The following is a 144,179-nucleotide window of genomic DNA, read 5'->3' as shown; positions in this document are numbered from 1 at the left end:
GCTCAGAATGTCCAATTGCAGTTTCTACAGAAAGAGTGTTTCAGAACGGCTCAATCAAAAGTAAGGTTCAACTCTGTTAGTTGAATGCACAGAACAGAAAGAAGTTTCATACAATGCTTCTGTGTAGTTTATATTTGAACATATTCTCTTTTCCACTATTACCCACTTAGCGCTAAGAATGTCCAGTTGCATTTTCTACAGACAGAGTGTTTCAAAACTGCTCAATCAAAAGTATGGTTTAACTCTGTTAGCTGTATGCTCAGATCAGAAAGAAGTTTCACAGAATGCTTCTGTGTAGTTTATATTTGAATATATTCCTTTTTCCACTACTACGCTCTTAGCGCTCCAAAGGTCCAGTTTCATTTTCAACAGAAAGAGTGTTCAGATCTGCTCAATCAAAAGTATGGTTTAACTCTGTTAGCTGAATGCACAGATCAGAAAGAAGTTTCACCGAATGATTCTGTGTAGTTTATATTTGAAGACATTCCTTTTTCCACTATTACCCTCTTAGCGCTCCGAATCTCCACTTGCATTTTCTACAAAAAGAGTGTTTCATAACTGCTCAATCAAAAATATGTTTTATCTCTGTTAACTGAATTTATAGATCAGAAATAAATTTCACAGAATGCATCTGTGTAGTTTTTATTTGAAGATATTCTTTTTCCCAATGTAGGCCTCTTAGCGCTTAGCATGTCCAATTGCAGTTTCTACAGAAAGAGTGTTTCAGAACGGCTCAATCAAAAGTAAGGTACAACTCTGTTAGTTGAATGCGCAGAACAGAAAGAATTTTCACAGAATGCTTCTGTGTAGTTTATATTTGAATATATTCCTTTTTCCACTATTACCCTCTTAGCGCTCCGAATGTCCACTTGCATTTTCTACAGAAAGAGTGTTCAGAACTGCGCAATCAAAAGTATGGTTTAATTCTGTTAGCTTAATGAACATATCAGAAATAAGTTTCACAAAATGCTTCTCTGTAGTTTTTATTTGAAGATATTATTTTTCCCAATAGAGTCCTCTTAGCGCTCAGAATGTCCAATTGCAGTTTCTACAGAAAGAGTGTTTCAGAAAGGCTCAATCAAAAGTAAGGTTCAACTCTGTTAGTTGAATGCACAGAACAGAAAGAATTTTCACAGAATGCTACTGTGTAGTTTATATTTGAATATATTCCTTTTTCCACTATTACCCTCTTAGCGCTCCGAATATCCACTTGCATTTTCTACAGAAAGAGTGTTCAGAACTGCGCAATCAAAAGTATGGTTTAACTCTGTTAGCTTAATGAACATATCAGAAATAAGTTTCACACAATGCTTCTGTGTAGTTTTTATTTGAAGATATTATTTTTCCCAATAAGGCCTCTTAGCGCTCAGAATGTCCAATTGCAGATTCTACAGAAAGAGTGTTTCAGAAAGGCTCAATCAAAAGTAAGGTTCAACTCTGTTAGTTGAATGCACAGAACAGAAAGAAGTTTCATAAAATGCTTCTGTGTAGTTTATATTTGAACATATTCTTTTTTCCACTGTTACCCACTTAGCGCTACGAATGTCCAGTTGCATTTTCTACAGACAGAGTGTTTCAAAACTGCTCAATCAAAAGTATGGTTTAACTCTGTTAGCTGAATGCTCAGATCAGAAAGAAGTTTCACAGAATGCTTCTGTGTAGTTTATATTTGAATATATTCCTTTTTCCACTACTACTCTCTTAGCGCTCCAAATGTCCAGTTGCATTTTCTACAGAAAGAGTGTTCAGATCTGCTCAATCAAAAGTATGGTTTAACACTGTTAGCTGAATGCACAGATCAGAAAGAAGTTTCACAGAATGATTCTGTGTAATTTATATTTGGAGACATTCCTTTTTCCACTATTACCCTCTTTGCGCTCCGAATCTCCACTTGCATTTTCTACAGAAAGAGTGTTTCAGAACGGCTCAATCAAAACTAAGGTTCAACTCTTTTAGTTGAACAAACAGAACAGAAAGAAGTTTCACACAATTCTTCTGTGTAGTTTTTATTTGTAGACATTCTTTTTCCCAATATAGGCCTCTTAGCGCTCAGAATGTCCAATTGCAGTTTCTACAGAAAGAGTGTTTCAGAACGGCTCAATCAAAAGTAAGGTTCAACTCTGTTAGTTGAATGCACAGAACAGAAAGAAGTTTCATACAATGCTTCTGTGTAGTTTATATTTGAACATATTCTCTTTTCCACTATTACCCACTTAGCGCTACGAATGTCCAGTTGCATTTTCTACAGACAGAGTGTTTCAAAACTGCTCAATCAAAAGTATGGTTTAACTCTGTTAGCTGTATGCTCAGATCAGAAAGAAGTTTCACAGAATGCTTCTGTGTAGTTTATATTTGAATATATTCCTTTTTCCACTACTACGCTCTTAGCGCTCCAAATGTCCAGTTGCATTTTCAACAGAAAGAGTGTTCAGATCTGCTCAATCAAAAGAATGGTTTAACTCTGTTAGCTGAATGCACAGATCAGAAAGAAGTTTCACCGAATGATTCTGTGTAGTTTATATTTGAAGACATTCCTTTTTCCACTATTAACCTCTTAGCGCTCCGAATCTCCACTTGCATTTTCTACAAAAAGAGTGTTTCATAACTGCTCAATCAAAAATATGTTTTATCTCTGTTAACTGAATTTATAGATCAGAAATAAGTTTCACAGAATGCATCTGTGTAGTTTTTATTTGAAGATATTCTTTTTCCCAATGTAGGCCTCTTAGCGCTTAGCATGTCCAATTGCAGTTTCTACAGAAAGAGTGTTTCAGAACGGCTCAATCAAAAGTAAGGTTCAACTCTGTTAGTTGAATGCACAGAACAGAAAGAATTTTCACAGAATGCTACTGTGTAGTTTATATTTGAATATATTCCTTTTTCCACTATTACCCTCTTAGCGCTCCGAATGTCCACTTGCATTTTCTACAGAAAGAGTGTTCAGAACTGCGCAATCAAAAGTATGGTTTAACTCTGTTAGCTTAATGAACATATCAGAAATAAGTTTCACACAATGCTTCTGTGTAGTTTTTATTTGAAGATATTATTTTTCCCAATAGAGGCCTCTTAGCGCTCAGAATGTCCAATTGCAGTTTCTACAGAAAGAGTGTTTCAGAAAGGCTCAATCAAAGGTAAGGTTCAACTCTGTTAGTTGAATGCACAGAACAGAAAGAAGTTTAATACAATGCTTCTGTGTAGTTTATATTTGAACATATTCTTTTTTCCACTATTACCCACTTAGCGCTACGAATGTCCAGTTGCATTTTCTACAGACAGAGTGTTTCAAAACTGCTCAATCAAAAGTATGGTTTAACTCTGTTAGCTGAATGCTCAGATCAGAAAGAAGTTTCAAAGAATGCTTCTGTGTAGTTTATATTTGAATATATTCCTTTTTCCACTACTACTCTCTTAGCGCTCCAAATGTCCAGTTGCATTTTCTACAGAAAGAGTGTTCAGATCTGCTCAATCAAAAGTATGGTTTAACTCTGTTAGCTGAATGCACAGATCAGAAAGAAGTTTCACAGAATGATTCTGTGTAGTTTATATTTGGAGACATTCCTTTTTCCACTATTACCCTCTTAGCGCTCCGAATCTCCACTTGCATTTTCTACAGAAAGAGTGTTTCAGAACGGCTCAATCAAAACTAAGGTTCAACTCTTTTAGTTGAACAAACAGAACAGAAAGAAGTTTCACACAATTCTTCCGTGTAGTTTTTATTTGTAGACATTCTTTTTCCCAATATAGGCCTCTTAGCGCTCAGAATGTCCAATTGCAGTTTCTACAGAAAGAGTGTTTCAGAACGGCTCAATCAAAAGTAGGGTTCAACTCTGTTAGTTGAATGCACAGAACAGAAAGAAGTTTCATACAATGCTTCTGTGTAGTTTATATTTGAACATATTCTCTTTTCCACTATTACCCACTTAGCGCTACGAATGTCCAGTTGCATTTTCTACAGACAGAGTGTTTCAAAACTGCTCAATCAAAGGTATGGTTTAACTCTGTTAGCTGAATGCTCAGATCAGAAAGAAGTTTCACAGAATGCTTCTGTGTAGTTTATATTTGAATATATTCCTTTTTCCACTACTACGCTCTTAGCGCTCCAAAGGTCCAGTTGCATTTTAAACAGAAAGAGTGTTCAGATCTGCTCAATCAAAAGTATGGTTTAACTCTGTTAGCTGAATGCACAGATCAGAAAGAAGTTTCACCGAATGATTCTGTGTAGTTTATATTTGAAGACATTCCTTTTTCCACTCTTACCCTCTTAGCGCTCCGAATCACCACTTGCATTTTGTACAAAAAGAGTGTTTCATAACTGCTCAATCAAAAATATGTTTTATCTCTGTTAACTGAATTTATAGATCAGAAATAAGTTTCACAGAATGCATCTGTGTAGTTTTTGTTTGAAGATATTCTTTTTCCCAATGTAGGCCTCTTAGCGCTTAGCATGTCCAATTGCAGTTTCTACAGAAAGAGTGTTTCAGAACGGCTCAATCAAAAGTAAGGTACAACTCTGTTAGTTGAATGCACAGAACAGAAAGAATTTTCACAGAATGCTACTGTGTAGTTTATATTTGAATATATTCCTTTTTCCACTATTACCCTCTTAGCGCTCCGAATGTCCACTTGCATTTTCTACAGAAAGAGTGTTCAGAACTGCGCAATCAAAAGTATGGTTTAATTCTGTTAGCTTAATGAACATATCAGAAATAAGTTTCACACAATGCTTCTGTGTAGTTTTTATTTGAAGATATTATTTTTCCCAATAGGGGCCTCTTAGCGCTCAGAATGTCCAATTGCAGTTTCTACAGAAAGAGTGTTTCAGAAAGGCTCAATAAAAAGTAAGGTTCAACTCTGTTAGTTGAATGCACAGAACAGAAAGAAGTTTCATACAATGCTTCTGTGTAGTTTATATTTGAACATATTCTTTTTTCCACTATTACCCACTTAGCGCTACGAATGTCCAGTTGCATTTTCTACAGACAGAGTGTTTCAAAACTGCTCAATCAAAAGTATGGTTTAACTCTGTTAGCTGAATGCTCAGATCAGAAAGAAGTTTCACAGAATGCTTCTTTGTAGTTTATATTTGAATATATTCCTTTTTCCACTACTACTCTCTTAGCGCTCCAAATGTCCAGTTGCATTTTCTACAGAAAGAGTGTTCAGATCTGCTCAATCAAAAGTATGGTTTAACTCTGTTAGCTGAATGCACAGATCAGAAAGAAGTTTCACAGAATGATTCTGTGTAGTTTATATTTGGAGACATTCCTTTTTCCACTATTACCCTCTTAGCGCTCCGAATCTCCACTTGCATTTTCTACAGAAAGAGTGTTTCAGAACGGCTCAATCAAAACTAAGGTTCAACTCTTTTAGTTGAACAAACAGAACAGAAAGAAGTTTCACACAATTCTTCTGTGTAGTTTTTATTTGTAGACATTCTTTTTCCCAATATAGGCCTCTTAGCGCTCAGAATGTCCAATTGCAGTTTCTACAGAAAGAGTGTTTCAGAACGGCTCAATCAAAAGTAAGGTTCAACTCTGTTAGTTGAATGCACAGAACAGAAAGAAGTTTCATACAATGCTTCTGTGTAGTTTATATTTGAACATATTCTCTTTTCCACTATTACCCACTTAGCGCTACGAATGTCCAGTTGCATTTTCTACAGACAGAGTGTTTCAAAACTGCTCAATCAAAAGTATGTTTTAACTCTGTTAGCTGTATGCTCAGATCAGAAAGAAGTTTCACAGAATGCTTCTGTGTAGTTTATATTTGAATATATTCCTTTTTCCACTACTACGCTCTTAGCGCTCCAAAGATCCAGTTTCATTTTCAACAGAAAGAGTGTTCAGATCTGCTCAATCAAAAGTATGGTTTAACTCTGTTAGCTGAATGCACAGATCAGAAAGAAGTTTCACCGAATGATTCTGTGTAGTTTATATTTGAAGACATTCCTTTTTCCACTATTACCCTCTTAGCGCTCCGAATCTCCACTTGCATTTTCTACAAAAAGAGTGTTTCATAACTGCTCAATCAAAAATATGTTTTATCTCTGTTAACTGAATTTATAGATCAGAAATAAGTTTCACAGAATGCATCTGTGTAGTTTTTATTTGAAGATATTCTTTTTCCCAATGTAGGCCTCTTAGCGCTTAGCATGTCCAATTGCAGTTTCTACAGAAAGAGTGTTTCAGAACGGCTCAATCAAAAGTAAGGTACAACTCTGTTAGTTGAATGCGCAGAACAGAAAGAATTTTCACAGAATGCTTCTGTGTAGTTTATATTTGAATATATTCCTTTTTCCACTATTACCCTCTTAGCGCTCCGAATGTCCACTTGCATTTTCTACAGAAAGAGTGTTCAGAACTGCGCAATCAAAAGTATGGTTTAATTCTGTTAGCTTAATGAACATATCAGAAATAAGTTTCACAAAATGCTTCTCTGTAGTTTTTATTTGAAGATATTATTTTTCCCAATAGAGTCCTCTTAGCGCTCAGAATGTCCAATTGCAGTTTCTACAGAAAGAGTGTTTCAGAAAGGCTCAATCAAAAGTAAGGTTCAACTCTGTTAGTTGAATGCACAGAACAGAAAGAATTTTCACAGAATGCTACTGTGTAGTTTATATTTGAATATATTCCTTTTTCCACTATTACCCTCTTAGCGCTCCGAATATCCACTTGCATTTTCTACAGAAAGAGTGTTCAGAACTGCGCAATCAAAAGTATGGTTTAACTCTGTTAGCTTAATGAACATATCAGAAATAAGTTTCACACAATGCTTCTGTGTAGTTTTTATTTGAAGATATTATTTTTCCCAATAAGGCCTCTTAGCGCTCAGAATGTCCAATTGCAGATTCTACAGAAAGAGTGTTTCAGAAAGGCTCAATCAAAAGTAAGGTTCAACTCTGTTAGTTGAATGCACAGAACAGAAAGAAGTTTCATAAAATGCTTCTGTGTAGTTTATATTTGAACATATTCTTTTTTCCACTATTACCCACTTAGCGCTACGAATGTCCAGTTGCATTTTCTACAGACAGAGTGTTTCAAAACTGCTCAATCAAAAGTATGGTTTAACTCTGTTAGCTGAATGCTCATATCAGAAAGAAGTTTCACAGAATGCTTCTGTGTAGTTTATATTTGAATATATTCCTTTTTCCACTACTACTCTCTTAGCGCTCCAAATGTCCAGTTGCATTTTCTACAGAAAGAGTGTTCAGATCTGCTCAATCAAAAGTATGGTTTAACTCTTTTAGCTGAATGCACAGATCAGAAAGAAGTTTCACAGAATGATTCTGTGTAGTTTATATTTGGAGACATTCCTTTTTCCACTATTACCCTCTTAGCGCTCCGAATCTCCGCTTGCATTTTCTACAGAAAGAGTGTTTCAGAACGGCTCAATCAAAACTAAGGTTCAACTCTTTTAGTTGAACAAACAGAACAGAAAGAAGTTTCACACAATTCTTCTGTGTAGTTTTTATTTGTAGACATTCTTTTCCCAATATAGGCCTCTTAGCGCTCAGAATGTCCAATTGCAGTTTCTACAGAAAGAGTGTTTCAGAACGGCTCAATCAAAAGTAAGGTTCAACTCTGTTAGTTGAATGCACAGAACAGAAAGAAGTTTCATACAATGCTTCTGTGTAGTTTATATTTGAACATAATCTCTTTTCCAATATTACCCACTTAGCGCTACGAATGTCCAGTTGCATTTTCTACAGACAGATTGTTTCAAAACTGCTCAATCAAAAGTATGGTTTAACTCTGTTAGCTGTATGCTCAGATCAGAAAGAAGTTTCACAGAATGCTTCTGTGTAGTTTATATTTGAATATATTCCTTTTTCCACTACTACGCTCTTAGCGCTCCAAATGTCCAGTTGCATTTTCAACAGAAAGAGTGTTCAGATCTGCTCAATCAAAAGTATGGTTTAACTCTGTTAGCTGAATGCACAGATCAGAAAGAAGTTTCACTGAATGATTCTGTGTAGTTTATATTTGAAGTCATTCCTTTTTCCACTATTACCCTCTTAGCGCTCCGAATCTCCACTTGCATTTTCTACAAAAAGAGTGTTTCATAACTGCTCAATCAAAAATATGTTTTATCTCTGTTAACTGAATTTACAGATCAGAAATAAGTTTCACAGAATGCATCTGTGTAGTTTTTATTTGAAGATATTCTTTTTCCCAATGTGGGCCTCTTAGCGCTTAGCATGTCCAATTGCAGTTTCTACAGAAAGAGTGTTTCAGAACGGCTCAATCAAAAGTAAGGTTCAACTCTGTTAGTTGAATGCACAGAACAGAAAGAATTTTCACAGAATGCTACTGTGTAGTTTATATTTGAATATATTCCTTTTTCCACTATTACCCTCTTAGCGCTCCGAATGTCCACTTGCATTTTCTACAGAAAGAGTGTTCAGAACTGCGCAATCAAAAGTATGGTTTAACTCTGTTAGCTTAATGAACATATCAGAAATAAGTTTCACACAATGCTTCTGTGTAGTTTTTATTTGAAGATATTATTTTTCCCAATAAGTCCTCTTAGCGCTCAGAATGTCCAATTGCAGATTCTACAGAAAGAGTGTTTCAGAAAGGCTCAATCAAAAGTAAGGTTCAACTCTGTTAGTTGAATGCACAGAACAGAAAGAAGTTTCATAAAATGCTTCTGTGTAGTTTATATTTGAACATATTCTTTTTTCCACTATTACCCACTTAGCGCTACGAATGTCCAGTTGCATTTTCTACAGACAGAGTGTTTCAAAACTGCTCAATCAAAAGTATGGTTTAACTCTGTTAGCTGAATGCTCAGATCAGAAAGAAGTTTCACAGAATGCTTCTGTGTAGTTTATATTTGAATATATTCCTTTTTCCACTACTACGCTCTTAGCGCTCCAAATGTCCAGTTGCATTTTCTACAGAAAGAGTGTTCAGATCTGCTCAATCAAAAGTATGGTTTAACTCTGTTAGCTGAATGCACAGATCAGAAAGAAGTTTCACAGAATGATTCTGTGTAGTTTATATTTGGAGACATTCCTTTTTCCACTATTACCCTCTTAGCGCTCCGAATCTCCACTTGCATTTTCTACAGAAAGAGTGTTTCAGAACGGCTCAATCAAAACTAAGGTTCAACTCTTTTAGTTTAACAAACAGAACAGAAAGAAGTTTCACACAATTCTTCTGTGTAGTTTTTATTTGTAGACATTCTTTTTCCCAATATAGGCCTCTTAGCGCTCAGAATGTCCAATTGCAGTTTCTACAGAAAGAGTGTTTCAGAACGGCTCAATCAAAAGTAAGGTTCAACTCTGTTAGTTGAATGCACAGAACAGAAAGAAGTTTCATACAATGCTTCTGTGTAGTTTATATTTGAACATATTCTTTTTTCCACTATTACCCACTTAGCGCTACGAATGTCCAGTTGCATTTTCTACAGACAGAGTGTTTCAAAACTGCTCAATCAAAAGTATGGTTTAACTCTGTTAGCTGAATGCTCAGATCAGCAAGAAGTTTCACAGAATGCTTCTGTGTAGTTTATATTTGAATATATTCCTTTTTCCACTACTACGCTCTTAGCGCTCCAAATGTCCAGTTGCATTTTCAACAGAAAGAGTGTTCAGATCTGCTCAATCAAAAGTATGGTTTAAGTCTGTTAGCTGAATGCACAGATCAGAAAGAAGTTTCACCGAATGATTCTGTGTAGTTTATATTTGAAGACATTCCTTTTTCCACTATTACCCTCTTAGCGCTCCGAATCTCCACTTGCATTTTCTACAAAAAGAGTGTTTCATAACTGCTCAATCAAAAATATGTTTTATCTCTGTTAACTGAATTTACAGATCAGAAATAAGTTTCACAGAATGCATCTGTGTAGTTTTTATTTGAAGATATTCTTTTTCCCAATGTAGGCCTCTTAGCGCTTAGCATGTCCAATTGCAGTTTCTACAGAAAGAGTGTTTCAGAACGGCTCAATCAAAAGTAAGGTTCAACTCTGTTAGTTGAATGCACAGAACAGAAAGAATTTTCACAGAATGCTACTGTGTAGTTTATATTTGAATATATTCCCTTTTCCACTATTACCCTCTTAGCGCTCCGAATGTCCACTTGCATTTTCTACAGAAAGAGTGTTCAAAACTGCGCAATCAAAAGTATGGTTTAACTCTGTTAGCTTAATGAACATATCAGAAATAAGTTTCACACAATGCTTCTGTGTAGTTTTTATTTGAAGATATTATTTTTCCCAATATAGGCCTCCTAGCGCTCAGAATGTCCAATTGCAGTTTCTACAGAAAGAGTGTTTCAGAAAGGCTCAATCAAAAGTAAGGTTCAACTCTGTTAGTTGAATGCACAGAACAGAAAGAAGTTTCATACAATGCTTCTGTGTAGTTTATATTTGAACATATTCTTTTTTCCACTATTACCCACTTAGCGCTACGAATGTCCAGTTGCATTTTCTACAGACAGAGTGTTTCAAAACTGCTCAATCAAAAGTATGGTTTAACTCTGTTAGCTGAATGCTCAGATCAGAAAGAAGTTTCACAGAATGCTTCTGTGTAGTTTATAATTGAATATATTCCTTTTTCCACTACTACGCTCTTAGCGCTCCAAATGTCCAGTTGCATTTTGAACAGAAAGAGTGTTCAGATCTGCTCAACCAAAAGTATGGTTTAACTCTGTTAGCTGAATGCACAGATCAGAAAGAAGTTTCACAGAATGATTCTGTGTAGTTTTTATTTGGAGACATTCGTTTTTCCACTATTAACCTCTTAGCGCTCCGAATCTCCACTTGCATTTTCTACAGAAAGAGTGTTTCAGAACGGCTCAATCAAAACTAAGGTTCACCTCTTTTAGTTGAACAAACAGAACAGAAAGAAGTTTCACACAATTCTTCTGTGTAGTTTTTATTTGTAGACATTCTTTTTCCCAATATAGGCCTCTTAGCGCTCAGAATGTCCAATTGCAGTTTCTACGGAAAGAGTGTTTCAGAACGGCTCAATCAAAAGTAAGGTTCAACTCTGTTAGTTGAATGCACAGAACAGAAAGAAGTTTCATACAATGATTCTGTGTAGTTTATATTTCAACATATTCTCTTTTCCACTATTACCCACTTAGCGCTACGAATGTCCAGTTGCATTTTCTACAGACAGAGTGTTTCAAAACTGCTCAATCAAAAGTATGGTTTAACTCTGTTAGCTGAATGCTCAGATCAGAAAGAAGTTTCACAGAATGCTTCTGTGTAGTTTATATTTGAATATATTCCTTTTTCCACTACTACGCTCTTAGCGCTCCAAATGTCCAGTTGCATTTTCTACAGAAAGAGTGTTCAGATCTGCTCAATCAAAAGTATGGTTTAACTCTGTTAGCTGAATGCACAGATCAGAAAGAAGTTTCACCGAATGATTCTGTGTAGTTTATATTTGAAGACATTCCTTTTTCCACTATTACCCTCTTAGCGCTCCGAATCTCCACTTGCATTTTCTACAAAAAGAGTGTTTCATAACTGCTCAATCAAAAATATGTTTTATCTCTGTTAACTGAATTTACAGATCAGAAATAAGTTTCACAGAATGCATCTGTGTAGTTTTTATTTGAAGATATTCTTTTTCCCAATGTAGGCCTCTTAGCGCTTAGCATGTCCAATTGCAGTTTCTACAGAAAGAGTGTTTCAGAACGGCTCAATCAAAAGTAAGGTTCAACTCTGTTAGTTGAATGCACAGAACAGAAAGAATTTTCACAGAATGCTACTGTGTAGTTTATATTTGAATATATTCCTTTTTCCACTATTACCCTCTTAGCGCTCCGAATGTCCACTTGCATTTTCTACAGAAAGAGTGTTCAGAACTGCGCAATCAAAAGTATGGTTTAACTCTGTTAGCTTAATGAACATATCAGAAATAAGTTTCACACAATGCTTCTGTGTAGTTTTTATTTGAAGATATTATTTTTCCCAATATAGGCCTCTTAGGGCTCAGAATGTCCAACTGCAGTTTCTACAGAAAGAGTGTTTCAGAAAGGCTCAATCAAAAGTAAGGTTCAACTCTGTTAGTTGAATGCACAGAACAGAAAGAAGTTTCATACAATGCTTCTGTGTAGTTTATATTTGAACATATTCTTTTTTCAACTATTACCCACTTAGCGCTACGAATGTCCAGTTGCATTTTCTACAGACAGCGTGTTTCAAAACTGCTCAATCAAAAGTATGGTTTAACTCTGTTAGCTGAATGCTCAGATCAGAAAGAAGTTTCACAGAATGCTTCTGTGTAGTTTATATTTGAATATATTCCTTTTTCCACTACTACTCTCTTAGCGCTCCAAATGTCCAGTTGCATTTTCTACAGAAAGAGTGTTCAGATCTGCTCAATCAAAAGTATGGTTTAACTCTGTTAGCTGAATGCACAGATCAGAAAGAAGTTTCACAGAATGATTCTGTGTAGTTTATATTTGGAGACATTCCTTTTTCCACTATTACCCTCTTAGCGCTCCGAATCTCCACTTGCATTTTCTACAGAAAGAGTGTTTCAGAACGGCTCAATCAAAACTAAGGTTCAACTCTTTTAGTTGAACAAACAGAACAGAAAGAAGTTTCACACAATTCTTCTGTGTAGTTTTTATTTGTAGACATTCTTTTTCCCAATATAGGCCTCTTAGCGCTCAGAATGTCCAATGGCAGTTTCTACAGAAAGAGTGTTTCAGAACGGCTCAATCAAAAGTAAGGTTCAACTCTGTTAGTTGAATGCACAGAACAGAAAGAAGTTTCATACAATGCTTCTGTGTAGTTTATATTTGAACATATTCTCTTTTCCACTATTACCCACTTAGCGCTACGAATGTCCAGTTGCATTTTCTACAGACAGAGTGTTTCAAAACTGCTCAATCAAAAGTATGGTTTAACTCTGTTAGCTGTATGCTCAGATCAGAAAGAAGTTTCACAGAATGCTTATGTGTAGTTTATATTTGAATATATTCCTTTTTCCACTACTACGCTCTTAGCGCTCCAAATGTCCAGTTGCATTTTCAACAGAAAGAGTGTTCAGATCTGCTCAATCAAAAGTATGGTTTAACTCTGTTAGCTGAATGCACAGATCAGAAAGAAGTTTCACCGAATGATTCTGTGTAGTTTATATTTGAAGACATTCCTTTTTCCACTATTACCCTCTTAGCGCTCCGAATCTCCACTTGCATTTTCTACAAAAAGAGTGTTTCATAACTGCTCAATCAAAAATATGTTTTATCTCTGTTAACTGAATTTACAGATCAGAAATAAGTTTCACAGAATGCATCTGTGTAGTTTTTATTTGAAGATATTCTTTTTCCCAATATAGGCCTCTTAGCGCTTAGCATGTCCAATTGCAGTTTCTACAGAAAGAGTGTTTCAGAACGGCTCAATCAAAAGTAAGGTTCAACTCTGTTAGTTGAATGCACAGAACAGATAGAATTTTCACAGAATGCTACTGTGTAGTTTATATTTGAATATATTCCTTTTTCCACTATTACCCTCTTAGCGCTCCGAATGTCCACTTGCATTTTCTACAGAAAGAGTGTTCAGAACTGCGCAATCAAAAGTATGGTTTAACTCTGTTAGCTTAATGAACATATCAGAAATAAGTTTCACACAATGCTTCTGTGTAGTTTTTATTTGAAGATATTATTTTTCCCAATAGAGGCCTCTTAGCGCTCAGAATGTCCAATTGCAGTTTCTACAGAAAGAGTGTTTTAGAACGGCTCAATCAAAAGTAAGGTTCAACTCTGTTAGTTGAATGCACAGAACAGAAAGAAGTTTCACAGAATGCTTCTTTGTAGTTTATATTTGAACATATTCTTTTTTCCACTATTACCCACTTAGCGCTACGAATGTCCAGTTGCATTTTCTACAGACAGAGTGTTTCAAAACTGCTCAATCAAAAGTATGGTTTAACTCTGTTAGCTGAATGCTCAGATCAGAAAGAAGTTTCACAGAATGCTTCTGTGTAGTTTATATTTGAATATATTCCTGTTTCCACTACTACTCTCTTAGCGCTCCAAATGTCCAGTTGCATTTTCTACAGAAAGAGTGTTCAGATCTGCTCAATCAAACGTATGGTTTAACTCTGTTAGCTGAATGCACAGATCAGAAAGAAGTTTCACAGAATGATTCTGTGTAGTTTATATTTGGAGACATTCCTTTTTCCACTATTACCCTCTTAGCGCTCCGAATCTCCACTTGCATTTTCTACAGAAAGAGTGTTTCAGAATGGCTCAATCAAAACTAAGGTTCAAATCTTTTAGTTGAACAAACAGAACAGAAAGAAGTTTCACACAATTCTTCTGTATAGTTTTATTTGTAGACATTCTTTTTCCCAATATAGGCCTCTTAGCGCTCAGAATGTCCAATTGCAGTTTCTACAGAAAGAGTGTTTCAGAACGGCTCAATCAAAAGTAAGGTTCAACTCTGTTAGTTGAATGCACAGAACAGAAAGAAGTTTCATACAATGCTTCTGTGTAGTTTATATTTGAACATATTCTCTTTTCCACTATTACCCACTTAGCGCTACGAATGTCCAGTTGCATTTTCTACAGACAGAGTGTTTCAAAACTGCTCAATCAAAAGTATGGTTTAACTCTGTTAGCTGTATGCTCAGATCAGAAAGAAGTTTCACAGAATGCTTATGTGTAGTTTATATTTGAATATATTCCTTTTTCCACTACTACGCTCTTAGCGCTCCAAATGTCCAGTTGCATTTTCAACAGAAAGAGTGTTCAGATCTGCTCAATCAAAAGTATGGTTTAACTCTGTTAGCTGAATGCACAGATCAGAAAGAAGTTTCACCGAATGATTCTGTGTAGTTTATATTTGAAGACATTCCTTTTTCCACTATTACCCTCTTAGCGCTCCGAATCTCCACTTGCATTTTCTACAAAAAGAGTGTTTCATAACTGCTCAATCAAAAATATGTTTTATCTCTGTTAACTGAATTTACAGATCAGAAATAAGTTTCACAGAATGCATCTGTGTAGTTTTTATTTGAAGATATTCTTTTTCCCAATATAGGCCTCTTAGCGCTTAGCATGTCCAATTGCAGTTTCTACAGAAAGAGTGTTTCAGAACGGCTCAATCAAAAGTAAGGTTCAACTCTGTTAGTTGAATGCACAGAACAGATAGAATTTTCACAGAATGCTACTGTGTAGTTTATATTTGAATATATTCCTTTTTCCACTATTACCCTCTTAGCGCTCCGAATGTCCACTTGCATTTTCTACAGAAAGAGTGTTCAGAACTGCGCAATCAAAAGTATGGTTTAACTCTGTTAGCTTAATGAACATATCAGAAATAAGTTTCACACAATGCTTCTGTGTAGTTTTTATTTGAAGATATTATTTTTCCCAATAGAGGCCTCTTAGCGCTCAGAATGTCCAATTGCAGTTTCTACAGAAAGAGTGTTTCAGAAAGGCTCAATCAAAAGTAAGGTTCAACTCTGTTAGTTGAATGCACAGAACAGAAAGAAGTTTCATACAATGCTTCTGTGTAGTTTATATTTGAACATATTCTTTTTTCCACTATTACCCACTTAGCGCTACGAATGTCCAGTTGCATTTTCTACAGACAGAGTGTTTCAAAACTGCTCAATCAAAAGTATGGTTTAACTCTGTTAGCTGAATGCTCAGATCAGAAAGAAGTTTCACAGAATGCTTCTGTGTAGTTTATATTTGAATATATTCCTTTTTCCACTACTACTCTCTTAGCGCTCCAAATGTCCAGTTGCATTTTCTACAGAAAGAGTGTTCAGATCTGCTCAATCAAAAGTATGGTTTAACTCTGTTAGCTGAATGCACAGATCAGAAAGAAGTTTCACAGAATGATTCTGTGTAGTTTATATTTGGAGACATTCCTTTTTCCACTATTACCCTCTTAGCGCTCCGAATCTCCACTTGCATTTTCTACAGAAAGAGTGTTTCAGAACGGCTCAATCAAAACTAAGGTTCAACTCTTTTAGTTTAACAAACAGAACAGAAAGAAGTTTCACACAATTCTTCCGTGTAGTTTTTATTTGTAGACATTCTTTTTCCCAATATAGGCCTCTTAGCGCTCAGAATGTCCAATTGCAGTTTCTACAGAAAGAGTGTTTCAGAACGGCTCAATCAAAAGTAGGGTTCAACTCTGTTAGTTGAATGCACAGAACAGAAAGAAGTTTCATACAATGCTTCTGTGTAGTTTATATTTGAACATATTCTCTTTTCCACTATTACCCACTTAGCGCTACGAATGTCCAGTTGCATTTTCTACAGACAGAGTGTTTCAACCTGCTCAATCAAAGGTATGGTTTAACTCTGTTAGCTGTATGCTCAGATCAGAAAGAAGTTTCACAGAATGCTTCTGTGTAGTTTATATTTGAATATATTCCTTTTTCCACTACTACGCTCTTAGCGCTCCAAAGGTCCAGTTGCATTTTCAACAGAAAGAGTGTTCAGATCTGCTCAATCAAAAGTATGGTTTAACTCTGTTAGCTGAATGCACAGATCAGAAAGAAGTTTCACCGAATGATTCTGTGTAGTTTATATTTGAAGACATTCCTTTTTCCACTCTTACCCTCTTAGCGCTCCGAATCACCACTTGCATTTTGTACAAAAAGAGTGTTTCATAACTGCTCAATCAAAAATATGTTTTATCTCTGTTAACTGAATTTATAGATCAGAAATAAGTTTCACAGAATGCATCTGTGTAGTTTTTGTTTGAAGATATTCTTTTTCCCAATGTAGGCCTCTTAGCGCTTAGCATGTCCAATTGCAGTTTCTACAGAAAGAGTGTTTCAGAACGGCTCAATCAAAAGTAAGGTACAACTCTGTTAGTTGAATGCACAGAACAGAAAGAATTTTCACAGAATGCTACTGTGTAGTTTATATTTGAATATATTCCTTTTTCCACTATTACCCTCTTAGCGCTCCGAATGTCCACTTGCATTTTCTACAGAAAGAGTGTTCAGAACTGCGCAATCAAAAGTATGGTTTAATTCTGTTAGCTTAATGAACATATCAGAAATAAGTTTCACACAATGCTTCTGTGTAGTTTTTATTTGAAGATATTATTTTTCCCAATAGAGGCCTCTTAGCGCTCAGAATGTCCAATTGCAGTTTCTACAGAAAGAGTGTTTCAGAAAGGCTCAATCAAAAGTAAGGTTCAACTCTGTTAGTTGAATGCACAGAACAGAAAGAAGTTTCATACAATGCTTCTGTGTAGTTTATATTTGAACATATTCTTTTTTCCACTATTACCCACTTAGCGCTACGAATGTCCAGTTGCATTTTCTACAGACAGAGTGTTTCAAAACTGCTCAATCAAAAGTATGGTTTAACTCTGTTAGCTGAATGCTCAGATCAGAAAGAAGTTTCACAGAATGCTTCTGTGTAGTTTATATTTGAATATATTCCTTTTTCCACTACTACTCTCTTAGCGCTCCAAATGTCCAGTTGCATTTTCTACAGAAAGAGTGTTCAGATCTGCTCAATCAAAAGTATGGTTTAACTCTGTTAGCTGAATGCACAGATCAGAAAGAAGTTTCACAGAATGATTCTGTGTAGTTTATATTTGGAGACATTCCTTTTTCCACTATTACCCTCTTAGCGCTCCGAATCTCCACTTGCATTTTCTACAGAAAGAGTGTTTCAGAACGGCTCAATCAAAACTAAGGTTCAACTCTTTTAGTTGAACAAACAGAACAGAAAGAAGTTTCACACAATTCTTCTGTGTAGTTTTTATTTGTAGACATTCTTTTTCCCAATATAGGCCTCTTAGCGCTCAGAAAGTCCAATTGCAGTTTCTACAGAAAGAGTGTTTCAGAACGGCTCAATCAAAAGTAAGGTTCAACTCTGTTAGTTGAATGCACAGAACAGAAAGAAGTTTCATACAATGCTTCTGTGTAGTTTATATTTGAACATATTCTTTTTTCCACTATTACCCACTTAGCACTACGAATGTCCAGTTGCATTTTCTACAGACAGAGTGTTTCAAAACTGCTCAATCAAAAGTATGGTTTAACTCTGTTAGCTGAATGCTCAGATCAGAAAAAAGTTTCACAGAATGCTTCTGTGTAGTTTATATTTGAATATATTCCTTTTGCCACTACTACGCTCTTAGCGCTTAAAATGTCCAGTTGCATTTTCTACAGAAAGAGTGTTCAGATCTGCTCAATCAAAAGTATGGTTTAACTCTGTTAGCTGAATGCACAGATCAGAAAGAAGTTTCACCGAATGATTCTGTGTAGTTTATATTTGAAGACATTCCTTTTTCCACTATTACCCTCTTAGCGCTCCGAATCTCCACTTGCATTTTCTACAAAAAGAGTGTTTCATAACTGCTCAATCAAAAATATGTTTTATCTCTGTTAACTGAATTTACAGATCAGAAATAAGTTTCACAGAATGCATCTGTGTAGTTTTTATTTGAGGATATTCTTTTTCCCAATGTAGGCCTCTTAGCGCTTAGCATGTCCAATTGCAGTTTCTTCAGAAAGAGTGTTTCAGAACGGCTCAATCAAAAGTAAGGTTCAACTCTGTTAGTTGAATGCACAGAACAAAAAGAATTTTCACTGAATGCTACTGTGTAGTTTATATTTGAATATATTCCTTTTTCCACTATTACCTTCTTAGCGCTACGAATGTCCAGTTGCATTTTCTACAGAAAGAGAGTTCAGATCTGCTCAATCAAAAGTATGGTTTAACTCTGTTAGCTGAATGCACAGATCAGAAAGAAGTTTCACAGAATGATTCTGTGTAGTTTATATTTGGAGACATTCCTTTTTCCACTATTACCCTCTTAGCGCTCCGAATCTCCACTTGCATTTTCTACAGAAAGAGTGTTTCAGAACGGCTCAATCAAAACTAAGGTTCAACTCTTTTAGTTGAACAAACAGAACAGAAAGAAGTTTCACACAATTCTTCTGTGTAGTTTTTATTTGTAGACATTCTTTTTCCCAATATAGGCCTCTTAGTGCTCAGAATGTCCAATTGCAGTTTCTACAGAAAGAGTGTTTCAGAACGGCTCAATCAAAAGTAAGGTTCAACTCTGTTAGTTGAATGCACAGAACAGAAAGAAGTTTCATACAATGCTTATGTGTAGTTTATATTTGAACATATTCTTTTTTCCACTATTACCCACTTAGCGCTACGAATGTCCAGTTGCATTTTCTACAGACAGAGTGTTTCAAAACTGCTCAATCAAAAGTATGGTTTAACTCTGTTAGCTGAATGCTCAGATCAGAAAGAAGTTTCACAGATTGCTTCTGTGTAGTTTATATTTGAATATATTCTTTTTTCCACTACTACGCTCTTAGCGCTCCAAATGTCCAGTTGCATTTTCTACAGAAAGAGTGTTCAGATCTGCTCAATCAAAAGTATGTTTTAACTCTGTTAGCTGAATGCACAGATTAGAAAGAAGTTTCACCGAATGATTCTGTGTACTTTATATTTGAAGACATTCCTTTTTCCACTATTACCCTCTTAGCGCTCCGAATCTCAACTTGCATTTTCTACAAAAAGAGTGTTTCATAACTGCTCAATCAAAAATATGTTTTATCTCTGTTAACTGAATTTACAGATCAGAAATAAGTTTCACAGAATGCATCTGTGTAGTTTTTATTTGAAGATATTCTTTTTCCCAATGTAGGCCTCTTAGCGCTTAGCATGTCCAATTGCAGTTCCTACAGAAAGAGTGTTTCAGAACGGCTCAATCAAAAGTAAGGTTCAACTCTGTTAGTTGAATGCACAGAACAGAAAGAATTTTCACAGAATGCTACTGTGTAGTTTATATTTGAATATATTCCTTTTTCCACTATTACCCTCTTAGCGCTCCGAATGTACACTTGCATTTTCTACAGAAAGAGTGTTCAGAACTGCGCAATCAAAAGTATGGTTTAACTCTGTTAGCTTAATGAACATATCAGAAATAAGTTTCACACAATGCTTCTGTGTAGTTTTTATTTGAAGATATTATTTTTTCCAATATAGGCCTCTTAGCGCTTAGAATGTCCAATTGCAGTTTCTACAGAAAGAGTGTTTCAGAAAGGCTCAATCAAAAGTAAGGTTCAACTCTGTTAGTTGAATGCACAGAACAGAAAGAAGTTTCATACAATGCTTCTGTGTAGTTTATATTTGAACATATTCTTTTTTCCACTATTACCCACTTAGCGCTACGAATGTCCAGTTGCATTTTCTACAGACAGAGTGTTTCAAAACTGCTCAATCAAAAGTATGGTTTAACTCTGTTAGCTGAATGCTCAGATCAGAAAGAAGTTTCACAGAATGCTTCTGTGTAGTATATATTTGAATATATTCCTTTTTCCACTACTACTCTCTTAGCGCTCCAAATGTCCAGTTGCATTTTCTACAGAAAGAGAGTTCAGATCTGCTCAATCAAAAGTATGGTTTAACACTGTTAGCTGAATGCACAGATCAGAAAGAAGTTTCACCGAATGATTCTGTGTAGTTTATATTTGGAGACATTCCTTTTTCCACTATTACCCTCTTAGCGCTCCGAATCTCCACTTGCATTTTCTACAGAAAGAGTGTTTCAGAACGGCTCAATCAAAACTAAGGTTCAACTCTTTTAGTTGAACAAACAGAACAGAAAGAAGTTTCACACAATTCTTCTGTGTAGTTTTTATTTGTAGACATTCTTTTTCCCAATATAGGCCTCTTAGCGCTCAGAATGTCCAATTGCAGTTTCTACAGAAAGAGTGTTTCAGAACGGCTCAATCAAAAGTAAGGTTCAACTCTGTTAGTTGAATGCACAGAACAGAAAGAAGTTTCATACAATGCTTCTGTGTAGTTTATATTTGAACATATTCTTTTTTCCACTATTACCCACTTAGCGCTACAAATGTCCAGTTGCATTTTCTACAGACAGAGTGTTTCAAAACTGCTCAATCAAAAGTATGGTTTAACTCTGTTAGCTGAATGCTCAGATCAGAAAGAAGTTTCACAGAATGCTTCTTTGTAGTTTATATTTGAATATATTCCTTTTTCCACTACTACGCTCTTAGCGCTCCAAATGTCCAGTTGCATTTTCTACAGAAAGTGTGTTCAGATCTGCTCAATCAAAAGTATTGTTTAACTCTGTTAGCTGAATGCACAGATCAGAAAGAAGTTTCACCGAATGATTCTGTGTAGTTTATATTTGAAGACATTCCTTTTTCCACTATTACCCTCTTAGCGCTCCGAATCTCCACTTGCATTTTCTACAAAAAGAGTGTTTCATAACTGCTCAATCAAAAATATGTTTTATCTCTGTTAACTGAATTTACAGATCAGAAATAAGTTTCACAGAATGCATCTGTGTAGTTTTTATTTGAAGATATTCTTTTTCCCAATGTAGGCCTCTTAGCGCTTAGCATGTCCAATTGCAGTTTCTACAGAAAGAGTGTTTCAGAACGGCTCAATCAAAAGTAAGGTTCAACTCTGTTAGTTGAATGCACAGAACAGAAAGTATTTTCACAGAATGCTACTGTGTAGTTTATATTTGAATATATTCCTTTATCCACTATTACCCTCTTAGCGCTCCGAATGTCCACTTGCATTTTCTACAGAAAGAGTGTTCAGAACTGCGCAATCAAAAGTATGGTTTAACTCTGTTAGCTTAATGAACATATCAGAAATAAGTTTCACACAATGCTTCTGTGTAGTTTTTATTTGAAGATATTATTTTTCCCAATATAGGCCTCTTAGCGCTCAGAATGTCCAATTGCAGTTTCTACAGAAAGAGTGTTTCAGAAAGGCTCAATCAAAAGTAAGGTTCAACTCTGTTAGTTGAATGCACGGAACAGAAAGAAGTTTCATACAATGCTTCTGTGTAGTTTATATTTGAACATATTCTTTTTTCCACTATTACCCACTTAGCGCTACGAATGTCCAGTTGCATTTTCTACAGACAGAGTGTTTCAAAACTGCTCAATCAAAAGTATGGTTTAACACTGTTAGCTGAATGCTCAGATCAGAAAGAAGTTTCACAGAATGCTTCTGTGTAGTTTATATTTGAATATATTCCTTTTTCCACTACTACTCTCTTAGCGCTCCAAATGTCCAGTTGCATTTTCTACAGAAATAGTGTTCAGATCTTCTCAATCAAAAGTATGGTTTAACTCTGTTAGCTGAATGCACAGATCAGAAAGAAGTTTCACAGAATGATTCTGTGTAGTTTATATTTGGAGACATTCCTTTTTCCACTATTACCCTCTTAGCGCTCCGAATCTCCACTTGCATTTTCTACAGAAAGAGTGTTTCAGAACGGCTCAATCAAAACTAAGGTTCAACTCTTTTAGTTGAACAAACAGAACAGAAAGAAGTTTCACACAATTCTTCTGTGTAGTTTTTATTTGTAGACATTCTTTTTCCCAATATAGGCCTCTTAGCGCTCAGAATGTCCAATTGCAGTTTCTACAGAAAGAGTGTTTCAGAACGGCTCAATCAAAAGTAAGGTTCAACTCTGTTAGTTGAATGCACAGAACAGAAAGAAGTTTCATACAATGCTTCTGTGTAGTTTATATTTGAACATATTCTTTTTTCCACTATTACCCACTTAGCGCTAGGAATGTCCAGTTGCATTTTCTACAGACAGAGTGTTTTAAAACTGCTCAATCAAAAGTATGGTTTAACTCTGTTAGCTGAATGCTCAGATCAGAAAGAAGTTTCACAGAATGCTTCTGTGTAGTTTATATTTGAATATATTCCTTTTTCCACTACTACGCTCTTAGCGCTCCAAATGTCCAGTTGCATTTTCAACAGAAAGAGTGTTCAGATCTGCTCAATCAAAAGTATGGTTTAACTCTGTTAGCTGAATGCACAGATCAGAAAGAAGTTTCACCGAATGATTCTGTGTAGTTTATATTTGAAGACATTCCTTTTTCCACTATTAACCTCTTAGCGCTCCGAATCTCCACTTGCATTTTCTACAAAAAGAGTGTTTCATAACTGCTCAATCAAAAATATGTTTTATCTCTGTTAACTGAATTTATAGATCAGAAATAAGTTTCACAGAATGCATCTGTGTAGTTTTTATTTGAAGATATTCTTTTTCCCAATGTAGGCCTCTTAGCGCTTAGCATGTCCAATTACAGTTTCTACAGAAAGAGTGTTTCAGAACGGCTCAATCAAAAGTAAGGTTCAACTCTGTTAGTTGAATGCACAGAACAGAAAGAATTTTCACAGAATGCTACTGTGTAGTTTATATTTGAATATATTCCTTTTTCCACTATTACCCTCTTAGCGCTCCAAATGTCCACTTGCATTTTCTACAGAAAGAGTGTTCAGAACTGCGCAATCAAAAGTATGGTTTAACTCTGTTAGCTTAATGAACATATCAGAAATAAGTTTCACACAATGCTTCTGTGTAGTTTTTATTTGAAGATATTATTTTTCCCAATAGAGGCCTCTTAGCGCTCAGAATGTCCAATTGCAGTTTCTACAGAAAGAGTGTTTCAGAAAGGCTCAATCAAAAGTAAGGTTCAACTCTGTTAGTTGAATGCACAGAACAGAAAGAAGTTTCATACAATGCTTCTGTGTAGTTTATATTTGAACATATTCTTTTTTCCACTATTACCCACTTAGCGCTACGAATGTCCAGTTGCATTTTCTACAGACAGAGTGTTTCAAAACTGCTCAATCAAAAGTATGGTTTAACTCTGTTAGCTGAATGCTCAGATCAGAAAGAAGTTTCACAGAATGCTTCTGTGTAGTTTATATTTGAATATATTCCTTTTTCCACTACTACGCTCTTAGCGCTCCAAATGTCCAGTTGCATTTTCTACAGAAAGAGTGTTCAGATCTGCTCAATCAAAAGTATGGTTTAACTCTGTTAGCTGAATGCACAGATCAGAAAGAAGTTTCACAGAATGATTCTGTGTAGTTTATATTTGGAGACATTCCTTTTTCCACTATTACCCTCTTAGCGCTCCGAATCTCCACTTGCATTTTCTACAGAAAGAGTGTTTCAGAACGGCTCAATCAAAACTAAGGTTCAACTCTTTTAGTTTAACAAACAGAACAGAAAGAAGTTTCACACAATTCTTCCGTGTAGTTTTTATTTGTAGACATTCTTTTTCCCAATATAGGCCTCTTAGCGCTCAGAATGTCCAATTGCAGTTTCTACAGAAAGAGTGTTTCAGAACGGCTCAATCAAAAGTAGGGTTCAACTCTGTTAGTTGAATGCACAGAACAGAAAGAAGTTTCATACAATGCTTCTGTGTAGTTTATATTTGAACATATTCTCTTTTCCACTATTACCCACTTAGCGCTACGAATGTCCAGTTGCATTTTCTACAGACAGAGTGTTTCAAAACTGCTCAATCAAAGGTATGGTTTAACTCTGTTAGCTGTATGCTCAGATCAGAAAGAAGTTTCACAGAATGCTTCTGTGTAGTTTATATTTGAATATATTCCTTTTTCCACTACTACGCTCTTAGCGCTCCAAAGGTCCAGTTGCATTTTCAACAGAAAGAGTGTTCAGATCTGCTCAATCAAAAGTATGGTTTAACTCTGTTAGCTGAATGCACAGATCAGAAAGAAGTTTCACCGAATGATTCTGTGTAGTTTATATTTGAAGACATTCCTTTTTCCACTCTTACCCTCTTAGCGCTCCGAATCACCACTTGCATTTTGTACAAAAAGAGTGTTTCATAACTGCTCAATCAAAAATATGTTTTATCTCTGTTAACTGAATTTATAGATCAGAAATAAGTTTCACAGAATGCATCTGTGTAGTTTTTGTTTGAAGATATTCTTTTTCCCAATGTAGGCCTCTTAGCGCTTAGCATGTCCAATTGCAGTTTCTACAGAAAGAGTGTTTCAGAACGGCTCAATCAAAAGTAAGGTACAACTCTGTTAGTTGAATGCACAGAACAGAAAGAATTTTCACAGAATGCTACTGTGTAGTTTATATTTGAATATATTCCTTTTTCCACTATTACCCTCTTAGCGCTCCGAATGTCCACTTGCATTTTCTACAGAAAGAGTGTTCAGAACTGCGCAATCAAAAGTATGGTTTAATTCTGTTAGCTTAATGAACATATCAGAAATAAGTTTCACACAATGCTTCTGTGTAGTTTTTATTTGAAGATATTATTTTTCCCAATAGAGGCCTCTTAGCGCTCAGAATGTCCAATTGCAGTTTCTACAGAAAGAGAGTTTCAGAAAGGCTCAATCAAAAGTAAGGTTCAACTCTGTTAGTTGAATGCACAGAACAGAAAGAAGTTTCATACAATGCTTCTGTGTAGTTTATATTTGAACATATTCTTTTTTCCACTATTACCCACTTAGCGCTACGAATGTCCAGTTGCATTTTCTACAGACAGAGTGTTTCAAAACTGCTCAATCAAAAGTATGGTTTAACTCTGTTAGCTGAATGCTCAGATCAGAAAGAAGTTTCACAGAATGCTTCTGTGTAGTTTATATTTGAATATATTCCTTTTTCCACTACTACTCTCTTAGCGCTCCAAATGTCCAGTTGCATTTTCTACAGAAAGAGTGTTCAGATCTGCACAATCAAAAGTATGGTTTAACTCTGTTAGCTGAATGCACAGATCAGAAAGAAGTTTCACAGAATGATTCTGTGTAGTTTATATTTGGAGACATTCCTTTTTCCACTATTACCCTCTTAGCGCTCCGAATCTCCACTTGCATTTTCTACAGAAAGAGTGTTTCAGAACGGCTCAATCAAAACTAAGGTTCAACTCTTTTAGTTGAACAAACAGAACAGAAAGAAGTTTCACACAATTCTTCTGTGTAGTTTTTATTTGTAGACATTCTTTTTCCCAATATAGGCCTCTTAGCGCTCAGAAAGTCCAATTGCAGTTTCTACAGAAAGAGTGTTTCAGAACGGCTCAATCAAAAGTAAGGTTCAACTCTGTTAGTTGAATGCACAGAACAGAAAGAAGTTTCATACAATGATTCTGTGTAGTTTATATTTGAACATATTCTTTTTTCCACTATTACCCACTTAGCACTACGAATGTCCAGTTGCATTTTCTACAGACAGAGTGTTTCAAAACTGCTCAATCAAAAGTATGGTTTAACTCTGTTAGCTGAATGCTCAGATCAGAAAAAAGTTTCACAGAATGCTTCTGTGTAGTTTATATTTGAATATATTCCTTTTGCCACTACTACGCTCTTAGCGCTTAAAATGTCCAGTTGCATTTTCTACAGAAAGAGTGTTCAGATCTGCTCAATCAAAAGTATGGTTTAACTCTGTTAGCTGAATGCACAGATCAGAAAGAAGTTTCACCGAATGATTCTGTGTAGTTTATATTTGAAGACATTCCTTTTTCCACTATTACCCTCTTAGCGCTCCGAATCTCCACTTGCATTTTCTACAAAAAGAGTGTTTCATAACTGCTCAATCAAAAATATGTTTTATCTCTGTTAACTGAATTTACAGATCAGAAATAAGTTTCACAGAATGCATCTGTGTAGTTTTTATTTGAGGATATTCTTTTTCCCAATGTAGGCCTCTTAGCGCTTAGCATGTCCAATTGCAGTTTCTTCAGAAAGAGTGTTTCAGAACGGCTCAATCAAAAGTAAGGTTCAACTCTGTTAGTTGAATGCACAGAACAAAAAGAATTTTCACTGAATGCTACTGTGTAGTTTATATTTGAATATATTCCTTTTTCCACTATTACCCTCTTAGCGCTACGAATGTCCAGTTGCATTTTCTACAGAAAGAGAGTTCAGATCTGCTCAATCAAAAGTATGGTTTAACTCTGTTAGCTGAATGCACAGATCAGAAAGAAGTTTCACAGAATGATTCTGTGTAGTTTATATTTGGAGACATTCCTTTTTCCACTATTACCCTCTTAGCGCTCCGAATCTCCACTTGCATTTTCTACAGAAAGAGTGTTTCAGAACGGCTCAATCAAAACTAAGGTTCAACTCTTTTAGTTGAACAAACAGAACAGAAAGAAGTTTCACACAATTCTTCTGTGTAGTTTTTATTTGTAGACATTCTTTTTCCCAATATAGGCCTCTTAGTGCTCAGAATGTCCAATTGCAGTTTCTACAGAAAGAGTGTTTCAGAACGGCTCAATCAAAAGTAAGGTTCAACTCTGTTAGTTGAATGCACAGAACAGAAAGAAGTTTCATACAATGCTTATGTGTAGTTTATATTTGAACATATTCTTTTTTCCACTATTACCCACTTAGCGCTACGAATGTCCAGTTGCATTTTCTACAGACAGAGTGTTTCAAAACTGCTCAATCAAAAGTATGGTTTAACTCTGTTAGCTGAATGCTCAGATCAGAAAGAAGTTTCTCAGATTGCTTCTGTGTAGTTTATATTTGAATATATTCTTTTTTCCACTACTACGCTCTTAGCGCTCCAAATGTCCAGTTGCATTTTCTACAGAAAGAGTGTTCAGATCTGCTCAATCAAAAGTATGGTTTAACTCTGTTAGCTGAATGCACAGATTAGAAAGAAGTTTCACCGAATGATTCTGTGTACTTTATATTTGAAGACATTCCTTTTTCCACTATTACCCTCTTAGCGCTCCGAATCTCAACTTGCATTTTCTACAAAAAGAGTGTTTCATAACTGCTCAATCAAAAATATGTTTTATCTCTGTTAACTGAATTTACAGATCAGAAATAAGTTTCACAGAATGCATCTGTGTAGTTTTTATTTGAAGATATTCTTTTTCCCAATGTAGGCCTCTTAGCGCTTAGCATGTCCAATTGCAGTTCCTACAGAAAGAGTGTTTCAGAACGGCTCAATCAAAAGTAAGGTTCAACTCTGTTAGTTGAATGCACAGAACAGAAAGAATTTTCACAGAATGCTACTGTGTAGTTTATATTTGAATATATTCCTTTTTCCACTATTACCCTCTTAGCGCTCCGAATGTCCACTTGCATTTTCTACAGAAAGAGTGTTCAGAACTGCGCAATCAAAAGTATGGTTTAACTCTGTTAGCTTAATGAACATATCAGAAATAAGTTTCACACAATGCTTCTGTGTAGTTTTTATTTGAAGATATTATTTTTTCCAATATAAGCCTCTTAGCGCTTAGAATGTCCAATTGCAGTTTCTACAGAAAGAGTGTTTCAGAAAGGCTCAATCAAAAGTAAGGTTCAACTCTGTTAGTTGAATGCACAGAACAGAAAGAAGTTTCATACAATGCTTCTGTGTAGTTTATATTTGAACATATTCTTTTTTCCACTACTACCCACTTAGCGCTACGAATGTCCAGTTGCATTTTCTACAGACAGAGTGTTTCAAAACTGCTCAATCAAAAGTATGGTTTAACTCTGTTAGCTGAATGCTCAGATCAGAAAGAAGTTTCACAGAATGCTTCTGTGTAGTATATATTTGAATATATTCCTTTTTCCACTACTACTCTCTTAGCGCTCCAAATGTCCAGTTGCATTTTCTACAGAAAGAGAGTTCAGATCTGCTCAATCAAAAGTATGGTTTAACACTGTTAGCTGAATGCACAGATCAGAAAGAAGTTTCACCGAATGATTCTGTGTAGTTTATATTTGGAGACATTCCTTTTTCCACTATTACCCTCTTAGCGCTCCGAATCTCCACTTGCATTTTCTACAGAAAGAGTGTTTCAGAACGGCTCAATCAAAACTAAGGTTCAACTCTTTTAGTTGAACAAACAGAACAGAAAGAAGTTTCACACAATTCTTCTGTGTAGTTTTTATTTGTAGACATTCTTTTTCCCAATATAGGCCTCTTAGCGCTCAGAATGTCCAATTGCAGTTTCTACAGAAAGAGTGTTTCAGAACGGCTCAATCAAAAGTAAGGTTCAACTCTGTTAGTTGAATGCACAGAACAGAAAGAAGTTTCATATAATGCTTCTGTGTAGTTTATATTTGAACATATTCTTTTTTCCACTATTACCCACTTAGCGCTACGAATGTCCAGTTGCATTTTCTACAGACAGAGTGTTTCAAAACTGCTCAATCAAAAGTATGGTTTAACTCTGTTAGCTGAATGCTCAGATCAGAAAGAAGTTTCACAGAATGCTTCTGTGTAGTTTATATTTGAATATATTCCTTTTTCCACTACTACGCTCTTAGCGCTTCAAATGTCCAGTTGCATTTTCTACAGAAAGAGTGTTCAGATCTGCTCAATCAAAAGTATGTTTTAACTCTGTTAGCTGAATGCACAGATCAGAAAGAAGTTTCACCGAATGATTCTGTGTAGTTTATATTTGAAGACATTCCTTTTTCCACTATTACCCTCTTAGCGCTCCGAATCTCCACTTGCATTTTCTACAAAAAGAGTGTTTCATAACTGCTCAATCAAAAATATGTTTTATCTCTGTTAACTGAATTTACAGATCAGAAATAAGTTTCACAGAATGCATCTGTGTAGTTTTTATTTGAGGATATTCTTTTTCCCAATGTAGGCCTCTTAGCGCTTAGCATGTCCAATTGCAGTTTCTACAAAAAGAGTGTTTCAGAACGGCTCAATCAAAACTAAGGTTCAACTCTTTTAGTTGAACAAACAGAACAGAAAGAAGTTTCACACAATTCTTCTGTGTAGTTTTTATTTGTAGACATTATTTTTCCCAATATAGGCCTCTTAGTGCTCAGAATGTCCAATTGCAGTTTCTACAGAAAGAGTGTTTTAGAACGGCTCAATCAAAAGTAAGGTTCAACTCTGTTAGTTGAATGCACAGAACAGAAAGAAGTTTCATACAATGCTTCTGTGTAGTTTATATTTGAACATATTCTTTTTTCCACTATTACCCACTTAGCGCTACGAATGTCCAGTTGCATTTTCTACAGACAGAGTGTTTCAAAACTGCTCAATCAAAAGTATGGTTTAACTCTGTTAGCTGAATGCTCAGATCAGAAAGTAGTTTCACAGAATGCTTCCGTGTAGTTTATATTTGAATATATTCCTTTTTCCAATACTACTCTCTTAGCGCTCCAAATGTCCAGTTGCATTTTCTACAGAAAGAGAGTTCAGATCTGCTCAATCAAAAGTATGGTTTAACACTGTTAGCTGAATGCACAGATCAGAAAGAAGTTTCACCGAATGATTCTGTGTAGTTTATATTTGGAGACATTCCTTTTTCCACTATTACCCTCTTAGCGCTCCGAATCTCCACTTGCATTTTCTACAGAAAGAGTGTTTCAGAACGGCTCAATCAAAACTAAGGTTCAACTCTTTTAGTTGAACAAACAGAACAGAAAGAAGTTTCACACAATTCTTCTGTGTAGTTTTTATTTGTAGACATTCTTTTTCCCAATATAGGCCTCTTAGTGCTCAGAATGTCCAATTGCAGTTTCTACAGAAAGAGTGTTTTAGAACGGCTCAATCAAAAGTAAGGTTCAACTCTGTTAGTTGAATGCACAGAACAGAAAGAAGTTTCATACAATGCTTCTGTGTAGTTTCTATTTGAACATATTCTTTTTTCCACTATTACCCACTTAGCGCTACGAATGTCCAGTTGCATTTTCTACAGACAGAGTGTTTCAAAACTGCTCAATCAAAAGTATGGTTTAACTCTGTTAGCTGAATGCTCAGATCAGAAAGAAGTTTCACAGAATGCTTCTGTGTAGTTTATATTTGAATATATTACTTTTTCCACTACTACGCCCTTAGCGCTCCAAATGTCCAGTTGCATTTTCTACAGAAAGAGTGTTCAGATCTGCTCAATCAAAAGTATGGTTTAACTCTGTTAGCTGAATGCACAGATCAGAAAGAAGTTTCACCGAATGATTCTGTGTAGTTTATATTTGAAGACATTCCTTTTTCCACTATTACCCTCTTAGCGCTCCGAATCTCCACTTGCATTTTCTACAAAAAGAGTGTTTCATAACTGCTCAATCAAAAATATGTTTTATCTCTGTTAACTGAATTTACAGATCAGAAATAAGTTTCACAGAATGCATCTGTGTAGTTTTTATTTGAAGATATTCTTTTTCAAAATGTAGGCCTCTTAGCGCTTAGCATGTCCAATTGCAGTTTCTACAGAAAGAGTGTTTCAGAACGGCTCAATCAAAAGTAAGGTTCAACTCTGTTAGTTGAATGCACAGAACAGAAAGAATTTTCACAGAATGCTACTGTGTAGTTTATATTTGAATATATTCCTTTTTCCACTATTACCCTCTTAGCGCTCCGAATGTCCACTTGCATTTTCTACAGAAAGAGTGTTCAGAACTGCGCAATCAAAAGTATGGTTTAACTCTGTTAGCTTAATGAACATATCAGAAATAAGTTTCACACAATGCTTCTGTGTAGTTTTTATTTGAAGATATTATTTTTCCCAATATATGCCTCTTAGCGCTCAGAATGTCCAATTGCAGTTTCTACAGAAAGAGTGTTTCAGAACGGCTCAATCAAAAGTAAGGTTCAACTCTGTTAGTTGAATGCACAGAACAGAAAGAAGTTTCATACAATGCTTCTGTGTAGTTTATATTTGAACATACTTTTTTTTCCACTATTACCCAGTTAGCGCTACGAATGTCCAGTTGCATTTTCTACAGACAGAGTGTTTCAAAACTGCTCAATCAAAAGTATGGTTTAACTCTGTTAGCTGAATGCTCAGATCAGAAAAAAGTTTCACAGAATGCTTCTGTGTAGTTTATATTTGAATATATTCCTTTTTCCACTACTACTCTCTTAGCGCTCCAAACGTCCAGTTGCATTTTCTACAGAAAGAGAGTTCAGATCTGCTCAATCAAAAGTATGGTTTAACTCTGTTAGCTGAATGCACAGATCAGAAAGAAGTTTCACCAAATGATTCTGTGTAGTTTATATTTGGAGACATTCCTTTTTCCACTATTACCCTCTTAGCGCTCCGAATCTCCACTTGCATTTTCTACAAAGGAGTGTTTCATAACTGCTCAATCAAAAATATGTTTCATCTCTGTTAACTGAATTTACAGATCAGAAATAAGTTTCACAGAATGCATCTGTGTAGTTTTTATTTGAAGATATTCTTTTTCCCAATGTAGGCCTCTTAGCGCTTAGCATGTCCAATTGCAGTTTCTACAGAAAGAGTGTTTCAGAACGGCTCAATCAAAAGTAAGGTTCAACTCTGTTAGTTGAATGCACAGAACAGAAAGAATTTTCACAGAATGCTACTGTGTAGTTTATATTTGAATATATTCCTTTTTCCACTATTACACTCTTAGCGCTCCGAATGCCCACTTGCATTTTCTACAGAAAGAGTGTTCAGAACTGCGCAATCAAAAGTAAGGTTTAACTCTGTTAGCTTAATGAACATATCAGAAATAAGTTTCACACAATGCTTCTGTGTAGTTTTTATTTGAAGATATTGTTTTTCCCAATATAGGCCTCTTAGCGCTCAGAATGTCCAATTGCAGTTTCTACAGAAAGAGTGTTTCAGAAAGGCTCAATCAAAAGTAAGGTTCAACTCTGTTAGTTGAATGCACAGAACAGAAAGAAGTTTCATACAATGCTTCTGTGTAGTTTATATTTGAACATATTCTTTTTTCCACTATTACCCACTTAGCGCTAGGAATGTCCAGTTGCATTTTCTACAGACAGAGTGTTTCAAAACTGCTCAATCAAAAGTATGGTTTAATTCTGTTAGCTGAATGCTCAGATCAGAAAGAAGTTTCACAGAATGCTTCTGTGTAGTTTATATTTGAATATATTCCTTTTTCCACTACTACTCTCTTAGCGCTCCAAATGTCCAGTTGCATTTTCTACAGAAAGAGAGTTCAGATCTGCTCAATCAAAAGTATGGTTTAACACTGTAAGCTGAATGCACAGATCAGAAAGAAGTTTCACCGAATGATTCTGTGTAGTTTATATTTGGAGACATTCCTTTTTCCACTATTACCCTCTTAGCGCTCCGAATCTCCACTTGCATTTTCTACAGAAAGAGTGTTTCAGAACGGCTCAATCAAAACTAAGGTTCAAATCTTTTAGTTGAACAAACAGAACAGAAAGAAGTTTCACACAATTCTTCTGTGTAGTTTTTATTTGTAGACATTCTTTTTCCCAATATAGGCCTCTTAGCGCTCAGAATGTCCAATTGCAGTTTCTACAGAAAGAGTGTTTCAGAACGGCTCAATCAAAAGTAAGGTTCAACTCTGTTAGTTGAATGCACAGAACAGAAAGAAGTTTCATACAATGCTTCTGTGTAGTTTATATTTGAACATATTCTTTTTTCCACTATTACCCACTTAGCGCTACGAATGTCCAGTTGCATTTTCTACAGACAGAGTGTTTCAAAACTGCTCAATCAAAAGTATGGTTTAACTCTGTTAGCTGAATGCTCAGATCAGAAAAAAGTTTCACAGAATGCTTCTGTGTAGTTTATATTTGAATATATTCCTTTTTCCACTACTACGCTCTTAGCGCTTCAAATGTCCAGTTGCATTTTCTACAGAAAGAGTGTTCAGATCTGCTCAATCAAAAGTATGGTTTAACTCTGTTAGCTGAATGCACAGATCAGAAAGAAGTTTCACCGAATGATTCTGTGTAGTTTATATTTGAAGACATTCCTTTTTCCACTATTACCCTCTTAGCGCTCCGAATCTCCACTTGCATTTTCTACAAAAAGAGTGTTTCATTACTGCTGAATCAAAAATATGTTTTATCTCCGTTAACTGAATTTACAGATCAGAAATAAGTTTCACAGAATGCATCTGTGTAGTTTTTATTTGAGGATATTCTTTTTCCCAATGTAGGCCTCTTAGCGCTTAGCATGTCCAATTGCAGTTTCTACAGAAAGAGTGTTTCAGAACGGCTCAATCAAAAGTAAGGTTCAACTCTGTTAGTTGAATGCACAGAACAAAAAGAATTTTCACTGAATTCTACTGTGTAGTTTATATTTGAATATATTCCTTTTTCCAGTATTACCCTCTTAGCGCTACGAATGTCCAGTTGCATTTTCTACAGAAAGAGAGTTCAGATCTGCTCAATCAAAAGTATGGTTTAACTCTGTTAGCTGAATGCACAGATCAGAAAGAAGTTTCACAGAATGATTCTGTGTAGTTTATATTTGTAGACATTCCTTTTTCCACTATTACCCTCTTAGCGCTCCGAATCTCCACTTGCATTTTCTACAGAAAGAGTGTTTCAGAACGGCTCAATCAAAACTAAGGTTCAACTCTTTTAGTTGAACAAACAGAACAGAAAGAAGTTTCACACAATTCTTCTGTGTAGTTTTTATTTGTAGACATTCTTTTTCCCAATATAGGCCTCTTAGTGCTCAGAATGTCCAATTGCAGTTTCTACAGAAAGAGTGTTTTAGAACGGCTCAATCAAAAGTAAGGTTCAACTCTGTTAGTTGAATGCACAGAACAGAAAGAAGTTTCATACAATGCTTCTGTGTAGTTTATATTTGAACATATTCTTTTTTCCACTATTACCCACTTAGCGCTACGAATGTCCAGTTGCATTTTCTACAGACAGAGTGTTTCAAAACTGCTCAATCAAAAGTATGGTTTAACTCTGTTAGCTGAATGCTCAGATCAGAAAGAAGTTTCACAGAATGCTTCCGTGTAGTTTATATTTGAATATATTCCTTTTTCCACTACTACTCTCTTAGCGCTCCAAATGTCCAGTTGCATTTTCTACAGAAAGAGTGTTCAGATCTGCTCAATCAAAAGTATGGTTTAACACTGTTAGCTGAATGCACAGATCAGAAAGAAGTTTCACCGAATGATTCTGTGTAGTTTATATTTGGAGACATTCCTTTTTCCACTATTACCCTCTTAGCGCTCCGAATCTCCACTTGCATTTTCTACAGAAAGAGTGTTTCATAACTGCTCAATCAAAAATATGTTTTATCTCTGTTAACTGAATTTACAGATCAGAAATAAGTTTCACAGAATGCATCTGTGTAGTTTTTATTTGAAGATATTCTTTTTCCCAATGTAGGCCTCTTAGCGCTTAGCATGTCCAATTGCAGTTCCTACAGAAAGAGTGTTTCAGAACGGCTCAATCAAAAGTAAGGTTCAACTCTGTTAGTTGAATGCACAGAACAGAAAGAATTTTCACAGAATGCTCCTGTGTAGTTTATATATGAATATATTCCTTTTTCCACTGTTACCCCCTTAGCGCTCCGAATGTCCACTTGCATTTTCTACAGAAAGAGTGTTCAGAACTGCGCAATCAAAAGTATGGTTTAACTCTGTTAGCTTAATGAACATATCAGAAATAAGTTTCACACAATGCTTCTGTGTAGTTTTTATTTGAAGATATTATTTTTTCCAATATAGGCCTCTTAGCGCTTAGAATTTCCAATTGCAGTTTCTACAGAAAGAGTGTTTCAGAAAGGCTCAATCAAAAGTAAGGTTCAACTCTGTTAGTTGAATGCACAGAACAGAAAGAAGTTTCATACAATGCTTCTGTGTAGTTTATATTTGAACATATTCTTTTTTCCACTATTACCCACTTAGCGCTACGAATGTCCAGTTGCATTTTCTACAGACAGAGTGTTTCAAAACTGCTCAATCAAAAGTATGGTTTAACTCTGTTAGCTGAATGCTCAGATCAGAAAGAAGTTTCACAGAATGCTTCTGTGTAGTATATATTTGAATATATTCCTTTTTCCACTACTACTCTCTTAGCGCTCCAAATGTCCAGTTGCATTTTCTACAGAAAGAGAGATCAGATCTGCTCAATCAAAAGTATGGTTTAACTCTGTTAGCTGAATGCACAGATCAGAAAGAAGTTTCACCGAATGATTCTGTGTAGTTTATATTTGGAGACATTCCTTTTTCCACTATTACCCTCTTAGCGCTCCGAATCTCCACTTGCATTTTCTACAGAAAGAGTGTTTCAGAACGGCTCAATCAAAACTAAGGTTCAACTCTTTTAGTTGAACAAACAGAACAGAAAGAAGTTTCACACAATTCTTCTGTGTAGTTTTTATTTGTAGACATTCTTTTTCCCAATATAGGCCTCTTAGCGCTCAGAATGTCCAATTGCAGTTTCTACAGAAAGAGTGTTTCAGAACGGCTCAATCAAAAGTAAGGTTCAACTCTGTTAGTTGAATGCACAGAACAGAAAGAAGTTTCATACAATGCTTCTGTGTAGTTTATATTTGAACATATTCTTTTTTCCACTATTACCCACTTAGCGCTACGAATGTCCAGTTGCATTTTCTACAGACAGAGTGTTTCAAAACTGCTCAATCAAAAGTATGGTTTAACTCTGTTAGCTGAATGCTCAGATCAGAAAGAAGTTTCACAGAATGCTTCCGTGTAGTTTATATTTGAATATATTCCTTTTTCCACTACTACTCTCTTAGCGCTACAAATGTCCAGTTGCATTTTCTACAGAAAGAGTGTTCAGATCTGCTCAATCAAAAGTATGGTTTAACTCTGTTAGCTGAATGCACAGATCAGAAAGAAGTTTCACCGAATGATTCTGTGTAGTTTATATTTGAAGACATTCCTTTTTCCACTATTACCCTCTTAGCGCTCCGAATCTCCACTTGCATTTTCTACAAAAAGAGTGTTTCATAACTGCTCAATCAAAAATATGTTTTATCTCTGTTAACTGAATTTACAGATCAGAAATAAGTTTCACAGAATGCATCTGTGTAGTTTTTATTTGAAGATATTCTTTTTCAAAATGTAGGCCTCTAAGCGCTTAGCATGTCCAATTGCAGTTTCTACAGAAAGAGTGTTTCAGAACGGCTCAATCAAAAGTAAGGTTCAACTCTGTTAGATGAATGCACAGAACAGAAAGTATTTTCACAGAATGCTACTGTGTAGTTTATATTTGAATATACTCCTTTTTCCACTATTACCCTCTTAGCGCTCCGAATGTCCACTTGCATTTTCTACAGAAAGAGTGTTCAGAACTGCGCAATCAAAAGTATGGTTTAACTCTGTTAGCTTAATGAACATATCAGAAATAAGTTTCACACAATGCTTCTGTGTAGTTTTTATTTGAAGATATTATTTTTCCCAATATAGGCCTCTTAGCGCTCAGAATGTCCAATTGCAGTTTCTACAGAAAGAGTGTTTCAGAAAGGCTCAATCAAAAGTAAGGTTCAACTCTGTTAGTTGAATGCACAGAACAGAAAGAAGTTTCATACAATGCTTCTGTGTAGTTTATATTTGAACATATTCTTTTTTCCACTATTACCCACTTAGCGCTACGAATGTCCAGTTGCATTTTCTACAGACAGAGTGTTTCAAAACTGCTCAATCAAAAGTATGGTTTAACTCTGTTAGCTGAATGCTCAGATCAGAAAGAAGTTTCACAGAATGCTTCTGTGTAGTTTATATTTGAATATATTCCTTTTTCCACTACTACTCTCTTAGCGCTCCAAATGTCCAGTTGCATTTTCTACAGAAAGAGAGTTCAGATCTGCTCAATCAAAAGTATGGTTTAACACTGTTAGCTGAATGCACAGATCAGAAAGAAGTTTCACCGAATGATTCTGTGTAGTTTATATTTGGAGACATTCCTTTTTCCACTATTACCCTCTTAGCGCTCCGAATCTCCACTTGCATTTTCTACAGAAAGAGTGTTTCAGAACGGCTCAATCAAAACTAAGGTTCAAATCTTTTAGTTGAACAAACAGAACAGAAAGAAGTTTCACACAATTCTTCTGTGTAGTTTTTATTTGTAGACATTCTTTTTCCCAATATAGGCCTCTTAGCGCTCAGAATGTCCAATTGCAGTTTCTACAGAAAGAGTGTTTCAGAACGGCTCAATCAAAAGTAAGGTTCAACTCTGTTAGTTGAATGCACAGAACAGAAAGAAGTTTCATACAATGCTTCTGTGTAGTTTATATTTGAACATATTCTTTTTTCCACTATTACCCACTTAGCGCTACGAATGTCCAGTTGCATTTTCTACAGACAGAGTGTTTCAAAACTGCTCAATCAAAAGTATGGTTTAACTCTGTTAGCTGAATGCTCAGATCAGAAAAAAGTTTCACAGAATGCTTCTGTGTAGTTTATATTTGAATATATTCCTTTTTCCACTACTACGCTCTTAGCGCTTCAAATGTCCAGTTGCATTTTCTACAGAAAGAGTGTTCAGATCTGCTCAATCAAAAGTATGGTTTAACTCTGTTAGCTGAATGCACAGATCAGAAAGAAGTTTCACCGAATGATTCTGTGTAGTTTATATTTGAAGACATTCCTTTTTCCACTATTACCCTCTTAGCGCTCCGAATCTCCACTTGCATTTTCTACAAAAAGAGTGTTTCATAACTGCTCAATCAAAAATATGTTTTATCTCTGTTAACTGAATTTACAGATCAGAAATAAGTTTCACAGAATGCATCTGTGTAGTTTTTATTTGAGGATATTCTTTTTCCCAATGTAGGCCTCTTAGCGCTTAGCATGTCCAATTGCAGTTTCTACAGAAAGAGTGTTTCAGAACGGCTCAATCAAAAGTAAGGTTCAACTCTGTTAGTTGAATGCACAGAACAAAAAGAATTTTCACTGAATGCTACTGTGTAGTTTATATTTGAATATATTCCTTTTTCCACTATTACCCTCTTAGCGCTACGAATGTCCAGTTGCATTTTCTACAGAAAGAGAGTTCAGATCTGCTCAATCAAAAGTATGGTTTAACTCTGTTAGCTGAATGCACAGATCAGAAAGAAGTTTCACAGAATGATTCTGTGTAGTTTATATTTGTAGACATTCATTTTTCCACTATTAGCCTCTTAGCGCTCCGAATCTCCACTTGCATTTCCTACAGAAAGAGTGTTTCAGAACGGCTCAATCAAAACTAAGGTTCAACTCTTTTAGTTGAACAAACAGAACAGAAAGAAGTTTCACACAATTCTTCTGTGTAGTTTTTATTTGTAGACATTCTTTTTCCCAATATAGGCCTCTTAGTGCTCAGAATGTCCAATTGCAGTTTCTACAGAAAGAGTGTTTTAGAACGGCTCAATCAAAAGTAAGGTTCAACTCTGTTAGTTGAATGCACAGAACAGAAAGAAGTTTCATACAATGCTTCTGTGTAGTTTATATTTGAACATATTCTTTTTTCCACTATTACCCACTTAGCGCTACGAATGTCCAGTTGCATTTTCTACAGACAGAGTGTTTCAAAACTGCTCAATCAAAAGTATGGTTTAACTCTGTTAGCTGAATGCTCAGATCAGAAAGAAGTTTCACAGAATGCTTCCGTGTAGTTTATATTTGAATATATTCCTTTTTCCACTACTACTCTCTTAGCGCTCCAAATGTCCAGTTGCATTTTCTACAGAAAGAGAGTTCAGATCTGCTCAATCAAAAGTATGGTTTAACACTGTTAGCTGAATGCACAGATCAGAAAGAAGTTTCACCGAATGATTCTGTGTAGTTTATATTTGGAGACATTCCTTTTTCCACTATTACCCTCTTAGCGCTCCGAATCTCCACTTGCATTTTCTACAGAAAGAGTGTTTCATAACTGCTCAATCAAAAATATGTTTTATCTCTGTTAACTGAATTTACAGATCAGAAATAAGTTTCACAGAATGCATCTGTGTAGTTTTTATTTGAAGATATTCTTTTTCCCAATGTAGGCCTCTTAGCGCTTAGCATGTCCAATTGCAGTTCCTACAGAAAGAGTGTTTCAGAACGGCTCAATCAAAAGTAAGGTTCAACTCTGTTAGTTGAATGCACAGAACAGAAAGAATTTTCACAGAATGCTCCTGTGTAGTTTATATATGAATATATTCCTTTTTCCACTGTTACCCCCTTAGCGCTCCGAATGTCCACTTGCATTTTCTACAGAAAGAGTGTTCAGAACTGCGCAATCAAAAGTATGGTTTAACTCTGTTAGCTGAATGCTCAGATCAGAAAGAAGTTTCACAGAATGCTTCTGTGTAGTTTATATTTGAATATATTCCTTTTTCCACTACTACGCTCTTAGCGCTCCAAATGTCCAGTTGCATTTTCTACAGAAAGAGTGTTCAGATCTGCTCAATCAAAAGTATGGTTTAACTCTGTTAGCTGAATGCACAGATCAGAAAGAAGTTTCACCGAATGATTCTGTGTAGTTTATATTTGAAGACATTCCTTTTTCCACTATTACCCTCTTAGCGCTCCGAATCTCCACTTGCATTTTCTACAAAAAGAGTGTTTCATAACTGCTCAATCAAAAATATGTTTTATCTCTGTTAACTGAATTTACAGATCAGAAATAAGTTTCACAGAATGCATCTGTGTAGTTTTTATTTGAAGATATTCTTTTTCAAAATGTAGGCCTCTAAGCGCTTAGCATGTCCAATTGCAGTTTCTACAGAAAGAGTGTTTCAGAACGGCTCAATCAAAAGTAAGGTTCAACACTGTTAGATGAATGCACAGAACAGAAAGTATTTTCACAGAATGCTACTGTGTAGTTTATATTTGAATATACTCCTTTTTCCACTATTACCCTCTTAGCGCTCCGAATGTCCACTTGCATTTTCTACAGAAAGAGTGTTCAGAACTGCGCAATCAAAAGTATGGTTTAACTCTGTTAGCTTAATGAACATATCAGAAATAAGTTTCACACAATGCTTCTGTGTAGTTTTTATTTGAAGATATTATTTTTCCCAATATAGGCCTCTTAGCGCTCAGAATGTCCAATTGCAGTTTCTACAGAAAGAGTGTTTCAGAAAGGCTCAATCAAAAGTAAGGTTCAACTCTGTTAGTTGAATGCACAGAACAGAAAGAAGTTTCATACAATGCTTCTGTGTAGTTTATATTTGAACATATTCTTTTTTCCACTATTACCCACTTAGCGCTACGAATGTCCAGTTGCATTTTCTACAGACAGAGTGTTTCAAAACTGCTCAATCAAAAGTATGGTTTAACTCTGTTAGCTGAATGCTCAGATCAGAAAGAAGTTTCACAGAATGCTTCTGTGTAGTTTATATTTGAATATATTCCTTTTTCCACTACTACTCTCTTAGCGCTCCAAATGTCCAGTTGCATTTTCTACAGAAAGAGAGTTCAGATCTGCTCAATCAAAAGTATGGTTTAACACTGTTAGCTGAATGCACAGATCAGAAAGAAGTTTCACCGAATGATTCTGTGTAGTTTATATTTGGAGACATTCCTTTTTCCACTATTACCCTCTTAGCGCTCCGAATCTCCACTTGCATTTTCTACAGAAAGAGTGTTTCAGAACGGCTCAATCAAAACTAAGGTTCAAATCTTTTAGTTGAACAAACAGAACAGAAAGAAGTTTCACACAATTCTTCTGTGTAGTTTTTATTTGTAGACATTCTTTTTCCCAATATAGGCCTCTTAGCGCTCAGAATGTCCAATTGCAGTTTCTACAGAAAGAGTGTTTCAGAACGGCTCAATCAAAAGTAAGGTTCAACTCTGTTAGTTGAATGCACAGAACAGAAAGAAGTTTCATACAATGCTTCTGTGTAGTTTATATTTGAACATATTCTTTTTTCCACTATAACCCACTTAGCGCTACGAATGTCCAGTTGCATTTTCTACAGACAGAGTGTTTCAAAACTGCTCAATCAAAAGTATGGTTTAACTCTGTTAGCTGAATGCTCAGATCAGAAAAAAGTTTCACAGAATGCTTCTGTGTAGTTTATATTTGAATATATTCCTTTTTCCACTACTACGCTCTTAGCGCTTCAAATGTCCAGTTGCATTTTCTACAGAAAGAGTGTTCAGATCTGCTCAATCAAAAGTATGGTTTAACTCTGTTAGCTGAATGCACAGATCAGAAAGAAGTTTCACCGAATGATTCTGTGTAGTTTATATTTGAAGACATTCCTTTTTCCACTATTACCCTCTTAGCGCTCCGAATCTCCACTTGCATTTTCTACAAAAAGAGTGTTTCATAACTGCTCAATCAAAAATATGTTTTATCTCTGTTAACTGAATTTACAGATCAGAAATAAGTTTCACAGAATGCATCTGTGTAGTTTTTATTTGAGGATATTCTTTTTCCCAATGTAGGCCTCTTAGCGCTTAGCATGTCCAATTGCAGTTTCTACAGAAAGAGTGTTTCAGAACGGCTCAATCAAAAGTAAGGTTCAACTCTGTTAGTTGAATGCACAGAACAAAAAGAATTTTCACTGAATGCTACTGTGTAGTTTATATTTGAATATATTCCTTTTTCCACTATTACCCTCTTAGCGCTACGAATGTCCAGTTGCATTTTCTACAGAAAGAGAGTTCAGATCTGCTCAATCAAAAGTATGGTTTAACTCTGTTAGCTGAATGCACAGATCAGAAAGAAGTTTCACAGAATGATTCTGTGTAGTTTATATTTGTAGACATTCCTTTTTCCACTATTAGCCTCTTAGCGCTCCGAATCTCCACTTGCATTTCCTACAGAAAGAGTGTTTCAGAACGGCTCAATCAAAACTAAGGTTCAACTCTTTTAGTTGAACAAACAGAACAGAAAGAAGTTTCACACAATTCTTCTGTGTAGTTTTTATTTGTAGACATTCTTTTTCCCAATATAGGCCTCTTAGTGCTCAGAATGTCCAATTGCAGTTTCTACAGAAAGAGTGTTTTAGAACGGCTCAATCAAAAGTAAGGTTCAACTCTGTTAGTTGAATGCACAGAACAGAAAGAAGTTTCATACAATGCTTCTGTGTAGTTTATATTTGAACATATTCTTTTTTCCACTATTACCCACTTAGTGCTACGAATGTCCAGTTGCATTTTCTACAGACAGAGTGTTTCAAAACTGCTCAATCAAAAGTATGGTTTAACTCTGTTAGCTGAATGCTCAGATCAGAAAGAAGTTTCACAGAATGCTTCCGTGTAGTTTATATTTGAATATATTCCTTTTTCCACTACTACTCTCTTAGCGCTCCAAATGTCCAGTTGCATTTTCTACAGAAAGAGAGTTCAGATCTGCTCAATCAAAAGTATGGTTTAACACTGTTAGCTGAATGCACAGATCAGAAAGAAGTTTCACCGAATGATTCTGTGTAGTTTATATTTGGAGACATTCCTTTTTCCACTATTACCCTCTTAGCGCTCCGAATCTCCACTTGCATTTTCTACAGAAAGAGTGTTTCAGAACGGCTCAATCAAAACTAAGGTTCAACTCTTTTAGTTGAACAAACAGAACAGAAAGAAGTTTCACACAATTCTTCTGTGTAGTTTTTATTTGTAGACATTCTTTTTCCCAATATAGGCCTCTTAGCGCTCAGAATGTCCAATTGCAGTTTCTACAGAAAGAGTGTTTCAGAACGGCTCAATCAAAAGTAAGGTTCAACTCTGTTAGTTGAATGCACAGAACAGAAAGAAGTTTCATACAATGCTTCTGTGTAGTTTATATTTGAACATATTTTTTTTCCACTATTACCCACTTAGCGCTACGAATGTCCAGTTGCATTTTCTACAGACAGAGTGTTTCAAAACTGCTCAATCAAAAGTATGGTTTAACTCTGTTAGCTGAATGCTCAGATCAGAAAGAAGTTTCACAGAATGCTTCTGTGTAGTTTATATTTGAATATATTCCTTTTTCCACTACTACGCTCTTAGCGCTCCAAATGTCCAGTTGCATTTTCTACAGAAAGAGTGTTCAGATCTGCTCAATCAAAAGTATGGTTTAACTCTGTTAGCTGAATGCACAGATCAGAAAGAAGTTTCACCGAATGATTCTGTGTAGTTTATATTTGAAGACATTCCTTTTTCCACTATTACCCTCTTAGCGCTCCGAATCTCCACTTGCATTTTCTACAAAAAGAGTGTTTCAAAACTGCTCAATCAAAAATATGTTTTATCTCTGTTAACTGAATTTACAGATCAGAAATAAGTTTCACAGAATGCATCTGTGTAGTTTTTATTTGAAGATATTCTTTGTCAAAATGTAGGCCTCTAAGCACTTAGCATGTCCAATTGCAGTTTCTACAGAAAGAGTGTTTCAGAACGGCTCAATCAAAAGTAAGGTTCAACTCTGTTAGTTGAATGCACAGAACAGAAAGAATTTTCACAGAATGCTACTGTGTAGTTTATATTTGAATATATTCCTTTTTCCACTATTACCCTCTTAGCGCTCCGAATGTCCACTTGCATTTTCTACAGAAAGAGTGTTCAGAACTGCGCAATCAAAAGTATGGTTTAACTCTGTTAGCTTAATGAACATATCAGAAATAAGTTTCACACAATGCTTCTGTGTAGTCTTTATTTGAAGATATTATTTTTCCCAATATAGGCCTCTTAGCCCTCAGAATGTCCAATTGCAGTTTCTACAGAAAGAGTGTTTCAGAAAGGCTCAATCAAAAGTAAGGTTCAACTCTGTTAGTTGAATGCACAGAACAGAAAGAAGTTTCATACAATGCTTCTGTGTAGTTTATATTTGAACATATTCTTTTTTCCACTATTACCCACTTAGCGCTACGAATGTCCAGTTGCATTTTCTACAGACAGAGTGTTTCAAAACTGCTCAATCAAAAGTATGGTTTAACTCTGTTAGCTGAATGCTCAGATCAGAAAGAAGTTTCACAGAATGCTTCTGTGTAGTTTATATTTGAATATATTCCTTTTTCCACTACTACTCTCTTAGCGCTCTAAATGTCCAGTTGCATTTTCTACAGAAAGAGAGTTCAGATCTGCTCAATCAAAAGTATGGTTTAACTCTGTTAGCTGAATGCACAGATCAGAAAGAAGTTTCACCGAATGATTCTGTGAAGTTTATATTTGGAGACGTTACTTTTTCCACTATTACCCTCTTAGCGCTCCGAATCTCCACTTGCATTTTCTACAGAAAGAGTGTTTCAGAACGGCTCAATCAAAACTAAGGTTCAACTCTTTTAGTTGAACAAACAGAACAGAAAGAAGTTTCACACAATTCTTCTGTGTAGTTTTTATTTGTAGACATTCTTTTTCCCAATATAGGCCTCTTAGCGCTCAGAATGTCCAATTGCAGTTTCTACAGAAAGAGTGTTTCAGAACGGCTCAATCAAAAGTAAGGTTCAACTCTGTTAGTTGAATGCACAGAACAGAAAGAAGTTTCATACAATGCTTCTGTGTAGTTTATATTTGAATATATTCTTTTTTCCACTATTACCCACTTAGCGCTACGAATGTCCAGTTGCATTTTCTACAGACAGAGTGTTTCAAAACTGCTCAATCAAAAGTATGGTTTAACTCTGTTAGCTGAATGTTCAGATCAGAAAGAAGTTTCACAGAATGCTTCTGTGTAGTTTATATTTGAAGACATTCCTTTTTCCACTATTACCCTCTTAGCGCTCCGAATCTCCACTTGCATTTTCTACAAAAAGAGTGTTTCAAAACTGCTCAATCAAAAATATGTTTTATCTCTGTTAACTGAATTTACAGATCAGAAATAAGTTTCACAGAATGCATCTGTGTAGTTTTTATTTGAAGATATTCTTTGTCAAAATGTAGGCCTCTAAGCGCTTAGCATGTCCAATTGCAGTTTCTACAGAAAGAGTGTTTCAGAACGGCTCAATCAAAAGTAAGGTTCAACTCTGTTAGTTGAATGCACAGAACAGAAAGAATTTTCACAGAATGCTACTGTGTAGTTTATATTTGAATATATTCCTTTTTCCACTATTACCCTCTTAGCGCTCCGAATGTCCACTTGCATTTTCTACAGAAAGAGTGTTCAGAACTGCGCAATCAAAAGTATGGTTTAACTCTGTTAGCTTAATGAACATATCAGAAATAAGTTTCACACAATGCTTCTGTGTAGTTTTTATTTGAAGATATTATTTTTCCCAATATAGGCCTCTTAGCCCTCAGAATGTCCAATTGCAGTTTCTACAGAAAGAGTGTTTCAGAAAGGCTCAATCAAAAGTAAGGTTCAACTCTGTTAGTTGAATGCACAGAACAGAAAGAAGTTTCATACAATGCTTCTGTGTAGTTTATATTTGAACATATTCTTTTTTCCACTATTACCCACTTAGCGCTACGAATGTCCAGTTGCATTTTCTACAGACAGAGTGTTTCAAAACTGCTCAATCAAAAGTATGGTTTAACTCTGTTAGCTGAATGCTCAGATCAGAAAGAAGTTTCACAGAATGCTTCTGTGTAGTTTATATTTGAATATATTCCTTTTTCCACTACTACTCTCTTAGCGCTCCAAATGTCCAGTTGCATTTTCTACAGAAAGAGAGTTCAGATCTGCTCAATCAAAAGTATGGTTTAACTCTGTTAGCTGAATGCACAGATCAGAAAGAAGTTTCACCGAATGATTCTGTGAAGTTTATATTTGGAGACATTACTTTTTCCACTATTACCCTCTTAGCGCTCCGAATCTCCACTTGCATTTTCTACAGAAAGAGTGTTTCAGAACGGCTCAATCAAAACTAAGGTTCAACTCTTTTAGTTGAACAAACAGAACAGAAAGAAGTTTCACACAATTCTTCTGTGTAGTTTTTATTTGTAGACATTCTTTTTCCCAATATAGGCCTCTTAGCGCTCAGAATGTCCAATTGCAGTTTCTACAGAAAGAGTGTTTCAGAACGGCTCAATCAAAAGTAAGGTTCAACTCTGTTAGTTGAATGCACAGAACAGAAAGAAGTTTCATACAATGCTTCTGTGTAGTTTATATTTGAATATATTCTTTTTTCCACTATTACCCACTTAGCGCTACGAATGTCCAGTTGCATTTTCTACAGACAGAGTGTTTCAAAACTGCTCAATCAAAAGTATGGTTTAACTCTGTTAGCTGAATGCTCAGATCAGAAAGAAGTTTCACAGAATGCTTCTGTGTAGTTTATATATGAAAATATTCCTTTTTCCACTACTACTCTCTTAGCGCTCCGAATCTCCACTTGCATTTTATACAAAAAGAGTGTTTCATAACTGCTCAATCAAAAATATGTTTTATCTCTGTTAACTGAATTTACAGATCAGAAATAAGTTTCACAGAATGCATCTGTGTAGTTTTTATTTGAAGATATTCTTTTTCCCAATGTAGGCCTCTTAGCGCTTAGCATGTCCAATTGCAGTTTCTACAGAAAGAGTGTTTCAGAACGGCTCAATCAAAAGTAAGGTTCAACTCTGTTAGTTGAATGCACAGAACAGAAAGAATTTTCACAGAATGCTACTGTGTAGTTTATATTTGAATATATTCCTTTTTCCACTATTACCCTCTTAGCGCTCCGAATGTCCACTTGCATTTTCTACAGAAAAAGTGTTCAGAACTGCGCAATCAAAAGTATGGTTTAACTCTGTTAGCTTAATGAACATATCAGAAATAAGTTTCACACAATGCTTCTGTGTAGTTTTTATTTGAAGATATTATTTTTCCCAATAGAGGCCTCTTAGCGCTCAGAATGTCCAATTGCAGTTTCTACAGAAAGAGTGTTTCAGAAAGGCTCAATCAAAATTAAGGTTCAACTCTGTTAGTTGAATGCACAGAACAGAAAGAAGTTTCATACAATGCTTCTGTGTAGTTTATATTTGAACATATTCTTTTTTCCACTATTACCCACTTAGCGCTACGAATGTCCAGTTGCATTTTCTACAGACAGAGTGTTTCAAAACTGCTCAATCAAAAGTATGGTTTAACTCTGTTAGCTGAATGCTCAGATCAGAAAGAAGTTTAACAGAATGCTTCTGTGTAGTTTATATTTGAATATATTCCTTTTTCCACTACTACTCTCTTAGCGCTCCAAATGTCCAGTTGCATTTTCTACAGAAAGAGAGTTCAGATCTGCTCAATCAAAAGTATTTTTTAACTCTGTTAGCTGAATGCACAGATCAGAAAGAAGTTTCACCGAATGATTCTGTGTAGTTTATATTTGGAGACATTCCTTTTTCCACTATTACCCTGTTAGCGCTCCGAATCTCCACTTGCATTTTCTACAGAAAGAGTGTTTCAGAACGGCTCAATCAAAACTAAGGTTCAACTCTTTTAGTTGAACAAACAGAACAGTAAGAAGTTTCACACAATTCTTCTGTGTAGTTTTTATTTGTAGACATTCATTTTCCCAATATAGGCCTCTTAGCGCTCAGAATGTCCAATTGCAGTTTCTACAGAAAGAGTGTTTCAGAACGGCTCAATCAAAAGTAAGGTTCAACTCTGTTAGTTGAATGCACAGAACAGAAAGAAGTTTCATACAATGCTTCTGTGTAGTTTATATTTGAACATATTTTTTTTCCACTATTACCCACTTAGCGCTACGAATGTCCAGTTGCATTTTCTACAGACAGAGTGTTTCAAAACTGCTCAATCAAAAGTATGGTTTAACTCTGTTAGCTGAATGCTCAGATCAGAAAGAAGTTTCACAGAATGCTTCTGTGTAGTTTATATTTGAAGACATTCCTTTTTCCACTATTACCCTCTTAGCGCTCCGAATCTCCACTTGCATTTTCTACAAAAAGAGTGTTTCAAAACTGCTCAATCAAAAATATGTTTTATCTCTGTTAACTGAATTTACAGATCAGAAATAAGTTTCACAGAATGCATCTGTGTAGTTTTTATTTGAAGATATTCTTTGTCAAAATGTAGGCCTCTAAGCGCTTAGCATGTCCAATTGCAGTTTCTACAGAAAGAGTGTTTCAGAACGGCTCAATCAAAAGTAAGGTTCAACTCTGTTAGTTGAATGCACAGAACAGAAAGAATTTTCACAGAATGCTACTGTGTAGTTTATATTTGAATATATTCCTTTTTCCACTATTACCCTCTTAGCGCTCCGAATGTCCACTTGCATTTTCTACAGAAAGAGTGTTCAGAACTGCGCAATCAAAAGTATGGTTTAACTCTGTTAGCTTAATGAACATATCAGAAATAAGTTTCACACAATGCTTCTGTGTAGTTTTTATTTGAAGATATTATTTTTCCCAATATAGGCCTCTTAGCCCTCAGAATGTCCAATTGCAGTTTCTACAGAAAGAGTGTTTCAGAAAGGCTCAATCAAAAGTAAGGTTCAACTCTGTTAGTTGAATGCACAGAACAGAAAGAAGTTTCATACAATGCTTCTGTGTAGTTTATATTTGAACATATTCTTTTTTCCACTATTACCCACTTAGCGCTACGAATGTCCAGTTGCATTTTCTACAGACAGAGTGTTTCAAAACTGCTCAATCAAAAGTATGGTTTAACTCTGTTAGCTGAATGCTCAGATCAGAAAGAAGTTTCACAGAATGCTTCTGTGTAGTTTATATTTGAATATATTCCTTTTTCCACTACTACTCTCTTAGCGCTCCAAATGTCCAGTTGCATTTTCTACAGAAAGAGAGTTCAGATCTGCTCAATCAAAAGTATGGTTTAACTCTGTTAGCTGAATGCACAGATCAGAAAGAAGTTTCACCGAATGATTCTGTGAAGTTTATATTTGGAGACATTACTTTTTCCACTATTACCCTCTTAGCGCTCCGAATCTCCACTTGCATTTTCTACAGAAAGAGTGTTTCAGAACGGCTCAATCAAAACTAAGGTTCAACTCTTTTAGTTGAACAAACAGAACAGAAAGAAGTTTCACACAATTCTTCTGTGTAGTTTTTATTTGTAGACATTCTTTTTCCCAATATAGGCCTCTTAGCGCTCAGAATGTCCAATTGCAGTTTCTACAGAAAGAGTGTTTCAGAACGGCTCAATCAAAAGTAAGGTTCAACTCTGTTAGTTGAATGCACAGAACAGAAAGAAGTTTCATACAATGCTTCTGTGTAGTTTATATTTGAATATATTCTTTTTTCCACTATTACCCACTTAGCGCTACGAATGTCCAGTTGCATTTTCTACAGACAGAGTGTTTCAAAACTGCTCAATCAAAAGTATGGTTTAACTCTGTTAGCTGAATGCTCAGATCAGAAAGAAGTTTCACAGAATGCTTCTTTGTAGTTTATATATGAAAATATTCCTTTTTCCACTACTACTCTCTTAGCGCTCCGAATCTCCACTTGCATTTTATACAAAAAGAGTGTTTCATAACTGCTCAATCAAAAATATGTTTTATCTCTGTTAACTGAATTTACAGATCAGAATTAAGTTTCACAGAATGCATCTGTGTAGTTTTTATTTGAAGATATTCTTTTTCCCAATGTAGGCCTCTTAGCGCTTAGCATGTCCAATTGCAGTTTCTACAGAAAGAGTGTTTCAGAACGGCTCAATCAAAAGTAAGGTTCAACTCTGTTAGTTGAATGCACAGAACAGAAAGAATTTTCACAGAATGCTACTGTGTAGTTTATATTTGAATATATTCCTTTTTCCACTATTACCCTCTTAGCGCTCCGAATGTCCACTTGCATTTTCTACAGAAAAAGTGTTCAGAACTGCGCAATCAAAAGTATGGTTTAACTCTGTTAGCTTAATGAACATATCAGAAATAAGTTTCACACAATGCTTCTGTGTAGTTTTTATTTGAAGATATTATTTTTCCCAATAGAGGCCTCTTAGCGCTCAGAATGTCCAATTGCAGTTTCTACAGAAAGAGTGTTTCAGAAAGGCTCAATCAAAATTAAGGTTCAACTCTGTTAGTTGAATGCACAGAACAGAAAGAAGTTTCATACAATGCTTCTGTGTAGTTTATATTTGAACATATTCTTTTTTCCACTATTACCCACTTAGCGCTACGAATGTCCAGTTGCATTTTCTACAGACAGAGTGTTTCAAAACTGCTCAATCAAAAGTATGGTTTAACTCTGTTAGCTGAATGCTCAGATCAGAAAGAAGTTTAACAGAATGCTTCTGTGTAGTTTATATTTGAATATATTCCTTTTTCCACTACTACTCTCTTAGCGCTCCAAATGTCCAGTTGCATTTTCTACAGAAAGAGAGTTCAGATCTGCTCAATCAAAAGTATTTTTTAACTCTGTTAGCTGAATGCACAGATCAGAAAGAAGTTTCACCGAATGATTCTGTGTAGTTTATATTTGGAGACATTCCTTTTTCCACTATTACCCTGTTAGCGCTCCGAATCTCCACTTGCATTTTCTACAGAAAGAGTGTTTCAGAACGGCTCAATCAAAACTAAGGTTCAACTCTTTTAGTTGAACAAACAGAACAGTAAGAAGTTTCACACAATTCTTCTGTGTAGTTTTTATTTGTAGACATTCATTTTCCCAATATAGGCCTCTTAGCGCTCAGAATGTCCAATTGCAGTTTCTACAGAAAGAGTGTTTCAGAACGGCTCAATCAAAAGTAAGGTTCAACTCTGTTAGTTGAATGCACAGAACAGAAAGAAGTTTCATACAATGCTTCTGTGTAGTTTATATTTGAACATATTTTTTTTCCACTATTACCCACTTAGCGCTACGAATATCCAGTTGCATTTTCTACAGACAGAGTGTTTCAAAACTGCTCAATCAAAAGTATGGTTTAACTCTGTTAGCTGAATGCTCAGATCAGAAAGAAGTTTCACAGAATGCTTCTGTGTAGTTTATATTTGAATATATTCCTTTTTCCACTACTACGCTCTTAGCGCTCCAAATGTCCAGTTGCATTTTCTACAGAAAGAGTGTTCAGATCTGCTCAATCAAAAGTATGGTTTAACTCTGTTAGCTGAATGCACAGATCAGAAAGAAGTTTCACCGAATGATTCTGTGTAGTTTATATTTGAAGACATTCCTTTTTCCACTATTACCCTCTTAGCGCTCCGAATCTCCACTTGCATTTTCTACAAAAAGAGTGTTTCAAAACTGCTCAATCAAAAATATGTTTTATCTCTGTTAACTGAATTTACAGATCAGAAATAAGTTTCACAGAATGCATCTGTGTAGTTTTTATTTGAAGATATTCTTTGTCAAAATGTAGGCCTCTAAGCGCTTAGCATGTCCAATTGCAGTTTCTACAGAAAGAGTGTTTCAGAACGGCTCAATCAAAAGTAAGGTTCAAATCTGTTAGTTGAATGCACAGAACAGAAAGAATTTTCACAGAATGCTACTGTGTAGTTTATATTTGAATATATTCCTTTTTCCACTATTACCCTCTTAGCGCTCCGAATGTCCACTTGCATTTTCTACAGAAAGAGTGTTCAGAACTGCGCAATCAAAAGTATGGTTTAACTCTGTTAGCTTAATGAACATATCAGAAATAAGTTTCACACAATGCTTCTGTGTAGTTTTTATTTGAAGATATTATTTTTCCCAATATAGGCCTCTTAGCCCTCAGAATGTCCAATTGCAGTTTCTACAGAAAGAGTGTTTCAGAAAGGCTCAATCAAAAGTAAGGTTCAACTCTGTTAGTTGAATGCACAGAACAGAAAGAAGTTTCATACAATGCTTCTGTGTAGTTTATATTTGAACATATTCTTTTTTCCACTATTACCCACTTAGCGCTACGAATGTCCAGTTGCATTTTCTACAGACAGAGTGTTTCAAAACTGCTCAATCAAAAGTATGGTTTAACTCTGTTAGCTGAATGCTCAGATCAGAAAGAAGTTTCACAGAATGCTTCTGTGTAGTTTATATTTGAATATATTCCTTTTTCCACTACTACTCTCTTAGCGCTCTAAATGTCCAGTTGCATTTTCTACAGAAAGAGAGTTCAGATCTGCTCAATCAAAAGTATGGTTTAACTCTGTTAGCTGAATGCACAGATCAGAAAGAAGTTTCACCGAATGATTCTGTGAAGTTTATATTTGGAGACATTACTTTTTCCACTATTACCCTCTTAGCGCTCCGAATCTCCACTTGCATTTTCTACAGAAAGAGTGTTTCAGAACGGCTCAATCAAAACTAAGGTTCAACTCTTTTAGTTGAACAAACAGAACAGAAAGAAGTTTCACACAATTCTTCTGTGTAGTTTTTATTTGTAGACATTCTTTTTCCCAATATAGGCCTCTTAGCGCTCAGAATGTCCAATTGCAGTTTCTACAGAAAGAGTGTTTCAGAACAGCTCAATCAAAAGTAAGGTTCAACTCTGTTAGTTGAATGCACAGAACAGAAAGAAGTTTCATACAATGCTTCTGTGTAGTTTATATTTGAATGTATTCTTTTTTCCACTATTACCCACTTAGCGCTACGAATGTCCAGTTGCATTTTCTACAGACAGAGTGTTTCAAAACTGCTCAATCAAAAGTATGGTTTAACTCTGTTAGCTGAATGCTCAGATCAGAAAGAAGTTTCACAGAATGCTTCTGTGTAGTTTATATATGAAAATATTCCTTTTTCCACTACTACTCTCTTAGCGCTCCGAATCTCCACTTGCATTTTCTACAAAAAGAGTGTTTCATAACTGCTCAATCAAAAATACGTTTTATCTCTGTTAACTGAATTTACAGATCAGAATTAAGTTTCACAGAATGCATCTGTGTAGTTTTTATTTGACGATATTCTTTTTCAAAATGTAGGCCTCTAAGCGCTTAGCATGTCCAATTGCAGTTTCTACAGAAAGAGTGTTTCAGAACGGCTCAATCAAAAGTAAGGTTCAACTCTGTTAGTTGAATGCACAGAACAGAAAGAATTTTCACAGAATGCTACTGTGTAGTTTATATTTGAATATATTCCTTTTTCCACTATTACCCTCTTAGCGCTCCGAATGTCCACTTGCATTTTCTACAGAAAGAGTGTTCAGAACTGCGCAATCAAAAGTATGGTTTAACTCTGTTAGCTTAATGAACATATCAGAAATAAGTTTCACACAATGCTTCTGTGTAGTTTTTATTTGAAGATATTATTTTTCCCAATATAGGCCTCTTAGCGCTCAGAATGTCCAATTGCAGTTTCTACAGAAAGAGTGTTTCAGAAAGGCTCAATCAAAAGTAAGGTTCAACTCTGTTAGTTGAATGCACAGAACAGAAAGAAGTTTCATACAATGCTTCTGTGTAGTTTATATTTGAACATATTCTTTTTTCCACTATTACCCACTTAGCGCTACGAATGTCCAGTTGCATTTTCTACAGACAGAGTGTTTCAAAACTGCTCAATCAAAAGTATGGTTTAACTCTGTTAGCTGAATGCTCAGATCAGAAAGAAGTTTCACAGAATGCTTCTGTGTAGTTTATATTTGAATATATTCCTTTTTCCACTACTACTCTCTTAGCGCTCCAAATGTCCAGTTGCATTTTCTACAGAAATAGAGTTCAGATCTGCTCAATCAAAAGTATGGTTTAACTCTGTTAGCTGAATGCACAGATCAGAAAGAAGTTTCACCGAATGATTCTGTGAAGTTTATATTTGGAGACATTACTTTTTCCACTATTACCCTCTTAGCGCTCCGAATCTCCACTTGCATTTTCTACAGAAAGAGTGTTTCAGAACGGCTCAATCAAAACTAAGGTTCAACTCTTTTAGTTGAACAAACAGAACAGAAAGAAGTTTCACACAATTCTTCTGTGTAGTTTTTATTTGTAGACATTCTTTTTCCCAATATAGGCCTCTTAGCGCTCAGAATGTCCAATTGCAGTTTCTACAGAAAGAGTGTTTCAGAACGGCTCAATCAAAAGTAAGGTTCAACTCTGTTAGTTGAATGCACAGAACAGAAAGAAGTTTCATACAATGCTTCTGTGTAGTTTATATTTGAACATATTCTTTTTTACACTATTACCCACTTAGCGCTACGAATGTCCAGTTGCATTTTCTACAGACAGAGTGTTTCAAAACTGCTCAATCAAAAGTATGGTTTAACTCTGTTAGCTGAATGCTCAGATCAGAAAGAAGTTTCACAGAATGCTTCTGTGTAGTTTATATATGAAAATATTCCTTTTTCCACTACTACTCTCTTAGCGCTCCGAATCTCCACTTGCATTTTCTACAAAGGAGTGTTTCATAACTGCTCAATCAAAAATATGTTTTATCTCTGTTAACTGAATTTACAGATCAGAAATAAGTTTCACAGAATGCATCTGTGTAGTTTTTATTTGAAGATATTCTTTTTCCCAATGTAGGCCTCTTAGCGCTTAGCATGTCCAATTGCAGTTTCTACAGAAAGAGTGTTTCAGAATGGCTCAATCAAAAGTAAGGTTCAACACTGTTAGTTGAATGCACAGAACAGAAAGAATTTTCACAGAATGCTACTGTGTAGTTTATATTTGAATATATTCCTTTTTCCACTATTACCCTCTTAGCGCTCCGAATGTCCACTTGCATTTTCTACAGAAAGAGTGTTCAGAACTGCGCAATCAAAAGTATGGTTTAACTCTGTTAGCTTAATGAACATATCAGAAATAAGTTTCACACAATGCTTCTGTGTAGTTTTTATTTGAAGATATTATTTTTCCCAATAGAGGCCTCTTAGCGCTCAGAATGTCCAATTGCAGTTTCTACAGAAAGAGTGTTTCAGAAAGGCTCAATCAAAAGTAAGGTTCAACTCTGTTAGTTGAATGCACAGAACAGAAAGAAGTTTCATACAATGCTTCTGTGTAGTTTATATTTGAACATATTCTTTTTCCACTATTACCCACTTAGCGCTATGAATGTCCAGTTGCATTTTCTACAGACAGAGTGTTTCAAAACTGCTCAATCAAAAGTATGGTTTAACTCTGTTTGCTGAATGCTCAGATCAGAAAGAAGTTTCACAGAATGCTTCTGTGTAGTTTATATTTGAATATATTCCTTTTTCCACTACTACTCTCTTAGCGCTCCAAATGTCCAGTTGCATTTTCTACAGAAAGAGAGTTCAGATCTGCTCAATCAAAAGTATGGTTTAACTCTGTTAGCTGAATGCACAGATCAGAAAGAAGTTTCACCGAATGATTCTGTGTAGTTTATATTTGGAGACATTCCTTTTTCCACTATTACCCTCTTAGCGCTCCGAATCTCCACTTGCATTTTCTACAGAAAGAGTGTTTCAGAACGGCTCAATCAAAACTAAGGTTCAACTCTTTTAGTTGAACAAACAGAACAGAAAGACGTTTCACACAATTCTTCTGTGTAGTTTTTATTTGTAGACATTCTTTTTCCCAATATAGGCCTCTTAGCGCTCAGACTGTCCAATTGCAGTTTCTACAGAAAGAGTGTTTCAGTACGGCTCAATCAAAAGTAAGGTTCAACTCTGTTAGTTGAATGCACAGAACAGAAAGATGTTTCATACAATGCTTCTGTGTAGTTTATATTTGAACATATTCTTTTTTCCACTATTACCCACTTAGCGCTACGAATGTCCAGTTGCATTTTCTACAGACAGAGTGTTTCAAAACTGCTCAATCAAAAGTATGGTTTAACTCTGTTAGCTGAATGCTCAGATCAGAAAGAAGTTTCACAGAATGCTTCTGTGTAGTTTATATTTGAATATATTACTTTTTCCACTACTACGCTCTTAGCGCTCCAAATGTCCAGTTGCATTTTCTACAGAAAGAGTGTTCAGATCTGCTCAATCAAAAGTATGGTTTAACTCTGTTAGCTGAATGCACAGATCAGAAAGAAGTTTCACCGAATGATTCTGTGTAGTTTATATTTGAAGACATTCCTTTTTCCACTATTACCCTCTTAGCGCTCCGAATCTCCACTTGCATTTTCTACAAAAAGAGTGTTTCATAACTGCTCAATCAAAAATATGTTTTATCTCTGTTAACTGAATTTACAGATCAGAAATAAGTTTCACAGAATGCATCTGTGTAGTTTTTATTTGAAGATATTCTTTTTCAAAATGTAGGCCTCTTAGCGCTTAGCATGTCCAATTGCAGTTTCTACAGAAAGAGTGTTTCAGAACGGCTCAATCAAAAGTAAGGTTCAACTCTGTTAGTTGAATGCACAGAACATAAAGAATTTTCACAGAATGCTACTGTGTAGTTTATATTTGAATATATTCCTTTTTCCACTATTACCCTCTTAGCGCTCCGAATGTCCACTTGCATTTTCTACAGAAAGAGTGTTCAGAACTGCGCAATCAAAAGTATGGTTTAACTCTGTTAGCTTAATGAACATATCAGAAATAAGTTTCACACAATGCTTCTGTGTAGTTTTTATTTGAAGATATTATTTTTCCCAATATAGGCCTCTTATCGCTCAGAATGTCCAATTGCAGTTTCTACAGAAAGAGTGTTTCAGAAAGGCTCAATCAAAAGTAAGGTTCAACTCTGTTAGTTGAATGCACAGAACAGAAAGAAGTTTCATACAATGCTTCTGTGTAGTTTATATTTGAACATATTCTTTTTTCCACTATTACCCACTTAGCGCTACGAATGTCCAGTTGCATTTTCTACAGACAGAGTGTTTCAAAACTGCTCAATCAAAAGTATGGTTTAACTCTGTTAGCTGAATGCTCAGATCAGAAAGAAGTTTCACAGAATGCTTCTGTGTAGTTTATATTTGAATATATTCCTTTTTCCACTACTACGCTCTTAGCGCTCCAATTGTCCAGTTGCATTTTCTACAGAAAGAGTGTTCAGATCTGCTCAATCAAAAGTATGGTTTAACTCTGTTAGCTGAATGCACAGATCAGAAAGAAGTTTCACCGAATGATTCTGTGTAGTTTATATTTGAAGACATTCCTTTTTCCACTATTACCCTCTTAGCGCTCCGAATCTCCACTTGCATTTTCTACAAAGGAGTGTTTCATAACTGCTCAATCAAAAATATGTTTTATCTCTGTTAACTGAATTTACAGATCAGAAATAAGTTTCACAGAATGCATCTGTGTAGTTTTTATTTGAAGATATTCTTTTTCCCAATGTAGGCCTCTTAGCGCTTAGCATGTCCAATTGCAGTTTCTACAGAAAGAGTGTTTCAGAACGGCTCAATCAAAAGTAAGGTTCAACTCTGTTAGTTGAATGCACAGAACAGAAAGAATTTTCACAGAATGTTACTCTGTAGTTTATATTTGAATATATTCCTTTTTCCACTATTACCCTCTTAGCCCTCCGAATGTCCACTTGCATTTTCTACAGAAAGAGTGTTCAGAACTGCGCAATCAAAAGTATGGTTTAACTCTGTTAGCTTAATGAACATATCAGAAATAAGTTTCACACAATGCTTCTGTGTAGTTTTTATTTGAAGATATTATTTTTCCCAATATAGGCCTCTTAGCGCTCAGAATGTCCAATTGCAGTTTCAACAGAAAGAGGGTTTCAGAAAGGCTCAATCAAAAGTAAGGTTCAACTCTGTTAGTTGAATGCACAGAACAGAAAGAAGTTTCATACAATACTTCTGTGTAGTTTATATTTGAACATATTCTTTTTTCCACTATTACCAACTTAGCGCTACGAATGTCCAGTTGCATTTTCTACAGACAGAGTGTTTCAAAACTGCTCAATCAAAAGTATGGTTTAACTCTGTTAGCTGAATGCTCAGATCAGAAAGAAGTTTCACAGAATGCTTCTGTGTAGTATATATTTGAATATATTCCTTTTTCCACTACTACTCTCTTAGCGCTCCAAATGTCCAGTTGCATTTTCTACAGAAAGAGAGATCAGATCTGCTCAATCAAAAGTATGGTTTAACTCTGTTAGCTGAATGCACAGATCAGAAAGAAGTTTCACCGAATGATTCTGTGTAGTTTATATTTGGAGACATTCCTTTTTCCACTATTACCCTCTTAGCGCTCCGAATCTCCACTTGCATTTTCTACAGAAAGAGTGTTTCAGAACGGCTCAATCAAAACTAAGGTTCAACTCTTTTAGTTGAACAAACAGAACAGAAAGAAGTTTCACACAATTCTTCTGTGTAGTTTTTATTTGTAGACATTCTTTTTCCCAATATAGGCCTCTTAGCGCTCAGAATGTCCAATTGCAGTTTCTACAGAAAGAGTGTTTGAGAACGGCTCAATCAAAAGTAAGGTTCAACTCTGTTAGTTGAATGCACAGAACAGAAAGAAGTTTCATACAATGTTTCTGTGTAGTTTATATTTGAACATATTCTTTTTTCCACTATTACCCACTTAGCGCTACGAATGTCCAGTTGCATTTTCTACAGACAGAGTGTTTCAAAACGGCTCAATCAAAAGTATGGTTTAACTCTGTTAGCTGAATGCTCAGATCAGAAAGAAGTTTCACAGAATGCTTCTGTGTAGTTTATATTTGAATATATTCCTTTTTCCACTACTACGCTCTTAGCGCTCCAAATGTCCAGTTGCATTTTCTACAGAAAGAGTGTTCAGATCTGCTCAATCAAAAGTATGGTTTAACTCTGTTAGCTGAATGCACAGATCAGAAAGAAGTTTCACCGAATGATTCTGTGTAGTTTATATTTGAAGACATTCCTTTTTCCACTATTACCCCCTTAGCGCTCCGAATCTCCACTTGCATTTTCTACAAAAAGAGTGTTTCATAACTGCTCAATCAAAAATATGTTTTATCTCTGTTAACTGAATTTACAGATCAGAAATAAGTTTCACAGAATGCATCTGTGTAGTTTTTATTTGAAGATATTCTTTTTCAAAATGTAGGCCTCTAAGCGCTTAGCATGTCCAATTGCAGTTTCTACAGAAAGAGTGTTTCAGAATGGCTCAATCAAAAGTAAGGTTCCACTCTGTTAGTTGAATGCATAGAACAGAAAGAATTTTCACAGAATGCTACTCTGTAGTTTATATTTGGATATACTCCTTTTTCCACTATTACCCTCTTAGCGCTCCGAATGTCCACTTGCATTTTCTACAGAAAGAGTGTTCAGAACTGCGCAATCAAAAGTATGGTTTAACTCTGTTAGCTTAATGAACATATCAGAAATAAGTTTCACACAATGCTTCTGTGTAGTTTTTATTTGAAGATATTATTTTTCCCAATATAGGCCTCTTAGCGCTCAGAATGTCCAATTGCAGTTTCTACAGAAAGAGTGTTTCAGAAAGGCTCAATCAAAAGTAAGGTTCAACTCTGTTAGTTGAATGCACAGAACAGGAAGAAGTTTCATACAATGCTTCTGTGTAGTTTATATTTGAACACATTCTTTTTTCCACTATTACCCACTTAGCGCTACGAATGTCCAGTTGCATTTTCTACAGACAGAGTGTTTCAAAACTGCTCAATCAAAAGTATGGTTTAACTCTGTTAGCTGAATGCTCAGATCAGAAAGAAGTTTCACAGAATGCTTCTGTGTAGTATATATTTGAATATATTCCTTTTTCCACTACTACTCTCTTAGCGCTCCAAATGTCCAGTTGCATTTTCTACAGAAAGAGAGATCAGATCTGCTCAATCAAAAGTATGGTTTAACTCTGTTAGCTGAATGCACAGATCAGAAAGAAGTTTCACCGAATGATTCTGTGTAGTTTATATTTGGAGACATTCCTTTTTCCTCTATTACCCTCTTAGCGCTCCGAATCTCCACTTGCATTTTCTACAGAAAGAGTGTTTCAGAACGGCTCAATCAAAACTAAGGTTCAACTCTTTTAGTTGAACAAACAGAACAGAAAGAAGTTTCACACAATTCTTCTGTGTAGTTTTTATTTGTAGACATTCTTTTTCCCAATATAGGCCTCTTAGCGCTCAGAATGTCCAATTGCAGTTTCTACAGAAAGAGTGTTTCAGAACGGCTCAATCAAAAGTAAGGTTCAACTCTGTTAGTTGAATGCACAGAACAGAAAGAAGTTTCATACAATGCTTCTGTGTAGTTTATATTTGAACATATTCTTTTTTCCACTATTACCCACTTAGCGCTATGAATGTCCAGTTGCATTTTCTACAGACAGAGTGTTTCAAAACTGCTCAATCAAATGTATGGTTTAACTCTGTTAGCTGAATGCTCAGATCAGAAAGAAGTTTCACAGAATGCTTCTGTGTAGTTTATATTTGAATATATTCCTTTTTCCACTATTACGCTCTTAGCGCTCCAAATGTCCAGTTGCATTTTCTACAGAAATAGTGTTCAGATCTGCTCAATCAAAAGTATGGTTTAACTCTGTTAGCTGAATGCACAGATCAGAAAGAAGTTTCACCGAATGATTCTGTGTAGTTTATATTTGAAGACATTCCTTTTTCCACTATTACCCTCTTAGCGCTCTGAATCTCCACTTGCATTTTCTACAAAGGAGTGTTTCATAACTGCTCAATCAAAAATATGTTTTATCTCTGTTAACTGAATTTACAGATCAGAAATAAGTTTCACAGAATGCATCTGTGTAGTTTTTATTTGAAGATATTCTTTTTCCCAATGTAGGCCTCTTAGCGCTTAGCATGTCCAATTGCAGTTTCTACAGAAAGAGTGTTTCAGAACGGCTCAATCAAAAGTAAGGTTCAACTCTGTTAGTTGAATGCACAGAACAGAAAGAATTTTCACAGAATGCTACTGTGTAGTTTATATTTGAATATATTCCTTTTTCCACTATTACCCTCTTAGCGCTCCGAATGTCCACTTGCATTTTCTACAGAAAGAGTGTTCAGAACTGCGCAATCAAAAGTAAGGTTTAACTCTGTTAGCTTAATGAACATATCAGAAATAAGTTTCACACAATGCTTCTGTGTAGTTTTTATTTGAAGATATTATTTTTCCCAATATAGGCCTCTTAGCGCTCAGAATGTCCAATTGCAGTTTCTACAGAAAGAGTGTTTCAGAAAGGCTCAATCAAAAGTAAGGTTCAACTCTGTTAGTTGAATGCACAGAACAGAAAGAAGTTTCATACGATGCTTCTGTGTAGTTTATATTTGAACATATTCTTTTTTCCACTATTACCCACTTAGCGCTACGAATGTCCAGTTGCATTTCCTACAGACAGAGTGTTTCAAAACTGCTCAATCAAAAGTATGGTTTAACTCTGTTAGCTGAATGCTCAGATCAGAAAGAAGTTTCACAGAATGCTTCTGTGTATTTTATATTTGAATATATTCCTTTTTCCACTACTACTCTCTTAGCGCTCCAAATGTCCAGTTGCATTTTCTACAGAAAGAGAGTTCAGATCTGCTCAATCAAAAGTATGGTTTAACACTGTTAGCTGAATGCACAGATCAGAAAGAAGTTTCACCGAATGATTCTGTGTAGTTTATATTTGGAGACATTCCTTTTTCCACTATTACCCTCTTAGCGCTCCGAATCTCCACTTGCATTTTCTACAGAAAGAGTGTTTCAGAACGGCTCAATCAAAACTAAGGTTCAAATCTTTTAGTTGAACAAACAGAACAGAAAGAAGTTTCACACAATTCTTCTGTGTAGTTTTTATTTGTAGACATTCTTTTTCCCAATATAGGCCTCTTAGCGCTCAGAATGTCCAATTGCAGTTTCTACAGAAAGAGTGTTTCAGAACGGCTCAATCAAAAGTAAGGTTCAACTCTGTTAGTTGAATGCACAGAACAGAAAGAAGTTTCATACAATGCTTCTGTGTAGTTTATATTTGTACATATTCTTTTTTCCACTATTACCCACTTAGCGCTACGAATGTCCAGTTGCATTTTCTACAGACAGAGTGTTTCAAAACTGCTCAATCAAAAGTATGGTTTAACTCTGTTAGCTGAATGCTCAGATCAGAAAAAAGTTTCACAGAATGCTTCTGTGTAGTTTATATTTGAATATATTACTTTTTCCACTACTACGCTCTTAGCGCTCCAAATGTCCAGTTGCATTTTCTACAGAAAGAGTGTTCAGATCTGCTCAATCAAAAGTATGGTTTAACTCTGTTAGCTGAATGCACAGATCAGAAAGAAGTTTCACCGAATGATTCTGTGTAGTTTATATTTGAAGACATTCCTTTTTCCACTATTACCCACTTAGCGCTCCGAATCTCCACTTGCATTTTCTACAAAAAGAGTGTTTCATAACTGCTCAATCAAAAATATGTTTTATCTCTGTTAACTGAATTTACAGATCAGAAATAAGTTTCACAGAATGCATCTGTGTAGTTTTTATTTGAGGATATTCTTTTTCCCAATGTAGGCCTCTTAGCGCTTAGCATGTCCAATTGCAGTTTCTACAGAAAGAGTGTTTCAGAACGGCTCAATCAAAAGTAAGGTTCAACTCTGTTAGTTGAATGCACAGAACAAAAAGAATTTTCACTGAATGCTACTGTGTAGTTTATATTTGAATATATTCCTTTTTCCACTATTACCCTCTTAGCGCTACGAATGTCCAGTTGCATTTTCTACAGAAAGAGAGTTCAGATCTGCTCAATCAAAAGTATGGTTTAACTCTGTTAGCTGAATGCACAGATCAGAAATAAGTTTCACAGAATGATTCTGTGTAGTTTATATTTGTAGACATTCCTTTTTCCACTATTACCCTCTTAGCGCTCCGAATCTCCACTTGCATTTTCTAGAGAAAGAGTGTTTCAGAACGGCTCAATCAAAACTAAGGTTCAACTCTTTTAGTTGAACAAACAGAACAGAAAGAAGTTTCACACAATTCTTCTGTGTAGTTTTTATTTGTAGACATTCTTTTTCCCAATATAGGCCTCTTAGTGCTCAGAATGTCCAATTGCAGTTTCTACAGAAAGAGTGTTTCAGAACGGCTCAATCAAAAGTAAGGTTCAACTCTGTTAGTTGAATGCACAGAACAGAAAGAAGTTTCATACAATGCTTCTGTGTAGTTTATATTTGAACATATTCTTTTTTCCACTATTACCCACTTAGCGCTACGAATGTCCAGTTGCATTTTCTACAGACAGAGTGTTTCAAAACTGCTCAATCAAAAGTATGGTTTAAATCTGTTAGCTGAATGCTCAGATCAGAAAGAAGTTTCACAGATTGCTTCTGTGTAGTTTATATTTGAATATATTCCTTTTTCCACTACTACGCTCTTAGCGCTCCAAATGTCCAGTTGCATTTTCTACAGAAAGAGTGTTCAGATCTGCTCAATCAAAAGTATGGTTTAACTCTGTTAGCTGAATGCACAGATTAGAAAGAAGTTTCACCGAATGATTCTGTGTACTTTATATTTGAAGACATTCCTTTTTCCACTATTACCCTCTTAGCGCTCCGAATCTCCACTTGCATTTTCTACAAAAAGAGTGTTTCATAACTGCTCAATCAAAAATATGTTTTATCTCTGTTAACTGAATTTACAGATCAGAAATAAGTTTCACAGAATGCATCTGTGTAGTTTTTATTTGAAGATATTCTTTTTCCCAATGTAGGCCTCTTAGCGCTTAGCATGTCCAATTGCAGTTTCTACAGAAAGAGTGTTTCAGAACGGCTCAATCAAAAGTAAGGTTCAACTCTGTTAGTTGAATGCACAGAACAGAAAGAATTTTCACAGAATGTTACTGTGTAGTTTATATTTGAATATATTCCTTTTTCCACTATTACCCTCTTAGCCCTCCGAATGTCCACTTGCATTTTCTACAGAAAGAGTGTTCAGAACTGCGCAATCAAAAGTATGGTTTAACTCTGTTAGCTTAATGAACATATCAGAAATAAGTTTCACACAATGCTTCTGTGTAGTTTTTATTTGAAGATATTATTTTTCCCAATATAGGCCTCTTAGCGCTCAGAATGTCCAATTGCAGTTTCTACAGAAAGAGTGTTTCACAAAGGCTCAATCAAAAGTAAGGTTCAACTCTGTTAGTTGAATGCACAGAACAGAAAGAAGTTTCATACAATGCTTCTGTGTAGTTTATATTTGAACATATTCTTTTTTCCACTATTACCCACTTAGCGCTACGAATGTCCAGTTGCATTTTCTACAGACAGAGTGTTTCAAAACTGCTCAATCAAAAGTATGGTTTAACTCTGTTAGCTGAATGCTCAGATCAGAAAGAAGTTTCACAGAATGCTTCTGTGTAGTATATATTTGAATATATTCCTTTTTCCACTACTACTCTCTTAGCGCTCCAAATGTCCAGTTGCATTTTCTACAGAAAGAGAGATCAGATCTGCTCAATCAAAAGTATGGTTTAACTCTGTTAGCTGAATGCACAGATCAGAAAGAAGTTTCACCGAATGATTCTGTGTAGTTTATATTTGGAGACATTCCTTTTTCCACTATTACCCTCTTAGCGCTCCGAATCTCCACTTGCATTTTCTACAGAAAGAGTGTTTCAGAACGGCTCAATCAAAACTAAAGTTCAACTCTTTTAGTTGAACAAACAGAACAGAAAGAAGTTTCACACAATTCTTCTGTGTAGTTTTTATTTGTAGACATTCTTTTTCCCAATATAGGCCTCTTAGCGCTCAGAATGTCCAATTGCAGTTTCTACAGAAAGAGTGTTTCAGAACGGCTCAATCAAAAGTAAGGTTCAACTCTGTTAGTTGAATGCACAGAACAGAAAGAAGTTTCATACAATGCTTCTGTGTAGTTTATATTTGAACATATTCTTTTTTCCACTATTACCCACTTAGCGCTACGAATGTCCAGTTGCATTTTCTACAGACAGAGTGTTTCAAAACTGCTCAATCAAAAGTATGGTTTAACTCTGTTAGCTGAATGCTCAGATCAGAAAGAAGTTTCACAGAATGCTTCTGTGTAGTTTATATTTGAATATATTCCTTTTTCCACTACTACGCTCTTAGCGCTCCAAATGTCCAGTTGCATTTTCTACAGAAAGAGTGTTCAGATCTGCTCAATCAAAAGTATGGTTTAACTCTGTTAGCTGAATGCACAGATCAGAAAGAAGTTTCACCGAATGATTCTGTGTAGTTTATATTTGAAGACATTCCTTTTTCCACTATTACCCCCTTAGCGCTCCGAATCTCCACTTGCATTTTCTACAAAAAGAGTGTTTCATAACTGCTCAATCAAAAATATGTTTTATCTCTGTTAACTGAATTTACAGATCAGAAATAAGTTTCACAGTATGCATCTGTGTAGTTTTTATTTGAAGATATTCTTTTTCAAAATGTAGGCCTCTAAGCGCTTAGCATGTCCTATTGCAGTTTCTACAGAAAGAGTGTTTCAGAACGGCTCAATCAAAAGTAAGGTTCAACTCTGTTAGTTGAATGCACAGAACAGAAAGAATTTTCACAGAATGCTACTGTGTAGTTTATATTTGGATATACTCCTTTTTCCACTATTACCCTCTTAGCGCTCCGAATGTCCACTTGCATTTTCTACAGAAAGAGTGTTCAGAACTGTGCAATCAAAAGTATGGTTTAACTCTGTTAGCTTAATGAACATATCAGAAATAAGTTTCACACAATGCTTCTGTGTAGTTTTTATTTGAAGATATTATTTTTCCCAATATAGGCCTCTTAGCGCTCAGAATGTCCAATTGCAGTTTCTACAGAAAGAGTGTTTCAGAAAGGCTCAATCAAAAGTAAGGTTCAACTCTGTTAGTTGAATGCACAGAACAGAAAGAAGTTTCATACAATGCTTCTGTGTAGTTTATATTTGAACATATTCTTTTTTCCACTATTACCCACTTAGCGCTACGAATGTCCAGTTGCATTTTCCACAGACAGAGTGTTTCAAAACTGCTCAATCAAAAGTATGGTTTAACTCTGTTAGCTGAATGCTCAGATCAGAAAGAAGTTTCACAGAATGCTTCTGTGTAGTATATATTTGAATATATTCCTTTTTCCACTAATACTCTCTTAGCGCTCAAAATGTCCAGTTGCATTTTCTACAGAAAGAGAGATCAGATCTGCTCAATCTAAAGTATGGTTTAACTCTGTTAGCTGAATGCACAGATCAGAAAGAAGTTTCACCGAATGATTCTGTGTAGTTTATATTTGGAGACATTCCTTTTTCCACTATTACCCTCTTAGCGCTCCGAATCTCCACTTGCATTTTCTACAGAAAGAGTGTTTCAGAACGGCTCAATCAAAACTAAGGTTCAACTCTTTTAGTTGAACAAACAGAACAGAAAGAAGTTTCACACAATTCTTCTGTGTAGTTTTTATTTGTAGACATTCTTTTTCCCAATATAGGCCTCTTAGCGCTCAGAATGTCCAATTGCAGTTTCTACAGAAAGAGTGTTTCAGAACGGCTCAATCAAAAGTAAGGTTCAACTCTGTTAGTTGAATGCACAGAACAGAAAGAAGTTTCATACAATGCTTCTGTGTAGTTTATATTTGAACATATTCTTTTTTCCACTATTACCCACTTAGCGCTACGAATGTCCAGTTGCATTTTCTACAGACAGAGTGTTTCAAAACTGCTCAATCAAAAGTATGGTTTAACTCTGTTAGCTGAATGCTCAGATCAGAAAGAAGTTTCACAGAATGCTTCTGTGTAGTTTATATTTGAATATATTCCTTTTTCCACTACTACGCTCTTAGCGCTCCAAATGTCCAGTTGCATTTTCTACAGAAAGAGTGTTCAGATCTGCTCAATCAAAAGTATGGTTTAACTCTGTTAGCTGAATGCACAGATCAGAAAGAAGTTTCACCGAATGATTCTGTGTAGTTTATATTTGAAGACATTCCTTTTTCCACTATTACCCTCTTAGCGCTCCGAATCTCCACTTGCATTTTCTACAAAAAGAGTGTTTCAAAACTGCTCAATCAAAAATATGTTTTATCTCTGTTAACTGAATTTACAGATCAGAAATAAGTTTCACAGAATGCATCTGTGTAGTTTTTATTTGAAGATATTCTTTTTCAAAATGTAGGCCTCTAAGCGCTTAGCATGTCCAATTGCAGTTTCTACAGAAAGAGTGTTTCAGAACGGCTCAATCAAAAGTAAGGTTCAACTCTGTTAGTTGAATGCACAGAACAGAAAGAATTTTCACAGAATGCTACTGTGTAGTTTATATTTGAATATATTCCTTTTTCCACTATTACCCTCTTAGCGCTCCGAATGTCCACTTGCATTTTCTACAGAAAGAGTGTTCAGAACTGCGCAATCAAAAGTATGGTTTAACTCTGTTAGCTTAATGAACATATCAGAAATAAGTTTCACACAATGCTTCTGTGTAGTTTTTATTTGAAGATATTATTTTTCCCAATATAGGCCTCTTAGCGCTCAGAATGTCCAATTGCAGTTTCTACAGAAAGAGTGTTTCAGAAAGGCTCAATCAAATGTAAGGTTCAACTCTGTTAGTTGAATGCACAGAACAGAAAGAAGTTTCATACAATGCTTCTGTGTAGTTTATATTTGAACATATTCTTTTTTCCACTATTACCCACTTAGCGCTACGAATGTCCAGTTGCATTTTCTACAGACAGAGTGTTTCAAAACTGCTCAATCAAAAGTATGGTTTAACTCTGTTAGCTGAATGCTCAGATCAGAAAGAAGTTTCACAGAATGCTTCTGTGTAGTTTATATTTGAATATATTCCTTTTTCCACTACTACTCTCTTAGCGCTCCAAATGTCCAGTTGCATTTTCTACAGAAAGAGAGTTCAGATCTGCTCAATCAAAAGTATGGTTTAACTCTGTTAGCTGAATGCACAGATCAGAAAGAAGTTTCACCGAATGATTCTGTGAAGTTTATATTTGGAGACATTCCTTTTTCCACTATTACCCTCTTAGCGCTCCGAATCTCCACTTGCATTTTCTACAGAAAGAGTGTTTCAGAACGGCTCAATCAAAACTAAGGTTCAACTCTTTTAGTTGAACAAACAGAACAGAAAGAAGTTTCACACAATTCTTCTGTGTAGTTTTTATTTGTAGACATTCTTTTTCCCAATATAGGCCTCTTAGCGCTCAGAATGTCCAATTGCAGTTTCTACAGAAAGAGTGTTTCAGAACGGCTCAATCAAAAGTAAGGTTCAACTCTGTTAGTTGAATGCACAGAACAGAAAGTAGTTTCATACAATGCTTCTGTGTAGTTTATATTTGAACATATTTTTTTTCCACTATTACCCACTTAGCGCTACGAATGTCCAGTTGCATTTTCTACAGACAGAGTGTTTCAAAACTGCTCAATCAAAAGTATGGTTTAACTCTGTTAGCTGAATGCTCAGATCAGAAAGTAGTTTCACAGAATGCTTCTGTGTAGTTTATATATGAAAATATTCCTTTTTCCACTACTACTCTCTTAGCGCTCCGAATCTCCACTTGCATTTTCTACAAAGGAGTGTTTCATAACTGCCCAATCAAAAATATGTTTTATCTCTGTTAACTGAATTTACAGATCAGAAATAAGTTTCACAGAATGCATCTGTGTAGTTTTTATTTGAAGATATTCTTTTTCCCAATGTAGGCCTCTTAGCGCTTAGCATGTCCAATTGCAGTTTCTACAGAAAGAGTGTTTCAGAACGGCTCAATCAAAAGTAAGGTTCAACTCTGTTAGTTGAATGCACAGAACAGAAAGAATTTTCACAGAATGCTACTGTGTAGTTTATATTTGAATATATTCCTTTTTCCACTATTACCCTCTTAGCGCTCGGAATGTCCACTTGCATTTTCTACAGAAAGAGTGTTCAGAACTGCGCAATCAAAAGTATGGTTTAACTCTGTTAGCTTAATGAACATATCAGAAATAAGTTTCACACAACGCTTCTGTGTAGTTTTTATTTGAAGATATTATTTTTCCCAATAGAGGCCTCTTAGCGCTCAGAATGTCCAATTGCAGTTTCTACAGAAAGAGTGTTTCAGAAAGGCTCAATCAAAATTAAGGTTCAACTCTGTTAGTTGAATGCACAGAACAGAAAGAAGTTTCATACAATGCTTCTGTGTAGTTTATATTTGAACATATTCTTTTTTCCACTATTACCCACTTAGCGCTACGAATGTCCAGTTGCATTTTCTACAGACAGAGTGTTTCAAAACTGCTCAATCAAAAGTATGGTTTAACTCTGTTAGCTGAATGCTCAGATCAGAAAGAAGTTTCACAGAATGCTTCTGTGTAGTTTATATTTGAATATATTCCTTTTTCCACTACTACTCTCTTAGCGCTCCAAATGTCCAGTTGCATTTTCTACAGAAAGAGAGTTCAGATCTGCTCAATCAAAAGTATGGTTTAACTCTGTTAGCTGAATGCACAGATCAGAAAGAAGTTTCACCGAATGATTCTGTGTAGTTTATATTTGGAGACATTCCTTTTTCCACTATTACCCTCTTAGCGCTCCGAATCTCCACTTGCATTTTCTACAGAAAGAGTGTTTCAGAACGGCTCAATCAAAACTAAGGTTCAACTCTTTTAGTTGAACAAACAGAACAGAAAGAAGTTTCACACAATTCTTCTGTGTAGTTTTTATTTGTAGACATTCTTTTTCCCAATATAGGCCTCTTAGCGCTCAGAATGTCCAATTGCAGTTTCTACAGAAAGAGTGTTTCAGAACGGCTCAATCAAAAGTAAGGTTCAACTCTGTTAGTTGAATGCACAGAACTGAAAGAAGTTTCATACAATGCTTCTGTGTAGTTTATATTTGAACATATTCTTTTTTCCACTATTACCCACTTAGCGCTACGAATGTCCAGTTGCATTTTCTACAGACAGAGTGTTTCAAAACTGCTCAATCAAAAGTATGGTTTAACTCTGTTAGCTGAATGCTCAGATCAGAAAGAAGTTTCACAGAATGCTTCTGTGTAGTTTATATATGAAAATATTCCTTTTTCCACTACTACTCTCTTAGCGCTCCGAATCTCCACTTGCATTTTCTACAAAGGAGTGTTTCATAACTGCTCAATCAAAAATATGTTTTATCTCTGTTAACTGAATTTACAGATCAGAAATAAGTTTCACAGAATGCATCTGTGTAGTTTTTATTTGAAGATATTCTTTTTCCCAATGTAGGCCTCTTAGCGCTTAGCATGTCCAATTGCAGTTTCTACAGAAAGAGTGTTTCAGAACGGCTCAATCAAAAGTAAGGTTCAACTCTGTTTGTTGAATGCACAGAACAGAAAGAATTTTCACAGAATGCTACTGTGTAGTTTATATTTGAATATATTCCTTTTTCCACTATTACCCTCTTAGCGCTCCGAATGTCCACTTGCATTTTCTACAGAAAGAGTGTTCAGAACTGCGCAATCAAAAGTATGGTTTAACTCTGTTAGCTTAATGAACATATCAGAAATAAGTTTCACACAATGCTTCTGTGTAGTTTTTATTTGAAGATATTATTTTTCCCAATAGAGGCCTCTTAGCGCTCAGAATGTCCAATTGCAGTTTCTACAGAAAGAGTGTTTCAGAAAGGCTCAATCAAAATTAAGGTTCAACTCTGTTAGTTGAATGCACAGAACAGAAAGAAGTTTCATACAATGCTTCTGTGTAGTTTATATTTGAACATATTCTTTTTTCCACTATTACCCACTTAGCGCTACGAATGTCCAGTTGCATTTTCTACAGACAGAGTGTTTCAAAACTGCTCAAACAAAAGTATGGTTTAACTCTGTTAGCTGAATGCTCAGATCAGAAAGAAGTTTCACAGAATGCTTCTGTGTAGTTTATATTTGAATATATTCCTTTTTCCACTACTACTCTCTTAGCGCTCCAAATGTCCAGTTGCATTTTCTACAGAAAGAGAGTTCAGATCTGCTCAATCAAAAGTATGGTTTAACTCTGTTAGCTGAATGCACAGATCAGAAAGAAGTTTCACCGAATGATTCTGTGTAGTTTATATTTGGAGACATTCCTTTTTCCACTATTACCCTCTTAGCGCTCCGAATCTCCACTTGCATTTTCTACAGAAAGAGTGTTTCAGAACGGCTCAATCAAAACTAAGGTTCAACTATTTTAGTTGAACAAACAGAACAGAAAGAAGTTTCACACAATTCTTCTGTGTAGTTTTTATTTGTAGACATTCATTTTCCCAATATAGGCCTCTTAGCGCTCAGAATGTCCAATTGCAGTTTCTACAGAAAGAGTGTTTCAGAACGGCTCAATCAAAAGTAAGGTTCAACTCTGTTAGTTGAATGCACAGAACAGAAAGAAGTTTCATACAATGCTTCTGTGTAGTTTATATTTGAACATATTCTTTTTTCCACTATTACCCACTTAGCGCTACGAATGTCCAGTTGCATTTTCTACAGACAGAGTGTTTCAAAACTGCTCAATCAAAAGTATGGTTTAACTCTGTTAGCTGAATGCTCAGATCAGAAAGAAGTTTAACAGAATGCTTCTGTGTAGTTTATATTTGAATATATTCCTTTTTCCACTACTACGCTCTTAGCGCTCCAAATGTCCAGTTGCATTTTCTACAGAAAGAGTGTTCCGATCTGCTCAATCAAAAGTATGGTTTAACTCTGTTAGCTGAATGCACAGATCAGAAAGAAGTTTCACAGAATGATTCTGTGTAGTTTATATTTGAAGACATTCCTTTTTCCACTATTACCCTCTTAGCGCTCCGAATCTCCACTTGCATTTTCTACAAAAAGAGTGTTTCATAACTGCTCAATCAAAAATATGTTTTATCTCTGTTAACTGAATTTACAGATCAGAAATAAGTTTCACAGAATGCATCTGTGTAGTTTTTATTTGAAGATATTCTTTTTCAAAATGTAGGCCTCTAAGCGCTTAGCATGTCCAATTGCAGTTTCTACAGAAAGAGTGTTTCAGAACGGCTCAATCAAAAGTAAGGTTCAACTCTGTTAGTTGAATGCACAGAACAGAAAGAATTTTCACAGAATGCTACTGTGTAGTTTATATTTGAATATATTCCTTTTTCCACTATTACCCTCTTAGCGCTCCGAATGTCCACTTGCATTTTCTACAGAAAGAGTGTTCAGAACTGCGCAATCAAAAGTATGGTTTAACTCTATTAGCTTAATGAACATATCAGAAATATGTTTCACACAATGCTTCTGTGTAGTTTTTATTTGAAGATATTATTTTTCCCAATAGAGGCCTCTTAGCGCTCAGAATGTCCAATTGCAGTTTCTACAGAAAGAGTGTTTCAGAAAGGCTCAATCAAAATTAAGGTTCAACTCTGTTAGTTGAATGCACAGAAAAGAAAGAAGTTTCATACAATGCTTCTGTGTAGTTTATATTTGAACATATTCTTTTTTCCACTATTACCCTCTTAGCGCTACGAATGTCCAGTTGCATTTTCTACAGACAGGGTGTTTCAAAACTGCTCAATCAAAAGTATGGTTTAACTCTGTTAGCTGAATGCTCAGATCAGAAAGAAGTTTCACAGAATGCTTCTGTGTAGTTTATATTTGAATATATTCCTTTTTCCACTACTACTGTCTTAGCGCTCCAAATGTCCAGTTGCATTTTCTACAGAAAGAGAGTTCAGATCTGCTCAATCAAAAGTGTAGTTTAACTCTGTTAGCTGAATGCACAGATCAGAAAGAAATTTCACCGAATGATTCTGTGAAGTTTATATTTGGAGACATTCCTTTTTCCACTATTACCCTCTTAGCGCTCCGAATCTCCACTTGCATTTTCTACAGAAAGTGTGTTTCAGAACGGCTCAATCAAAACTAAGGTTCAACTCTTTTAGTTGAACAAACAGAACAGAAAGAAGTTTCACACAATTCTTCTGTGTAGTTTTTATTTGTAGACATTCTTTTTCCCAATATAGGCCTCTTAGCGCTCAGAATGTCCAATTGCAGTTTCTACAGAAAGAGTGTTTCAGAACGGCTAAATCAAAAGTAAGGTTCAACTCTGTTAGTTGAATGCACAGAACAGAAAGAAGTTTCATACAATGCTTCTGTGTAGTTTATATTTGAACATATTCTTTTTTCCACTATTACCCACTTAGCGCTACGAATGTCCAGATGCATTTTCTACAGACAGAGTGTTTCAAAACTGCTCAATCAAAAGTATGGTTTAACTCTGTTAGCTGAATGCTCAGATCAGAAAGAAGTTTCACAGAATGCTTCTGAGTAGTTTATATATGAAAATATTCCTTTTTCCACTACTACGCTCTTAGCGCTCCGAATCTCCACTTGCATTTTCTACAAAGGAGTGTTTCATAACTGCTCAATCAAAAATATGTTTTATCTCTGTTAACTGAATTTACAGATCAGAAATAAGTTTCACAGAATGCATCTGTGTAGTTTTTATTTGAAGATATTCTTTTTCCCAATGTAGGCCTCTTAGCGCTTAGCATGTCCAATTGCACTTTCTACAGAAAGAGTGTTTCAGAACGGCTCAATCAAAAGTAAGGTTCAACTCTGTTAGTTGAATGCACAGAACAGAAAGAATTTTCACAGAATGCTACTGTGTAGTTTATATTTGAATATATTCCTTTTTCCACTATTACCCTCTTAGCGCTCTGAATGTCCACTTGCATTTTCTACAGAAAGAGTGTTCAGAACTGCGCAATCAAAAGTATGGTTTAACTCTGTTAGCTTAATGAACATATCAGAAATAAGTTTCACACAATGCTTCTGTGTAGTTTTTATTTGAAGATATTATTTTTCCCAATATAGGCCTCTTAGCGCTCAGAATGTCCAATTGCAGTTTCTACAGAAAGAGTGTTTCAGAAAGGCTCAATCAAAAGTAAGGTTCAACTCTGTTAGTTGAATGCACAGAACAGAAAGAAGTTTCATACAATGCTTCTGTGTAGTTTATATTTTAACATATTCTTTTTTCCACTATTACCCACTTAGCGCTACGAATGTCCAGTTGCATTTTCTACAGACAGAGTGTTTCAAAACTGCTCAATCAAAAGTATGGTTTAACTCTGTTAGCTGAATGCTCAGATCAGAAAGAAGTTTCACAGAATGCTTCTGTGTAGTTTATATTTGAATATATTCCTTTTTCCACTACTACTCTCTTAGCGCTCCAAATGTCCAGTTGCATTTTCTACAGAAAGAGAGTTCAGATCTGCTCAATCAAAAGTATGGTTTAACTCTGTTAGCTGAATGCACAGATCAGAAAGAAGTTTCACCGAATGATTCTGTGTAGTTTATATTTGGAGACATTCCTTTTTCCACTATTACCCTATTAGCGCTCCGAATCTCCACTTGCATTTTCTACAGAAAGAGTGTTTCAGAACGGCTCAATCAAAACTAAGGTTCAACTCCTTTAGTTGAACAAACAGAACAGAAAGAAGTTTCACACAATTCTTCTGTGTAGTTTTTATTTGTAGACATTCTTTTTCCCAATATAGGCCTCTTAGCGCTCAGAATGTCCAATTGCAGTTTCTACAGAAAGAGTGTTTCAGAACGGCTCAATCAAAAGTAAGGTTCAACTCTGTTAGTTGAATGCACAGAACAGAAAGAAGTTTCATACAATGCTTCTGTGTAGTTTATATTTGAACATATTCATTTTTCCACTATTACCCACTTAGCGCTACGAATGTCCAGTTGCATTTTCTACAGACAGAGTGTTTCAAAACTGCTCAATCAAAAGTATGGTTTAACTCTGTTAGCTGAATGCTCAGATCAGAAAGAAGTTTCACAGAATGCTTCTGTGTAGTTTATATTTGAATATATTCCTTTTTCCACTACTACGCTCTTAGCGCTCCAAATGTCCAGTTGCATTTTCTACAGAAAGAGTGTTCAGATCTGCTCAATCAAAAGTATGGTTTAACTCTGTTAGCTGAATGCACAGATCAGAAAGAAGTTTCACCGAATGATTCTGTGCAGTTTATATTTGGAGACATTCCTTTTTCCACTATTACCCTCTTAGCGCTCCGAATCTCCACTTGCATTTTCTACAAAAAGAGTGTTTCATAACTGCTCAATCAAAAATATGTTTTATCTCTGTTAACTGAATTTACAGATCAGAAATAAGTTTCACAGAATGCATCTGTGTAGTTTTATTTGAAGATATTCTTTTTCAAAATGTAGGCCTCTAAGCGCTTAGCATGTCCAATTGCAGTTTCTACAGAAAGAGTGTTTCAGAACGGCTCAATCAAAAGTAAGGTTCAACTCTGTTAGTTGAATGCACAGAAGAGAAAGAATTTTCACAGAATGCTACTGTGTAGTTTATATTTGAATATATTCCTTTTTCCACTATTACCCTCTTAGCGCTCCGAATGTCCACTTGCATTTTCTACAGAAAGAGTGTTCAGAACTGCGCAATCAAAAGTATGGTTTAACTCTGTTAGCTTAATGAACATATCAGAAATAAGTTTCACACAATGCTTCTGTGTAGTTTTTATTTGAAGATATTATTTTTCCCAATAGAGGCCTCTTAGCGCTCAGAATGTCCAATTGCAGTTTCTACAGAAAGAGTGTTTCAGAAAGGCTCAATCAAAATTAAGGTTCAACTCTGTTAGTTGAATGCACAGAAAAGAAAGAAGTTTCATACAGTGCTTCTGTGTAGTTTATATTTGAACATATTCTTTTTTCCACTATTACCCACTTAGCGCTACGAATGTCCAGTTGCATTTTCTACAGACAGAGTGTTTCAAAACTGCTCAATCAAAAGTATGGTTTAACTCTGTTAGCTGAATGCTCAGATCAGAAAGAAGTTTCACAGAATGCTTCTGTGTAGTTTATATTTGAATATATTCCTTTTTCCACTACTACTCTCTTAGCGCTCCAAATGTCCAGTTGCATTTTCTACAGAAAGAGAGTTCAGATCTGCTCAATCAAAAGTATGGTTTAACTCTGTTAGCTGAATGCACAGATCAGAAAGAAGTTTCACCGAATGATTCTGTGTAGTTTATATTTGGAGACATTCCTTTTTCCACTATTACCCTCTTAGCGCTCCGAATCTCCACTTGCATTTTCTACAGAAAGAGTGTTTCAGAACGGCTCAATCAAAACTAAGGTTCAACTCTTTTAGTTGAACAAACAGAACAGAAAGAAGTTTCACACAATTCTTCTGTGTAGTTTTTATTTGTAAACATTCTTTTTCCCAATATAGGCCTCTTAGCGCTCAGAATGTCCAATTGCAGTTTCTACAGAAAGAGTGTTTCAGAACGGCTCAATCAAAAGTAAGGTTCAACTCTGTTAGTTGAATGCACAGAACAGAAAGAAGTTTCATACAATGCTTCTGTGTAGTTTATATTTGAACATATTCTTTTTTCCACTATTACCCACTTAGCGCTACGAATGTCCAGTTGCATTTTCTACAGACAGAGTGTTTCAAAACTGCTCAATCAAAAGTATGGTTTAACTCTGTTAGCTGAATGCTCAGATCAGAAAGAAGTTTCACAGAATGCTTCTGTGTAGTTTATATTTGAATATATTCCTTTTTCCACTACTACGCTCTTAGCGCTCCAAATGTCCAGTTGCATTTTCTACAGAAAGAGTGTTCAGATCTGCTCAATCAAAAGTATGGTTTAACTCTGTTAGCTGAATGCACAGATCAGAAAGAAGTTTCACAGAATGATTCTGTGTAGTTTATATTTGAAGACATTCCTTTTTCCACTATTACCCTCTTAGCGCTCCGAATCTCCACTTGCATTTTCTACAAAAAGAGTGTTTCATAACTGCTCAATCAAAAATATGTTTTATCTCTGTTAACTGAATTTACAGATCAGAAATAAGTTTCACAGAATGCATCTGTGTAGTTTTTATTTGAAGATATTCTTTTTCAAAATGTAGGCCTCTAAGCGCTTAGCATGTCCAATTGCAGTTTCTACAGAAAGAGTGTTTCAGAACGGCTCAATCAAAAGTAAGGTTCAACTCTGTTAGTTGAATGCACAGAACAGAAAGAATTTTCACAGAATGCTACTGTGTAGTTTATATTTGAATATATTCCTTTTTCCACTATTACCCTCTTAGCGCTCCGAATGTCCACTTGCATTTTCTACAGAAAGAGTGTTCAGAACTGCGCAATCAAAAGTATGGTTTAACTCTGTTAGCTTAATGAACATATCAGAAATAAGTTTCACACAATGCTTCTGTGTAGTTTTTATTTGAAGATATTATTTTTCCTAATAGAGGCCTCTTAGCGCTCAGAATGTCCAATTGCAGTTTCTACAGAAAGAGTGTTTCAGAAAGGCTCAATCAAAATTAAGGTTCAACTCTGTTAGTTGAATGCACAGAAAAGAAAGAAGTTTCATACAATGCTTCTGTGTAGTTTATATTTGAACATATTCTTTTTTCCACTATTACCCACTTAGCGCTACGAATGTCCAGTTGCATTTTCTACAGACAGAGTGTTTCAAAACTGCTCAATCAAAAGTATGGTTTAACTCTGTTAGCTGAATGCTCAGATCAGAAAGAAGTTTCACAGAATGCTTCTGTGTAGTTTATATTTGAATATATTCCTTTTTCCACTACTACTCTCTTAGCGCTCCAAATGTCCAGTTGCATTTTCTACAGAAAGAGAGTTCAGATCTGCTCAATCAAAAGTATAGTTTAACTCTGTTAGCTGAATGCACAGATCAGAAAGAAGTTTCACCGAATGATTCTGTGAAGTTTATATTTGGAGACATTCCTTTTTCCACTATTACCCTATTAGCGCTCCGAATCTCCATTGCATTTTCTACAGAAAGAGTGTTTCAGAACGGCTCAATCAAAAGTATGGTTTAACTCGGTTAACTTAATGAACATATCAGAAATAAGTTTCACACAATGATTCTGTGTAGTTTTTATTTGAAGATATTATTTTTCCCAATAGAGGCCTCGTAGCGCTCAGAATGTCCAATTGCAGTTTCTACAGAAAGAGTGTTTCAGAAAGGCTCAATCAAAAGTAAGGTTCAACTCTGTTAGTTGAATGCACAGAACAGAAAGAAGTTTCATACAATGCTTCTGTGTAGTTTATATTTGAACATATTCTTTTTTCCACTATTACCCACTTAGCGCTACGAATGTCCAGTTGCATTTTCTACAGACAGAGTGTTTCAAAACTGCTCAATCAAAAGTATGGTTTAACTCTGTTAGCTGAATGCTCAGATCAGAAAGAAGTTTCACAGAATGCTTCTGTGTAGTTTATATTTGAATATATTACTTTTTCCACTACTACGCTCTTAGCGCTCCAAATGTCCAGTTGCATTTTCTACAGAAAGAGTGTTCAGATCTGCTCAATCAAAAGTATGGTTTAACTCTGTTAGCTGAATGCACAGATCAGAAAGAAGTTTCACCGAATGATTCTGTGTAGTTTATATTTGAAGACATTCCTTTTTCCACTATTACCCTCTTAGCGCTCCGAATCTCCACTTGCATTTTCTACAAAAAGAGTGTTTCATAACTGCTCAATCAAAAATATGTTTTAACTCTGTTAACTGAATTTACAGATCAGAAATAAGTTTCACAGAATGCATCTGTGTAGTTTTTATTTGAAGATATTCTTTTTCCCAATGTAGGCCTCTTAGCGCTTAGCATGTCCAATTGCAGTTTCTACAGAAAGAGTGTTTCAGAACGGCTCAATCAAAAGTAAGGTTCAACTCTGTTAGCTGAATGCACAGAACAGAAAGAATTTTCACAGAATGCTACTGTGTAGTTTATATTTGAATATATTCCTTTTTCCACTATTACCCTCTTAGCGCTCCGAATCTCCATTGCATTTTCTACAGAAAGAGTGTTTCAGAACGGCTCAATCAAAAGTATGGTTTAACTCGGTTAGCTTAATGAACATATCAGAAATAAGTTTCACACAATGATTCTGTGTAGTTTTTATTTGAAGATATTATTTTTCCCAATAGAGGCCTCGTAGCGCTCAGAATGTCCAATTGCAGTTTCTACAGAAAGAGTGTTTCAGAAAGGCTCAATCAAAAGTAAGGTTCAACTCTGTTAGTTGAATGCACAGAACAGAAAGAAGTTTCATACAATGCTTCTGTGTAGTTTATATTTGAACATATTCTTTTTTCCACTATTACCCACTTAGCGCTACGAATGTCCCGTTGCATTTTCTACAGACAGAGTGTTTCAAAACTGCTCAATCAAAAGTATGGTTTAACTCTGTTAGCTGAATGCTCAGATCAGAAAGAAGTTTCACAGAATGCTTCTGTGTAGTTTATATTTGAATATATTCCTTTTTCCACTACTACGCTCTTAGCGCTCCAAATGTCCAGTTGCATTTTCTACAGAAAGAGTGTTCAGATCTGCTCAATCAAAAGTATGGTTTAACTCTGTTAGCTGAATGCACAGATCAGAAAGAAGTTTCACAGAATGATTCTGTGTAGTTTATATTTGGAGACATTCCTTTTTCCACTATTACCCTCTTAGCGCTCCGAATCTCCACTAGCATTTTCTACAGAAAGAGTGTTTCAGAACGGCTCAATCAAAACTAAGGTTCAACTCTTTTAGTTGAACAAACAGAACACAAAGAAGTTTCACACAATTCTTCTGTGTAGTTTTTATTTGTAGACATTCTTTTTCCCAATATAGGCCTCTTAGCGCTCAGAATGTCCAATTGCAGTTTCTACAGAAAGAGTGTTTCAGAACGGCTCAATCAAAAGTAAGGTTCAACTCTGTTAGTTGAATGCACAGAACAGAAAGAAGTTTCATAAAATGCTTCTGTGTAGTTTATATATGAACATATTCTTTTTTCCACTATTACCCACTTAGCGCTACGAATGTCCAGTTGCATTTTCTACAGACAGAGTGTTTCAAAACTGCTCAATCAAAAGTATGGTTTAACTCTGTTAGCTGAATGTTCAGATCAGAAAGAAGTTTCGCAGAATGCTTCTGTGTAGTTTATATTTGAATATATTCCTTTTTCCACTACTACGCTCTTAGCGCTCCAAATGTCCAGTTGCATTTTGAACAGAAAGAGTGTTCAGATCTGCTCAATCAAAAGTATGGTTTAAATCTGTTAGCTGAATGCACAGATCAGAAAGAAGTTTCACAGAATGATTCTGTGTAGTTTATATTTGGAGACATTCCTTTTTCCACTATTAACCTCTTAGCGCTCCGAATCTCCACTTGCATTTTCTACAGAAAGAGTGTTTCATAACTGCTCAATCAAAAATATGTTTTATCTCTGTTAACTGAATTTACAGATCAGAAATAAGTTTCACAGAATGCATCTGTGTAGTTTTTATTTGAAGATATTCTTTTTCCCAATGTAGGCCTCTTAGCGCTTAGCATGTCCAATTGCAGTTTCTACAGAAAGAGTGTTTCAGAACGGCTCAATCAAAAGTAAGGTTCAACTCTGTTAGCTGAATGCACAGAACAGAAAGTGTTTTCACAGAATGCTACTGTGTAGATTATATTTGAATATATTCCTTTTTCCACTATTACCCTCTTAGCGCTCAGAATCTCCATTGCATTTTCTACAGAAAGAGTGTTTCAGAACGGCTCAATCAAAAGTATGGTTTAACTCGGTTAGCTTAATGAACATATCAGAAATAAGTTTCACACAATGATTCTGTGTAGTTTTTATTTGAAGATATTTTTTTTCCCAATAGAGGCCTCGTAGCGCTCAGAATGTCCAATTGCAGTTTCTACAGAAAGAGTGTTTCAGAAAGGCTCAATCAAAAGTAAGGTTCAAATCTGTTAGTTGAATGCACAGAACAGAAAGAAGTTTCATACAATGCTTCTGTGTAGTTTATATTTGAACATATTCTTTTTTCCACTATTACCCACTTAGCGCAAAGAATGTCCAGTTGCATTTTCTACAGACAGAGTGTTTCAAAACTGCTCAATCAAAAGTATGATTTAACTCTGTTAGCTGAATGCTCAGATCAGAAAGAAGTTTCACAGAATGCTTCTGTGTAGTTTATATTTGAATATATTCCTTTTTCCACTACTACGCTCTTAGCGCTCCAAATGTCCAGTTGCATTTTCTACAGAAAGAGTGTTCAGATCTGCTCAATCAAATGTATGGTTTAACTCTGTTAGCTGAATGCACAGATCAGAAAGAAGTTTCACAGAATGATTCTGTGTAGTTTATATTTGGAGACATTCCTTTTTCCAGTATTACCCTCTTAGCGCTCCGAATCTCCACTTGCATTTTCTACAGAAAGAGTGTTTCAGAACGGCTCAATCAAAACTAAGGTTCAACTCTTTTAGTTGAACAAACAGAACAGAAAGAAGTTTCACACAATTCTTCTGTGTAGTTTTTATTTGTAGACATTCTTTTTCCCAATATAGGCCTCTTAGCGCTCAGAATGTCCAATTGCAGTTTCTACAGAAAGAGTGTTTCAGAACGGCTCAATCAAAAGTAAGGTTCAACTCTGTTAGTTGAATGCACAGAACAGAGAGAAGTTTCATACAATGCTTCTGTGTAGTTTATATTTGAACATATTCTTTTTTCCACTATTACCCACTTAGCGCTACGAATGTCCAGTTGCATTTTCTACAGACAGAGTGTTTCAAAACTGCTCAATCAAAAGTATGGTTTAACTCTGTTAGCTGAATGCTCAGATCAGAAAGAAGTTTCACAGAATGCTTCTGTGTAGTTTATATTTGAATATATTCCTTTTTCCACTACTACGCTCTTAGCGCTCCAAATGTCCAGTTGCATTTTCAACAGAAAGAGTGTTCAGATCTGCTCAATCAAAAGTATGGTTTAAGTCTGTTAGCTGAATGCACAGATCAGAAAGAAGTTTCACCGTATGATTCTGTGTAGTTTATATTTGAAGACATTCCTTTTTCCACTATTACCCTCTTAGCGCTCCGAATCTCCACTTGCATTTTCTACAAAAAGAGTGTTTCATAACTGCTCAATCAAAAATATGTTTTATCTCTGTTAACTGAATTTACAGATCAGAAATAAGTTTCACAGAATGCATCTGTGTAGTTTTTATTTGAAGATATTCTTTTTCCCAATGTAGGCCTCTTAGCGCTTAGCATGTCCAATTGCAGTTTCTACAGAAAGAGTGTTTCAGAACGGCTCAATCAAAAGTAAGGTTCAACTCTGTTAGTTGAATGCACAGAACAGAAAGAATTTTCACAGAATGCTACTGTGTAGTTTATATTTGAATATATTCCCTTTTCCACTATTACCCTCTTAGCGCTCCGAATGTCCACTTGCATTTTCTACAGAAAGAGTGTTCAAAACTGCGCAATCAAAAGTATGGTTTAACTCTGTTAGCTTAATGAACATATCAGAAATAAGTTTCACACAATGCTTCTGTGTAGTTTTTATTTGAAGATATTATTTTTCCCAATAGAGGCCTCTTAGCGCTCAGAATGTCCAATTGCAGTTTCTACAGAAAGAGTGTTTCAGAACGGCTCAATCAAAAGTAAGGTTCAACTCTGTTAGTTGAATGCACAGAACAGAAAGAAGTTTCATACAATGCTTCTGTGTAGTTTATATTTGAACATATTCTTTTTTCCACTATTACCCACTTAGCGCTACGAATGTCCAGTTGCATTTTCTACAGACAGAGTGTTTCAAAACTGCTCAATCAAAAGTATGGTTTAACTCTGTTAGCTGAATGCTCAGATCAGAAAGAAGTTTCACAGAATGCTTCTGTGTAGTTTATAATTGAATATATTCCTTTTTCCACTACTACGCTCTTAGCGCTCCAAATGTCCAGTTGCATTTTGAACAGAAAGAGTGTTCAGATCTGCTCAATCAAAAGTATGGTTTAACTCTGTTAGCTGAATGCACAGATCAGAAAGAAGTTTCACAGAATGATTCTGTGTAGTTTTTATTTGGAGACATTCGTTTTTCCACTATTAACCTCTTAGCGCTCCGAATCTCCACTTGCATTTTCTACAGAAAGAGTGTTTCAGAACGGCTCAATCAAAACTAAGGTTCAACTCTTTTAGTTGAACAAACAGAACAGAAAGAAGTTTCACACAATTCTTCTGTGTAGTTTTTATTTGTAGACATTCTTTTTCCCAATATAGGCCTCTTAGCGCTCAGAATGTCCAATTGCAGTTTCTACGGAAAGAGTGTTTCAGAACGGCTCAATCAAAAGTAAGGTTCAACTCTGTTAGTTGAATGCACAGAACAGAAAGAAGTTTCATACAATGATTCTGTGTAGTTTATATTTGAACATATTCTCTTTTCCACTATTACCCACTTAGCGCTACGAATGTCCAGTTGCATTTTCTACAGACAGAGTGTTTCAAAACTGCTCAATCAAAAGTATGGTTTAACTCTGTTAGCTGAATGCTCAGATCAGAAAGAAGTTTCACAGAATGCTTCTGTGTAGTTTATATTTGAATATATTCCTTTTTCCACTACTACGCTCTTAGCGCTCCAAATGTCCAGTTGCATTTTCTACAGAAAGAGTGTTCAGATCTGCTCAATCAAAAGTATGGTTTAACTCTGTTAGCTGAATGCACAGATCAGAAAGAAGTTTCACCGAATGATTCTGTGTAGTTTATATTTGAAGACATTCCTTTTTCCACTATTACCCTCTTAGCGCTCCGAATCCCCACTTGCATTTTCTACAAAAAGAGTGTTTCATAACTGCTCAATCAAAAATATGTTTTATCTCTGTTAACTGAATTTACAGATCAGAAATAAGTTTCACAGAATGCATCTGTGTAGTTTTTATTTGAAGATATTCTTTTTCCCAATGTAGGCCTCTTAGCGCTTAGCATGTCCAATTGCAGTTTCTACAGAAAGAGTGTTTCAGAACGGCTCAATCAAAAGTAAGGTTCAACTCTGTTAGTTGAATGCACAGAACAGAAAGAATTTTCACAGAATTCTACTGTGTAGTTTATATTTGAATATATTCCTTTTTCCACTATTACCCTCTTAGCGCTCCGAATGTCCACTTGCATTTTCTACAGAAAGAGTGTTCAGAACTGCGCAATCAAAAGTATGGTTTAACTCTGTTAGCTTAATGATCATATCAGAAATAAGTTTCACACAATGCTTCTGTGTAGTTTTTATTTGAAGATATTATTTTTCCCAATATAGGCCTCTTAGGGCTCAGAATGTCCAACTGCAGTTTCTACAGAAAGAGTGTTTCAGAAAGGCTCAATCAAAAGTAAGGTTCAACTCTGTTAGTTGAATGCACAGAACAGAAAGAAGTTTCATACAATGCTTCTGTGTAGTTTATATTTGAACATATTCTTTTTTCCACTATTACCCACTTAGCGCTACGAATGTCCAGTTGCATTTTCTACAGACAGCGTGTTTCAAAACTGCTCAATCAAAAGTATGGTTTAACTCTGTTAGCTGAATGCTCAGATCAGAAAGAAGTTTCACAGAATGCTTCTGTGTAGTTTATATTTGAATATATTCCTTTTTCCACTACTACTCTCTTAGCGCTCCAAATGTCCAGTTGCATTTTCTACAGAAAGAGTGTTCAGATCTGCTCAATCAAAAGTATGGTTTAACCCTGTTAGCTGAATGCACAGATCAGAAAGAAGTTTCACAGAATGATTCTGTGTAGTTTATATTTGGAGACATTCCTTTTTCCACTATTACCCTCTTAGCGCTCCGAATCTCCACTTGCATTTTCTACAGAAAGAGTGTTTCAGAACGGCTCAATCAAAACTAAGGTTCAACTCTTTTAGTTGAACAAACAGAACAGAAAGAAGTTTCACACAATTCTTCTGTGTAGTTTTTATTTGTAGACATTCTTTTTCCCAATATAGGCCTCTTAGCGCTCAGAATGTCCAATGGCAGTTTCTACAGAAAGAGTGTTTCAGAACGGCTCAATCAAAAGTAAGGTTCAACTCTGTTAGTTGAATGCACAGAACAGAAAGAAGTTTCATACAATGCTTCTGTGTAGTTTATATTTGAACATATTCTCTTTTCCACTATTACCCACTTAGCGCTACGAATGTCCAGTTGCATTTTCTACAGACAGAGTGTTTCAAAACTGCTCAATCAAAAGTATGGTTTAACTCTGTTAGCTGTATGCTCAGATCAGAAAGAAGTTTCACAGAATGCTTATGTGTAGTTTATATTTGAATATATTCCTTTTTCCACTACTACGCTCTTAGCGCTCCAAATGTCCAGTTGCATTTTCAACAGAAAGAGTGTTCAGATCTGCTCAATCAAAAGTATGGTTTAACTCTGTTAGCTGAATGCACAGATCAGAAAGAAGTTTCACCGAATGATTCTGTGTAGTTTATATTTGAAGACTTTCCTTTTTCCACTATTACCCTCTTAGCGCTCCGAATCTCCACTTGCATTTTCTACAAAAAGAGTGTTTCATAACTGCTCAATCAAAAATATGTTTTATCTCTGTTAACTGAATTTACAGATCAGAAATAAGTTTCACAGAATGCATCTGTGTAGTTTTTATTTGAAGATATTCTTTTTCCCAATGTAGGCCTCTTAGCGCTTAGCATGTCCAATTGCAGTTTCTACAGAAAGAGTGTTTCAGAACGGCTCAATCAAAAGTAAGGTTCAACTCTGTTAGTTGAATGCACAGAACAGATAGAATTTTCACAGAATGCTACTGTGTAGTTTATATTTGAATATATTCCTTTTTCCACTATTACCCTCTTAGCGCTCCGAATGTCCACTTGCATTTTCTACAGAAAGAGTGTTCAGAACTGCGCAATCAAAAGTATGGTTTAACTCTGTTAGCTTAATGAACATATCAGAAATAAGTTTCACACAATGCTTCTGTGTAGTTTTTATTTGAAGATATTATTTTTCCCAATAGAGGCCTCTTAGCGCTCAGAATGTCCAATTGCAGTTTCTACAGAAAGAGTGTTTTAGAACGGCTCAATCAAAAGTAAGGTTCAACTCTGTTAGTTGAATGCACAGAACAGAAAGAAGTTTCACAGAATGCATCTTTGTAGTTTATATTTGAACATATTCTTTTTTCCACTGTTACCCACTTAGCGCTACGAATGTCCAGTTGCATTTTCTACAGACAGAGTGTTTCAAAACTGCTCAATCAAAAGTATGGTTTAACTCTGTTAGCTGAATGCTCAGATCAGAAAGAAGTTTCACAGAATGCTTCTGTGTAGTTTATATTTGAATATATTCCTGTTTCCACTACTACTCTCTTAGCGCTCCAAATGTCCAGTTGCATTTTCTACAGAAAGAGTGTTCAGATCTGCTCAATCAAACGTATGGTTTAACTCTGTTAGCTGAATGCACAGATCAGAAAGAAGTTTCACAGAATGATTCTGTGTAGTTTATATTTGGAGACATTCCTTTTTCCACTAATACCCTCTTAGCGCTCCGAATCTCCACTTGCATTTTCTACAGAAAGAGTGTTTCAGAATGGCTCAATTAAAACTAAGGTTCAAATCTTTTAGTTGAACAAACAGAACAGAAAGAAGTTTCACACAATTCTTCTGTATAGTTTTTATTTGTAGATATTCTTTTTCCCAATATAGGCCTCTTAGCGCTCAGAATGTCCAATTGCAGTTTCTACAGAAAGAGTGTTTCAGAACGGCTCAATCAAAAGTAAGGTTAAACTCTGTTAGTTGAATGCACAGAACAGAAAGAAGTTTCATACAATGCTTCTGTGTAGTTTATATTTGAACATATTCTTTTTTCCACTATTACCCACTTAGCGCTACGAATGTCCAGTTGCATTTTCTACAGACAGAGTGTTTCAAAACTGCTCAATCAAAAGTATGGTTTAACTCTGTTAGCTGAATGCTCAGGTCAGAAAGAAGTTTCACAGAATGCTTCTTTGTAGTTTATATTTGAATATATTCCTTTTTCCACTACTACGCTCTTAGCGCTCCAAATGTCCAGTTGCATTTTGTACAGAAAGTGTGTTCAGATCTGCTCAATCAAAAGTATGGTTTAACTCTGTTAGCTGAATGCACAGATCAGAAAGAAGTTTCACCGAATGATTCTGTGTAGTTTATATTTGAAGACATTCCTTTTTCCACTATTACCCTCTTAGCGCTCCGAATCTCCACTTGCATTTTCTACAAAAAGAGTGTTTCATAACTGCTCAATCAAAAATATGTTTTATCTCTGTTAACTGAATTTACAGATCAGAAATAAGTTTCACAGAATGCATCTGTGTAGTTTTTATTTGAAGATATTCTTTTTCCCAATGTAGGCCTCTTAGCGCTTAGCATGTCCAATTGCAGTTTCTACAGAAAGAGTGTTTCAGAACGGCTCAATCAAAAGTAAGGTTCAACTCTGTTAGTTGAATGCACAGAACAGAAAGAATTTTCACAGAATGCTACTGTGTAGTTTATATTTGAATATATTCCTTTTTCCACTATTACCCTCTTAGCGCTCCGAATGTCCACTTGCATTTTCTACAGAAAGAGTGTTCAGAACTGCGCAATCAAAAGTATGGTTTAACTCTGTTAGCTTAATGAACATATCAGAAATAAGTTTCACACAATGCTTCTGTGTAGTTTTTATTTGAAGATATTATTTTTCCCAATATAGGCCTCTTAGCGCTCAGAATGTCCAATTGCAGTTTCTACAGAAAGAGTGTTTCAGAAAGGCTCAATCAAAAGTAAGGTTCAACTCTGTTAGTTGAATGCACGGAACAGAAAGAAGTTTCATACAATGCTTCTGTGTAGTTTATATTTGAACATATTCTTTTTTCCACTATTACCCACTTAGCGCTACGAATGTCCAGTTGCATTTTCTACAGACAGAGTGTTTCAAAACTGCTCAATCAAAAGTATGGTTTAACTCTGTTAGCTGAATGCTCAGATCAGAAAGAAGTTTCACAGAATGCTTCTGTGTAGTTTATATTTGAATATATTCCTTTTTCCACTACTACTCTCTTAGCGCTCCAAATGTCCAGTTGCATTTTCTACAGAAAGAGTGTTCAGATCTGCTCAATCAAAAGTATGGTTTAACTGTGTTAGCTGAATGCACAGATCAGAAAGAAGTTTCACAGAATGATTCTGTGTAGTTTATATTTGGAGACATTCCTTTTTCCACTATTACCCTCTTAGCACTCCGAATCTCCACTTACATTTTCTACAGAAAGAGTGTTTCAGAACGGCCCAATCAAAACTAAGGTTCAACTCTTTTAGTTGAACAAACAGAACAGAAAGAAGTTTCACACAATTCTTCTGTGTAGTTTTTATTTGTAGACATTCTTTTTCCCAATATAGGCCTCTTAGCGCTCAGAATGTCCAATTGCAGTTTCTACAGAAAGAGTGTTTCAGAACGGCTCAATCAAAAGTAAGGTTCAACTCTGTTAGTTGAATGCACAGAACAGAAAGAAGTTTCATACAATGCTTCTGTGTAGTTTATATTTGAACATATTCTCTTTTCCACTATTACCCACTTAGCGCTACGAATGTCCAGTTGCATTTTCTACAGACAGAGTGTTTCAAAACTGCTCAATCAAAAGTATGGTTTAACTCTGTTAGCTGTATGCTCAGATCAGAAAGAAGTTTCACAGAATGCTTCTGTGTAGTTTATATTTGAATATATTCCTTTTTCCACTACTACGCTCTTAGCGCTCCAAAGGTCCAGTTGCATTTTCAACAGAAAGAGTGTTCAGATCTGCTCAATCAAAAGTATGGTTTAACTCTGTTAGCTGAATGCACAGATCAGAAAGAAGTTTCACCGAATGATTCTGTGTAGTTTATATTTGAAGACATTCCTTTTTCCACTATTACCCTCTTAGCGCTCCGAATCTCCACTTGCATTTTCTACAAAAAGAGTGTTTCATAACTGCTCAATCAAAAATATGTTTTATCTCTGTTAACTGAATTTATAGATCAGAAATAAGTTTCACAGAATGCATCTGTGTAGTTTTTATTTGAAGATATTCTTTTTCCCAATGTAGGCCTCTTAGCGCTTAGCATGTCCAATTGCAGTTTCTACAGAAAGAGTGTTTCAGAACGGCTCAATCAAAAGTAAGGTTCAACTCTGTTAGTTGAATGCACAGAACAGAAAGAATTTTCACAGAATGCTACTGTGTAGTTTATATTTGAATATATTCCTTTTTCCACTATTACCCTCTTAGCGCTCCGAATGTCCACTTGAATTTTCTACAGAAAGAGTGTTCAGAACTGCGCAATCAAAAGTATGGTTTAATTCTGTTAGCTTAATGAACATATCAGAAATAAGTTTCACAAAATGCTTCTCTGTAGTTTTTATTTGAAGATATTATTTTTCCCAATAGAGTCCTCTTAGCGCTCAGAATGTCCACTTGCAGTTTCTACAGAAAGAGTGTTTCAGAAAGGCTCAATCAAAAGTAAGGTTCAACTCTGTTAGTTGAATGCACAGAACAGAAAGAATTTTCACAGAATGCTACTGTGTAGTTTATATTTGAATATATTCCTTTTTCCACTATTACCCTCTTAGCGCTCCGAATATCCACTTGCATTTTCTACAGAAAGAGTGTTCAGAACTGCGCAATCAAAAGTATGGTTTAACTCTGTTAGCTTAATGAACATATCAGAAATAAGTTTCACACAATGCTTCTGTGTAGTTTTTATTTGAAGATATTATTTTTCCCAATAAGGCCTCTTAGCGCTCAGAATGTCCAATTGCAGATTCTACAGAAAGAGTGTTTCAGAAAGGCTCAATCAAAAGTAAGGTTCAACTCTGTTAGTTGAATGCACAGAACAGAAAGAAGTTTCATAAAATGCTTCTGTGTAGTTTATATTTGAACATATTATTTTTCCACTATTACCCACTTAGCGCTACGAATGTCCAGTTGCATTTTCTACAGACAGAGTGTTTCAAAACTGCTCAATCAAAAGTATGGTTTAACTCTGTTAGCTGAATGCTCATATAAGAAAGAAGTTTCACAGAATGCTTCTGTGTAGTTTATATTTGAATATATTCCTTTTTCCACTACTACTCTCTTAGCGCTCCAAATGTCCAGTTGCATTTTCTACAGAAAGAGTGTTCAGATCTGCTCAATCAAAAGTATGGTTTAACTCTTTTAGCTGAATGCACAGATCAGAAAGAAGTTTCACAGAATGATTCTGTGTAGTTTATATTTGGAGACATTCCTTTTTCCACTATTACCCTCTTAGCGCTCCGAATCTCCACTTGCATTTTCTACAGAAAGAGTGTTTCAGAACGGCTCAATCAAAACTAAGGTTCAACTCTTTTAGTTGAACAAACAGAACAGAAAGAAGTTTCACACAATTCTTCTGTGTAGTTTTTATTTGTAGACATTCTTTTCCCAATATAGGCCTCTTAGCGCTCAGAATGTCCAATTGCAGTTTCTACAGAAAGAGTGTTTCAGAACGGCTCAATCAAAAGTAAGGTTCAACTCTGTTAGTTGAATGCACAGAACAGAAAGAAGTTTCATACAATGCTTCTGTGTAGTTTATATTTGAACATAATCTCTTTTCCAATATTACCCACTTAGCGCTACGAATGTCCAGTTGCATTTTCTACAGACAGATTGTTTCAAAACTGCTCAATCAAAAGTATGGTTTAACTCTGTTAGCTGTATGCTCAGATCAGAAAGAAGTTTCACAGAATGCTTCTGTGTAGTTTATATTTGAATATATTCCTTTTTCCACTACTACGCTCTTAGCGCTCCAAATGTCCAGTTGCATTTTCAACAGAAAGAGTGTTCAGATCTGCTCAATCAAAAGTATGGTTTAACTCTGTTAGCTGAATGCACAGATCAGAAAGAAGTTTCACTGAATGATTCTGTGTAGTTTATATTTGAAGACATTCCTTTTTCCACTATTACCCTCTTAGCGCTCCGAATCTCCACTTGCATTTTCTACAGAAAGAGTGTTTCATAACTGCTCAATCAAAAATATGTTTTATCTCTGTTAACTGAATTTACAGATCAGAAATAAGTTTCACAGAATGCATCTGTGTAGTTTTTATTTGAAGATATTCTTTTTCCCAATGTGGGCCTCTTAGCGCTTAGCATGTCCAATTGCAGTTTCTACAGAAAGAGTGTTTCAGAACGGCTCAATCAAAAGTAAGGTTCAACTCTGTTAGTTGAATGCACAGAACAGAAAGAATTTTCACAGAATGCTACTGTGTAGTTTATATTTGAATATATTCCTTTTTCCACTATTACCCTCTTAGCGCTCCGAATGTCCACTTGCATTTTCTACAGAAAGAGTGTTCAGAACTGCGCAATCAAAAGTATGGTTTAACTCTGTTAGCTTAATGAACATATCAGAAATAAGTTTCACACAATGCTTCTGTGTATTTATTTGAAGATATTATTTTTCCCAATAAGTCCTCTTAGCGCTCAGAATGTCCAATTGCAGATTCTACAGACAGAGTGTTTCAGAAAGGCTCAATCAAAAGTAAGGTTCAACTCTGTTAGTTGAATGCACAGAACAGAAAGAAGTTTCATAAAATGCTTCTGTGTAGTTTATATTTGAACATATTCTTTTTTCCACTATTACCCACTTAGCGCTACGAATGTCCAGTTGCATTTTCTACAGACAGAGTGTTTCAAAACTGCTCAATCAAAAGTATGGTTTAACTCTGTTAGCTGAATGCTCAGATCAGAAAGAAGTTTCACAGAATGCTTCTGTGTAGTTTATATTTGAATATATTCCTTTTTCCACTACTACTCTCTTAGCGCTCCAAATATCCAGTTGCATTTTCTACAGAAAGAGTGTTCAGATCTGCTCAATCAAAAGTATGGTTTAACTCTGTTAGCTGAATGCACAGATCAGAAAGAAGTTTCACAGAATGATTCTGTGTAGTTTATATTTGGAGACATTCCTTTTTCCACTATTACCCTCTTAGCGCTCTGAATCTCCACTTGCATTTTCTACAGAAAGAGTGTTTCAGAACGGCTCAATCAAAACTAAGGTTCAACTCTTTTAGTTGAACAAACAGAACAGAAAGAAGTTTCACACAATTCTTCTGTGTAGTTTTTATTTGTAGACATTCTTTTTCCCAATATAGGCCTCTTAGCGCTCAGAATGTCCAATTGCAGTTTCTACAGAAAGAGTGTTTCAGAACGGCTCAATCAAAAGTAAGGTTCAACTCTGTTAGTTGAATGCACAGAACAGAAAGAAGTTTCATACAATGCTTCTGTGTAGTTTATATTTGAACATATTCTCTTTTCCACTATTACCCACTTAGCGCTACGAATGTCCAGTTGCATTTTCTACAGACAGAGTGTTTCAAAACTGCTCAATCAAAAGTATGGTTTAACTCTGTTAGCTGTATGCTCAGATCAGAAAGAAGTTTCACAGAATGCTTCTGTGTAGTTTATATTTGAATATATTCCTTTTTCCACTACTACGCTCTTAGCGCTCCAAATGTCCAGTTGCATTTTCAACAGAAAGAGTGTTCAGATCTGCTCAATCAAAAGTATGGTTTAACTCTGTTAGCTGAATGCACAGATCAGAAAGAAGTTTCACCGAATGATTCTGTGTAGTTTATACTTGAAGACATTCCTTTTTCCACTATTAACCTCTTAGCGCTCCGAATCTCCACTTGCATTTTCTACAAAAAGAGTGTTTCATAACTGCTCAATCAAAAATATGTTTTATCTCTGTTAACTGAATTTATAGATCAGAAATAAGTTTCACAGAATGCATCTGTGTAGTTTTTATTTGAAGATATTCTTTTTCCCAATGTAGGCCTCTTAGCGCTTAGCATGTCCAATTGCAGTTTCTACAGAAAGAGTGTTTCAGAACGGCTCAATCAAAAGTAAGGTTCAACTCTGTTAGTTGAATGCACAGAACAGAAAGAATTTTCACAGAATGCTTCTGTGTAGTTTATATTTGAATATATTCCTTTTTCCACTATTACCCTCTTAGCGCTCCGAATGTCCACTTGCATTTTCTACAGAAAGAGTGTTCAGAACTGCGCAATCAAAAGTATGGTTTAACTCTGTTAGCTTAATGAACATATCAGAAATAAGTTTCACACAATGCTTCTGTGTAGTTTTTATTTGAAGATATTATTTTTCCCAATAGAGGCCTCTTAGCGCTCAGAATGTCCAATTGCAGTTTTTACAGAAAGAGTGTTTCAGAAAGGCTCAATCAAAAGTAAGGTTCAACTCTGTTAGTTGAATGCACAGAACAGAAAGAAGTTTCATACAATGCTTCTGTGTAGTTTATATTTGAACATATTCTTTTTTCCACTATTACCCACTTAGCGCTACGAATGTCCAGTTGCATTTTCTACAGACAGAGTGTTTCAAAACTGCTCAATCAAATGTATGGTTTAACTCTGTTAGCTGAATGCTCAGATCAGAAAGAAGTTTCACAGAATGCTTCTGTGTAGTTTATATTTGAATATATTCCTTTTTACACTACTACTCTCTTAGCGCTCCAAATGTCCAGTTGCATTTTTTACAGAAAGAGTGTTCAGATCTGCTCAATCAAAAGTATGGTTTAACTCTGTTAGCTGAATGCACAGTTCAGAAAGAAGTTTCACAGAATGATTCTGTGTAGTTTATATTTGGAGACATTCCTTTTTCCACTATTACCCTCTTAGCGCTCCGAATCTCCACTTGCATTTTCTACAGAAAGAGTGTTTCAGAACGGCTCAATCAAAACTAAGGTTCAACTCTTTTAGTTGAACAAACAGAACAGAAAGAAGTTTCACACAATTCTTCTGTGTAGTTTTTATTTGTAGACATTCTTTTTCCCAATATAGGCCTCTTAGCGCTCAGAATGTCCAATTGCAGTTTCTACAGAAAGAGTGTTTCAGAACGGCTCAATCAAAAGTAAGGTTCAACTCTGTTAGTTGAAAGCACAGAACAGAAAGAAGTTTCATACAATGCTTCTGTGTAGTTTATATTTGAACATATTCTCTTTTCCACTATTACCCACTTAGCGCTACGAATGTCCAGTTGCATTTTCTACAGACAGAGTGTTTCAAAACTGCTCAATCAAAAGTATGGTTTAACTCTGTTAGCTGTATGCTCAGATCAGAAAGAAGTTTCACAGAATGCTTCTGTGTAGTTTATTTTTGAATATATACCTTTTTCCACTACTACGCTCTTAGCGCTCCAAATGTCCAGTTGCATTTTCAAAAGGAAGAGTGTTCAGATCTGCTCAATCAAAAGTATGGTTTAACTCTGTTAGCTGAATGCACAGATCAGAAAGAAGTTTCACCGAATGATTCTGTGTAGTTTATATTTGAAGACATTCCTTTTTCCACTATTACCCACTTAGCGCTCCGAATCTCCACTTGCATTTTCTACAAAAAGAGTGTTTCATAACTGCTCAATCAAAAATATGTTTTATCTCTGTTAACTGAATTTATAGATCAGAAATAAGTTTCACAGAATGCATCTGTGTAGTTTTTATTTGAAGATATTCTTTTTCCCAATGTAGGCCTCTTAGCGCTTAGCATGTCCAATTGCAGTTTCTACAGAAAGAGTGTTTCAGAACGGCTCAATCAAAAGTAAGGTACAACTCTGTTAGTTGAATGCACAGAACAGAAAGTATTTTCACAGAATGCTACTGTGTAGTTTATATTTGAATATATTCCTTTTTCCACTATTACCCTCTTAGCGCTCCGAATTTCCACTTGCATTTTCTACAGAAAGAGTGTTCAGAACTGCGCAATCAAAAGTATGGTTTAATTCTGTTAGCTTAATGAACATATCAGAAATAAGTTTCACAAAATGCTTCTGTGTAGTTTTTATTTGAAGATATTATTTTTCCCAATAGAGGCCTCTTAGCGCTCAGAATGTCCAATTGCAGTTTCTACAGAAAGAGTGTTTCAGAAAGGCTCAATCAAAAGTAAGGTTCAACTCTGTTAGTTGAATGCACAGAACAGAAAGAATTTTCACAGAATGCTACTGTGTAGTTTATATTTGAATATATTCCTTTTTCCACTATTACCCTCTTAGCGCTCCGAATGTCCACTTGCATTTTCTACAGAAAGAGTGTTCAGAACTGCGCAATCAAAAGTATGGTTTAACTCTGTTAGCTTAATGAACATATCAGAAATAAGTTTCACACAATGCTTCTGTGTAGTTTTTATTTGAAGATATTATTTTTCCCAATAAGGCCTCTTAGCGCTCAGAATGTCCAATTGCAGATTCTACAGAATGAGTGTTTCAGAAAGGCTCAATCAAAAGTAAGGTTCAACTCTGTTAGTTGAATGCACAGAACAGAAAGAAGTTTCATACAATGCTTCTGTGTAGTTTATATTTAAACATATTCTTTTTTCCACTATTACCCACTTAGCGCTACGAATGTCCAGTTGCATTTTCAACAGACAGAGTGTTTCAAAACTGCTCAATAAAAAGTATGGTTTAACTCTGTTAGCTGAATGCTCAGATCAGAAAGAAGTTTCACAGAATGCTTCTGTGTAGTTTATATTTGAATATATTCCTTTTTCCACTACTACTCTCTTAGCGCTCCAAATGTCCAGTTGCATTTTCTACATAAAGAGTGTTCAGATCTGCTCAATCAAAAGTATGGTTTAACTCTGTTAGCTGAATGCACAGATCAGAAAGAAGTTTCACAGAATGATTCTGTGTAGTTTATATTTGGAGACATTCCTTTTTCCACTATTACCCTCTTAGCGCTCCGAATCTCCACTTGCATTTTCTACAGAAAGAGTGTTTCAGAACGGCTCAATCAAAACTAAGGTTCAACTCTTTTAGTTGAACAAACAGAACAGAAAGAAGTTTCACACAATTCTTCTGTGTAGTTTTTATTTGTAGACATTCTTTTTCCCAATATAGGCCTCTTAGCGCTCAGAATGTCCAATTGCAGTTTCTACAGAAAGAGTGTTTCAGAACGGCTCAATCAAAAGTAAGGTTCAACTCTGTTAGTTGAATGCACAAAACAGAAAGAAGTTTCATACAATGCTTCTGTGTAGTTTATATTTGAACATATTCTCTTTTCCACTATTACCCACTTAGCGCTACGAATGTCCAGTTGCATTTTCTACAGACAGAGTGTTTCAAAACTGCTCAATCAAAAGTATGGTTTAACTCTGTTAGCTGTATGCTCAGATCAGAAAGAAGTTTCACAGAATGCTTCTGTGTAGTTTATTTTTGAATATATTCCTTTTTCCACTACTACGCTCTTAGCGCTCCAAATGTCCAGTTGCATTTTCAAAAGGAAGAGTGTTCAGATCTGCTCAATCAAAAGTATGTTTTAACTCTGTTAGCTGAATGCACAGATCAGAAAGAAGTTTCACCGAATGATTCTGTGTAGTTTATATTTGAAGACAATCCTTTTTCCACTATTAACTTCTTAGCGCTCCGATTCTCCACTTGCATTTTCTACAAAAAGAGTGTTTCATAACTGCTCAATCAAAAATATGTTTTATCTCTGTTAACTGAATTTATAGATCAGAAATAAGTTTCACAGAATGCATCTGTGTAGTTTTTATTTGAAGATATTCTTTTTCCCAATGTAGGCCTCTTAGCGCTTAGCATGTCCAATTGCAGTTTCTACAGAAAGAGTGTTTCAGAACGGCTCAATCAAAAGTAAGGTTCAACTCTGTTAGTTGAATGCACAGAACAGAAAGAATTTTCACAGAATGCTACTGTGTAGTTTATATTTGAATATATTCCTTTTTCCACTATTACCCTCTTAGCGCTCCGAATGTCCACTTGCATTTTCTACAGAAAGAGTGTTCAGAACTGCGCAATCAAAAGTATGGTCTAACACTGTTAGCTTAATGAACATATCAGAAATAAGTTTCACACAATGCTTCTGTGTAGTTTTTATTTGAAGATATTATTTTTCCCAGTAGAGGCCTCTTAGCGCTCAGAATGTCCAATTGCAGTTTCTACAGAAAGAGTGTTTCAGAAAGGCTCAATCAAAAGTAAGGTTCAACTCTGTTAGTTGAATGCACAGAACAGAAAGAAGTTTCATACAATGCTTCTGTGTAGTTTATATTTGAACATATTCTTTTTTCCACTATTACCCACTTAGCGCTACGAATGTCCAGTTGCATTTTCTACAGACAGAGTGTTTCAAAACTGCTCAATCAAAAGTATGGTTTAACTCTGTTAGCTGAATGCTCAGATCAGAAAGAAGTTTCACAGAATGCTTCTGTGTAGTTTATATTTGAATATATTCCTTTTTCCACTACTACGCTCTTAGCGCTCCAAATGTCCAGTTGCATTTTCTACAGAAAGTGTGTTCAGATCTGCTCAATCAAAAGTATGGTTTAACTCTGTTAGCTGAATGCACAGATCAGAAAGAAGTTTCACCGAATGATTCTGTGTAGTTTACATTTGAAGACATTCCTTTTCCACTATTACCCTCTTAGCGCTCCGAATCTCCACTTGCATTTTCTACAGAAAGAGTGTTTCATAACTGCTCAATCAAAAATATGTTTTATCTCTGTTAACTGAATTTACAGATCAGAAATAAGTTTCACAGAATGCATCTGTGTAGTTTTTATTTGAAGATATTCTTTTTCCCAATGTAAGCCTCTTAGCGCTTAGCATGTCCAATTGCAGTTTCTACAAAAAGAGTGTTTCAGAACGGCTCAATCAAAAGTAAGGTTCAACTCTGTTAGTTGAATGCACAGAACAGAAAGAATTTTCACAGAATGCTACTGTGTAGTTTATATTTGAATATATTCCTTTTTCCACTATTACCTTCTTAGCGCTCCGAATGTCCACTTGCATTTTCTACAGAAAGAATGTTCAGAACTGCGCAATCCAAAGTATTGTTTAACTCTGTTAGCTTAATGAACATATCAGAAATAAGTTTCACACAATGCTTCTGTGTAGTTTTTATTTGAAGATATTATTTTTCCCAATAGAGGCCTCTTAGCGCTCAGAATGTCCAATTGCAGTTTCTACAGAAAGAGTGATTCAGAAAGGCTCAATCAAAAGTAAGGTTCAACTCTGTTAGTTGAATGCACAGAACAGAAAGAAGTTTCATACAATGCTTCTGTGTAATTTATATTTGAACATATTCTCTTTTCCACTATTACCCACTTAGCGCTACGAATGTCCAGTTGCATTTTCTACAGACAGAGTGTTTCAAAACTGCTCAATCAAAAGTATGGTTTAACTCTGTTAGCTGAATGCTCAGATCAGAAAGAAGTTTCACAGAATGCTTCTGTGTAGTTTATATTTGAATATATTCCTTTTTCCACTACTACTCTCTTAGCGCTCCAAATGTCCAGTTGCATTTTCTACAGAAAGAGTGTTCAGATCTGCTCAATCAAATGTATGATTTAATTCTGTTAGCTGAATGCACAGATCAGAAAGAAGTTTCACCGAATGATTCTGTGTAGTTTATATTTGGAGACATTCCTTTTTCCACTATTACCCTCTTAGCGCACCGAATCTCCACTTGCATTTTCTAGAGAAAGAGTGTTTCAGAACGGCTCAATCAAAACTAAGGTTCAACTCTTTTAGTTGAACAAACAGAACAGAAAGAAGTTTCACACAATTCTTCTGTGTAGTTTTTATTTGTAGACATTCTTTTTCCCAATGTAGGCCTCCTAGCGCTCAGAATGTCCAATTGCAGTTTTAACAGAAAGAGTGTTTCAGAACGGCTCAATCAAATTAAAGTTCAACTCTGTTAGTTGAATGCACAGAGCAGAAAGAAGTTTCATACAATGTTTCTGTGTAGTTTATATTTGAACATATTCTTTTTTCCACTATTACCCACTTATCGCTACGAATGTCCAGTTGCATTTTCTACAGACAGAGTGTTTCAAAACTGCTGAATCAAAAGTATGTTTTAAATCTGTTAGCTCAATTCTCAGATCTGAAAGAAGTTTCACAGAATGCTTCTGTGTAGTTTATATTTGAATATATTCCTTTTTCCACTCTTACCCTCTTAGCGCTCCGAAAGTCCACTTGCATTTTCTACAGAAAGAGTGTTCAGATCTGCTCAAAGTATGGTTTAACTCTGTTAGCTGAATGCACAGATCAGAAAGAAGTTTCACCGAATGATTCTGTGTAGTTTATATTTGAAGACATTCCTTTTTCCACTATTACTCTCTTAGCGCTCCGAATCTCCACTTGCATTTTCTACAAAAGAGTGTTTCATATCTGCTCAATCAAAAATATGTTTTATCTCTGTTAACTGAATTTACAGATCAGAAATAAGTTTCACAGAATGCATCTGTGTAGTTTTTATTTGAAGATATTCTTTTTCCCAATGTAGGCCTCTTAGCGCTTAGCATGTCCAATTGCAGTTTCTACAGAAAGAGTGTTTCAGAACGGCTCAATCAAAAGTAAGGTTCAACTCTGTTAGTTGAATGCACAGAACAGAAAGAATTTTCACAGAATGCTACTGTGTAGTTTATATTTGAATATATTCCTTTTTCCACTATTACCCTCTTAGCGCTCCGAATGTCCACTTGCATTTTCTACAGAAAGAGTGTTCAGAACTGCGCAATCAAAAGTATGGTTTAACTCTGTTAGCTTAATGAACATATCAGGAATAAGTTTCACACAATGCTTCTGTGTAGTTTTTATTTGAAGATATTATTTTTCCCAATAGAGGCCTCTTAGCGCTCAGAATGTCCAATTGCAGTTTCTACAGAAAGAGAGTTTCAGAAAGGCTCAATCAAAAGTAAGGCTCAACTCTGTTAGTTGAATGCACAGAACAGAAAGAAGTTTCATACAATGCTTCTGTGTAGTTTATATATGAACATATTCTTTTTTCCACTATTACCCACTTAGCGCTACGAATGTCCAGTTGCATTTTCTACAGACAGAGTGTTTCAAAACTGCTCAATCAAAAGTATGGTTTAACTCTGTTAGCTGAATGCTCAGATCAGAAAGAAGTTTCACAGAATGCTTCTGTGTAGTTTATATTTGAATATATTCCTTTTTCCACTACTACTCTCTTAGCGCTCCAAATGTCCAGTTGCATTTTCTACAGAAAGAGTGTTCAGATCTGCTCAATCAAAAGTATGGTTTAACTCTGTTAGCTGAATGCACAGATCAGAAAGAAGTTTCACAGAATGATTCTGTGTAGTTTATATTTGGAGACATTCCTTTTTCCACTATTACCCCCTGAGCGCTCCGAATCTCCACTTGCATTTTCTACAGAAAGAGTGTTTCAGAACGGCTCAATCAAAACTAAGGTTCAACTCTTTTAGTTGAACAAACAGAACAGAAAGAAGTTTCACACAGTTCTTCTGTGTAGTTTTTATTTGTAGACATTCTTTTTCCCAATATAAGCCTCTTAGCGCTCAGAATGTCCAATTGCCGTTTCTACAGAAATAGTGTTTCAGAACGGCTCAATCAAAAGTAAGGTTCAACTCTGTTAGTTGAATGCACAGAACAGAAAGGTGTTTCATACAATGCTTCTGTGTAGTTTATATTTGAACATATTATTGTTTCCACTATTACCCACTTAGCGCTACGAATGTCCAGTTGCATTTTCTACAGACTGAGTGTTTCAAAACTGCTCAATCAAAAGTATGGTTTAACTCTGTTAGCTGAATGCTCAGATCAGAAAGAAGTTTCACAGAATGCTTCTGTGTAGTTTATATTTGAATATATTCCTTTTTCCACTACTACTCTCTTAGCGCTCCAAATGTCCAGTTGCATTTTCTACAGAAAGAGTGTTCAGATCTGCTCAATCAAAAGTATTTTTTAACTCTGTGAGCTGAATGCACAGATCAGAAAGAAGTTTCACAGAATGATTCTGTGTAGTTTATATTTGGAGACATTCCTTTTTCCACTATTACACTCTTAGCGCTCCGAATCTCCACTTGCATTTTCTACAGAAAGAGTGTTTCAGAACGGCTCAATCAAAACTAAGGTTCAACCCTTTTAGTTGAACAAACAGAACAGAAAGAAGTTTCACAAAATTCTTCTGTGTAGTTTTTATTTGTAGACATTCTTTTTCCCAATATAGGCCTCTTAGCGCTCAGAATGTCCAATTGCAGTTTCTACAGAAAGTGTGTTTCAGAACGGCTCAATCAAAAGTAAGGTTCAACTCTGTTACTTGAATGCACAGAACAGAAAGAAGTTTCATACAATGCTTCTGTGTAGTTTATATTTGAACATATTCTTTTTTCCACTATTACCCACTTAGCGCTACGAATGTCCAGTTGCATTTTCTACAGACAGAGTGTTTCAAAACTGCTCAATCAAAAGTATGGTTTAAATCTGTTAGCTGAATGCTCAGATCAAAAAGAAGTTTCACAGAATGCTTCTGTGTAGTTTATATTTGAATATATTCCTTTTTCCACTACTACGCTCTTAGCGCTCCAAATGTCCAGTTGCATTTTCTACAGAAAGAGTGTTCAGATCTGCTGAATCAAAAGTATGGTTTAACTCTGTTAGATGAATGCACAGATCAGAAAGAAGTTTCACCGAATGATTCTGTGTAGTTTATATTTGAAGACATTCCTTTTTCCAATATTACCCTCTTAGCGCTCCGAATCTCCACTTGCATTTTCTACAAAAGAGTGTTTCATAACTGCTCAATCAAAAATATGTTTTATCTCTGTTAACTGAATTTACAGATCAGAAATAAGTTTCACAGAATGCATCTGTGTAGTTTTTATTTGAAGATATTCTTTTTCCCAATGTAGGCCTCTTAGCGCTTAGCATGTCCAATTGCAGTTTCTACAGAAAGAGTGTTTCAGAACGGCTCAATCAAAAGTAAGGTTCAACTCTGTTAGTTGAATGCACAGAACAGAAAGAATTTTCACAGAATGCTACTGTGTAGTTTATATTTGAATATATTCCTTTTTCCACTATTACCCTCTTAGCGCTCCGAATGTCCACTTGCATTTTCTACAGAAAGAGTGTTCAGAACTGCGCAATCAAAAGTATGGTTTAACTCTGTTAGCTTAATGTACATATCAGAAATAAGTTTCACACAATGCTTCTGTGTAGTTTTTATTTGAAGATATTATTTTTCCCAATAGAGGCCTCTTAGCGCTCAGAATGTCCAATTGCATTTTCTACAGAAAGAGAGTTTCAGAAAGGCTCAATCAAAAGTAAGGTTCAACTCTGTTAGTTGAATGCACAGAACAGAAAGAAGTTTCATACAATGCTTCTATGTAGTTTATATTTGAACATATTCTTTTTTCCACTATTACCCACTTAGCGCTACGAATGTCCAGTTGCATTTTCTACAGACAGAGTGTTTCAAAACTGCTCAATCAAAAGTATGGTTTAACTCTGTTAGCTGAATGCTCAGATCAGAAAAAAGTTTCACAGAATGCTTCTCTGTAGTTTATATCTGAATATATTCCTTTTTCCACTACTAATCTCTTAGCGCTCCAAATGTCCAGTTGCATTTTCTACAGAAAGAGTGTTCAGATCTGCTCAATCAAAAGTATGGTTTAACTCTGTTAGCTGAATGCACAGATCAGAAAGAAGTTTCACAGAATGATTCTGTGTAGTTTATATTTGGAGACATTCCTTTTTCCACTATTACCTTCTTAGCGCTCCGAATCTCCACTTGCATTTTCTACAGAAAGAGTGTTTCAGAACGGCTCAATCAAAACTAAGGTTCAACTCTTTTAGTTGAACAAACAGAACAGAAAGAAGTTTCACACAATTCTTCTGTCTAGTTTTTATTTGTAGACATTCTTTTTCCCAATATAGGCCTCTTAGCGCTCAGAATGTCCAATTGCAGTTTCTACAGAAAGAGTGTTTCAGAACGGCTCAATCAAAAGTAAGGTTCAACTCTGTTAGTTGAATGCACAGAACAGAAAGAAGTTTCATACAATGCTTCTGTGTAGTTTCTATTTGAACATATTCTTTTTTCCACTATTACCCACTTAGCGCTACGAATGTCCAGTTGCATTTTCTACAGACAGAGTGTTTCAAAACTGCTCAATCAAAAGTATGGTTTAACTCTGTTAGCTGAATGCTCAGATCAGAAAGAAGTTTCACAGAATGCTTCTGTGTAGTTTATATTTGAATATTTTCCTTTTTCCACTACTACGCTCTTAGCGCTCCAAATGTCCAGTTGCATTTTCTACAGAAAGAGTGTTCAGATCTGCTCAATCAAAAGTATGGTTTAACTCTGTTAGCTGAATGCACAGATCAGAAAGAAGTTTCACCGAATGATTCTGTGTAGTTTATATTTGAAGACATTCCTTTTTCCACTATTACCCTCTTAGCGCTCCGAATCTCCACTTGCATTTTCTACAAAAACAGTGTTTCATAACTGCTCAATCAAAAATATGTTTTATCTCTGTTAACTGAATTTACCGATCAGAAATAAGTTTCACAGAATGCATCTGTGTAGTTTTTATTTGAAGATATTCTTTTTCCCAATGTAGGCCTCTTAGCGCTTAGCATGTCCTATTGCAATTTCTACAGAAAGAGTGTATCAGAACGGCTCAATCAAAAGTAAGCTTCAACACTGTTAGTTGAATGCACAGAACAGAAAGAATTTTCACAGAATGCTACTGTGTAGTTTATATTTGAATATATTCCCTTTTCCACTATTACCCTCTTAGCGCTCCGAATGTCCACTTGCATTTTCTACAGAAAGAGCGTTCAGAACTCCGCAATCAAAAGTATGGTTTAACTCTGTTAGCTTAATGAACATATCAGAAATAAGTTTCACACAATGCTTCTGTGTAGTTTTTATTTGAAGATATTATTTTTCCCAATAGAGGCCTCTTAGCGCTCAGAATGTCCAATTGCAGTTTCTACAGAAAGAGTGTTTCAGAACGGCTCAATCAAAAGTAAGGTTCAACTCTGTTAGTTGAATGCACAGAACAGAAAGAAGTTTCATACAATGCTTCTGTGTAGTTTATATTTGAACATATTCTTTTTTCCACTATTACCCACTTAGCGCTACGAATGTCCAGCTGCATTTTCTACAGACAGAGTGTTTCAAAACTGCTCAATCAAAAGTATGGTTTAACTCTGTTAGCTGAATGCTCAGATCAGAAAGAAGTTTCACAGAATGCTTCTGTGTAGTTTATATTTGAATATTTTCCTTTTTCCACTACTACGCTCTTAGCGCTCCAAATGTCCAGTTGCATTTTCTACAGAAAGAGTGTTCAGATCTGCTCAATCAAAAGTATGGTTTAACTCTGTTAGCTGAATGCACAGATCAGAAAGAAGTTTCACCGAATGATTCTGTGTAGTTTATATTTGAAGACATTCCTTTTTCCACTATTACACTCTTAGCGCTCCGAATCTCCACTTGCATTTTCTACAAAAAGAGTGTTTCATAACTGCTCAATCAAAAATATGTTTTATCTCTGTTAACTGAATTTACAGATCAGAAATAAGTTTCACAGAATGCATCTGTGCAGTTTTTATTTGAAGATATTCTTTTTCCCAATGTAGGCCTCTTAGCGCTTAGCATGTTCAATTGCAGTTTCTACAGAAAGAATGTATCAGAACGGCTCAATCAAAAGTAAGGTTCAACTCTGTTAGTTGTATGCACAGAACAGAAAGAATTTTCACAGAATGCTACTGTGTAGTTTATATTTGAAAATATTCCCTTTTCCACTATTACCCTTTAGCGCTCCGAATGTCCACTTGCATTTTCTACAGAAAGAGTGTTCAGAACTGCGCAATCAAAAGTATGGTTTAACTCTGTTAGCTTAATGAACATATCAGAAATAAGTTTCACACAATGCTTCTGTGTAGTTTTTATTTGAAGATATTATTTTTCCCAATAGAGGCCTCTTAGCGCTCAGAATGTCCAATTGCAGTTTCTACAGAAAGAGTGTTTCAGAAAGGCTCAATCAAAAGTAAGGTTCAACTCTGTTAGTTGAATGCACCGAACAGAAAGAAGTTTCATACAATGCTTCTGTGTAGTTTCTATTTGAACATATTCTTTTTTCCACTATTACCCACTTAGCGCTACGAATGTCCAGTTGCATTTTCTACAGACAGAGTGTTTCAAAACTGCTCAATCAAAGTATGGTTTAACTGTGTTAGCTGAATGCTCAGATCAGAAAGAAGTTTCACAGAATGCTTCTGTGTAGTTTATATTTGAATATATTCCTTTTTCCACTACTACTCTCTTAGCCCTCCAAATGTCCAGTTGCATTTTCTACAGAAAGAGTGTTCAGATCTGCTCAATCAAAAGTATGGTTTAACTCTTTTAGCTGAATGCACAGATCAGAAAGAAGTTTCACAGAATGATTCTGTGTAGTTTATATTTGGAGACATTCCTTTTTCCACTATTACCCTCTTAGCGCTCCGAATGTCCACTTGCATTTTCTACAGAAAGAGTGTTCAGAACTCCGCAATCAAAAGTATGGTTTAACTCTGTTAGCTTAATGAACATATGAGAAATAAGTTTCACACAATGCTTCTGTGTAGTTTTTATTTGAAGATATTATTTTTCCCAATAGAGGCCTCTTAGCGCTCAGAATGTCCAATTGCAGTTTCTACAGAAAGAGTGTTTCAGAACGGCTCAATCAAAAGTAAGGTTCAACTCTGTTAGTTGAATGCACAGAACAGAAAGAAGTTTCATTCAATGCTTCTGTGTAGTTTATATTTGAACATATTAATTTTTCCACTATTACCCACTTAGCGCTACGAATGTCCAGTTGCATTTTCTACAGACAGAGTGTTTCAAAACTGCTCAATCAAAGTATGGTTTAACTCTGTTAGCTGAATGCTCAGATCAGAAAGAAGTTTCACAGAATGCTTCTGTGTAGTTTATATTTGAATATATTCCTTTTTCCACTACTACTCTCTTAGCCCTCCAAATGTCCAGTTGCATTTTCTACAGAAAGAGTGTTCAGATCTGCTCAATCAAAAGTATGGTTTAACTCTGTTAGCTGAATGCACAGATCAGAAAGAAGTTTCACAGAATGATTCTGTGTAGTTTATATTTGGAGACATTCCTTTTTCCACTATTAACCCCTTAGCGCTCCGAATCTCCACTTGCATTTTCTACAAAAAGAGGGTTTCATAACTGCTCAATCAAAAATATGTTTTATCTCTGCTAACTGAATTTACAGATCAGAAATAAGTTTCACAGAATGCATCTGTGTAGTTTTTATTTGAAGATATTCTTTTTCCCAATGTAGGCCTCTTAGCGCTTAGCATGTCCAATTGCAGTTTCTACAGAAAGAGTGTTTCAGAACGGCTCAATCAAAAGTAAGGTTCAACTATGTTAGTTGTTTGCACAGAACAGAAAGAATTTTCACAGAATGCTACTGTGTAGTTTATATTTGAATATATTCCTTTTTCGACTATTACCCTCTTAGCGCTCCGAATGTCCACTTGCATTTTCTACAGAAAGAGTGTTCAGAACTGCGCAATCAAAAGTATGGTTTAACTCTGTTAGCTTAATGAACATATCAGAAATAAGTTTCACACAATGGTTCTGTGTAGTTTTTATTTGAAGATATTATTTTTCCCAATATAGGCCTCTTAGCGCTCAGAATGTCCAATTGCAGTTTCTACAGAAAGAGTGTTTCAGAAAGGCTCAATCAAAAGTAAGGTTCAACTCTGTTAGTTGAATGCACAGAACAGAAAGAAGTTTCATACAATGCTTCTGTGTAGTTTATATTTGAACATATTCTTTTGTCCACTATTACCCACTTAGCGCTACGAATGTCCAGTTGCATTTTCTACAGACAGAGTGTTTCAAAACTGCTCAATCAAAAGTATGGTTTAACTCTGTTAGCTGAATGCTCAGATCAGAAAGAAGTTTCACAGAATGCTTCTGTGTAGTTTATATTTGAATATGTTCCTTTTTCCACTACTACGCTCTTAGCGATCCAAATGTCTAGTTGCATTTTCTACAGAAAGAGTGTTCAGATCTGCTCAATCAAAAGTATGGTTTAACTCTGTTAGCTGAATGCACAAATCAGAAAGAAGTTTCACCGAATGATTCTGTGTAGTTTATATTTGAAGACATTCCTTTTTCCACTATTACCCTCTTAGCGCTCCGAATCTCCACTTGCATTTTCTACAAAAAGAGTGTTTCATAACTGCTCAATCAAAAATATGTTTTATCTCTGTTAACTGAATTTACAGATCAGAAATAAGTTTCACAGAATGCATCTGTGTAGTTTTTAATTGAAGATATTCTTTTTCCCAATGTAGGCCTCTTAGCGCTTAGCATGTCCAATTGCAGTTTCTACAGAAAGAGTGTATCAGAACGGCTCAATCAAAATAAGGTTCAACTCTGTTAGTTGTATGCACAGAACAGAAAGAATTTTCACAGAATGCTACTGTGTAGTTTATATTTGAATATATTCCCTTTTCCACAATTACCCTCTTAGCGCTCCGAATGTCCACTTGCATTTTCTACAGAAAGATTGTTCAGAACTCCGCAATCAAAAGTATGGTTTAACTCTGTTAGCTTAATGAACATATCAGAAATAAGTTTCACACAATGCTTCTGTGTAGTTTTTATTTAAGATATTATTTTTCCCAATAGAGGCCTCTTAGCGCTCAGAATGTCCAATTGCAGTTTCTACAGAAAGAGTGATTCAGAAAGGCTCAATCAAAAGTAAGGTTCAACTCTGTTAGTTGAATGCACAGAACAGAAAGAAGTTTCATACAATGCTTCTGTGTAATTTATATTTGAACATATTCTCTTTTCCACTATTACCCACTTAGCGCTACGAATGTCCAGTTGCATTTTCTACAGACAGAGTGTTTCAAAACTGCTCAATCAAAAGTATGGTTTAACTCTGTTAGCTGAATGCTCAGATCAGAAAGAAGTTTCACAGAATGCTTCTGTGTAGTTTATATTTGAATATATTCCTTTTTCCACTACTACTCTCTTAGCGCTCCAAATGTCCAGTTGCATTTTCTACAGAAAGAGTGTTCAGATCTGCTCAATCAAATGTATGATTTAACTCTGTTAGCTGCATGCACAGATCAGAAAGAAGTTTCACCGAATGATTCTGTGTAGTTTATATTTGGAGACATTCCTTTTTCCACTATTACCCTCTTAGCGCTCCGAATCTCCACTTGCATTTTCTACAGAAAGAGTGTTTCAGAACGGCTCAATCAAAACTAAGGTTCAACTCTTTTAGTTGAACAAACAGAACAGAAAGAAGTTTCACACAATTCTTCTGTGTAGTTTTTATTTGTAGACATTCTTTTTCCCAATGTAGGCCTCCTAGCGCTCAGAATGTCCAATTGCAGTTTTAACAGAAAGAGTGTTTCAGAACGGCTCAATCAAATTAAGGTTCAAATCTGTTAGTTGAATGCACAGAGCAGAAAGATGTTTCATACAATGTTTCTGTGTAGTTTATATTTCAACATATTCTTTTTTCCACTATTACCCACTTATCGCTACGAATGTCCAGTTGCATTTTCTACAGACAGAGTGTTTCAAAACTGCTGAATCAAAAGTATGCTTTAAATCTGTTAGCTCAATTCTCAGATCTGAAAGAAGTTTCACAGAATGCTTCTGTGTAGTTTATATTTGAATATATTCCTTTTTCCACTCTTACCCTCTTAGCGCTCCGAATGTCCACTTGCATTTTCTACAGAAAGAGTGTTCAGATCTGCTCAAAGTATGGTTTAACTCTGTTAGCTGAATGCACAGATCAGAAAGAAGTTTCACCGAATGATTCTGTGTAGTTTATATTTGAAGACATTCCTTTTTCCACTATTTCCCTCTTAGCGCTCCGAATCTCCACTTGCATTTTCTACAAAAGAGTGTTTCATAACTGCTCAATCAAAAATATGTTTTATCTCTGTTAACTGAATTTACAGATCAGAAATAAGTTTCACAGAATGCATCTGTGTAGTTTTTATTTGAAGATATTCTTTTTCCCAATGTAGGCCTCTTAGCGCTTAGCATGTCCAATTGCAGTTTCTACAGAAAGAGTGTTTCAGAACGGCTCAATCAAAAGTAAGGTTCAACTCTGTTAGTTGAATGCACGGAACAGAAAGAATTTTCACAGAATGCTACTGTGTAGTTTATATTTGAATATATTCCTTTTTCCACTATTACCCTCTTAGCGCTCCGAATGTCCACTTGCATTTTCTACAGAAAGTGTGTTCAGAACTGCGCAATCAAAAGTATGGTTTAACTCTGTTAGCTTAATGAACATATCAGGAATAAGTTTCACACAATGCTTCTGTGTAGTTTTTATTTGAAGATATTATTTTACCCAATAGAGGCCTCTTAGCGCTCAGAATGTCCAATTGCAGTTTCTACAGAAAAAGAGTTTCAGAAAGGCTCAATCAAAAGTAAGGCTCAACTCTGTTAGTTGAATGCACAGAACAGAAAGAAGTTTCATACAATGCTTCTGTGTAGTTTCTATTTGAACATATTCTTTTTTCCACTATTACCCACTTAGCGCTACGAATGTCCAGTTGCATTTTCTACAGACAGAGTGTTTCAAAACTGCTCAATCAAAAGTATGGTTTAACTCTGTTAGCTGAATGCTCAGATCAGAAAGAAGTTTCACAGAATGCTTCTGTGTAGTTTATATTTGAATATATTCCTTTTTCCACTACTACTCTCTTAGCGCTCCAAATGTCCAGTTGCATTTTCTACAGAAAGAGTGTTCAGATCTGCTCAATCAAAAGTATTTTTTAACTCTGTGAGCTGAATGCACAGATCAGAAAGAAGTTTCACAGAATGATTCTGTGTAGTTTATATTTGGAGACATTCCTTTTTCCACTATTACCCTCTTAGCGCTCCGAATCTCCACTTGCATTTTCTACAGAAAGAGTGTTTCAGAACGGCTCAATCAAAACTAAGGTTCAACCCTTTTAGTTGAACAAACAGAACAGAAAGAAGTTTCACACAATTCTTCTGTGTAGTTTTTATTTGTAGACATTCTTTTTCCCAATATAGGCCTCTTAGCGCTCAGAATGTCCAATTGCAGTTTCTACAGAAAGTGTGTTTCAGAACGGCTCAATCAAAAGTAAGGTTCAACTCTGTTACTTGAATGCACAGAACAGAAAGAAGTTTCATACAATGCTTCTGTGTAGTTTATATTTGAACATATTCTTTTTTCCACTATTACCCACTTAGCGCTACGAATGTCCAGTTGCATTTTCTACAGACAGAGTGTTTCAAAACTGCTCAATCAAAAGTATGGTTTAAATCTGTTAGCTGAATGCTCAGATCAAAAAGAAGTTTCACAGAATGCTTCAGTGTAGTTTATATTTGAATATATTCCTTTTTCCACTACTACGCTCTTAGCGCTCCGAATGTCCACTTGCATTTTCTACAGAAAGAGTGTTCAGATCTGCTGAATCAAAAGTATGGTTTAACTCTGTTAGCTGAATGCACAGATCAGAAAGAAGTTTCACCGAATGATTCTGTGTAGTTTATATTTGAAGACATTCCTTTTTCCACTATTACCCTCTTAGCGCTCCGAATCTCCACTTGCATTTTCTACAAAAGAGTGTTTCATAAATGCTCAATCAAAAATATGTTTTATCTCTGTTAACTGAATTTACAGATCAGAAATAATTTTCACAGAATGCATCTGTGTAGTTTTTATTTGAAGATATTCTTTTTCCCAATGTAGGCCTCTTAGCGCTTAGCATGTCCAATTGCAGTTTCTACAGAAAGAGTGTTTCAGAACGGCTCAATCAAAAGTAAGGTTCAACTCTGTTAGTTGAATGCACAGAACAGAAAGAATTTTCACAGAATGCTACTGTGTAGTTTATATTTGAATATATTCCTTTTTCCACTATTAACCTCTTAGCGCTCCGAATGTCCACTTGCATTTTCTACAGAAAGAGTGTTCAGAACTGCGCAATCAAAAGTATGGTTTAACTCTGTTAGCTTAATGAACATATCAGAAATAAGTTTCACACAATGCTTCTGTGTAGTTTTTATTTGAAGATATTATTTTTCCCAATAGAGGCCTCTTAGCGCTCAGAATGTCCAATTGCATTTTCTACAGAAAGAGAGTTTCAGAAAGGCTCAATCAAAAGTAAGGTTCAACTCTGTTAGTTGAATGCACAGAACAGAAAGAAGTTTCATACAATGCTTCTGTGTAGTTTATATTTGAACATATTCTTTTTTCCACTATTACCCACTTAGCGCTACGAATGTCCAGTTGCATTTTCTACAGACAGAGTGTTTCAAAACTGCTCAATCAAAAGTATGGTTTAACTCTGTTAGCTGAATACTCAGATCAGAAAAAAGTTTCACAGAATGCTTCTCTGTAGTTTATATTTGAATATATTCCTTTTTCCACTACTAATCTCTTAGCGCTCCAAATGTCCAGTTGCATTTTCTACAGAAAGAGTGTTCAGATCTGCTCAATCAAAAGTATGGTTTAACTCTGTTAGCTGAATGCACAGATCAGAAAGAAGTTTCACAGAATGATTCTGTGTAGTTTATATTTGGAGACATTCCTTTTTCCACTATTACCTTCTTAGCGCTCCGAATCTCCACTTGCATTTTCTACAGAAAGAGTGTTTCAGAACGGCTCAATCAAAACTAAGGTTCAACTCTTTTAGTTGAACAAACAGAACAGAAAGAAGTTTCACACAATTCTTCTGTGTAGTTTTTATTTGTAGACATTCTTTTTCCCAATGTAGGCCTCCTAGCGCTCAGAATGTCCAATTGCAGTTTTAACAGAAAGAGTGTTTCAGAACGGCTCAATCAAATTAAGGTTCAAATCTGTTAGTTGAATGCACAGAGCAGAAAGATGTTTCATACAATGTTTCTGTGTAGTTTATATTTCAACATATTCTTTTTTCCACTATTACCCACTTATCGCTACGAATGTCCAGTTGCATTTTCTACAGACAGAGTGTTTCAAAACTGCTGAAACAAAAGTATGCTTTAAATCTGTTAGCTCAATTCTCAGATCTGAAAGAAGTTTCACAGAATGCTTCTGTGTAGTTTATATTTGAATATATTCCTTTTTCCACTCTTACCCTCTTAGCGCTCCGAATGTCCACTTGCATTTTCTACAGAAAGAGTGTTCAGATCTGCTCAAAGTATGGTTTAACTCTGTTAGCTGAATGCACAGATCAGAAAGAAGTTTCACCGAATGATTCTGTGTAGTTTATATTTGAAGACATTCCTTTTTCCACTATTTCCCTCTTAGCGCTCCGAATCTCCACTTGCATTTTCTACAAAAGAGTGTTTCATAAATGCTCAATCAAAAATATGTTTTATCTCTGTTAACTGAATTTACAGATCAGAAATAATTTTCACAGAATGCATCTGTGTAGTTTTTATTTGAAGATATTCTTTTTCCCAATGTAGGCCTCTTAGCGCTTAGCATGTCCAATTGCAGTTTCTACAGAAAGAGTGTTTCAGAACGGCTCAATCAAAAGTAAGGTTCAACTCTGTTAGTTGAATGCACAGAACAGAAAGAATTTTCACAGAATGCTACTGTGTAGTTTATATTTGAATATATTCCTTTTTCCACTATTAACCTCTTAGCGCTCCGAATGTCCACTTGCATTTTCTACAGAAAGAGTGTTCAGAACTGCGCAATCAAAAGTATGGTTTAACTCTGTTAGCTTAATGAACATATCAGAAATAAGTTTCACACAATGCTTCTGTGTAGTTTTTATTTGAAGATATTATTTTTCCCAATAGAGGCCTCTTAGCGCTCAGAATGTCCAATTGCATTTTCTACAGAAAGAGAGTTTCAGAAAGGCTCAATCAAAAGTAAGGTTCAACTCTGTTAGTTGAATGCACAGAACAGAAAGAAGTTTCATACAATGCTTCTGTGTAGTTTATATTTGAACATATTCTTTTTTCCACTATTACCCACTTAGCGCTACGAATGTCCAGTTGCATTTTCTACAGACAGAGTGTTTCAAAACTGCTCAATCAAAAGTATGGTTTAACTCTGTTAGCTGAATACTCAGATCAGAAAAAAGTTTCACAGAATGCTTCTCTGTAGTTTATATTTGAATATATTCCTTTTTCCACTACTAATCTCTTAGCGCTCCAAATGTCCAGTTGCATTTTCTACAGAAAGAGTGTTCAGATCTGCTCAATCAAAAGTATGGTTTAACTCTGTTAGCTGAATGCACAGATCAGAAAGAAGTTTCACAGAATGATTCTGTGTAGTTTATATTTGGAGACATTCCTTTTTCCACTATTACCTTCTTAGCGCTCCGAATCTCCACTTGCATTTTCTACAGAAAGAGTGTTTCAGAACGGCTCAATCAAAACTAAGGTTCAACTCTTTTAGTTGAACAAACAGAACAGAAAGAAGTTTCACACAATTCTTCTGTGTAGTTTTTATTTGTAGACATTCTTTTTCCCAATGTAGGCCTCCTAGCGCTCAGAATGTCCAATTGCAGTTTTAACAGAAAGAGTGTTTCAGAACGGCTCAATCAAATTAAGGTTCAAATCTGTTAGTTGAATGCACAGAGCAGAAAGATGTTTCATACAATGTTTCTGTGTAGTTTATATTTCAACATATTCTTTTTTCCACTATTACCCACTTATCGCTACGAATGTCCAGTTGCATTTTCTACAGACAGAGTGTTTCAAAACTGCTGAAACAAAAGTATGCTTTAAATCTGTTAGCTCAATTCTCAGATCTGAAAGAAGTTTCACAGAATGCTTCTGTGTAGTTTATATTTGAATATATTCCTTTTTCCACTCTTACCCTCTTAGCGCTCCGAATGTCCACTTGCATTTTCTACAGAAAGAGTGTTCAGATCTGCTCAAAGTATGGTTTAACTCTGTTAGCTGAATGCACAGATCAGAAAGAAGTTTCACCGAATGATTCTGTGTAGTTTATATTTGAAGACATTCCTTTTTCCACTATTTCCCTCTTAGCGCTCCGAATCTCCACTTGCATTTTCTACAAAAGAGTGTTTCATAAATGCTCAATCAAAAATATGTTTTATCTCTGTTAACTGAATTTACAGATCAGAAATAATTTTCACAGAATGCATCTGTGTAGTTTTTATTTGAAGATATTCTTTTTCCCAATGTAGGCCTCTTAGCGCTTAGCATGTCCAATTGCATTTTCTACAGAAAGAGTGTATCAGAACGGCTCAATCAAAAGTAAGCTTCAACTCTGTTAGTTGATTGCACAGAACAGAAAGAATTTTCACAGAATGCTACTGTGTAGTTTATATTTGAATATATTCCTTTTTCGACTATTACCCTCTTAGCGCTCCGAATGTCCACTTGCATTTTCTACAGAAAGAGTGTTCAGAACTGCGCAATCAAAAGTATGGTTTAACTCTGTTAGCTTAATGAACATATCAGAAATAAGTTTCACACAATGGTTCTGTGTAGTTTTTATTTGAAGATATTATTTTTCCCAATATAGGCCTCTTAGCGCTCAGAATGTCCAATTGCAGTTTCTACAGAAAGAGTGTTTCAGAAAGGCTCAATCAAAAGTAAGGTTCAACTCTGTTAGTTGAATGCACAGAACAGAAAGAAGTTTCATACAATGCTTCTGTGTAGTTTATATTTGAACATATTCTTTTGTCCACTATTACCCACTTAGCGCTACGAATGTCCAGTTGCATTTTCTACAGACAGAGTGTTTCAAAACTGCTCAATCAAAAGTATGGTTTAACTCTGTTAGCTGAATGCTCAGATCAGAAAGAAGTTTCACAGAATGCTTCTGTGTAGTTTATATTTGAATATGTTCCTTTTTCCACTACTACGCTCTTAGCGATCCAAATGTCTAGTTGCATTTTCTACAGAAAGAGTGTTCAGATCTGCTCAATCAAAAGTATGGTTTAACTCTGTTAGCTGAATGCACAAATCAGAAAGAAGTTTCACCGAATGATTCTGTGTAGTTTATATTTGAAGACATTCCTTTTTCCACTATTACCCTCTTAGCGCTCCGAATCTCCACTTGCATTTTCTACAAAAAGAGTGTTTCATAACTGCTCAATCAAAAATATGTTTTATCTCTGTTAACTGAATTTACAGATCAGAAATAAGTTTCACAGAATGCATCTGTGTAGTTTTTAATTGAAGATATTCTTTTTCCCAATGTAGGCCTCTTAGCGCTTAGCATGTCCAATTGCAGTTTCTACAGAAAGAGTGTATCAGAACGGCTCAATCAAAATAAGGTTCAACTCTGTTAGTTGTATGCACAGAACAGAAAGAATTTTCACAGAATGCTACTGTGTAGTTTATATTTGAATATATTCCCTTTTCCACAATTACCCTCTTAGCGCTCCGAATGTCCACTTGCATTTTCTACAGAAAGATTGTTCAGAACTCCGCAATCAAAAGTATGGTTTAACTCTGTTAGCTTAATGAACATATCAGAAATAAGTTTCACACAATGCTTCTGTGTAGTTTTTATTTAAGATATTATTTTTCCCAATAGAGTCCTCTTAGCGCTCAGAATGTCCAATTGCAGTTTCTACAGAAAGAGTGATTCAGAAAGGCTCAATCAAAAGTAAGGTTCAACTCTGTTAGTTGAATGCACAGAACAGAAAGAAGTTTCATACAATGCTTCTGTGTAATTTATATTTGAACATATTCTCTTTTCCACTATTACCCACTTAGCGCTACGAATGTCCAGTTGCATTTTCTACAGACAGAGTGTTTCAAAACTGCTCAATCAAAAGTATGGTTTAACTCTGTTAGCTGAATGCTCAGATCAGAAAGAAGTTTCACAGAATGCTTCTGTGTAGTTTATATTTGAATATATTCCTTTTTCCACTACTACTCTCTTAGCGCTCCAAATGTCCAGTTGCATTTTCTACAGAAAGAGTGTTCAGATCTGCTCAATCAAATGTATGATTTAACTCTGTTAGCTGCATGCACAGATCAGAAAGAAGTTTCACCGAATGATTCTGTGTAGTTTATATTTGGAGACATTCCTTTTTCCACTATTACCCTCTTAGCGCTCCGAATCTCCACTTGCATTTTCTACAGAAAGAGTGTTTCAGAACGGCTCAATCAAAACTAAGGTTCAACTCTTTTAGTTGAACAAACAGAACAGAAAGAAGTTTCACACAATTCTTCTGTGTAGTTTTTATTTGTAGACATTCTTTTTCCCAATGTAGGCCTCCTAGCGCTCAGAATGTCCAATTGCAGTTTTAACAGAAAGAGTGTTTCAGAACGGCTCAATCAAATTAAGGTTCAAATCTGTTAGTTGAATGCACAGAGCAGAAAGATGTTTCATACAATGTTTCTGTGTAGTTTATATTTCAACATATTCTTTTTTCCACTATTACCCACTTATCGCTACGAATGTCCAGTTGCATTTTCTACAGACAGAGTGTTTCAAAACTGCTGAATCAAAAGTATGCTTTAAATCTGTTAGCTCAATTCTCAGATCTGAAAGAAGTTTCACAGAATGCTTCTGTGTAGTTTATATTTGAATATATTCCTTTTTCCACTCTTACCCTCTTAGCGCTCCGAATGTCCACTTGCATTTTCTACAGAAAGAGTGTTCAGATCTGCTCAAAGTATGGTTTAACTCTGTTAGCTGAATGCACAGATCAGAAAGAAGTTTCACCGAATGATTCTGTGTAGTTTATATTTGAAGACATTCCTTTTTCCACTATTTCCCTCTTAGCGCTCCGAATCTCCACTTGCATTTTCTACAAAAGAGTGTTTCATAACTGCTCAATCAAAAATATGTTTTATCTCTGTTAACTGAATTTACAGATCAGAAATAAGTTTCACAGAATGCATCTGTGTAGTTTTTATTTGAAGATATTCTTTTTCCCAATGTAGGCCTCTTAGCGCTTAGCATGTCCAATTGCAGTTTCTACAGAAAGAGTGTTTCAGAACGGCTCAATCAAAAGTAAGGTTCAACTCTGTTAGTTGAATGCACAGAACAGAAAGAATTTTCACAGAATGCTACTGTGTAGTTTATATTTGAATATATTCCTTTTTCCACTATTACCCTCTTAGCGCTCCGAATGTCCACTTGCATTTTCTACAGAAAGTGTGTTCAGAACTGCGCAATCAAAAGTATGGTTTAACTCTGTTAGCTTAATGAACATATCAGGAATAAGTTTCACACAATGCTTCTGTGTAGTTTTTATTTGAAGATATTATTTTACCCAATAGAGGCCTCTTAGCGCTCAGAATGTCCAATTGCAGTTTCTACAGAAAAAGAGTTTCAGAAAGGCTCAATCAAAAGTAAGGCTCAACTCTGTTAGTTGAATGCACAGAACAGAAAGAAGTTTCATACAATGCTTCTGTGTAGTTTCTATTTGAACATATTCTTTTTTCCACTATTACCCACTTAGCGCTACGAATGTCCAGTTGCATTTTCTACAGACAGAGTGTTTCAAAACTGCTCAATCAAAAGTATGGTTTAACTCTGTTAGCTGAATGCTCAGATCAGAAAGAAGTTTCACAGAATGCTTCTGTGTAGTTTATATTTGAATATATTCCTTTTTCCACTACTACTCTCTTAGCGCTCCAAATGTCCAGTTGCATTTTCTACAGAAAGAGTGTTCAGATCTGCTCAATCAAAAGTATTTTTTAACTCTGTGAGCTGAATGCACAGATCAGAAAGAAGTTTCACAGAATGATTCTGTGTAGTTTATATTTGGAGACATTCCTTTTTCCACTATTACCCTCTTAGCGCTCCGAATCTCCACTTGCATTTTCTACAGAAAGAGTGTTTCAGAACGGCTCAATCAAAACTAAGGTTCAACCCTTTTAGTTGAACAAACAGAACAGAAAGAAGTTTCACACAATTCTTCTGTGTAGTTTTTATTTGTAGACATTCTTTTTCCCAATATAGGCCTCTTAGCGCTCAGAATGTCCAATTGCAGTTTCTACAGAAAGTGTGTTTCAGAACGGCTCAATCAAAAGTAAGGTTCAACTCTGTTACTTGAATGCACAGAACAGAAAGAAGTTTCATACAATGCTTCTGTGTAGTTTATATTTGAACATATTCTTTTTTCCACTATTACCCACTTAGCGCTACGAATGTCCAGTTGCATTTTCTACAGACAGAGTGTTTCAAAACTGCTCAATCAAAAGTATGGTTTAAATCTGTTAGCTGAATGCTCAGATCAAAAAGAAGTTTCACAGAATGCTTCAGTGTAGTTTATATTTGAATATATTCCTTTTTCCACTACTACGCTCTTAGCGCTCCGAATGTCCACTTGCATTTTCTACAGAAAGAGTGTTCAGATCTGCTGAATCAAAAGTATGGTTTAACTCTGTTAGCTGAATGCACAGATCAGAAAGAAGTTTCACCGAATGATTCTGTGTAGTTTATATTTGAAGACATTCCTTTTTCCACTATTACCCTCTTAGCGCTCCGAATCTCCACTTGCATTTTCTACAAAAGAGTGTTTCATAAATGCTCAATCAAAAATATGTTTTATCTCTGTTAACTGAATTTACAGATCAGAAATAATTTTCACAGAATGCATCTGTGTAGTTTTTATTTGAAGATATTCTTTTTCCCAATGTAGGCCTCTTAGCGCTTAGCATGTCCAATTGCAGTTTCTACAGAAAGAGTGTTTCAGAACGGCTCAATCAAAAGTAAGGTTCAACTCTGTTAGTTGAATGCACAGAACAGAAAGAATTTTCACAGAATGCTACTGTGTAGTTTATATTTGAATATATTCCTTTTTCCACTATTAACCTCTTAGCGCTCCGAATGTCCACTTGCATTTTCTACAGAAAGAGTGTTCAGAACTGCGCAATCAAAAGTATGGTTTAACTCTGTTAGCTTAATGAACATATCAGAAATAAGTTTCACACAATGCTTCTGTGTAGTTTTTATTTGAAGATATTATTTTTCCCAATAGAGGCCTCTTAGCGCTCAGAATGTCCAATTGCATTTTCTACAGAAAGAGAGTTTCAGAAAGGCTCAATCAAAAGTAAGGTTCAACTCTGTTAGTTGAATGCACAGAACAGAAAGAAGTTTCATACAATGCTTCTGTGTAGTTTATATTTGAACATATTCTTTTTTCCACTATTACCCACTTAGCGCTACGAATGTCCAGTTGCATTTTCTACAGACAGAGTGTTTCAAAACTGCTCAATCAAAAGTATGGTTTAACTCTGTTAGCTGAATACTCAGATCAGAAAAAAGTTTCACAGAATGCTTCTCTGTAGTTTATATTTGAATATATTCCTTTTTCCACTACTAATCTCTTAGCGCTCCAAATGTCCAGTTGCATTTTCTACAGAAAGAGTGTTCAGATCTGCTCAATCAAAAGTATGGTTTAACTCTGTTAGCTGAATGCACAGATCAGAAAGAAGTTTCACAGAATGATTCTGTGTAGTTTATATTTGGAGACATTCCTTTTTCCACTATTACCTTCTTAGCGCTCCGAATCTCCACTTGCATTTTCTACAGAAAGAGTGTTTCAGAACGGCTCAATCAAAACTAAGGTTCAACTCTTTTAGTTGAACAAACAGAACAGAAAGAAGTTTCACACAATTCTTCTGTGTAGTTTTTATTTGTAGACATTCTTTTTCCCAATGTAGGCCTCCTAGCGCTCAGAATGTCCAATTGCAGTTTTAACAGAAAGAGTGTTTCAGAACGGCTCAATCAAATTAAGGTTCAAATCTGTTAGTTGAATGCACAGAGCAGAAAGATGTTTCATACAATGTTTCTGTGTAGTTTATATTTCAACATATTCTTTTTTCCACTATTACCCACTTATCGCTACGAATGTCCAGTTGCATTTTCTACAGACAGAGTGTTTCAAAACTGCTGAATCAAAAGTATGCTTTAAATCTGTTAGCTCAATTCTCAGATCTGAAAGAAGTTTCACAGAATGCTTCTGTGTAGTTTATATTTGAATATATTCCTTTTTCCACTCTTACCCTCTTAGCGCTCCGAATGTCCACTTGCATTTTCTACAGAAAGAGTGTTCAGATCTGCTCAAAGTATGGTTTAACTCTGTTAGCTGAATGCACAGATCAGAAAGAAGTTTCACCGAATGATTCTGTGTAGTTTATATTTGAAGACATTCCTTTTTCCACTATTTCCCTCTTAGCGCTCCGAATCTCCACTTGCATTTTCTACAAAAGAGTGTTTCATAAATGCTCAATCAAAAATATGTTTTATCTCTGTTAACTGAATTTACAGATCAGAAATAATTTTCACAGAATGCATCTGTGTAGTTTTTATTTGAAGATATTCTTTTTCCCAATGTAGGCCTCTTAGCGCTTAGCATGTCCAATTGCATTTTCTACAGAAAGAGTGTATCAGAACGGCTCAATCAAAAGTAAGCTTCAACTCTGTTAGTTGAATGCACAGAACAGAAAGAATTTTCACAGAATGCTACTGTGTAGTTTATATTTGAATATATTCCCTTTTCCACTATTACCCTCTTAGCGCTCCGAATGTCCACTTGCATTTTCTACAGAAAGAGTGTTCAGAACTCCGCAATCAAAAGTATGGTTTAACTCTGTTAGCTTAATGAACATATCAGAAATAAGTTTCACACAATGCTTCTGTGTAGTTTTTATTTGAAGATATTATTTTTCCCAATAGAGGCCTCTTAGCGCTCAGAATGTCCAATTGCAGTTTCTACAGAAAGAGTGTTTCAGAACGGCTCAATCAAAAGTAAGGTTCAACTCTGTTAGTTGAATGCACAGAACAGAAAGAAGTTTCATACAATGCTTCTGTGTAGTTTCTATTTGAACATATTCTTTTTTCCACTATTACCCACTTAGCGCTACGAATGTCCAGTTGCATTTTCTACAGACAGAGTGTTTCAAAACTGCTCAATCAAAAGTATGGTTTAACTCTGTTAGCTGAATGCTCAGATCAGAAAGAAGTTTCACAGAATGCTTCTGTGTAGTTTATATTTGAATATTTTCCTTTTTCCATTACTACGCTCTTAGCGCTCCAAATGTCCAGTTGCATTTTCTACAGAAAGAGTGTTCAGATCTGCTCAATCAAAAGTATGGTTTAACTCTGTTAGCTGAATGCACAGATCAGAAAGAAGTTTCACCGAATGATTCTGTGTAGTTTATATTTGAAGACATTCCTTTTTCCACTATTACCCTCTTAGCGCTCCGAATCTCCACTTGCATTTTCTACAAAAAGAGTGTTTCATAACTGCTCAATCAAAAATATGTTTTATCTCTGTTAACTGAATTTACAGATCAGAAATAAGTTTCACAGAATGCATCTGTGCAGTTTTTATTTGAAGATATTCTTTTTCCCAATGTAGGCCTCTTAGCGCTTAGCATGTTCAATTGCAGTTTCTACAGAAAGAATGTATCAGAACGGCTCAATCAAAAGTAAGGTTCAACTCTGTTAGTTGTATGCACAGAACAGAAAGAATTTTCACAGAATGCTACTGTGTAGTTTATATTTGAAAATATTCCCTTTTCCACTATTACCCTTTAGCGCTCCGAATGTCCACTTTCATTTTCTACAGAAAGAGTGTTCAGAACTGCGCAATCAAAAGTATGGTTTAACTCTGTTAGCTTAATGAACATATCAGAAATAAGTTTCACACAATGCTTCTGTGTAGTTTTTATTTGAAGATATTATTTTTCCCAATAGAGGCCTCTTAGCGCTCAGAATGTCCAATTGCAGTTTCTACAGAAAGAGTGTTTCAGAAAGGCTCAATCAAAAGTAAGGTTCAACTCTGTTAGTTGAATGCACAGAACAGAAAGAAGTTTCATACAATGCTTCTGTGTAGTTTCTATTTGAACATATTCTTTTTTCCACTATTACCCACTTAGCGCTACGAATGTCCAGTTGCATTTTCTACAGACAGAGTGTTTCAAAACTGCTCAATCAAAAGTATGGTTTAACTCTGTTAGCTGAATGCTCAGATCAGAAAGAAGTTTCACAGAATGCTTCTGTGTAGTTTATATTTGAATATATTCCTTTTTACACTACTACTCTCTTAGCCCTCCAAATGTCCAGTTGCATTTTCTACAGAAAGAGTGTTCAGATCTGCTCAATCAAAAGTATGGTTTAACTCTGTTAGCTGAATGCACAGATCAGAAAGAAGTTTCACAGAATGATTCTGTGTAGTTTATATTTGGAGACATTCCTTTTTCCACTATTACCCTCTTAGCGCTCCGAATGTCCACTTGCATTTTCTACAGAAAGAGTGTTCAGAACTCCGCAATCAAAAGTATGGTTTAACTCTGTTAGCTTAATGAACATATGAGAAATAAGTTTCACACAATGCTTCTGTGTAGTTTTTATTTGAAGATATTATTTTTCCCAATAGAGGCCTCTTAGCGCTCAGAATGTCCAATTGCAGTTTCTACAGAAAGAGTGTTTCAGAACGGCTCAATCAAAAGTAAGGTTCAACTCTGTTAGTTGAATGCACAGAACAGAAAGAAGTTTCATACAATGCTTCTGTGTAGTTTATATTTGAACATATTAATTTTTCCACTATTACTTACTTAGCGCTACGAATGTCCAGTTGCATTTTCTACAGACAGAGTGTTTCAAAACTGCTCAATCAAAGTATGGTTTAACTCTGTTAGCTGAATGCTCAGATCAGAAAGAAATTTCACAGAATGCTTCTGTGTAGTTTATATTTGAATATATTCCTTTTTCCACTACTACTCTCTTAGCCCTCCAAATGTCCAGTTGCATTTTCTACAGAAAGAGTGTTCAGATCTGCTCAATCAAAAGTATGGTTTAACTCTGTTAGCTGAATGCACAGATCAGAAAGAAGTTTCACAGAATGATTCTGTGTAGTTTATATTTGGAGACATTCCTTTTTCCACTATTACCCTCTTAGCGCTCCGAATCTCCACTTGCATTTTCTACAAAAAGAGGGTTTCATAACTGCTCAATCAAAAATATGTTTTATCTCTGCTAACTGAATTTACAGATCAGAAATAAGTTTCACAGAATGCATCTGTGTAGTTTTTATTTGAAGATATTCTTTTTCCCAATGTAGGCCTCTTAGCGCTTAGCATGTCCAATTGCAGTTTCTACAGAAAGAGTGTTTCAGAACGGCTCAATCAAAAGTACGGTTCAACTATGTTAGTTGATTCCACAGAACAGAAAGAATTTTCACAGAATGCTACTGTGTAGTTTATATTTGAATATATTCCCTTTTCCACAATTACCCTCTTAGCGCTCCGAATGTCCACTTGCATTTTCTACAGAAAGAGTGTTCAGAACTCCGCAATCAAAAGTATGGTTTAACTCTGTTAGCTTAATGAACATATCAGAAATAAGTTTCACACAATGCTTCTGTGTAGTTTTTATTTGAAGATATTATTTTTCCCAATAGAAGCCTCTTAGCGCTCAGAATGTCCAATTGCAGTTTCTACAGAAAGAGTGATTCAGAAAGGCTCAATCAAAAGTAAGGTTCAACTCTGTTAGTTGAATGCACAGAACAGAAAGAAGTTTCATACAATGCTTCTGTGTAATTTATATTTGAACATATTCTCTTTTCCACTATTACCCACTTAGCGCTAAGAATGTCCAGTTGCATTTTCTACAGACAGAGTGTTTCAAAACTGCTCAATCAAAAGTATGGTTTAACTCTGTTAGCTGGATGCTCAGATCAGAAAGAAGTTTCACAGAATGCTTCTGTGTAGTTTATATTTGAATATATTCCTTTTTCCACTACTACTCTCTTAGCGCTCCAAATGTCCAGTTGCATTTTCTACAGAAAGAGTGTTCAGATCTGCTCAATCAAATGTATGATTTAACTCTGTTAGCTGAATGCACAGATCAGAAAGAAGTTTCACCGAATGATTCTGTGTAGTTTATATTTGGAGACATTCCTTTTTCCACTATTACCCTCTTAGCGCTCCGAATCTCCACTTGCATTTTCTACAGAAAGAGTGTTTCAGAACGGCTCAATCAAAACTAAGGTTCAAATCTTTTAGTTGAACAAACAGAACAGAAAGAAGTTTCACACAATTCTTCTGTGTAGTTTTTATTTGTAGACATTCTTTTTCCCAATGTAGGCCTCCTAGCGCTCAGAATGTCCAATTGCAGTTTTAACAGAAAGAGTGTTTCAGAACGGCTCAATCAAATTAATGTTCAACTCTGTTAGTTGAATGCACAGAGCAGAAAGAAGTTTCATACAATGTTTCTGTGTAGTTTATATTTGAACATATTCTTTTTTCCACTATTACCCACTTATCGCTACGAATGTCCAGTTGCATTTTCTACAGACAGAGTGTTTCAAAACTGCTGAATCAAAAGTATGCTTTAAATCTGTTAGCTCAATTCTCAGATCTGAAAGAAGTTTCACAGAATGCTTCTGTGTAGTTTATATTTGAATATATTCCTTTTTCCACTCTTACCCTCTTAGCGCTCCGAATGTCCACTTGCATTTTCTACAGAAAGAGTGTTCAGATCTGCTCAATCAAAAGTATGGTTTAACTCTGTTAGCTGAATGCACAGATCAGAAAGAAGTTTCACCGAATGATTCTGTGTAGTTTATATTTGAAGACATTCCTTTTTCCACTATTACCCTCTTAGCGCTCCGAATCTCCACTTGCATTTTCTACAAAAAGAGTTTTTCATAACTGCTCAATCAAAAATATGTTTTATCTCTGTTAACTGAATTTACAGATCAGAAATAAGTTTCACAGAATGCATCTGTGTAGTTTTTATTTGAAGACATTCTTTTTCCCAATGTAGGCCTCTTAGCGCTTAGCATGTCCAATTGCAGTTTCTACAGAAAGAGTGTATCAGAACGGCTCAATCAAAAGTAAGTTTCAACTCTGTTAGTTGAATGCACAGAAAAGAAAGAATTTTCACAGAATGCTACTGTGTAGTTTATATTTGAATATATTCCCTTTTCCACTATTACCCTCTTAGCGCTCCGAATGTCCACTTGCATTTTCTACAGAAAGAGTGTTCAGAACTCCGCAATCAAAAGTATGGTTTAAATCTGTTAGCTTAATGAACATATCAGAAATAAGTTTCACACAATGCTTCTATGTAGTTTTTATTTGAAGATATTATTTTTCCCAATAGAGGCCTCTTAGCGCTCAGAATGTCCAATTGCAGTTTCTACAGAAAGAGTGTTTCAGAACGGCTCAATCAAAAGTAAGTTTCAACTCTGTTATTTGAATGCACAGAACAGAAAGAAGTTTCATACAATGCTTCTTTGTAGTTTATATTTGAACATATTCTTTTTTCCACTATTACCCACTTAGTGCTACGAATGTCCAGTTGCATTTTCTACAGACAGAGTGTTTCAAAACTGCTCAATCAAAAGTATGGTTTAACTCTGTTAGCTGAATGCTCAGATCAGAAAGAAGTTTCACAGAATGCTTCTGTGTAGTTTATATTTGAATATATTACTTTTTCCACTACTACTCTCTTAGCGCTCCAAATGTCCAGTTGCATTTTCTACAGAAAGAGTGTTCAGATCTGCTCAATCAAAAGTATGGTTTAACTCTGTTAGCTGAATGCACAGATCAGAAAGAAGTTTCACAGAATGATTCTGTGTAGTTTATATTTGGAGACATTCCTTTTTCCACTATTACCCTCTTAGCGCTCCGAATCTCCACTTGCATTTTCTACAGAAAGTGTGTTTCAGAACGGCTCAATCAAAACTAAGCTTCAACTCTTTTAGTTGAACAAACAGAACAGAAAGAAGTTTCACACAATTCTTCTGTGTAGTTTTTATTTGTAGACATTCTTTTTCCCAATATAGGCCTCTTAGCGCTCAGAATGTCCAATTGCAGTTTCTACAGAAAGAGTGTTTCAGAACGGCTCAATCAAAAGTAAGGTTCAACTCTGCTAGTTGAATGCACAGAACAGAAAGAAGTTTCATACAATGCTTCTGTGTAGTTTCTATTTGAACATATTCTTTTTTCCACTATTACCCACTTAGCGCTACGAATGTCCAGTTGCATTTTCTACAGACAGAGTGTTTCAAAACTGCTCAATCAAAGTATGGTTTAACTGTGTTAGCTGAATGCTCAGATCAGAAAGAAGTTTCACAGAATGCTTCTGTGTAGTTTATATTTGAATATATTCCTTTTTCCACTACTACTCTCTTAGCCCTCCAAATGTCCAGTTGCATTTTCTACAGAAAGAGTGTTCAGATCTGCTCAATCAAAAGTATGGTTTAACTCTGTTAGCTGAATGCACAGATCAGAAAGAAGTTTCACAGAATGATTCTGTGTAGTTTATATTTGGAGACATTCCTTTTTCCACTATTACCCTCTTAGCGCTCCGAATGTCCACTTGCATTTTCTACAGAAAGAGTGTTCAGAACTCCGCAATCAAAAGTATGGTTTAACTCTGTTAGCTTAATGAACATATGAGAAATAAGTTTCACACAATGCTTCTGTGTAGTTTTTATTTGAAGATATTATTTTTCCCCATAGAGGCCTCTTAGCGCTCAGAATGTCCAATTGCAGTTTCTACAGAAAGAGTGTTTCAGAACGGCTCAATCAAAAGTAAGGTTCAACTCTGTTAGTTGAATGCACAGAACAGAAAGAAGTTTCATACAATGCTTCTGTGTAGTTTATATTTGAACATATTAATTTTTCCACTATTACCCACTTAGCGCTACGAATGTCCAGTTGCATTTTCTACAGACAGAGTGTTTCAAAACTGCTCAATCAAAGTATGGTTTAACTCTGTTAGCTGAATGCTCAGATCAGAAAGAAGTTTCACAGAATGCTTCTGTGTAGTTTATATTTGAATATATTCCTTTTTCCACTACTACTCTCTTAGCCCTCCAAATGTCCAGTTGCATTTTCTACAGAAAGAGTGTTCAGATCTGCTCAATCAAAAGTATGGTTTAACTCTGTTAGCTGAATGCACAGATCAGAAAGAAGTTTCACAGAATGATTCTGTGTAGTTTATATTTGGAGACATTCCTTTTTCCACTATTACCCTCTTAGCGCTCCGAATCTCCACTTGCATTTTCTACAGAAAGAGTGTTCAGATCTGCTCAATCAAAAGTATTGTTTAACTCTGTTAGCTGAATGCACAGATCAGAAAGAAGTTTCACCGAATGATTCTGTGTAGTTTATATTTGAAGACATTCCTTTTTCCACTATTACCCTCTTAGCGCTCCGAATCTCCACTTGCATTTTCTACAAAAAGAGGGTTTCATAACTGCTCAATCAAAAATATGTTTTATCTCTGCTAACTGAATTTACAGATCAGAAATAAGTTTCACAGAATGCATCTGTGTAGTTTTTATTTGAAGATATTCTTTTTCCCAATGTAGGCCTCTTAGCGCTTAGCATGTCCAATTGCAGTTTCTACAGAAAGAGTGTTTCAGAACGGCTCAATCAAAAGTACGGTTCAACTATGTTAGTTGATTGCACAGAACAGAAAGAATTTTCACAGAATGCTACTGTGTAGTTTATATTTGAATATATTCCTTTTTCCACTATTACCCTCTTAGCGCTCCGAATGTCCACTTGCATTTTCTACAGAAAGAGTGTTCAGAACTGCGCAATCAAAAGTATGGTTTAACTCTGTTATCTTAATGAACATATCAGAAATAAGTTTCACACAATGCTTCTGTGTAGTTTTTATTTGAAGATATTATTTTTCCCAATATAGGCCTCTTAGCGCTCAGAATGTCCAATTGCAGTTTCTACAGAAAGAGTGTTTCAGAAAGGCTCAATCAAAAGTAAGGTTCAACTCTGTTAGTTGAATGCACAGAACAGAAAGAAGTTTCATACAATGCTTCTGTGTAGTTTATATTTGAACATATTCTTTTGTCCACTATTACCCACTTAGCGCTACGAATGTCCAGTTGCATTTTCTACAGACAGAGTGTTTCAAAACTGCTCAATCAAAAGTATGGTTTAACTCTGTTAGCTGAATGCTCAGATCAGAAAGAAGTTTCACAGAATGCTTCTGTGTAGTTTATATTTGAATATGTTTCTTTTTCCACTACTACGCTCTTAGCGATCCAAATGTCTAGTTGCATTTTCTACAGAAAGAGTATTCAGATCTGCTCAATCAAAAGTATGGTTTAACTCTGTTAGCTGAATGCACAAATCAGAAAGAAGTTTCACCGAATGATTCTGTGTAGTTTATATTTGAAGACATTACTTTTTCCACTATTACCCTCTTAGCGCTCCGAATCTCCACTTGCATTTTCTACAAAAAGAGTGTTTCATAACTGCTCAATCAAAAATATGTTTTATCTCTGTTAACTGAATTTACAGATCAGAAATAAGTTTCACAGAATGCATCTGTGTAGTTTTTAATTGAAGATATTCTTTTTCCCAATGTAGGCCTCTTAGCGCTTAGCATGTCCAATTGCAGTTTCTACAGAAAGAGTGTATCAGAACGGCTCAATCAAAATAAGGTTCAACTCTGTTAGTTGTATGCACAGAACAGAAAGAATTTTCACAGAATGCTACTGTGTAGTTTATATTTGAATATATTCCCTTTTCCACAAATACCCTCTTAGCGCTCCGAATGTCCACTTGCGTTTTCTACAGAAAGAGTGTTCAGAACTCCGCAATCAAAAGTATGGTTTAACTCTGTTAGCTTAATGAACATATCAGAAATATGTTTCACACAATGCTTCTGTGTAGTTTTTATTTGAAGATATTATTTTTCCCAATAGAGGCCTCTTAGCGCTCAGAATGTCCAATTGCAGTTTCTACAGAAAGAGTGTTTCAGAACGGCTCAATCAAAAGTAAGGTTCAACTCTGTTAGTTGAATGCACAGAACAGAAAGAAGTTTCATACAATGCTTCTGTGTAGTTTATATTTGAACATATTTTTTTTCCACTATTACCCACTTAGCGCTACGAATGTCCAGTTGCATTTTCTACAGACAGAGTGTTTCAAAACTGCTCAATCAAAGTATGGTTTAACTCTGTTAGCTGAATGCTCAGATCAGAAAGAAGTTTCACAGAATGCTTCTGTGTAGTTTATATTTGAATATGTTTCTTTTTCCACTACTACTCTCTTAGCCCTCCAAATGTCCAGTTGCATTTTCTACAGAAAGAGTGTTCAGATCTGCTCAATCAAAAGTATGGTTTAACTCTGTTAGCTGAATGCACAGATCAGAAAGAAGTTTCACAGAATGATTCTGTGTAGTTTATATTTGGAGACATTCCTTTTTCCACTATTACCCTCTTAGCGCTCCGAATCTCCACTTGCATTTTCTACAGAAAGAGTGTTTCAGAACGGCTCAATCAAAACTAAGGTTCAACTCTTTTAGTTGAACAAACAGAACAGAAAGAAGTTTCACACAATTCTTCTGTGTAGTTTTTATTTGTAGACATTCTTTTTCCCAATATAGGCCTCTTAGCGCTCAGAATGTCCAATTGCAGTTTCTACAGAAAGAGTGTTTCAGAACGGCTCAATCAAAAGTAAGGTTCAACTCTGTTAGTTGAATGCACAGAACAGAAAGAAGTTTCATACAATGCTTCTGTGTAGTTTATATTTGAACATATTCTTTTTTTCACTATTACCCACTTAGCGCTACGAATGTCCAGTTGCATTTTCTACAGACAGAGTGTTTCAAAACTGCTCAATCAAAAGTATGGTTTAACTCTGTTAGCTGAATGCTCAGATCAGAAAGAAGTTTCGCAGAATTCTTCTGTGTAGTTTATATTTGAATATATTCCTTTTTCCACTACTACGCTCTTAGCGCTACAAATGTCTAGTTGCATTTTCTACAGAAAGAGTGTTCAGATCTGCTCAATCAAAAGTATGGTTTAACTCTGTTAGCTGAATGCACAGATCAGAAAGAAGTTTCACCGAATGATTCTGTGTAGTTTATATTTGAAGACATTCCTTTTTCCACTATTACCCTCTTAGCGCTCCGAATCTCCACTTGCATTTTCTACAAAAAGAGTTTTTCATAACTGCTCAATCAAAAATATGTTTTATCTCTGTTAACTGAATTTACAGATCAGAAATAAGTTTCACAGAATGCATCTGTGTAGTTTTTATTTGAAGACATTCTTTTTCCCAATGTAGGCCTCTTAGCGCTTAGCATGTCCAATTGCAATTTCTACAGAAAGAGTGTATCAGAACGGCTCAATCAAAAGTAAGTTTCAACTCTGTTAGTTGAATGCACAGACCAGAAAGAATTTTCACAGAATGCTACTGTGTAGTTTATATTTGAATATATTCCCTTTTCCACTATTACCCTCTTAGCGCTCCGAATGTCCACTTGCATTTTCTACAGAAAGAGTGTTCAGAACTCCGCAATCAAAAGTATGGTTTAACTCTGTTAGCTTAATGAACATATCAGAAATAAGTTTCACACAATGCTTCTATGTAGTTTTTATTTGAAGATATTATTTTTCCCAATAGAGGCCTCTTAGCGCTCAGAATGTCCAATTGCAGTTTCTACAGAAAGAGTGTTTCAGAACGGCTCAATCAAAAGTAAGTTTCAACTCTGTTATTTGAATGCACAGAACAGAAAGAAGTTTCATACAATGCTTCTTTGTAGTTTATATTTGAACATATTCTTTTTTCCACTATTACCCACTTAGTGCTACGAATGTCCAGTTGCATTTTCTACAGACAGAGTGTTTCAAAACTGCTCAATCAAAAGTATGGTTTAACTCTGTTAGCTGAATGCTCAGATCAGAAAGAAGTTTCACAGAATGCTTCTGTGTAGTTTATATTTGAATATATTCCTTTTTCCACTACTACTCTCTTAGCGCTCCAAATGTCCAGTTGCATTTTCTACAGAAAGAGTGTTCAGATCTGCTCAATCAAAAGTATGGTTTAACTCTGTTAGCTGAATGCACAGATCAGAAAGAAGTTTCACAGAATTATTCTGTGTAGTTTATATTTGGAGACATTCCTTTTTCCACTATTACCCTCTTAGCGCTCCGAATCTCCACTTGCATTTTCTACAGAAAGTGTGTTTCAGAACGGCTCAATCAAAACTAAGCTTCAACTCTTTTAGTTGAACAAACAGAACAGAAAGAAGTTTCACACAATTCTTCTGTGTAGTTTTTATTTGTAGACATTCTTTTTCCCAATATAGGCCTCTTAGCGCTCAGAATGTCCAATTGCAGTTTCTACAGAAAGTGTGTTTCAGAACGGCTCAATCAAAAGTAAGGTTCAACTCTGCTAGTTGAATGCACAGAACAGAAAGAAGTTTCATACAATGCTTCTGTGTAGTTTCTATATGAACATATTTTTTTTTCCACTATTACCCACTTAGCGCTACGAATGTCCAGTTGCATTTTCTACAGACAGAGTGTTTCAAAACTGCTCAATCAAAAGTATGGTTTAACTCTGTTAGCTGAATGCTCAGATAAGAAAGAAGTTTCACAGAATGCTTCTGTGTAGTTTATATTTGAATATATTCCTTTTTCCACTACTACGCTCTTAGCGCTCCAAATGTCCAGTTGCATTTTCTACAGAAAGAGTGTTCAGATCGGCTCAACAAAAAGTATGGTTTAACTCTGTTAGCTGAATGCACAGATCAGAAAGAAGTTTCACCGAATGATTCTGTGTAGTTTATATTTGAAGACATTCCTTTTTCCACTATTACCCTCTTAGCGCTCCGAATCTCCACTTGCATTATCTACAAAAAGAGTGTTTCATAACTGCTCAATCAAAAATATGTTTTATCTCTGCTAACTGAATTTACAGATCAGAATTAAGTTTCACAGAATGCATCTGTGTAGTTTTTATTTGAAGATATTCTTTTTCCCAATGTAGGCCTCTTAGCGCTTAGCATGTCCAATTGCAGTTTCTACAGAAAGAGTGTTTCAGAACGGCTCAATCAAAAGTAAGGTTCAACTCTGTTAGTTGAATGCACAGAACAGAAAGAATTTTCACAGAATGCTACTGCGTAGTTTATATTTGAATATATTCCTTTTTCCAATATTACCCTCTTAGCACTCCGAATGTCCACTTGCATTTTCTACAGAAAGAGTGTTCAGAACTGCGCAATCAAAAGTATGGTTTAACTCTGTTAGCTTAATGAACATATCAGAAATACGTTTCACACAATGCTTCTGTGTAGTTTTTATTTGAAGATATTATTTTTCCCAATAGAGGCCTCTTAGCGCTCAGAATGTCCAATTGCAGTTTCTGCAGAAAGAGTGTTTCAGAAAGGCTCAATCAAAAGTAAGGTTCAACTCTGTTAGTTGAATGCACAGAACAGAAAGAAGTTTCATACAATGCTTCTGTGTAGTTTCTATTTGAACATATTCTTTTTTCCACTATTACCCACTTAGCGCTACGAATGTCCAGTTGCATTCTCTACAGACAGAGTGTTTCAAAACTGCTCAATCAAAAGTATGGTTTAACTCTGTTAGCTGAGTGCTCAGATCAGAAAGAAGTTTCACAGAATGCTTCTGTGTAGTTTATATTTGAATATATTACTTTTTCCACTACTACGCTCTTAGCGCTCCAAATGTCCAGTTGCATTTTCTACAGAAAGACTGTTCAGATCTGCTCAATCAAAAGTATGGTTTAACTCTGTTAGCTGAATGCACAGAGCAGAAAGAAGTTTCACCGAATGATTCTGTGTAGTTTATATTTGAAGACATTCCTTTTTCCACTATTACCCTCTTAGCGCTCCGAATCTCCACTTGCATTTTCTACAAAAAGAGTGTTTCATAACTGCTCAATCAAAAATATGTTTTATCTCTGCTAACTGAATTTACAGATCAGAAATAAGTTTCACAGAATGCATCTGTGTAATTTTTATTTGAAGATATTTTTTTTCCCAATGTAGGCCTCTTAGCGCTTAGCATGTCCAATTGCAGTTTCTACAGAAAGAGTGTTTCAGAACGGCTCAATCAAAAGTAAGGTTCAACTCTGTTAGTTGAATGCACAGAACAGAAAGAATTTTCACAGAATGCTACTGTGTAGTTTATATTTGAATATATTCCTTTTTCCACTATTACCCTCTTAGCGCTCCGAATGTCCACTTGCATTTTCTACAGGAAGAGTGTTCAGAACTGCGCAATCAAAAGTATGGTTTAACTCTGTTAGCTTAATGAACATATCAGAAATAAGTTTCACACAATGCTTCTGTGTAGTTTTTATTTGAAGATATTATTTTTCCCAATAGAGGCCTCTTAGCGCTCAGAATGTCCAATTGCAGTTTCTGCAGAAAGAGTGTCTGAGAACGGCTCAATCAAAAGTAAGGTTCAACTCTGTTAGTTGAATGCACAGAACAGAAAGAAGTTTCATACAATGCTTCTGTGTAGTTTATATTTGAACATATTCTTTTTTCCACTATTACCCACTTAGCGCTACGAATGTCCAGTTGCATTTTCTACAGACAGAGTGTTTCAAAACTGCTCAATCAAAAGTATGGTTTAACTCTGTTAGCTGAATGCTCAGATCAGAAAGAAGTTTCACAGAATGCTTCTGTGTAGTTTATATTTGAATATATTCCTTTTTCCATTACTACTCTCTTAGCGCTCCAAATGTCCAGTTGCATTTTCTACAGAAAGAGTGTTCAGATCTGCTCAATCAAAAGTATGGTTTAACTCTGTTAGCTGAATGCACAGATCAGAAAGAAGTTTCACAGAATGATTCTGTGTAGTTTATATTTGGAGACATTCCATTTTCCACTATTACCCTCTTAGCGCTCCGAATCTCCACTTGCATTTTCTACAGAAAGAGTGTTTCAGAACGGCTCAATCAAAACTAAGCTTCAACTCTTTTAGTTGAACAAACAGAACAGAAAGAAGTTTCACACAATTCTTCTGTGTAGTTTTTATTTGTAGACATTCTTTTTCCCAATATAGGCCTCTTAGCGCTCAGAATGTCCAATTGCAGTTTCTACAGAAAGAGTGTTTCAGAACGGCTCAATCAAAAGTAAGGTTCAACTCTGCTAGTTGAATGCACAGAACAGAAAGAAGTTTCATACAATGCTTCTGTGTAGTTTCTATTTGAACATATTCTTTTTTCCACTATTACCCACTTAGCGCTACGAATGTCCAGTTGCATTTTCTACAGACAGAGTGTTTCAAAACTGCTCAATCAAAAGTATGGTTTAACTCTGTTAGCTGAGTGCTCAGATCAGAAAGAAGTTTCACAGAATGCTTCTCTGTAGTTTATATTTGAATATATTCCTTTTTCCACTACTACGCTCTTAGCGCTCCAAAGGTCCAGTTGCATTTTCTGCAGAAAGAGTGTTCAGATCTGCTCAACCAAAAGTATGGTTTAACTCTGTTAGCTGAATGCACAGATCAGAAAAAAGTTTCACCGAATGATTCTGTGTAGTTTATATTTGAAGACATTCCTTTTTCCACTATTACCCTCTTAGCGCTCCGAATCTCCACTTGCATTTACTACAAAAAGAGTGTTTCATAACTGCTCAATCAAAAATATGTTTTATCTCTGCTAACTGAATTTACAGATCAGAATTAAGTTTCACAGAATGCATCTGTGTAGTTTTTATTTGAAGATATTTTTTTTCCCAATGTAGGCCTCTTAGCGCTTAGCATGTCCAATTGCAGTTTCTACAGAAAGAGTGTTTCAGAACGGCTCAATCAAAAGTAAGGTTCAACTCTGTTAGTTGAATGCACAGAACAGAAAGAATTTTCACAGAATGCTACTGCGTAGTTTATATTTGAATATATTCCTTTTTCCAATATTACCCTCTTAGCGCTCCGAATGTCCACTTGCATTTTCAACAGAAAGAGTGTTCAGAACTGCGCAATCAAAAGTATGGTTTAACTCTGTTAGCTTAATGAACATATCAGAAATAAGTTTCACACAATGCTTCTGTGTAGTTTTTATTTGAAGATATTATTTTTCCCAATAGAGGCCTCTTAGCGCTCAGAATGTCCAATTGCAGTTTCTGCAGAAAGAGTGTTTCAGAAAGGCTCAATCAAAAGTAAGGTTCAACTCTGTTAGTTGAATGCACAGAACAGAAAGAAGTTTCATACAATGCTTCTGTGTAGTTTATATTTGAACATATTCTTTTTTCCACTATTACCCACTTAGCGCTACGAATGTCCAGTTGCATTTTCTACAGACAGAGTGTTTCAAAACTGCTCAATCAAAAGTATGGTTTAACTCTGTTAGCTGAATGCTCAGATCAGAAAGAAGTTTCACAGAATGCTTCTGTGTAGTTTATATTTGAATATATTCCTTTTTCCACTACTACTCTCTTAGCGCTCCAAATGTCCAGTTGCATATTCTACAGAAAGAGTGTTCAGATCTGCTCAATCAAAAGTATGGTTTAACTCTGTTAGCTGAATGCACAGATCAGAAAGAAGTTTCACAGAATGATTCTGTGTAGTTTATATTTGGAGACATTCCTTTTTCCACTATTACCCTCTTAGCGCTCCGAATCTCCACTTGCATTTTCTACAGAAATAGTGTTTCAGAACGGCTCAATCAAAACTAAGCTTCAACTCTTTTAGTTGAACAAACAGAACAGAAAGAAGTTTCACACAATTCTTCTGTGTAGTTTTTATTTGTAGACATTCTTTTTCCCAATATAGGCCTCTTAGCGCTCAGAATGTCCAATTGCAGTTTCTACAGAAAGAGTGTTTCAGAACGGCTCAATCAAAAGTAAGGTTCAACTCTGTTAGTTAAATGCACAGAACAGAAAGAAGTTTCATCCAATGCTTCTGTGTAGTTTCTATTTGAACATATTCTTTTTTCCACTATTACCCACTTAGCCCTACGAATGTCCAGTTGCATTTTCTACAGACAGAGGGTTTCAAAACTGCTCAATCAAAAGTATGGTTTAACTCTGTTAGCTGAATGCTCAGATCAGAAAGAAGTTTCACAGAATGCTTCTGTGTAGTTTATATTTGAATATATTCCTTTTTCCACTACTACGCTCTTAGCGCTCCAAATGTACAGTTGCATTTTCTACAGAAAGACTGTTCAGATCTGCTCAATCAAAAGTATGGTTTAACTCTGTTAGCTGAATGCACAGATCAGAAAGAAGTTTCACCGAATGATTCTGTGTAGTTTATATTTGAAGACATTCCTTTTTCCACTATTACCCTCTTAGCGCTCCGAATCTCCACTTGCATTTTCTACAAAAAGAGGGTTTCATAACTGCTCAATCAAAAATATGTTTTATCTCTGCTAACTGAATTTACAGATCAGAAATAAGTTTCACAGAATGCATCTGTGTAATTTTTATTTGAAGATATTCTTTTTCCCAATGTAGGCCTCTGAGCGCTTAGCATGTCCAATTGCAGTTTCTACAGAAAGAGTGTTTCAGAACGGCTCAATCAAAAGTAAGGTTCAACTCTGTTAGTTGAATGCACAGAACAGAAAGAATTTTCACAGAATGCTACTGTGTAGTTTATATTTGAATATATTCCTTTTTCCACTATTACCCTCTTAGCGCTCCGAATGTCCACTTGCATTTTCTACAGGAAGAGTTTTCAGAACTGCGCAATCAAAAGTATGGTTTAACTCTGTTAGCTTAATGAACATATCAGAAATAAGTTTCACACAATGCTTCTGTGTAGTTTTTATTTGAAGATATTATTTTTCCCAATAGAGGCCTCTTAGCGCTCAGAATGTCCAATTGCAGTTTCTGCAGAAAGAGTGTCTCAGAACGGCTCAATCAAAAGTAAGGTTCAACTCTGTTAGTTGAATGCACAGAACAGAAAGAAGTTTCATACAATGCTTCTGTGTAGTTTATATTTGAACATATTCTTTTTTCCACTATTACCCACTTAGCGCTACGAATGTCCAGTTGCATTTTCTACAGACAGAGTGTTTCAAAACTGCTCAATCAAAAGTATGGTTTAAATCTGTTAGCTGAATGCTCAGATCAGAAAGAAGTTTCACAGAATGCTTCTGTGTAGTTTATATTTGAATATATTCCTTTTTCCACTACTACTCTCTTAGCGCTCCAAATGTCCAGTTGCATTTTCTACAGAAAGAGTGTTCAGATCTGCTCAATCAAAAGTATGGTTTAACTCTGTTAGCTGAATGCACAGATCAGAAAGAAGTTTCACAGAATGATTCTGTGTAGTTTATATTTGGAGACATTCCTTTTTCCACTATTACCCTCTTAGCGCTCCGAATCTCCACTTGCATTTTCTACAGAAAGAGTGTTTCAGAACGGCTCAATCAAAACTAAGCTTCAACTGTTTTAGTTGAACAAACAGAACAGAAAGAAGTTTCACACAATTCTTCTGTGTAGTTTTTATTTGTAGACATTCTTTTTCCCAATATAGGCCTCTTAGCGCTCAGAATGTCCAATTGCAGTTTCTACAGAAAGAGTGTTTCAGAACGGCTCAATCAAAAGTAAGGTTCAACTCTGCTAGTTGAATGCACAGAACAGAAAGAAGTTTCATACAATGCTTCTGTGTAGTTTCTATTTGAACATATACTTTTTTCCACTATTACCCACTTAGCGCTACGAATGTCCAGTTGCATTTTCTACAGACAGAGTGTTTCAAAACTGCTCAATCAAAAGTATGGTTTAACTCTGTTAGCTGAGTGCTCAGATCAGAAAGAAGTTTCACAGAATGCTTCTGTGTAGTTTATATTTGAATATATTCCTTTTTCCACTACTACGCTCTTAGCGCTCCAAATGTCCAGTTGCATTTTCTACAGAAAGAGTGTTCAGATCTGCTCAACAAAAAGTATGGTTTAACTCTGTTAGCTGAATGCACAGATCAGAAAGAAGTTTCACCGAATGATTCTGTGTAGTTTATATTTGAAGACATTCCTTTTTCCACTATTACCCACTTAGCGCTCCGAATCTCCACTTGCATTTTCTACAAAAAGAGTGTTTCGTAACTGCTCAATCAAAAATATGTTTTATCTCTGCTAACTGAATTTACAGATCAGAAATAAGTTTCACAGAATGCATCTGTGTAGTTTTTATTTGAAGATATTCTTTTTCCCAATGTAGGCCTCTTAGCGCTTAGCATGTCCAATTGCAGTTTCTACAGAAAGAGTGTTTCAGAACGGCTCAATCAAAAGTAAGGTTCAACTCTGTTAGTTGAATGCACAGAACAGAAAGAATTTTCACAGAATGCTACTGCGTAGTTTATATTTGAATATATTCCTTTTTCCAATATTACCCTCTTAGCGCTCCGAATGTCCACTTGCATTTTCTACAGAAAGAGTGTTCAGAACTGCGCAATCAAAAGTATGGTTTAACTCTGTTAGCTTAATGAACATATCAGAAATAAGTTTCACACAATGCTTCTGTGTAGTTTTTATTTGAAGATATTATTTTTCCCAATAGAGGCCTCTTAGCGCTCAGAATGTCCAATTGCAGTTTCTGCAGAAAGAGTGTTTCAGAAAGGCTCAATCAAAAGTAAGGTTCAACTCTGTTAGTTGAATGCACAGAACAGAAAGAAGTTTCATACAATGCTTCTGTGTAGTTTATATTTGAACATATTCTTTTTTCCACTATTACCCACTTAGCGCTACGAATGACCAGTTGCATTTTCTACAGACAAAGTGTTTCAAAACTGCTCAATCAAAAGTATGGTTTAACTCTGTTAGCTGAATGCTCAGATCAGAAAGAAGTTTCACAGAATGCTTCTGTGTAGTTTATATTTGAATATATTCCTTTTTCCACTACTACTCTCTTAGCGCTCCAAATGTCCAGTTGCATTTTCTACAGAAAGAGTGTTCAGATCTGCTCAATCAAAAGTATGTTTTAACTCTGTTAGCTGAATGCACAGATCAGAAAGAAGTTTCACAGAATGATTCTGTGTAGTTTATATTTGGAGACATTCCTTTTTCCACTATTACCCTCTTAGCGCTCCGAATCTCCACTTGCATTTTCTACAGAAAGAGTGTTTCAGAACGGCTCAATCAAAACTAAGCTTCAACTCTTTTAGTTGAACAAACAGAACAGAAAGAAGTTTCACACAATTCTTCTGTGTAGTTTTTATTTGTAGACATTCTTTTTCCCAATATAGGCCTCTTAGCGCTCAGAATGTCCAATTGCAGTTTCTACAGAAAGAGTGTTTCAGAACGGCTCAATCAAAAGTAAGGTTCAACTCTGATAGTTGAATGCACAGAACAGAAAGAAGTTTCATACAATGCTTCTGTGTAGTTTCTATTTGAACATATTCTTTTTTCCACTATTACCCACTTAGCCCTACGAATGTCCAGTTGCATTTTCTACAGACAGAGGGTTTCAAAACTGCTCAATCAAAAGTATGGTTTAACTCTGTTAGCTGAATGCTCAGATCAGAAAGAAGTTTCACAGAATGCTTCTGTGTAGTTTATATTTGAATATATTCCTTTTTCCACTACTACGCTCTTAGCGCTCCAAATGTCCAGTTGCATTTTCTACAGAAAGACTGTTCAGATCTGCTCAATCAAAAGTATGGTTTAACTCTGTTAGCTGAATGCACAGATCAGAAAGAAGTTTCACCGAATGATTCTGTGTAGTTTATATTTGAAGACATTCCTTTTTCCACTATTACCCTCTTAGCGCTCCGAATCTCCACTTGCATTTTCTACAAAAAGAGGGTTTCATAACTGCTCAATCAAAAATATGTTTTATCTCTGCTAACTGAATTTACAGATCAGAAATAAGTTTCACAGAATGCATCTGTGTAATTTTTATTTGAAGATATTCTTTTTCCCAATGTAGGCCTCTGAGCGCTTAGCATGTCCAATTGCAGTTTCTACAGAAAGAGTGTTTCAGAACGGCTCAATCAAAAGTAAGGTTCAACTCTGTTAGTTGAATGCACAGAACAGAAAGAATTTTCACAGAATGCTACTGTGTAGTTTATATTTGAATATATTCCTTTTTCCACTATTACCCTCTTAGCGCTCCGAATGTCCACTTGCATTTTCTACAGGAAGAGTTTTCAGAACTGCGCAATCAAAAGTATGGTTTAACTCTGTTAGCTTAATGAACATATCAGAAATAAGTTTCACACAATGCTTCTGTGTAGTTTTTATTTGAAGATATTATTTTTCCCAATAGAGGCCTCTTAGCGCTCAGAATGTCCAATTGCAGTTTCTGCAGAAAGAGTGTCTCAGAACGGCTCAATCAAAAGTAAGGTTCAACTCTGTTAGTTGAATGCACAGAACAGAAAGAAGTTTCATACAATGCTTCTGTGTAGTTTATATTTGAACATATTCTTTTTTCCACTATTACCCACTTAGCGCTACGAATGTCCAGTTGCATTTTCTACAGACAGAGTGTTTCAAAACTGCTCAATCAAAAGTATGGTTTAAATCTGTTAGCTGAATGCTCAGATCAGAAAGAAGTTTCACAGAATGCTTCTGTGTAGTTTATATTTGAATATATTCCTTTTTCCACTACTACTCTCTTAGCGCTCCAAATGTCCAGTTGCATTTTCTACAGAAAGAGTGTTCAGATCTGCTCAATCAAAAGTATGGTTTAACTCTGTTAGCTGAATGCACAGATCAGAAAGAAGTTTCACAGAATGATTCTGTGTAGTTTATATTTGGAGACATTCCTTTTTCCACTATTACCCTCTTAGCGCTCCGAATCTCCACTTGCATTTTCTACAGAAAGAGTGTTTCAGAACGGCTCAATCAAAACTAAGCTTCAACTGTTTTAGTTGAACAAACAGAACAGAAAGAAGTTTCACACAATTCTTCTGTGTAGTTTTTATTTGTAGACATTCTTTTTCCCAATATAGGCCTCTTAGCGCTCAGAATGTCCAATTGCAGTTTCTACAGAAAGAGTGTTTCAGAACGGCTCAATCAAAAGTAAGGTTCAACTCTGCTAGTTGAATGCACAGAACAGAAAGAAGTTTCATACAATGCTTCTGTGTAGTTTCTATTTGAACATATACTTTTTTCCACTATTACCCACTTAGCGCTACGAATGTCCAGTTGCATTTTCTACAGACAGAGTGTTTCAAAACTGCTCAATCAAAAGTATGGTTTAACTCTGTTAGCTGAGTGCTCAGATCAGAAAGAAGTTTCACAGAATGCTTCTGTGTAGTTTATATTTGAATATATTCCTTTTTCCACTACTACGCTCTTAGCGCTCCAAATGTCCAGTTGCATTTTCTACAGAAAGAGTGTTCAGATCTGCTCAACAAAAAGTATGGTTTAACTCTGTTAGCTGAATGCACAGATCAGAAAGAAGTTTCACCGAATGATTCTGTGTAGTTTATATTTGAAGACATTCCTTTTTCCACTATTACCCACTTAGCGCTCCGAATCTCCACTTGCATTTTCTACAAAAAGAGTGTTTCGTAACTGCTCAATCAAAAATATGTTTTATCTCTGCTAACTGAATTTACAGATCAGAAATAAGTTTCACAGAATGCATCTGTGTAGTTTTTATTTGAAGATATTCTTTTTCCCAATGTAGGCCTCTTAGCGCTTAGCATGTCCAATTGCAGTTTCTACAGAAAGAGTGTTTCAGAACGGCTCAATCAAAAGTAAGGTTCAACTCTGTTAGTTGAATGCACAGAACAGAAAGAATTTTCACAGAATGCTACTGCGTAGTTTATATTTGAATATATTCCTTTTTCCAATATTACCCTCTTAGCGCTCCGAATGTCCACTTGCATTTTCTACAGAAAGAGTGTTCAGAACTGCGCAATCAAAAGTATGGTTTAACTCTGTTAGCTTAATGAACATATCAGAAATAAGTTTCACACAATGCTTCTGTGTAGTTTTTATTTGAAGATATTATTTTTCCCAATAGAGGCCTCTTAGCGCTCAGAATGTCCAATTGCAGTTTCTGCAGAAAGAGTGTTTCAGAAAGGCTCAATCAAAAGTAAGGTTCAACTCTGTTAGTTGAATGCACAGAACAGAAAGAAGTTTCATACAATGCTTCTGTGTAGTTTATATTTGAACATATTCTTTTTTCCACTATTACCCACTTAGCGCTACGAATGACCAGTTGCATTTTCTACAGACAAAGTGTTTCAAAACTGCTCAATCAAAAGTATGGTTTAACTCTGTTAGCTGAATGCTCAGATCAGAAAGAAGTTTCACAGAATGCTTCTGTGTAGTTTATATTTGAATATATTCCTTTTTCCACTACTACTCTCTTAGCGCTCCAAATGTCCAGTTGCATTTTCTACAGAAAGAGTGTTCAGATCTGCTCAATCAAAAGTATGTTTTAACTCTGTTAGCTGAATGCACAGATCAGAAAGAAGTTTCACAGAATGATTCTGTGTAGTTTATATTTGGAGACATTCCTTTTTCCACTATTACCCTCTTAGCGCTCCGAATCTCCACTTGCATTTTCTACAGAAAGAGTGTTTCAGAACGGCTCAATCAAAACTAAGCTTCAACTCTTTTAGTTGAACAAACAGAACAGAAAGAAGTTTCACACAATTCTTCTGTGTAGTTTTTATTTGTAGACATTCTTTTTCCCAATATAGGCCTCTTAGCGCTCAGAATGTCCAATTGCAGTTTCTACAGAAAGAGTGTTTCAGAACGGCTCAATCAAAAGTAAGGTTCAACTCTGTTAGTTGAATGCACAGAACAGAAAGAAGTTTCATACAATGCTTCTGTGTAGTTTCTATTGGAACATATTCTTTTTTCCACTATTACCCACTTAGCGCTACGAATGTCCAGTTGCATTTTCTACAGACAGAGTGTTTCAAAACTGCTCAATCAAAAGTATGGTTTAATTCTGTTAGCTGAGTGCTCAGATCAGAAAGAAGTTTCACAGAATGCTTCTGTGTAGTTTATATTTGAATATATTCCTTTTTCCACTACCACGCTCTTAGCGCTCAAAATGTCTAGTTGCATTTTCTACAGAAAGAGTGTTCAGATCTGCTCAATCAAAAGTATGGTTTAACTCTGTTAGCTGAATGCACAGATCAGAAAGAAGTTTCACCGAATGATTCTGTGTAGTTTATATTTGAAGACATTCCTTTTTCCACTATTACCCTCTTAGCGCTCCGAATCTCCACTTGCATTTTCTACAAAAAGAGTGTTTCATAACTGCTCAATCAAAAATATGTTTTATCTCTGCTAACTGAATTTACAGATCAGAATTAAGTTTCACAGAATGCATCTGTGTAATTTTTATTTGAAGATATTCTTTTTCCCAATGTAGGCCTCTTAGCGCTTAGCATGTCCAATTGCAGTTTCTACAGAAAGAGTGTTTCAGAACGGCTCAATCAAAAGTAAGGTTCAACTCTGTTAGTTGAATGCACAGAACAGAAGGAATTTTCACAGAATGCTACTGTGTAGTTTATATTTGAATATATTACTTTTTCCACTATTACCCTCTTAGCGCTCCGAATGTCCACTTGCATTTTCTACAGGAAGAGTGTTCAGAACTGCGCAATCAAATGTATGGTTTAACTCTGTTAGCTTAATGAACATATCAGAAATAAGTTTCACACAATGCTTCTGTGTAGTTTTTATTTGAAGATATTATTTTTCCCAATAGAGGCCTCTTAGCGCTCAGAATGTCCAATTGCAGTTTCTGCAGAAAGAGTGTCTCAGAACGGCTCAATCAAAAGTAAGGTTCAACTCTGTTAGTTGAATGCACAGAACAGAAAGAAGTTTCATACAATGCTTCTGTGTAGTTTATATTTGAACATATTCTTTTTTCCACTATTACCCACTTAGCGCTACGAATGTCCAGTTGCATTTTCTACAGACAGATTGTTTCACAACTGCTCAATCAAAAGTATGGTTTAACTCTGTTAGCTGAATGCTCAGATCAGAAAGAAGTTTCACAGAATGCTTCTGTGTAGTTTATATTTGAATATATTCCTTTTTCCACTACTACTCTCTTAGCGCTCCAAATGTCCAGTTGCATTTTCTACAGAAAGAGTGTTCAGATCTGCTCAATCAAAAGTATGGTTTAACTCTGTTAGCTGAATGCACAGATCAGAAAGAAGTTTCACAGAATGATTCTGTGTAGTTTATATATGGAGACATTCCTTTTTCCACTATTACCCTCTTAGCGCTCCGAATCTCCACTTGCATTTTCTACAGAAAGAGTGTTTCAGAACGGCTCAATCAAAACTAAACTTCAACTCTTTTAGTTGAACAAACAGAACAGAAAAATGTTTCACACAATTCTTCTGTGTAGTTTTTATTTGTAGACATTCATTTTCCCAATATAGGCCTCTTAGCGCTCAGAATGTCCAATTGCAGTTTCTACAGAAAGAGTGTTTCAGAACGGCTCAATCAAAAGTAAGGTTCAAGTCTGTTAGTTGAATGCACAGAAGAGAAAGAAGTTTCATACAATGCTTCTGTGTAGTTTCTATTTGAACATATTCTTTTTTCCACTATTACCCACTTAGCGCTACGAATGTCCAGTTGCATTTTCTACAGACAGAGTGTTTCAAAACTGCTCAATCAAAAGTATGGTTTAACTCTGTTAGCTGAGTGCTCAGATCAGAAAGAAGTTTCGCAGAATGCTTCTGTGTAGTTTATATTTGAATATATTACTTTTTCCACTATTACGCTCTTAGCGCTCCAAATGTCCAGTTGCATTTTCTACAGAAAGAGTGTTCAGATCTGCTCAATCAAAAGTATGGTTTAACTCTGTTAGCTGAATGCACAGATCAGAAAGAAATTTCACCGAATGATTCTGTGTAGTTTATATTTGAAGACATTACTTTTTCCACTATTACCATCTTAGCGCTCCGAAACTCCACTTGCATTTTCTACAAAAAGAGTGTTTCATAACTGCTCAATCAAAAATATGTTTTATCTCTGTTAACTGAATTTACAGATCAGAAATAAGTTTCACAGAATGCATCTGTGTAGTTTTTATTTGAAGATATTCTTTTTCCCAATGTAGGCCTCTTAGCGCTTAGCATGTCCAATTGCAGTTTCT

This window comes from Symphalangus syndactylus, chromosome 4, assembly GCF_028878055.3.
Source record: "Symphalangus syndactylus isolate Jambi chromosome 4, NHGRI_mSymSyn1-v2.1_pri, whole genome shotgun sequence".
NCBI classification, from domain to species: Eukaryota; Metazoa; Chordata; class Mammalia; order Primates; family Hylobatidae; genus Symphalangus; species Symphalangus syndactylus.
The sequence above is the reverse complement of the archived record's forward strand: the minus strand, read 5'-3'. Positions refer to the sequence as shown.